Genomic DNA, 116,883 nt, shown 5'->3' with positions numbered 1-116,883 from the left:
TTAAGAATTTATTCAAAGGATTTATCTACCTTCTGTGAGAAGCCTTCCCCTAAGACCACCTTGCAATACAATATTTTTCCTCTGTGATCCCTGCTTGGTTTGTTTATTTAACACCTGAGCGTCTGTTCTGTCCCTGATACTGTGCTGATCTCCTAGAACTGATTTAGCCCACCTTGACTTCTGCCCGGAATGAGAGTAGTTCACATCAGATCCTCAATGCCACCGGGGCTGGGGCACAATCTCAATGATTTTTGTGTCTGTGTCTCTCAACACCGTGTTTTGCACTTTGTTCAAAGTGTCAGACGGAGAGGTGGTTTATAGACTGGGCTCTGCCCACTAATTAGTCATGTGGTCTCCGGCGAATCTTTCAGCCTCTCTGGCCGCCTCCCTTCTTCCTGATGAAATGGTGATGATAATACCCCCAGGGTTGTCCAGGGGACAACGAGGCGGGGTGAAAGGAAGCATCATGAAAGCTGGGAGCCCCAGGCCAACGGAAAAGGTGGGGTGGTTGTACCCCCATTCTCCTTTCACTGGCTATGAAGCAGCGTCTCTTCCCCTTCGCTCTCTTCGAATGTCAAGTGCACCAGCTTCCAATCCCTACTCGGGGCGGGACCTCCGGCGGCTCGAAATCCTAGGCTGCGGAGGATTCCGGTGCAAACTCCAGACTCTCCTCCCGCCCAGCCACCCCTTTCCAAAGATTCGCCGAACACACCTTAAACCCTGTTCCAGAGCTCAGTTCAGAGCGCAGTCCAGAAAGGCGGCTCCGCAGCGCGGGCCCGGGCCGGGGTCGCGCATCTCCAACCGGTGACTCAGGGCCGCTCGGTCCGGGGGTGGGTAGAGGTAGGCGGGACAGACCAGGGCCGCGCGCGGGCCGCCGCCAGGAGCTCGGTCGCCGAGCCGTTGGAGCCGAGACTGGCTCTGGCCCGTCGCCATTCCGCCGCGGGCGTCTGCCTCGCCGGGCCTTCCTCCGTCGCCGCTTTGCACCCGCTACGCTCCTCTGCCGGGGCGCAGCGGCCCCGCAGCCGGCCGGGACTGGAGCGGGGGGGGCGGGCTCTGCGCGCGAATGAATGGGCTCCCGCGGGAGGCGCGCGCCTCGGGCTGAAGGGCATTAGGACCGTGAGGATCGCTCCGTGCTCCTGTCTCTCCCTATCACCCCCCCCACCCCCACCTCTCTCCTTTTTCTGCTCTGCGGGACTGAGCAGCCCGGCGCGAGCGAAAACAAACAGCTGGGTCTGCGAGTGCCCCCGCCCCGGCTCCGAGAGCACGCCGGCCCGGGCCCCTACTCCGGGCGCACAGGCGCCCACCATGAGGAAGATCCGCGCCAATGCCATCGCCATTCTGACCGTAGCCTGGATCCTGGGCACTTTCTACTACTTATGGCAGGACAACCGAGCCCACGCAGCATCCTCCGGCGGCCGGGGCGCGCAGAGGGCCGGCGGGAGGCCGGAACAGCTCCGGGAGGACCGTACCATCCCGCTCATTGTGAGTACGCGTTGCGAGCCGGGCGGCCGGCCGGGGAGCCGCGGCGCGCGTCCTAGCCCCGCGCGGCAGTAGAGGGCGAGGGGCCGGGCCGGGGGCTGCGTGCCTGCCGCGCCCCGCCGGCTTTGTATACGTTGGAGCATTCCTGTCCGTTGTTATGGCAACCTCAGTCGGGCTAGCAGGGCCAGGGCGCATGGATGGAGGGAGGGTGACAGCGGGTGGGGGCTGGGAGAAAGTACTGCAACTTTGGTGGGCCCGGCGTGCAAGCGCGACTGGGAACGTGGCGGCTCTCTGGGCGCTGCGCAGCCTGGGCCGGGGGCTGAGGGCCGAGGGCCGGGGGCCGAGGGCTAGGGGTCGCCCGCGCCTCACCCGCCCCCGAAGGCGGCTGGACCTTGCGCGCGGCGAGCCGGCAGTGGGAACCACTCACTGCTAAGCGCGTAGGTGGTCGTGCGCACCCCTCTTCAGCCTCTCGGGGGCAAAGGACGTGGGGTGGGTGCGCTGGGTGAGGCAGGGTCGCTAGGGGCTTGCTGGACTTTGAGCTCCCTTCTCAGCCCGGGTCAACTTGAACCTGCTTTTTGGGGGGGCACGGAGGACTCCCCACTATCACCCCTGGGGTTCTCCGGGTCGGGGAAAGGTCTCGTCCTGAAGGCGTCCCACGCCCCAACAACACCAGTCCATCACGACGCGCGAACTAGCAGTGTCTGCGCCCAGGCTCGAAGATTGCCTCTCACGAGGTCAGCCCCGCGATCTCAATTCAAGCGGGGAAAACAAGGCGGCGGGGCACGGCTGGGGCCTCGGCAGAGGTGCGGGAGAGCCCCCCAGACGCTCCGGGGACCTGGGCTGGGGCGTGCCTGTCGCCGCCTCCGCCCGGGCCCCGGGAGCCGGCTCTGTGTGGCAGGGGCACCTGTTGAGACGGGAGACTCTGGAACTCGCGAGAGGCGCGCTCAGGCGGGCCGCAGTCTTCCGATGGGGGCGGATGGTGGGCGAGACTCTTGGGCGACCCGACTCGCAGGACAGACTGCTGGGCCGGGAGCAGCCGGGCCGGCGGGGGCTGCAAAGAAGGAGAGCAGAGTGAGGGGCTGAGGGTGGGGGAGTGGAGCAGGGTGGCCATTCTGAAAGGTCTGGGTCTGGGGAGGCAGGGGTGAGGAGCTCCTGGAGAGGCGCAGGGTCAGGAGGGCGAAGGCTTGTGTGGAGTAGACTCTGAGATCTTTGTGCCAAGGCAGCTGAGCCCCAGGAATACGGTGTGTTGTCTGTAGTGGCGGTTGTAGGTGTGGAAGTGCTCTCATAGTCTCATCCTGTCCCAGATTCCCTTTTTTGTTACCTACTGGGAAAGAAGTGAAAATCCCCTGCAAAAGAACCATATTTCCAGGCATTGCCTGAGGAGACCTTGGGGTTTGTGGGTTTTCCCCAGCCCCACTCCCCCATTCCCAGATCCCCATCTGGTTGAGCTCTCTGGGGGTGAGCCTGATTAGGTGGAGTCCCTCTGGGCTGAGGGTCCCTGCCACTAAGACACTGTTTCCAAAGCACTTGTGGATGTTTGGACGGAAAGGCTGATGAGGGAAAACCTCCTGTGTAAAGATCCCAGAATGTTGGGATCTGGGTGGACAGATTCAAGTCGGAACTGGGCAAACCAGGAGTGGCCCCATACCCCCAGGGAGCTTCCACAGCAGGGACTCATCCAAGCTGCCCTGTTCTTACGCTCTGAGAGGGCCAGCTCTGGTCCAGGGTAGGCGGGCCTGGAGTGGCAGGGGAGAGGCAAGCTGCCCAGATGTTCCGTCCTTCTCTGTGGTGACGTGATGGAGGGAGGGTCTGAGCTGGAAGAGGAGGAGGAAGGGAGAGAGGAGGGGGAATGGAAGGGAAGAGCACAGAGATACTAACTGCTGCTCAAAGCCTGAGGCTGGTCTCATCACAGGTGCCTCTGCTTCAGAATCCGGGAAAGCCACTCAGACTGAGAGCCTGGGAATGGTGCTGGGGGCTTGGGTGGGCATTGCTGGAGGTGGGCGGCGCTCGTTTTGAGGGGTGGCAATGGCAGGTCACGGGGGCTGCAGTGAACATCCTCTCGGCCCTCTCCCTGTTCCCACGGGGTTTGACTTGCTGCAGATTAGAAGAGGGCTGTGAACTGGAAGCTGAGTTTAAAGTGTGAAGGAGCATCAGGGAGCCAGGAATGGAGGTGCAGGAAGAGAGGGAAAGTGGAAGTTCTTGGGAGTGAGCCGCAAGCCTTCTCTGGCCACTCCGGGCATAGCCAGCTCCCTCATTGTTCTTAGGCTTTAAGCCCTGAATGTCTGTTCCATAGGTATTGATCCCCAGTTCACACCCTGCCTTTGACACAGCCTTGCATTGTGTTCCCATATTCCGGGTATTTGGCTTTAGTGGGACTTTCAGTCATCGGCCTGTCTCCTCATTGAATGGAAGCTGTGGTGCAGGGACAGTGCAGGAAGCTTCTTGAATCCCCACCTTGATGAGCACAGCAAGGCTTAATAAGTACTGTTACATGAGTGAAGTAGGATTTCTGCCCAGCTCTGGGAGCAATGATCCAAGCTTCATATCCCACTAATACTTTATTCCAGCTCCAGCTGACTATAACTAGAGAGCCAGGGGAATGTGTGTTCAGCTTCTCCAGGAGGTTAACCCTTTGTTCAACTTAAAAGGGACAGGTGCAGCTGAAGTTTTAATTTCCCTTTGAAATCTGTAGTTAACCTCTCACTGGTCTTCTCGCCATTCCAAAACACGTCTCCGTCTCGTTGGGCCAGAACGTGCTGCATGTGGATTTGCAGATTCTTAGGGAATGATGTGGCTAGTCCAGCTGACAGAGGCTGAGAAAATTCAGACAAGCATCATCATCGCTCCCCTGGGGAATGAGCTGGAAAAGGGAGGGTCTGCATAACAGCCTGGGCCAGGAGGCAGCTCCGTCTTGTCTTCACAACGTCTGGGTGATTCCAAGCCAGCCAAGTTGTTTCTGGACCTTGGAGGCAATTGTTTGGCACTGCAGGGTTTCGGCATGGCAACCGTATGGCCCAGATATCTCAGGGAGGTCCTAATTTTTAATATTCTGTCCTGTTGTCAGCCCATGTGTCATAAATTTTGATGTGAAAAATTGGTTATAGAATCTGTAAAACTAAAGGGAGATACTGACTTCATAAATGGCTGCTTACGATGTGGCAAGGTTTGTGATTTTTCCATGCTGTACTTTATGGGCAAGGCAGTGGATTGGGGGATATCCACTTGAATCTACATTGATGATCGCTGGCTCTGGACGGCAGCCAAAGCAGGAGGTGGAGCAGACACAGCTGGCCTTCAGTCTTTAGGACTCGCGGTCGGTCGGGAAGAGCATTTGTGATTGGCTTGGTTTTCCATATGCTAATTCTCTAATAGGCATGGGTGGGATGCTAAGGTGTTACATGGAATTTCATTTTACAGACATATTTTTAAAAGACTATCCATTGTGGGTATTTTCAGGATAGGTGTACTCATTTGCAATGTCTTCTATTTGAAACCATGAACGTTTTAGGCAAGAGTTTTCCTAAACTGGAGTTTGTTATCCTACAGTTGGGATACTGCTGAGTGAGCATGGACAAAAACTTACATCTCTGGACCTTGGATATTTTATATGTTAAATTTGGGTGAGGGAAATTCCCTGGAGGTCCAGTGGTTAGGACTCTGTGCTTTCACTGCCCAGGACACGGGTTCAATCCCTGGTTGGGGAACTAAGAGCCCACAAGCCTCAAAGTGTGGCCAAATAAATAAATAAATTTGGGTGAAATGATTTGTTAGGTGTGTTGATCCTTGGATAAGCTGATGATAGCTTCCTTTCTAGACGCAAGAGAGTTCTTTTGAATGGTGTTGTGAGATTTATGGCTAGTTGAGGGATACCCCTGTCCGGAGTTGGTCCTGTAGTAACTAACCCCTGAGGCTGCACAGGGATCCCCACTTACCTAGTAGAAGGGAACAAAGAAGATGGCTTTTCCAGCACTGTTCTCCGAGAGCAGAGGTTTCAATTAAAATAAATATAAATTAAATTATATTTAATTTGTGTAGGTGCCCAGTTCCCTTTGCCCCACAAACACCCCCAGTTCCCTTTGCCAAAATGTTTGAACTGAAAGGGCTTGATTTCCCATCGCTGAATTACTCTGTAGGGTTCCAGGGAATGGATCTGGGGCTAGCCGGTAAAACTTGCAGGGAGAGAGATTTGTTTTTACCAGAAGCAACACTTTCTCACTGAGCTGGCTGTCACTGGAACAGTCCGAAGGCTGACCAGGGTTTCTCTTTCACACTCCCTGTGGCCAGGTCAGCACTTTCTTCCCGCAACAGTGAGAGGAGGAGAAAAAGGCTCGTGGTCCCGACTGTCTCGGAAGATGTTAGGCAGCTCTGTAACCGAGTTTGAAATAGGGCCCAATTATTATACTGCAAGAGACCTGGCGCCCTGGGAAGCAAGGCTGGCTGAACACACTGAGGCCAGGGAGGAGGGTGATGAAAAAGAAACCCATAACTGCCACAGTGCTCTCCCCTCCCTGTTCCTTTGGAGCTGCCAAACAGGGAAGGAGAGGGGGCCAAGGCTGGTCAGAGGCAAGGCTGCAAAGCCAGAAGTGCTGGTCTTCAGGCTCTTTCCTGCTCCCCAGAACGAGGCCCACAAAGGTTTTCCACCCACCTGAGGCCCCTTGAGTCTGACCTTCCCATATACCACTTCTATTTCCCTCATCCAGCCTGGGGAGAGTTTCCAGGTGGCCTGTCCTGAGTCCCGGGGCCCTGCCCATTGCTTTCCAGGGCGGCGCCGGCTGGCAGTGCCCCTGAGCTGTGTTTATGGAGGAGGCTGAAGCCCCGGCCTGCCTGGCTCCCCAACACCCTGAATTTCAGCCACACCCTTTGCCAGTATCTGGTTAGAGACAGTAAGGCCACCGGAGGACTTCTGTGAACATTTCAGAACCGGTAGGGGTGGCAGACAAGGGGTGTTTGGGGACAGAGGGGGGCCATCATTATACTCTGTAGGCAAGATAAGGCTCAGGCCACACCTGGGGAGACACTGAGGCAAGTCTGCCCCAGGTATGGCCTTTCCACTTTTCTGGACCTATTAGGAAGAGCTGCAAGTTTAGCTTAAGGGCACCAGCGCCACTTCCTTGCCATTCCATGAAATGAGGTGTGGCTCCGTGGAGATGAGGACAACATTGTCTCAGAGCACAGGGGTTGGGGGGGATGGGAGGAGGGGAGGTGACGACATCTCTTAACGTGCTCCGAATTGTGAGCCCTGACTTTGTGCGATTCCCCCAGGCCCTGGCTAGGCCAGGTCCAGGCAGAAGGAAACGGCTCAGGATGGAAACAGATGTTGGCTGACAGGGATGAGGAGGTGAGGGGATAGAAAGACGATGCAGAATGAAGGCCAAGGTATCCCCCTTTCTAGGCTCAGCCCTGCTCCCAAGGGGCTGTGTTTCCATAAGTGAGTCACTTCCACTCTCGGGGTCTTAGTTTCCTCATCTGTCAGATGAGAGTTGAACTAGAGGATCTCCAAGGTCCCTCCCAGCTCAAACCATCGTTGACCTTTTTGACCCATTCCTGCAAAAGTGAGGTGGCCCCAAGCCAGGACTCGTGGTCTGATGGTGCTTGGATTAAGAAGAATAAGGCCGGGTTTGAGGTGTACAAAGACCAGACCACTTGTGTTCTGAAGAGCATGAAACCAGTTCTCAGAAGGAATAAACTGTACCAAACCCACCCCGTTCTCTTCTCTTGAAACACTGTCTGATGGAGTGACGCAGCCCACCTTCTGCTGAATGAGAAGCGCATTGTGGGCTTCCCTGGTGGCACAGTGGTTGTGAATCCGACTGCCGATGCAGGAGACACGGGTTCGTGCCCTGGTCCGGGAAGATCCCACATGCCACGGAGCAACTAAGCCCGTGAGCCATGGCCGCTAGGCCTGCGCGTCCGGAGCCTGTGCTCTGCAATGGGAGAGGCCACAACAGTGAGAGGCCCGCATACCGCAAAAAAAAAAAAAAAAAAAAAAAAAGCGCATTGTACTCGTGCGTGTCTGGGAGGCATGCAGACACATAGGCAGGAGTGACTCTGGGTGGACTTCAGACTCTCAACAATCCGGGAAGACCAGAAGGAGGCTGCAAAGACCCCTGAGTAGAGAATTCACAGTCTCAAGCTCTTGGACTTTATTCAGAAGACAGGCACGGAATTAGGCCACAGCCTAGAAATCCACTTTTTTTTTTTTTTTTTTTTTTTTTTTTTTGCCTCATCACGAGGCATGTGGGATCTTAGTTTCTCTACCAGACATCGAAGCCGTGCCCTCTGCAGTAGAAGCTCACAGTCTTAACCCTGGACTGCCAGGGAAGTCCCCGAAATCCACACTTTTTGTAAAAATCAGTTTAAGGAGTTCAGAAGGTTGTCCATCTCCTGGTAACCTTCAGGTTTGCATACGTTACATATACAGCAGATTAAAAGAAGCAAGATGAGGGCATAGCTAGGAGCTCCTGATACACTGAGAAGTGACAGGTGACAGCAAAGGACCAACCAGCCATGGGAGGTTGGAGCAGCCCCCCTCCCACGGGTACACACACTGGTCAGAAGTGCTGAAGGCATCGTTTATTCCTTCACTTGACAATTATTTACTGAGTACGCACTGTGTGCCAGGACTGTTATAGGCTCTGGGGATAACAAAACAGGCAAAATCGCTGCTCTCAGAGAGCTCACATCCTAGTGGGAGAGACAGACCATAAATAGATATACAATGTGTTAGGTGATAGCAAACACTATGAAAATAAAATAAAGCGGCAAAGGGGACAGAAAGATGAGAGAAGGATGACCAGAAAAGGCCTGTTGAATAAGATGGTGTTTGAGCTGCAGCATGAATGGAAAGAGTGAGCCATGCAGACATCTAGGGAGAGAGTGTTCCAGACAGCCAAAGCCCAGGGCACTATCTCTACAGGGTAAGCAAGGGTAAAAGTGTCCCAAGGTGAAAGTCCAGATCATTAGGCCTTGTAGATCATGGCAAAAATGGGCTCAGAAACGTGTTCCTGAGTCATCAGGAAGTGATCAATTACATTCAGTGTACTGGCTTGGGATGTCAGGGAGCTTATGTCATTCAGCTCAGAAAGATTTCCAGCAGTGTGGTCAGATATATTAGTAAGTGTTGGTCCTTAAAGAGGTAACTAGGTTCTTTGGAAAATGTTCTATGGCTGGAACACTTCATTTCCCCACAATGTGAGATCAGTGAGGTACTTGTGTGTCGTGTGTGTGTGTGTGTGTGTGTGTGTGTGTGTGTGTGTGTGTGTGTGAGAGAGAGAGAGAGAGAGAGAGAGAGGAGGCTGGTGAGGGGGAACAGAGGGTGCTAGTGCCTCAAGAGATTTAAAAGACAAAAGATAATGAAGCCCTTTTTGAAATATTGGAGTAGGGCAGGATGGGAGACTGCTCTGGGGGAGAGTTTTGTGCAGGAAGGAGAATTCCTCTGTGCGCTGGTACCTGATCCAGCACCCCTTTGCTTCTTCGTCTGGTTGGTTGCGTTCTCTTCAGGTGCATTCGGGACTCTGGAAAGGATGTTTTCTGGCAATGCAGGAACTTGGAACTCTTGCCCTTTCCTGCCCTCTTCTGTACAAACAGACCCTGGAGGCTGAAGCATCCAGGGTCTTCCTGCAGACAGGGAGGTGGGCACCTATGCCTGGGTGGACACCTGAGGCCTGGCAGAATAGACGACCCCACACAGCTTTTTGTTCAGGCAGGAGGTGGGTGAGAGGGGCTGCTTTCTGGAAGTGGGCTCTGCCTGGGCCTGTCTGAGGCCATGTGCACTGATGTTTAGTTGATTTCCCAGTGCCCAGGAGACTGGTATGATGGGGCTTCATGTGCCCGGCAAGCTGCAGGCACTCTATTTTTGTGGTTCAGGTCACACACCCTCAGTCTCAGAGCCCTGTCAGTCATGCCCTTTTAGACACCGCTTTTCAGACTTCAGATTTCCATCCCTTTATCTTCTTATAGCAGCTCTGGCTTTTAGCTTCTTTAAACTAACTGTTGGGGAGGGTTTCTGAAATTTCGAGGTCTTTCATTTCAAGGGGGTCTGGCCTTGATGCCACAGCCAGAGGGAACCCACGTTGCCTTCCAAAGTGGCCAAGTCAGTTCCAGGGGGCTTAGCTTCTGCTGCCTCATAAGTCTGCGACCAGATTCTTTGCTTGAAGCCATCTTTTCCCCTTCCTGTGAAATCCCTTGCTGGGTGCTGGGGGACAGCTGGCGGGGGGTATGGGAGGCTGGAGGCATCATCCCAGAGTTTGGGGTAGAGACCAGCCTGAGGCTCAAGAAGAAAGAAACTGTGATTGATTAGTGATGTCTGCTGTGGTGCTGGTGGCTTGAAGGAGTAAAGTGGTAGGACTGAGCCACAGCCCCCAGATAGTTCACCAACCCAAGAGGCCAGAGGAAGAAAGGGAACCAAGGGACAGAGCACACCCTACAGGGACCGGGGAAGGCGATGGAGGATCTTTTGGAGCCACAGGCCAAGAGGAATTCCAGATAGGAGCAGAGGTGCCCATAGTAATGTTTTAGTACCATCTTGGTGCCACCTTGTATGGGCATGAAAATGGCAAGGGCCTTCTCCCAAAACACCAAAAGGAAATGACTTGCCCCTGGATGCACCCCCAAATTGCCCACCCCTGGTTTTTTGCAAAGCAGAAACGCAGCATCACCTAGACAACCCTTCCAGCCAAGCAGGGCCCCTGAACCACACCTGGGCAGGGACACAGAGCCAGGTTGGGGTGGACTAGCCCAAGAACTGCAGAGCGTGGAGCCTGGGAGATCTGCACACCTGTACTGGGACAAAGCTGAGGGCAAGCCAAGCTGAGAGAGTAAGAAAGGGCCTGGTCAGAGAATGAAACCAGTTGTGAGGCCCACACCTGAGCAAGAGTGTTCAGAAGAGCCAGGCCATGGGTTCCCTGAGCATAGTCACAGGGGCTCTGATGAGAGATGGCAGCTGCCCACAGGTAGGGAGAGCCCTGCAGGGTCCAGACCTGCACTGACCAAGGTCAGCAGCCACCAGCCACATGTGGCTATTGGGTGCTTGAAACGTGGCTAGTGCAACAGAAGAAACTGAATGTTTAATTTTATTTAATTTTAACTGATTTAAATTTAAAAGCAGATACCCATTTTAGTTATTGGAAAACTTCTAGGAGTCTTTAGAAGAACTTCAGTATATGGAATCTACATTTTCAGCTGTAAATTATATGAAATCTCAATATAGATAAAATATTTCTGGTGAAAATTTAGTATCTTTTTTTAAAATTTGATTTTTAAATATATTTATTTATTTGTTTAATTTATTTGGTTGCACTGGGTCTTAGTCGCAATAGGTGAGCTCCTTAGTTGCAGCTTCGTGGGCTCCTTAGTTGAGGCTTCATGGGCTCCTTAGTTGTGGCATGCAAACTCTTACTTGCGGCATGCATGTGGGATCTAGTTCCCTGACCAGGGATCGAACCCGGCCTCCTGTTTTGGGAGCGCAGAGTCTTACCCACTGTGTCACCAGGGAAGTCCCGAAAATTTAGTATCTTAATTGAAATGTGCAGACTTCCCTGGTGGTGCACTGGTTGGGAGTCCACCTGCCAATGCAGGGGACACGGGTTCAATCCGTGGTTCTGGGGGAATCCCACATGCTGCGGAGCAACTAAGCCCATGCTCCACAACTACTGAGCCTGCGCTCTAGGGCCCGCAAGACACAACTGCTGAGCCCAAGCGCTGCAACTACTGAAGCCCACGCGCCTAGAGCCTGTACTCCGCAACAAGAGAAGCCACCACAATGAGAAGCCTATGCACCGCAGCGAAGAGTAGCCCCCTCTTGCCTCAACCAGAGAAAGTCTGCACGTGGCAATGAAGACCCAAAGCAGCCAAAAAATAATTTAAAAAAGAAAGAAAGAAAGAAAGAAATGTGCTATGAGTGCAGATTACACACTGGATTTCAGAGACTTAGTACAAAAAAAGAATTAAAATACTTTACTAATATTTCTTATATTCTGTGTTGAAATAATATTTGGATATATTGGGCTAAATAAAATATATTATTAAAATTAATTTTACCTGTTATTTTTCCTTTTTTTAATGTGGCCACTAGAAATTTTAAAATTATATATGTGGCTTGTATCCTGTTTCTTCAGCCATCGCTAGTCCTTACATGTGTTCATGACCCCTTTCTAAAGTGCTAGGAGGTTGTCAGCAGAAGGTTATATATAAAGTAAAGAATGTGGCTACGTTCCTAGTTTACCTTGACTTCAGGATGAGTACTTTCTGGTCCAGCTGCTGCTGAGTCTTTAGTTCCTAATTCACCATCATCTATGGGCACAGACAACTCCCAGTCTGGGCCCTCATCCCTATACCATCATTAAAACCAAGGTCACGGCTTCCCTGGTGGCGCAGTGGTTGAGAATTCGCCTGCCGATGCCGGGGACACGGGTTCGTACCCCGGTCCGGGAAGATCCCACATGCTGCGGAGCGGCTGGGCCCGTGAGCCGTGGCCGCTGAGCCTGTGTGTCCAGAGCCTGTGCTCCACAACAGGAGAGGCCGCGGTGGTGAGAGGCCCACGTACCACAAAAACAAAAAAACAAAAAAAAACAACCAAGGTCAATGTTTTCTTTCAGTGTCTTCTCTTTTTAAACTCCCTTCTAGGGCTTCCCGGGTGGCGCAGTGGTTAAGAATCCACCTGCCAATGCAGGGGACACGGGTTTGAGCCCTGGTCTGGGAAGATCCCACATGCTGTGGAGCAACTAAGCCCACCAGCCACAACTCTGAGCCCCCACACCTAGAGCCCATGCTCCACAACAAGGGAAGCCACTGCAGTGAGAAGCCTGCACACTGCAATGAAGAGTAGCCCCTGCTCGCCACAACTAGAGAAAGCTGTGCACAGCAACGAAGAACCAAAAGCAGACAAAAATAAATAAATAAACCCAAACAAACAAACAAATAAAGTCCTTTCTAGACATACAGATGGCCAAGAAGCACATGAAAAGCTGCTCAACATCACTAATTATTAGAGACATGGAAATCAAAACTACAATGAGGTATCACCTCAGAATGGGCATCATCAGAAAATCTACAAACAACAAATGCTGGAGAGGGTGTGGAGAAAAGGGAACCCTCTTGCACTGTTGGTGGGAATGTAAATTGATACATCCACCACGGAGAACAGTATGGAGGTTCCTTAAAAAACTGAAAATAGAATTACCATATGACCCAGCAATCCCACTGCTGGGCATATACCCAGAGAAAACCATAATTCAAAAAGACACATGCACCCCAGTGTTCACTGCAGCACTATTTACAATAGCCAGGTCATGGAAGCTACCTAAATGCCCATCGACAGATGAATGGATAAAGAAGATGTGGTACATACATGCAATGGAATATGACTCAGCCATTAAAAGGGATGAAATTTGGTCATTTGTAGAGACGTGGATGGATCTAGAGACTGTCGTACAGAGTGAAATAAATCAGAAAGAGAAAAACAAATATCGTATATTAACATATATATGTGGATCTAGAAAAATGGTACAGATGAACCAGTTTGCAAGGCAGAAATAGAGATACAGATGTAGAGAACAAACGTATGGACACCAAGGGGGGAAAGTGGTGGGGCGGGGTGGTGGTGGTGGGATGAACTGGGAGATTGGGATTGATATATATACACTAATATGTATAAAATAGATGATTAATAAAAACCTGCTGTATAAAATATAAATAAAATAAATTCAAAAAAAATATGATTGAGGTATAATTGAAAAAAAATGTCCCTTCCAAACTCTTGCTGTGATGAAAATCGGTTTTGGAGGAGAGGTAAGAGCAGTGGATGCAGGGAGCCTTTTTACTCACTTGGAAACTAGAGGGATTAGTTCCAGTCTGTTGCTTTTGGTGTTTTGTCTTTGTCCTGTTAGAGCCAGAATGACAAATAGGTCTCAGCTCTACTGCCAACTCAGAACCTGTGGAAGTGGTGTCCTGGAGCACTGTGGTGAGAAGGATTTTGAATCTGCATCCAGACTGAGTGGGAAACAGGCAGTTGATTAGCCATGTCTGTAAAGGGCAAGTAAGGGGACTGTAGAACATGTACATTGTATTTACTGATCCTGCATTGATGAAGCTGTCTTATCTGACTGATTTTTCTCCACTTAAAACACATGCTTTGGGACTTCCTTGTGGTCCAATGGGTAAGACTCTGCACTCCCAATGCAGGGGGACTGGGTTCAATTCCTGGTCCGGGAAGTAGATCCCACATGCATGCTGCAACTAAGAAGTCTGCATGCTGCAACTAAAAGATCCCGCATGCCACAACTAAGACCCGGCGCAGCCTAAATAAGTAAATAAAAAGAAAGATATGCTTTAAGACATTGACCACTTTGAAGAAGCAGGGATGAGGCTTGTATTGAGTCAGATGTGCAGAGGAATGTTCTTTTTTCTCCCTTTGGACATGGTACATGTTTAATATAAAAGAGATGGGAAATCAAAAAGGACCTGAAAATCACCCTAAAACCCACTGTTCAGGCTTCCCACTATTAACATTTTGGTGAATAATCAATTCAGATCTTTTCTGGTGGATTTTTCTTAGTGAAATCATACACTTTATCCTGCTTTGTACCTGGTTCTTTTCATATTAACACTTTATCTTTCTATGTCACCTTTCTATGTCATTGTCTTCTTCCAAATATTTTTTAATGGCTGCCTAGAATTTCAGTGGGTGAATGTTCCATAGATTATATAATCACAGTTCATAAATGATGGATATTTACATTAGACTGAACAATATGAAACTGTTCTTTTTAGGTTAAAAATAGTCAAATGTTGGCAGTTTCATATGGTTCAACCAAATGTTCTCCTGTTTTTTATTTTCGTGAACAACACAACAATGAATATCCTTGCAGGTAAATCTTTACACATAGCCTTGATTAATTCCTTAGATAAATACCTGGAAATGGAGTTGTTGAATAAAAACCTGGAAATGGAGTTGTTGAATAAAATATCAAAAAATAAAGACATAATCTGATAGGGCTGGGATTAGGGTGAAGTGAGTGAGGGGGGTGCTGTAAGTGCAGGGCTGGATCCTGTCTTTAAAATTGTAATATTTGATTTAAGAAAATATTTCAGTAAAATATAATCTATGTTGAGTCCTGAGTTTTTTTGGTGCCCCTTTACATTTTGCATCTGAGTTCCTCACTTCCCTCACACTAATCCCAGCCCTGGATAACAGTAGTATTTACCTTTTTGAATTGTTATGATGAGTGACTGCGCGTAAACCTCTCAAAACAGCGTCCACGGTGAGCACAATAAATGTTGTGTACATTTCCACTCAGAAAGCATTTGTTTTCTAGTGCGTGACAAGCACTGAACTAGAAGTTGGGGTGCAAGGGTGGATGAGCCCTGGCTCCTGCTCTCTACTTGCTTGGGCTTGGAAGGGAGCTGATGAGGGGAGGGAAGTCTGTGGGTGCTATCACAGGGCATGTGCTGAGTAGAGCCAAGTCTTTGCCACCCTCACTGAGAGGGTGATGATGTGGCTGAGACTTTATTTATTTCACAAGACAACTTCAATTTAAAATTTTTATTACATGTATATACATTCTTTTCTATATTCTTTTCCATTATGGTATATCAGGATATTGAATAAAGTTCCCTGTGCTATACAGTAGGACCTTGTTGTTTATCCATTCTATATATAATAATTTGCATCTGCTAATCCCAAATTTCCAATCCATCCCTCCCCCCACCCCACCCCTTGACAACCGCAAGTCCACATCTGTGAGTGTGTTTCTGTTTCATAGATAGGTTCATTTGTGTCATATTTTAGATTTCACATATAAGTGATATCATATGATATTTGCCTTTTTCTTTCTGACTTACTTCGCTTAGTATGATCATCTTTAGGTCTATCCATGTTGCTGCAAATGGCATTATTTCAATCTTTTTATGGCTGAGTAGTGTTCCATTGTATATATACACCACATCTTCTTTATCCATTCATCTGTCGATGGACACTTAGGTTGTTTCCATGTCTTGGCTGTCGTGAATAGTGCTGCCATGAACATAGGGGTGCATGTATCTATTTGAATTATAGTTTGGTCCGGATATATGCCCAGGAGTGGGATTGCTGGATCATATGGCAACTCTATTTTTAGTTTTCTGAGACACCTCCATACTGTTTTCCATAGTGGCTGCACCAACTTACATTCCCACCAACAGTGTTGGAGGGTTCCCTTTTCTCCACACCCTCTCCAGCCTTTGTTATTTGTAGACTTTTTAATGATGGCCATTCTCATTGTAGTTTTGATTTGCATGTCTCTAATAATTAGCAGTGTTGAGCATCTTTTCAGTGCCTGTGGGCCATCTGTATGTCTTCTTTGGGGAAATGTCTATTTAGGGCCGAGACTTTAAAGATGAGCATATGCTGGCTGAACGTGGAGAGAAAAGAATATCAAGCAGGACGTGTGGCCTGAGCAAAGGCATGGTATGCTATGCCCAATTCCAGGTCATTTTGTAAGGTTGTAGCCTGGAATGGGGGGGTGGGGAGTAGGTCAAGAATGAGACTGGGTGGGGGGGGGAAGACCCTGGGATTCCACCCTGAGCCGAGCATTCGTTCTATTCCCAAGTCACACTGACTACAGGAGAGCTCAGCCTAGAATGGTCCACTCCTACTCCCAGGGGTGCCGCTTTCCCTGGTAACAGAAATGGCAATATTGATACCTAATATTGATTTCTTCTTATTATTTTCCTATGTTTAATTGCAGTAAAATACACATAACATAAACGTTACCATATAAACCATTTAAAAATGTACACAGTGGCATTAAGTACATTCACACTGTTGTGCAAGTGTCACCACCATCCATCTCCAGAACACTTTCATCATCGCAAACTCAAACTCTGCACCCATTAAACATGAACTCTCCATTCCTGCCAGCCCTTGGAAAGCACCATTCTACTTTCTGTCTCAATGAACGTGCCTCCTCTAGGTACCTCCTATAAGTGGAATCATACAATATTTGTCTTTTTGTGACTGGCTTATTTCACTTAGCATAGTGTCCTCAAGGTTCCTCCATTTTAGAGCATATGTCAGAATTTCCTTCCCTTTTTTTTGTTTTGTTTTTGTTTAAATTTAATTTTATTTATTTGTTTATACAGCAATTTCTTATTAGTTATCCTTTTTTAAATTTTTTTATTTTATTTTATTTTTTAACATCTTTATTGGAGTATAACTGTTTTACAGTGGTGTGTTAGTTTCTGCTTTACAATAATGTGAATCAGTTATACATATACATATGTTCGCATATCTCTTCCCTCTTGCGTCACCCTCCCTCCCACCCTCCCTATCCCACCCCTCTAGGTGGTCACAAAGCACAGAGGTGATCTCCCTGTGCTATGCGGCTGCTTCCCACTAGCTATCTAATTTACATTTGGTAGTGTATATACGTCCATGCCACTCTCTCACTTCATCACAGCTTACCCTTCCCCCTCCCCATATCCTCAAGTCCATGCTCTAGTAGGTCTATGTTTTATTCCCGTCCTACCACTAATCTCTTCATGACATTTTTTTTTCTTAGATTCCATATATATGTGTTAGCATATGGTATTTGTTTTTCTCCTTCTGACTTACTTCACTCTAGTTATCCATTTTATACCTATTAGTGTATATATGTCAATCCCAATCTCCCAGTTCATCACACCACCACCCCCACCCCTGCCTCTTTCCCCCCTTGGTGTCCATACGTTTGTTCTCTACATCTGTGTCGCAATTTCTGCCCTGAAAACCAGTTCATCTGTACCATTTTTCTAGGTTCCACATATATGTGTTAATATACGATATTCATTTTTCTCTTTCTGACTTATTTCACTCTGTACGACAGTCTCTAGATCCATCCACGTCTCTACAAATGACCAAATTTCGTCCCTTTTAATGGCTGAGTAATATTCCATTGTATATATCTACCACATCTTCTTTATACATTCGTCTGTCAATGGGCATTTAGGTTGCTACCATGACCTGGCTATTGTAAATAGTGCTGCAGTGAACACTGGGGTGCATGTGTCTTTTTGAATTATGGTTTTCTCTGGGTATATGCCCAGCTGTGGGATTGCTGGGTCATATGGTAATTCTATTTTCAGTTTTTTAAGGAACCTCCATACTGTTCTCCGTGGTGGATGTATCAATTTACATTCCCACCAACAGTGTAAGAGTGTTCCCTTTTCTCCACACCCTCTCCAGCATTTGTTGTTTGTAGAATTTCTGATGATGCCCATTCTAACTGGTGTAAGGTGATACCTCATTGTAGTTTTGATTTGCATGTTTCTAATAATTAGTGATGTTGAGCAGCTTTTCATGTGCTTCTTGGCCATCTGTATGTCTTCTTTGGAGAAATGTCTATTTAGGTCTTCTGCCCATTTTTGGATTCGGTTGTCTGTTTTTAAAATATTGAGCTGCATGAGCTGTTTATATATTTTCGAGATTAATCCTTTGTCCGTTGATTCGTTGCAAATATTTTCTCCCAGTCTGAGGGTTGTCTTTTTGTCTTGTTTGTAGTTTCCTTTGCTTTGCAAAAGCTTTTAAGTTTCATTAGGTCCCATTTGTTTATTTTTGATTTTATTTCCATTACTCTAGGAGGTGGATCAAAAAAGATCTTGCTGTGATTTATGTCAAAGAGTGTTCTTCCCATGTTTTCCTCTAAGAGTTTTATAGTGTCTGGTCTTACATTTAGGTCTCTAATCCATTTTGAGTTTATTTTTGTGTATGGTGTTAGGGAGTGTTCTAATTTCATTCTTTTACATGTAGCTGTCCAGTTTTCCCAGCACCACTTATTGAAGAGACTGTCTTTTCTCCATTGTATATCCTTGCCTCCTTTGTCATAGGTTAGTTGACCATAGGTGTGTAGGTTTATCTCTGGGCTTTCTAATCCTGTTCCATTGATCTATATTTCTGTTTTTGTGCCAGTGCGATATTGTCTTGATTACTGTAGCTTTGTAGTATAGTCTGAAGTCAGGGAGTATGATTCCTCCAGCTCCGTTTTTTTTCCTTCAAGACTGCTTTCGCTACTCAGGGTTTTCTGTGTCTCCATACAAATTTTAAGATTTTTCTGTTCTAGTTCTGTAAAAAATGCCATTGGTAATTTGATAGGGATTGCATTGAATCTGTAGATTGCTTTGGGTAGTATAGTCATTTTCACAATGTTGAATCTTCCAATCCAAAAACATAGTATATCTCTCCATCTGTTTGTATCATCTTTTATTTCTTTCAACAGTGTCTTAGAGTTTTCTGCATACAGGTCTTTTGTCTCCCTAAGTAGATTTATTCCTAGGTATTTTATTCCTTTTGTTGCAATGGTAAATGGGAGTGTTTCCTTAATTTCTCTTTCAGATTTTTCATCATTAGTGTATAGGGATGCAAGAGATTTCTGTGCATTAATTTTGTATCCTGCAACTTTACCAGATTCATTGATTAGCTCTAGTACTTTTCTGGTGACATCTTTAGGATTCTATGTGTATAGTATCATGTCATCTGTGAACAATGACAGGTTTACTTCTTCTTTTCCAATTTGTATTCCTTTTATTTCTTTTTCTTCTCTGATTGCTGTGACTAGGACTTCCAAAGCTATGTTGAATAATAGTGGTGAGAGTGGACATCCTTGTCTTGGTCCTGATCTTACAGGAAATGCTTTCAGTTTTTCACCATTGAGAATGATGTTTGCTGTGGGTTTGTCATATATGGCCTTTATTATGTTGAGGTAGGTTCCCTGTATGCCCACTTTCTGGAGAGTTTTTATCATAACTGGGTGTTGAATTTTGTCAAAAGCTTTTTCTGCATCTATTGAGATGATCATATGGTTTTTCTTCTTCAACTTGTTAATATGGTGTATCACATTGATTGATTTGCATATATTGAAGAATCCTTGCATCCCTGGGATAAATCCCACTTGATCATGGTGTATGATCTTTTTAATGTGTTGTTGGATTCTGTTTCCTAGTATTTTGTTGAGGATTTTTGCAGCTATATTCATGAGTGATATTGGTCTGTGATTGTCTTTTTCTGTACAATCTTTGTCTGGTTTTGGTATCAGGGTGATGTGGCCTCATAGAATGATTTTGGGAGTGTTCCTTCCTCTGCAATTTTTTGGAAGAGTTTGAGAAGGATGGGTGTTAGCTCTTCTCTAAGTGTTTGATAGAATTCACCTGTGAAGCCATCTGGTCCTGGACTTTTGTTTGTTGGAAGATTTTTAATCACAGTTTCAATTTCATTACTTGTGATTGGTCCGTTCACATTTTCTATTTCTTCCTGGTTCAGTCTTGGAAGGTTATACCTTTCTAAGAATTTGTCCATTTCTTCCAGGTTGCCCATTTTATTGGCATAGAGTTGCTTGTAGTAGTCTCTTAGGATGCTTTGTATTTCTGTGGTGTCTGTTGTAACTTCTCCCTTTTCATTTCTAAATTTATTGATTTGAGTTCTCTCCCTCTTTTTCTTGATGAGTCTGGCTACTGGTTTATCAATTTGTTTATCTTCTCAAGGAAGCAGCTTTTAGTTTTATTGATCTTTGCCATTGTTTTCTTGATTTCTATTTCATTTATTTCTGCTCTGATCTTTTGATTTCTTTCCTTCTGCTACCTTTGGGTTTTGTTTGTTCTCTCTCTAGTTCCTTTAGGTGTAAGGTTAAATTGTTTATTTGAGATTTTTCTTGTTTCTTGAGGTAGGTTTGTAGTGCTATAAACTTCCCTCTTAGAACTGCTTTGGCTGCATCCCATAGGTTTTGGATCATCTTGTTTTCATTGTCATTTGTCTCTAGGCATTTTTTGATTTCCTCTTTGATTTCTTCAGTGACCTCTTGGTTATTTAGTAACGTATTGTTTAGCCTCCATGTGTTTGTGTTTTTTACGTTTTTTTCCCCTGTAATTGATTTCTAATCTGATAGTGTTGTGGTGAGAAAAGATGCTTGATATGATTTCATTTTGTTAAATTTACTGAGGCTTGATTTGTGACCCAAGATGTGATCTATCCTGGAGAATGTTCTGTGCGCACTTGAAAAGAAAGTGTAATCTGCTGTTTTTGGATGGAATGTGCTATAAATATCAATGAAATCTATCTGGCCTATTGTATCATTTAAAGCTTGTGTTCCCTTATTAATTTTCCGTTTGGATGATCTGTCCATTGGTGTAAGTGAGGTGTTAAAGTCCCCCACTATTATTGTGTTACTGTCGATTTCCTCTTTTATAGCTGTTAGCAGTTGCATTATGTATTGAGGTGCTCCTATGTTGGGTGCATATAGATGTATAATTGTTATATCTTCTTCTTGGATTGATCCCTTGATCATTATGTAATGTCCTTCCTTTTCTCTTGTAACATTTTTTATTTTAAAGTCTATTTTATCTGATATGAGTATTGGTACCCCAGCTTTCCTTTAATTTCCATTTGCATGGAATATCTTTTTCCATCTCGTCACTTTCAGTCTGTATGTGTTCCTAGGTCTGAAGTGGGTCTCTTGTGGACAGCATATATAAGGGTCTTGTTTTTGTATCCGTTCAGCCAGCCTGTGTCTTTTGGTGGGAGTATTTAATCCATTCACATTTAAGGTAATTATTGATATGTATGTTCCTATTAGCATTTTCTTAATTGTTAAGGGTTTCTTTTTGTAGGTCCTTTTCTTCTCTTGTGTTTCCCACTTAGAGAAGTTCCTTTAGCATTTGTTGTAGAGCTGGTTTGGTGGTGCTGAATTCTCTTAGTTTTTGCTTATCTGTAAAGCTTTTGATTTCTCCATCGAATCTGAATGAGATCCTTGCTGGCTAGAGCAATCTTGGTTGTAGGTTCTTCCCTTTCATCACTTTAAATATGTCATGCCACTCCCTTCTGGCTTGTAGAGTTTCTGCTGAGCAATCAGCTGTTAACCTTATGGGAGTTTCCTTGTATGTTATTTGTTGTTTTTCTCTTGCTGCTTTCAATAATTTTTCTTTGTCTTTAATTTTTGCCAATTTGATTACTATGTGTCTCGGCATGTTTCTCCTTGGGTTTATCCTGTCTGGGACTCTCTGCAGTTCCTGGACTTGTGTGGCTATTTCCTTTCCCATGTTAGGGAAGTTTTTGACTATAATCTCTTCAAATATTTTCTCTGGTCCTTTCTCTCTCACTTCTCCTTCTGGGACACGTATAATGAGAATGTTGTTCCTTTTTTTTTTTTTTTTTTGGTGGTACGCGGGCCTCTCATTGTTGTGGCTTCTCCCCTTGCGGAGCACAGGCTCTGGACGCACAGACTCAGCGGCCATGGCTCACGGGCCCAACCGCTCTGCGGCATGTGGGATCTTCCCGGACCAGGGCACGAACCCATGTCTCCTGCATCGGCAGGCGGACTCTCAACCACTGGGCCACCAGAGAAGCCCTGTTGTTGCGTTTAATGTTGTCCCAGAGGTCTCTTAGACTGTCTTCATTTCTTTTCATTCTTTTTTCTTTATTCTGTTTTGCAGCAGTGAATTCCACCATTCTTCCAGGTCACTTATCTGTTCTTCTGCCTCAGTTATTCTGCTATTGATTCCCTCTAGCGTATTTTTCATTTCAGTTATTGTATTGTCCATCTCTGTTTGTTTGTTCTTTAATTCTTCTAGGTCTTTGTTAAACCTGTCTTGCATCTTCTCAATCTTTGCCTCCATTTTTTCTTGGAGGTCCTGGATCATCTTCACTGTCATTATTCTGAATTGTTTTTCTGGAAGGTTGCCTATCTCCACTTCATTTAGTTGTTTTCCTGGTGTTTTATCTTGTTCCTTCATCTGGTACATAGCCCACTGCCTTTTCATCTTCTCTATCTTTCTGTGAATGTGATTTTTTTTCCACAGGCTGCAGGATTGTAGTTCTTCTTGCTTCTGCTGTCTGCCTTCTGGTGAATGAAGCTATCTAAGAGGCTTGTGCAAGCTTCCTGATGGGAGGGACTGGTGGTGGGTAGAGCTGGCTGTTGCTCTGGTGGGCAGAGCTCAGTAAAACTTTAATCCACTTGTCTGCTGATGGGTGAGGCTGGGTTCTCTCCCTGTTGGTTGTTTGGCCTGAGGCAACCCAACATTGGAGCCTACCTGGGCTCTTTGCTGGGGCCAATGGCGGACTCTGGGAGCGCCCTTGCCTAGGAGCATTGCCCAGACCTTCTGCTGCCAGTGTCCTTGTCCTCATGGTGAGACACAGTCACCCCCCACCTCTGCAGGAGAACCCCCAACACTAGCAGGTAGGTCTGGTTCAGTCTCCTATGGAGTCACTGCTCCTTCCCCTGGGTCCCGATGCACACACTACTTTGTGTGTGCCCTCCAAGAGTGGAGTCTCTGTTTCCCCCAGTCCTGTCAAAGTCCTGCAATCAAATCCTGCTGGCCTTCAAAGTCTGATTCTCTAAGAATTCCTCCTCCTGTTGCCAGATCCCCAGGTTGGGAAGCCTGACATGGGGCTGAGAACCTTCACTCCAGTGGGTGGACTTCTGTGGTATAAGTGTTCTCCAGTTTGTGAGTCACCCACCCAGCAGTTATGGGATTTGATTTCATTGTGATTGTGCCCCTCCTACCATCTCATTGTGGCTTCTCCTTTGTCTTTGGATGTGGGGTATCTTTTTTGGTGAGTTCCAGCGTCTTCCTGTCGATTATTTTTCAGCAGTTGGTTGTGATTCCGGTGCTCTCGCAAGAGGGAGTGCAGAATTTCCTTCCTTTTTGAGGCTGAACATTTTCTATCATATGCATATACCACATTTTGCTTATCCATTCATTTGTTGATGGACACTTGGGTTGTTTCCAACTTTGGCTACAGTGAATGATGCAGCTATGAACGTGGGTGTACAGATATTTCTTCGAGACCCTGATTTCAGTTCTTCCAGGTACACACCCAGAAATGGAATTGATGGATCATATGGTAATTCTATGTTTAATATTTTGAGGAGCTGCCATACTGTTTTCCTATTCTTATTATTTTTACCAGATAAGAGCACTGAGGCACCCAGTACATTGCCTGCCCCTAGTGAAGCTGGTTGACTGAATGAGGCTCCCGGAGGTCGAGTAATTTGCCTAAGGCCCCACAGCTAGAGGTGGGGGAGTGAGGTCAGAACAAATTCAAACCCAGGGGCCAACCCAGGGGCCAAAGGCTCTTTATCTCCAGGCTATTCCCATTTCCTGAGAGGGCCTGGCTCTCATCAGTCCTGGGAGGAGTTTCACCCTCCTTTCTCCCTTCCCTCCTTTTGAGGCAGAAGCTGAGGATACAGCCCTTACGGAGCCCCCCAACCCTTTGCAGCAATTAGTTGCAAAGTTACCAGTGATAACTGTGACTCTTAGGAAAAGAAAGGGGCAGGCAGGTCCAGCTCCAGTCACCCACGTTCAGGAGAAAAAGAGCAGCTTGGGGCGCTCATGACTAAGGAAAACTTGGAGCCTTCGCCCCATGCCCACGCCACTCCCCGAGGGCCCAGGCACCTGCTACTGTGTCATCAACCTAGTCAGGCTAGAGATTGCTCCTCCTTAGCTGGTCCTGCACACCCAGTGGACAGGGTTAGCATTTGTACCTGACCTCCACAGCGCCTGGTATTTGGTGAGCATTCTGATTCTGGGATGATTGAACCCACAGGGCCTCCTGTGTGATGGGCCCAGGGCAAAGAACTTTACCCATGTTCTCTGAACTTGACTCTGTGAGCTAGAGACCGTTAGTGTCTCCATTTGACAGATGAAGAAACTATGGCTCAGAGAGTGAGCGACCTGTTTGCTGTTCCAGGCAATCCTTTGCAGTGCTGGGATATGCAGCAGGGAGCTCCTCACCACAGAATCATACGGGAGAGGGGAAATCCATGTCAGCTCCAGACTCGTTAGGTTTGGGAGGTCTCACTTGAAGCCCCCACTTGAATCCCTAGAGTAGGCGGGAGGAAAAGAGAGGTGATTCCAAACCTGGTGGACCCCTGTGTCCTGCTTGTCTGCCTTCCCCTCTTTGCAGAGTTCTGTGAGCTCCGGACGTGGAAAGAGCTCTCCTTTGTTGCGAACAGGGCTGTGTGGTCATGACACCAGCCCAGCCCTCCATCCTCCTGGGCTCCACATGCTCCCGTGACCCGGGGAGCCCTGACTGCTCAAGACACTGACATCACTCTCTTCTCTCAGGACGCAGGCCTGTGGCATTTCTGAGGCCCGATATGTCACAGGCCTGCGGAGCCCCACTAATTCCCCCGTCACTCCAGACATAGTCCTCTGCCCCAGCATGGGGGTGTTGGTAGCAACTGAGCCTGTCCCCAGAGCCCGTCTAAACCCCAAGCCAGGGCTTCCCTGGTGGCGCAGTGGTTGAGAGTCCGCCTGCCGATGCAGGGGACACGGGTTTGTGTCCCGGTCCGGGAAGATCCCACATGCCGCGGAGCGGCTGGGCCCGTGAGCCATGGCCGCTGAGCCTGCTCCAGAGCCTGTGCTCCGCAACGGGAGAGGCCACAGCAGTGAGAGGCCCGTGTACTGCAATAAATAAATAAATAAATAAATAAATAAATAAATAAATAAATAAACCCCAAGCCACCAAGATGGTCATTAGAGAAATGATATTCCTTCTAAAATTACTTCCTGCTGGTGAGTACTTGCATACACAGAGCATGTCAAAGACCAGGTGTTAGGACTATTGATTTTCCATAAGTTACGTGGTGGTGGTTTGCCCCAAAGGACCTCTGAGAGACATCAGAATTGATAAAGATTATGTTTGCACTTGGTAGTTTTTTTTTCTTTACATGCAGACAATTCAAGCTGCACGGTGAGGTCATTACCCTTAACAGGGGCTTGGAACCTGGGACCACCCTTGTCCTCTAGAGGTGATTCCTTGCATCGTTCCTTTGCACATTACCAGCTTGAACACGTTGTATGTTGGAGCACACAGGCCTGAAGTCAGCCAGGCCCAAGGTCAAATGCCCTACTTTATTGATCTCTTAATATTCCCTCTGTTCACTGCGCCCCAGCCACACTGCCCTCCTGTCTTAACATCAGGAAGTCAAGTTGTTCTGCCCCAGGTCCTTTGCACAGGTGGTAACCTCTGCCGAGAGCCTCCACCCCCACCCCAGAGCTGACCATAACTGGCTCATCTCTCCTGCCTTTTACCTTGCTTTATTGCCTTCCCCACACTTATCACTCCTGCAGATGATCTTGTTTATGCGTTCTTTACTGCTCTCCAACTCACCCCCTTTACCTGAGAGCTCCCTTCTGTACCACCAGAGCAAGACCTGCCATGCAACTAACTACCTGTAAATATGTGTAGTTACCATGGGGCAAGTGACCTGACCTCTCTAAGCTCTCCAAGCCTCTGTTTCTTCATCTGTTCAGTGGGCATAATTAGTCATGAGGGCTACATTAAAAGAGAAATACCATACACATGGGGGGTGGCATAGAGCAGGCACATCACAAATGGTGAATCGCTAATGTCATTCACTTGAGTTCCTTGAGAGCAACGAGCACGTCTGTCCCGTTGTGCCGGAGAGTGCCTGTAACCTAGCAGTAAACATTGACCGAATCAGCGGGAAGCTGGCCGTCATTGGTAAGGCTGCTGTTTCTTTTCTCACAACTTGGCCCTTTGTGGCCGTATCACCCGTGTCTTGGTTGCCAGGACATCGGAGTGTCTGCCAGATTCACACTCAGCCTCTTACAGGTTTTGATTCCTGGGCTCAGGCAAGTAAGGAGCTTGGTGTGATACTCCAGGAAGCTTTTCCAGGGTAGGAAAGATGGGGTGATGGTCATCACAGGAGTTAAGACCATGGACCCTGAAGTCTAACTGCCTTGAGTTTAAATCTAGCTTCACTCGTTATTAGCTATGTGATCGTGGGCAAGTTACTTAACCCATCTGTGTCTCAGTACCTACATCACAGGGTAGTTATGAGGATTTGACTGTTTACTATAAGTAGTGCTCTTAGAATGGTGCCTGGCACTTAGTAAGTGCTATGTTAAGTTTGTTACTATTATTATCCCTCTGTTTTCTCTGCTTCCCTGTGTTGTGTCTTCACTCACGTAAGATACAATCATTAAACACCTACAATGCATCCAGAACTGTGCAGGGTACCAGGGAATCCAAGGTGAACCAGCATCCTGGCCCCTGTCCTCAAGGTGCTTACAGTCAGGCGGGAGAATACATGATGACAGAGGTGTGGATAGATACCAGGGGAGGAGAGACCTAAGAAGAATGATCAGGGCTTCCCTGGTGGCGCAGTGGTTTAGAATCCACCTGCCAACGCAAGGGACACAGGTTCGAGCCCTGGTCTGGAAAGATCCCACGTGCCATGGAGCAACGAAACCTGAGAGCCACAACTACTGAGCCCACGCACCACAACTACTGAAGCCTGCGCGCCTAGAGCCCATGCTCTGCAACAAGAGAAGCCCGCACACTGCAACGAAGAGTAGCCCACGCTCGCCACAACTAGAGAAAGCCCGCGCGCAGCAACAAAGACCCAGAGCAGCCAAAAATTAAACAAACAAACAAACAAAAGAATGATTCCGCTCAGCCATGCCCCCTCCTGGTTTGGAAAAATAGATTCCCGCCTCAGGGCGCTCACACCTGCCTTGTTGAACATCTCTCTGACCCTCTCCTGGGACTAGACTCATCCTGACTTCTCAGAGCTGTCATGGAGACCTGCATCTCCTCCTTCTCTCCCACCCGACCCCCGCTTCAGTTCCTCCAGGAAAGGCTGTCGGCTCTTCGGCCACAGGGAACGGGAAGCAAAGCCTCCCCCTTGACGCTGGCAGTGGGGCTATCCTGCCACCTTCCAGCCTCAAGGACCCTGGACCATCACTGTCAGCAAGGATAGAGGAACGCAAATGTCGGGGAGGGGGGTTGGCGGGATGGTGGCACACAGATAGGTATAACTGAGGAACCCTCAGCCCCGGGTCAGCTCCTGGGGCTGCCACTTCAGGTAATTTCGCCCCGCCTGGTGTGTTCCGAGGAAGTTCTGGTTGGGAGCCCGAGCAAGGAGGTTCTTTTCATGTGAGCTGCTCACTTGTGACAAATGCTCCAGGGCAGAAAACTTACCACCTGGCCTCCACTGAGCAGGCACGTGAGCAAACGTCGGGGGGACTCCCGGCTCTGTACCGCAACTCTGGTTCCTCAGCTTACCGTGAACTTGGGCAGATTACATCTCTGTCCCGCGCCTGTTTCCTCAACTGCCAAATGGGGACAACGCGGAGGATCAGGTGAGATTATGTGTGAAAACGAGTGGTACTGGGCTTGGCCTTACGATCACTTGTTATGCTGGTGTCATCATTTATTATTGTCATCATTTTCCAGGGACATGTAGGTCACGCCTACTGCCCAGCCCATGTGGAAGCAGGATCTCATGTAAGAAAGATCCTTTCATTTTCCTAACAAACTATCCTACATACCACTGTCTGCATTTACATTCTAGGGAGGCTGTTGTAGTTTGTAGGGAGGAGAGGCCCTCAGGTTTCTGCAGACACCAGACGCCTGGAGTTGCAGCTGCAATGGAAGGGAACTGAGGCCTTCTCTCCCGTCCACCCTCAGGCACCGTGTTGTTCTCACACAGAGGCTTGTGTCTCCTGGGTACACGCTCGTGTTCCTCACTAGCCCTGGCTTCTCTGTCCTTCTGCTGGCATGTGGCCCGTGATTGTGGTGACCCAGCCCCAGATCTGCCTTGTGGCCCTTCACCTCGGTGTCTTTGCCCAGCCAGTGCAGTCTCTCAGTGTTCTGCTGATCTCGGAGGGACAGCAGTGAACTGTGGCTTGAAGCGAGATCTTAGTTCCCTGCCCAGGAATTGGACCTGGGTGGCCTGGATGAAAACCAGGAATCCTAGCCACTAGTCCACCAGGGCCTACAGGCTAGAAGCAAAGTTCCCCTGGCTCTCCCCCCACCCTTTGAAAGCAAAAATATTTCCAGGAGGCAAAAACTGTAAAAACAGGTACGAAGTTTATCATTAGAGACACAGGACAACAAGGGGGAGAGCACACAGAGAAAGAGTTTATTTATCTAAGACTGAAGCAAGGAAGAAATACATACCCGGAGAGAAAGGGTATGGGCGTCCTCTCTAATGATGAGGAGCGCAGTAAAGAGGTGATTTAAATCACTTATACAGGACAGTCCTTCCGAGTCTTTGTTTACCTTTGGCCAATGATCTGTTTTCTTTTTTCACACCTGACCTGCCCTAGGGCCCTCCCCAACGTGGGCGTGCGCGTGCAACCTTTTGCTAAGATGGATCCCACCGCAGAGGCCCCTGGGGGTATGTCCACAGATTATTAGGGGGTGGCGCCCCTCCCTTTTTGACCCCCAAGGAGCCTTCCTGCGCATGTGCAGACAGGGAAGTTTTCCTTGACCTCAGGAGTGGTCATCTTATCTCTTTACTTCAGCAGAGCTCAGCTTCTGCCACTAGCTTTGTCCTTGGAGTGTCTGGGGGAGAACAAAGATTCACTTTTACTCCACTTGACAAACACCAGCTGAGCAGCCCAGGGGCCCGTCTACCTCCTACCTTACTACCTCCTGAGAGAGCCTCTGATCGGCCCAGCTCCTCCCGCTGAGCCCGGCCACAGAGGTTAAATGTCACTAGCCAAGTCCTAGATGGGCCACCTTTGGGTCAGTGTCCACCCTGGCCAAATGGCTATGGCAAAGCATCCAGAGTCATGGGGCGCAGATCACAGCAACGGGCTATGGGGATGAGGTGGGCGGTGGGTCCCTTAAGAAGGAGGCAGACAAGGGAACTCTCTGGAGGGATAGTAATGTTGTATTTCTCGGCAAGGATTTGGATGGCACAGGTGTATGCATTATCAAAATTCATCTAAAGGTACGCTTAAGATTTGTGCATTTTACATCCACACACAAAACCTTAAACATGTTTTGAACTCTAGTTAATGATATGCATGCTGAAGTGTTGAGGGGTGATGTATTTCAAAGCTTTCTTTGAAATACATCAAAAAATTAAGGTGGATTGATTGACAGATGAAAGGATGGATGGAGGGATAGATACACGATAAAGCAAACACAGCAAAATGCAATAGAATCGAGGTGGTGGGTACATGACTGTTCACTGTATAATTCCTTCAACTTTTCAGTACATTTGAAATTTTTACAATAAAATGTAAAAGTTTTAATAAAAAAGTAAGGGAGTGTGAGTGGGCAGGTGCTGCCTGGCACTATTTGTTCTTCCTCCAGTTAGAAACACAGGACACTAGTGCCCCAGGCCTGCTAAAGAAGGCTGAGCATCTCTTGTCCAGCCCCTAACTCCTGTCAAAAGCTGAAATGAGTTGATGAATAATGGAGAGAGTCTCCAGGATATGTGGGTCGCTCACCATTCCTGGTTTTCCAGATCAGGTCCCCACATCAAGCTCGGTCCCCAGGAAGTGGCATAGCTGGTGCTGATTTGCAATTTTGCTTGCTGTTGACAAGTCTTTTTAGAATTACAACTCTGCGTCACACCCTCACTTTTATAGACCCCCTCTCAGCATCTTCTGTACCATCAGCATTGGCATCATTGTTGTATTTCAACTGTGTGAGAATCCCCAAGATAAAATCCCCTCAGGTCTGGTTGCTGTTGTAGACCCAGCTCTGTAGGCCTCTCCTAGATGCTCAGTAAATGTTTACTGGCTAAATGGAAGACTGAGTGAATCGCAGAATTCAGTGGAGGAAAGAAGCATCTCTCTCTTGACCAATGCATAGGCTTTCTTTAAGCAACGAGTGAGAACTAAGCAGCATGCAGTGCTTCCCTTTTGGTGTGGCTAGAAATTCAATATAGCAATTATAACTGCTCCTGTAGCCTGGGGTCCCTCACTAGGAGTGGGAAAAAGCTACCCACTCCCTCCCTTTTACGACTCTGGATTTTTTTGTCTTCCTGTATCTAATTCTACAGGGAGTATATAACAAATAAATGAACAAAGTCAAGTCCAATTCTTTCATTTTGTTGTTGAGGAAAACAACTCAGAGAGGTTAAGCAACTTGCCTGAAGGTGAACAGCAGCCTCCTGGACAGCAGAGCCCACACAGATCCAGCCTTTCCTGCTTCCACAGTTCTTTCTCCTGGATCACACTGCCTCTTGTATTCAGATCGGAGGCGAAACTACAGCTTGGAAATGATGCCACTACCTCTAAAATGAGATACACTAGCCGAAAATCCCAACTGTGTAGGGTCCAAACCAGCAGAAAACTCTCCACTTGATCCTCTTCTGGGTATTGAGTGACCAATTCTCAGGACGCCCAGAAAGCTCTCCATAGTACCAGGAGCTCTGGATTGTCCCTGAAGTCTCCTGAGTCCTGGAAGACTGTGGTGCTAAGAAGCCAAAACGTTTCTTGGAATCAGTGACCCTGCACGTCCAGAGCAAACTAGCAAAGGTGTCTGGCCCTGCCTCCGTCGGGTCCTCACACCCTGCTTCCCAGCTGCGCCGGGAGGGAGGGCCAGTCAGATCTGAAGACAGGACCTGGCAGGCCACCTGGTAGCCTGATTTACTGGAATTGAAGGACAGAGAGAGACCATCCCTTGTTTAAAGCCACACAGTTTGTTTGTGCAGACGAGGGCTTGGATGCAGGCCTCCAGGCACCCAAGCCACAACTCTTCCCACCCTATCACACTGCCTCTTCACAAAGCCACAGAACAGTTGTTCTGCATTAGGGTGAACCAGAAGGCAGTTGGAACGGGTTGACAACCGACTTCAAAGAAGCCTCTGATGCAGTTGTTGGTGGATGAATTTAGTGGAGATGCTACCAACTCGGACCGGCACCGACATGTCAGGCCCAGGAGACCACAGCACTCCTACCAGTAACCCCAGCACCGGTGCAACCCCAAGACCCAGCATGGCTGGTGGCATTGACTTTATATTCCTGCATTGAGTGAGCACCTAGCCTGGCCTAGTGAACTGTGGTCCCAGGCCTCACTAGTCTCCCACCTGGAATCACTTGGAGATAATGAGATTCATGAGCTTTTCACGGGGCACATCCTCAAGGACCAGAAGGTTCCAGCAGGTTTCCATCAACCCAGAACTCTATGGGTTGGAAAATAGTCAGTCTCCACAGCCTCAGAAACTCAAAAACTCAACCCAGGGTCTGGAAAAGTCAGCACCTAGAGAGAGAGGGAGTGTGTACGTGACCCAGGCTCATGTTTGGGTCTGACGACGACGTGGCTTTTTTCTTGGCCAGTGGATAGAGGTCATTAATTATTTTCCTTCTGGGGCCTCTGAGGGATGCTGAGGTGCTGGAGGCCTTGGAGAGGCTTGGTGGCTAAGCCCACGTGGAAGTCATCACTTTGATGGCATTGCCATTTTGGGGTCTTTGGTCTTAAGTTAGCATGACAGACTTCAGTCGTAGGCCAATGTACTGCTGGGATACCTGGGAGGCTGGGAACCAGCTGCTTCAGGTGATCAAAACCTCCGAAGGCTTTACTTTGCTAGAAGGCTCACCCTCTGCACTTCTCTGTTGCTGGTCTCAAGCCTAAGGCCCAGGAGGCCCTTGTTGGCCCACTTAAGTCCCGTGGTTGCCCTTTGGTGGGAAGAAGTTGGATGTCTCCAAAGGGGCCTGAAAGGACCACTCTGGCTTCTGTGGTAATGTTGGGGGTTGGGGTGGGAGGTGACCCTTGGATTTACCTTCCCACTGAGGTTGCCCTCAGAGACAAGCGGCGTTTCTCTAAAAGGAAACCAGGGTGCTCCTCAGAAGGGGAAATGGATGCTAGGCTTCCCAAAACAAAGGCTGTCTCCCATGCCCAATGTAGAAATTGTTCTGAACTATTTTTGTTAATTAACTTAATATGAACATACGGTTTGTCGGTCATTGTCAGTGATCTAACCTGTAAGATTCTTAAAAGCGAGAGACAATGCCACAATGCTTTTTTTTTTTTTTTTTTTTAAATAAATTTATTTATTTTATTTTTTATTTTTGGCTGTGTTGGGTCTTCGTTTTTGGGCGCGGGCTTTCTCTAGTTGCGGTGAGCGGGGCATACTCTCTGTTGCAGTGCACGGGCTTCTCATTGTGGTGGCTTCTCTTGTTGTGGAGCACAGGCTCTAGGCACGCGGGCTTCAGTAGTTGTGGCATGTGGGCTCAGTAGTTGTGGCACGCGGGCTCTAGAGCACAGGCTCAGTAGTTGTGGCGCACGGGCTTAGTTGCTCCGCAGCATGTGGGATCTTCCCGGACCAGGGCTTGAACCCGTGTCCCCTGCATTGGCAGGTGGATTCTTAACCACTGCGCCACCAAGGAAGCCCTGCCACAATGCTTTATTGCTACGTACACATATGTGCATCTTTGGCAACAGAACTCATATTTGTAGACACCCTTGTTTGCACTTTGACCCACACCATCTCGCCTGATCTTTGCAAGATCCCTGGGAAGCAGTTTTACCGGATTCAGTGCTCCCAGGAGAATGACCCTCTGCTTCAGGAAACCAACATCTTGGATGGCTTTGCAGGCAAACAGGAAGGTGGGGGAAGAGAAAATCGTCTCAAGACATGAGAAATGAACCCAGGCCGCCTGCACTGGGAACAGCTCTGCAGGGGCGGACTCCCAGAATCATCTGTCCTCGGTGCCTCCCCAGAGGAGCTGAGACATCGGCCTGGGCTTTACCCTTTGGTTTCACTGTTGATGATTTTAAAATGACAGAAGCAAATGAAAAAGTTATAAAAATAGTAAGGCTCTCATTGACGCCCCAGATGCTCTGGTGGAGAGTGATTGAAAGATTCACGTTAAGAATGTGGCTCCTGAGAGCACCTTCCTTCGCTCAGACCTGCGGAGGAAATTTCCCTGCACACTTCACCTCTGGTCTGGGAACAGAATCTCAGCCCCAGTGGTAATGGTCCCAGAAAATTACCAGCCCTTGGAAATGAGGACGGAGAATGAAAATGCTATTTCAGCCCTATCTGGAAAGAATTAAATACACAAACCCTCCATCCCAGTTCCATTACTGATGACAGTTAAACTGTGTAAGAGATGCATACATCTGCTGGGAAGGCACCCCACACACAGCTCTCGGGGCCCATGGAGCTCCTGGGACACCCTGTGATTCTCGGAGGAGGGCCCTGTGCCCACAGGGAGGGAGAGAGGGGCTTCCAGACCCAAATTCTCAACCTCAGTGGCCTTTACCTTAGGGTTAAATCATAAGGGAGATTCTTTCTGGAAGGGCTGGTCTTTGCTTTTCTTTCACAAGACTTGATATTTTAAAAATTTACATAGATCAATACCTTGTAATAACCTATAATGGAAAAGAACCTGAGAAAGAATATATATATGTATATAAAAAACTGAATCACTTGGCTGTACACCAGAAACTAACACAATATTGTAAATCAAATATACTTCAATACAAAAATGATAGTCACTATAAATATTTTAAAATGCAGAATGAATTCAAGAAAATAAAAACCACCTAAAATTCTGTCAACAATTCTTTTTTATATATAGAAATGTTTGAAGTTGGTCCCCAAAATCTCTGGGAAGGACCCGACTCGACTTTCCATGTCTCTACAGGGGGTGATCCCAGGTAGACCAGCTGGGTTGGTGAGGATACAACCCAGTGAGACCAGGGCCTGTCCCCAACTCTCCTGCTCTTGGTCAGGACGGTGCGAGGGGGTTTTCCTCCCACGGACATACGCCAGGCCCTGACCTTAACTCTGGCCTGCCAGGCCTGTGGTCACAGACCACAGGGCACAGAAGCTCAGGCAGGAAAGTGAGTACATGCCAGAGCAGGACAAACCCTCACCTCTGCCACGATGAGCAAGAATGATATGGAACAGAAAGCCCAATGCCCCGGGCTTCAGTCTCCCTTCACTAGCTGTGCAGTCCCCCCTTGAATCTCTCCATTTCTCAATCTGTAGAACCGCAATTATAACACACAAGGGCTATGAGGTAGTGCATGTGAAACTGCTTTACAAACTGTCCAGCGCCATAAAAGCATAAGGAACCACAGTCGTCACTGTAGTGGGTATGGTAAGTGGGACCCCACAGGAACTGCTAACTTGAGAGGGGTTTGGATGCCCCTCCTGGGCACAGACCAGATGGCATCCTGCTGTGTCCCTCTTTAAGACAGGAACCTGGGGTAGGAAAGGGCACCTGTGGGTGGCTTTGTCTCAGCCTCAACGCTAACTTAATAATAGTGCTATTTGTGGAGCAGTAACTCTGTGCCCAGCACCGGCCTAAGCATTTTACACACATGATCTTGTTTTCTTCTCCCAGCATCCCTGTGGGATAGTTACTGGGGCACAGAGAGGTTAAGTAACTTGCCCAAGGCTACACAGCTAGCCAGGGGCAGAACTGGGACCCCCCACATAACTAGTCTCATTCTTTTTTTTTTTTTTTTTTTGCGGTATGCGGGCCTCTCACTGTTGTGGCCTCTCCCGTTGCGGAGCACAGGCTCTGGACACACAGGCCTAGCGGCCATGGCTCACGGGCTTAGTTGCTCCGCGGCATGTGGGATCTTCCCGGACCAGGGCACGAACCCGTGTCCCCTGCATCGGCAGGCGGATTCTCAACCACTGCGCCACCAGGGAAGCCCTAGTCTCATTCTTAAGTTAGTGCTCTTAGCCCGTTGGCCAGACCACCTCTTTGTTTCCCATTATGACCTTTGCCCTGGGATGGAGGGAAAGGTGGGTCAGCTGCTTGATGGTATTGCTCGTGCTGGGCTCTGCTCCTCCTGGGAGAGGAGACCGAAGCCGAGGCAGGCAGGGCAGGGAGTGGGAGCACCATTCCAGAGCCCAGGGGAGAGTAACTGACTGCCCCTCAGCTGTCCCCTGTCCCCTCTCTCTTCCACACCCTTCATTGGTCTTATGGCCACAGAAGTCCTTCTTTGTGCCTAACTTGGCCAGCCTCCTGGCCCAGCCTAGACCCAGCTGCTCTCCTTCTGCTCTCTGGGGAGATGGAGAATGATTCCATCCTACCCACAATAATCTTCTACCAAACTCACAGATTTAAGTAAAGCCCCTCCTTCCTTTGGTCTTTAGTCTGGTGAGGTTGGCTTCCCATCACCCATCTGGTTTGCAGGCCCTGTGGAGAGGCTGGTAGATGCCTCCTGGGGACAGTGACTGTAGTTCCCAGCTCCCCTCCAGGGTGAGGACAGGGTTGGCCCACTGGGCAGCCTTGTCTCAATGTCGATTCACAGTGTTGGGACCACAAGACATTTGGTTAAATCTTCCTCTACAAGTGCAGTGCTTCCTTAATGATCTACAATGAGAAATATACCCGTAGGTGATAAGAAAATTAGATGGAAGACAAGCGCCTCCATTTATTAAGCCCTAAGTATGTGTCGTGAACTTGTGCTGATCACTTTATACATATTATGCAATCCTTTCAACCCCCAAGCTGGTCCTCTTTTTTTTTTTTCAACCCATTTTACAGATGAGGAAGCTGAGACTCAATAGAAGTTAAGGGGCTTCCCTGGTGGCGCAGTGGTTGAGAATCCGCCTGCCGATGCAGGGGACACGGGTTCGTGCCCCGGTCCGGGAAGATCCCACATGCCGCGGAGCGGCTGGGCCCGTGAGCCATGGCCGCTGAGCCTGCGCGTCCGGAGCCTGTGCTCCGCAACGGGAGAGGCCACTACAGTGAGAGGCCCGCGTAGCACAAAAAAAAAAAAAAAAAAAAAAAAAACAATAGAAGTTAAGTATCTTGTCACTGATTGGATGGCCAAATTTGTGGAGGAGCTGGGATTAATTTGCCCTAAAGACTGGGCTCCAGACTCCTCAGCACACTGTCCCACCGCCTTGCAAAGAAACCCAGGCACTTAAGTACCTATTAGGAATAGCATTGGCTTCTCCCTACTCTCTCCATTCCTTAATATCTAAACCAGATAGAAAAGAGATTTCTTTATGGCTGCTCTGTAGGGTTTAGCACTTTCCTTTCAGACTATTTCTTAAACAGGCTTGGCTCGTTATTCTCTTAACATTTCAAAGTACAATTGGAAAAATAAAAATTAAAAAAAATTTAAAAAATACAATTGGACAAACACAAGCCATTTGAGTCAATTAGATGGTGCTTTCTTCCCTGGCTAGCGTTTACTGAGTACTTAATGTAGGTCAAGCACTTTGTATTAATTGTTTTTATTTAGTTCTCATAATAACCTGAGTTAGGTGGTGCCATTGTGAGGTATTGCAGTCAGGTGGTTAAGCACTCGGCCCTTAAAATCAGGCTACCTACTCTTCTGCTTGCTAGCTGTGCAACCTGGTGTGACCATGGGCAAGTCACTTAACCTCTCTGTGCCCAGTTTCCTCATTTGTAAAATGATTAAAATGATCACCGTAGAAGAGTGTAAGGCTTATTAAATGGGTAAACATATGTAAAGAATTTGGAATAATGCCTGGCATTATAGTAAGCATTAGTTATTACAGACCCACTTTACGGTGTGGACATTGGAAGGAAGTAGCTTGCTCAGCTGAACTGGGAGAGCTGACATTTTAACCCAACGAGTCTAATGCCAAGACCCTTGCACTTAACCACTACCACTCCTTAGTAGCCCCAATTCTTTCACTTTTTTTAAAAATTAATTTTTACTGGAGTAGAGTTGATTTACAACGTTGTGTTAGTTTCAGATGTACAGCAAAGTGAATCACTTATACATATACATATGCATCCACTCTTTTTTATATTCTTTTCCCACATAGGTCATTACAGAGTACTGAGTAGAGTTCCCTGTGCTATACAGTAGGTCCTTATTAGTTATCTATTTTATATATATTAGTGTGTATATGTCAATCCCAATCTCCCAATTTATCCCCCCCCTTACCCCCTTGGTAACCATAAATTTGTTGTCTACATCTGTGACTCTATTTCTCCTTCACTTTTTAAAGCGACTTTAATGAGGTATAATTTACACACCATAAATTACATTCTTTTTTTTTTTTTTTCGGCCGCACTGCATAGCTTGTGGGATCTTAGTTCCCCGACCGGGGATTGAACCCACACCCCTAACAGTGAAAGCACTGAGTCCTAACCACTGAACTGCCAGGGAACTCCCCAGATTCATTCATTTTAAGTGCACAATTCAATGACTTTTACTAAATTTATAGGGTTGCACAGCCATCACCATAAGCAAGTATAGAGCATTCCTGTTACCCCAGAAAGAGCCCTCCTGCCCATTTACAGTCACTTCCCCTTCCCAGTCCCAGCCCTAGGCAACCACTCATCTACTCTCTTTCTCTATGGAGTTGCCTTATTTGGACATTTCCTAGAAATGGAATCATACAATATACGGTCATGTGTCTGGCTTCTTTCACTTAGCGTGATATTTTTGAGGTTCATCCAGGTTGCAGTCTGCTTATCGGTAGTTTGTTGCATTTTATTGATGATTAGTGTTCCATCGTATGGATAGACCACATTTTGTTTATCCATTTACCAGCTGATAAACATTTAGATTATTTCCAACATTTGACTGTTATGAATACCTTTTTATTTATTTTATTTTTTAATTTACTTATTTTATTTATTTATTTTTGGCTGTGTTGGGTCTTCGTTGCTGTGCGTGGGCTTTCTCTAGTTGCAGCGAGCAGGGGCTACTCTTCTTGGCGGTGTGTGGGCTTCTCATTGCGGTGCCTTCTCTTGTTGCAGAGCACAGGCTCTAGGCGCGCGGGCATCAGTAGTTGTGGCTCACGGGCTCTAGAGCTCAGGCTCAATAGTTGTGGCGCATGGGCTTAGTTGCTCCGCAGCATGTGGGATCTTCCCGGACCAGGGCTTGAACCCATGTCCCCTGCATTGCCAGGCGGATTCCCAACCACTGCGCCACCAGGGAAGTCCCATGAATACCTTTTACATTTTTGATAATTTATTGTGAAAAATTCTCAAACATACAGTGCACTCCCACAGACCCATCTGCGAGCTTCAACGTTTAACGTTAACATCCACCATCATTGCTTCATCTAGATCCCTCCCGGACAACATATCATTGCACTTCTTCCTTTAAGCATATAAATTTTTATTTAACTTTAATAAGTTATATATTCATAAAATTCTAAGACCAAAGAGTATAAAAAGGTATACAGTGAAACGTTTCATTCCGGAAAGTTCTATTCTCCATCTGCTCAGTTTTCACTCAGTGCCCTCCAACTTCTGTTATTTTCATGTATTCTTCCAGAGTGCATATGTAAGAAAATAGGAATGTACAGTCTTTGCCCGCATTTTACATAAATGGTAGCATGTTTACTATAATACTGTTTTGGACTTTGATGCTTTTAACTTAATAATATAGCTTAGGGCTTCCCTGGTGGCGCAGTGGATGAGAATCCGCCTGCCGATGCAGAGGACACGGGTTCGTGCCCGGGTCCGGGAAGATCCCACATGCCGCCGGGCGGCTGGGCCCGTGAGCCATGGTCACTGAGCCTGCGCGTCCAGAGCCTGTGCCCCGCAACGGGAGAGGCCACAACAGTGAGAGGTCCGCGTACCACAAAAAAAAAATAATATAGCTTAAAAATCTTTCCATATCGGAACATAGATAGTTTCCTTATTCTTTTATCTTTATTTTTATAGCTTATACTATTCCATTGTATGGATGTACCATAGCTTAGTCAAACAGCCACCTACTGGTGGATATTTGGGCTGTTCCCAGTTTTTTACTATTATAGGCAATGCTGTGGTCCATAAACTTGTATATACATCAATTCTCACTTACACAGAATATCTATAGGATACATTTCCTAAAATTGAATTGCTGGCCAGACAGTATATGCATTTGTAGCATTTGTGGTTTTCATTGGTTTGTCCTGTTGAGCAGTTGTACCATTTTATACCCACCAGCAATCTATGCAAGTATTTGATTCCCCATTGCCTCGCCAACAGTGTGAGCTATCCAGTTTTTTAACCTTACATAATAGTCCTGTTTGTCAGCTCTTGCCTCATTTTCTTTCTTTCTTGCCCTTTTATTTTGCTTTAGTTTATACATTTTTATGTTAAGAATTTTTGAATGAGTTATTGACTGACCACCTTGAGTCATTTTTAAGGCTTTTTTTGGCAACAGTTCTTTGAGATATAATTCACACACCATACAATTCATCCATTTAAAGTATACCCTTTGATGGTTTTCATTCTATAGCTCATTTTAAATATTCATCTCTGACCTTTTATAAAAGGTTTTTTTTTCTAATTACAGAAGTAATACCTGTTCCGTTCAGAAAACTTGGAAAGACAAAAATCAAAGAAAAAAAGAAAACATAGTGCCGTCACCTAAAGATATGCATTGTTAACAGTTTTCTAAATTTTATTGAAGTACAGTTGATTTACAATGTTGTGTTTAATTTCTGCTGTACAGCAAAGTGACTCAGCTATACATATATATTCTTTTTCTTATTCTTTTCCATAATGGTTTATCACAGGATATTGAATATAGTTCCCTGTGCTATACAATAGGACCTTGTTGTTTACCAATCCTGTATATAATAGTTTGCATCTGCTAATTCCAAACTCCCACTCCTCCTGTCCTTCAGCACCCCCGCCCCCCGCCGGCAACCACAAGTCTGTTCTCTATGTCTGTAAGTCTGTTTTTGTTTCATAGATATGTTCATTTGTGTCATATTTTAGATCCCACATATAAGTGATATCATATGGTATTTGTCTTTCTCTTTCTGGCTTACTTCATTTAGTATGATAATCTCTAGATCCATCCATGTTGCTGCAAATGGCATTATTTCATTATTTTTAATGGCTGAGTAATATTCCATTTTACATACATATATATAAAAATGGGCAATGTATATATACATATATGTAAATGTCAATGGACATTTAGGTTGTTTTCTTGTCTTGGCTATTGTAATAGTGCTGCTATGAACATAGGGATGCATGTCTCTTTTTGAATTATACTTTTGCCTGGGTATATGCCCAGGAGTGGGATTGCTGAATCATACAGCAACTCTATTTTTAGTTTTTTGAGGAACTGCCATGCTGTTTTCCATTGTTAACATTTTTTTTAAACAAAAATGATACTTAATGTATATACTGTGCTGGGGTTTGCTTTTATTCTTCTCAGTTATTTTGTCTCTCAATTATGTCTTCAACATTCTAGGTCTGCTAATCGACATAATTATCATTGATGATGATAACAATAGCAATAATAACCACATTACTCCCCACTTACTGTGAGATTGCTGTGTGCCAGGCACTTGTGTTTTGCACTTTATGGGCTTAATCTCATTTAATCCTGGAAATAATTTCATGACATTGGTACTATGCTCATCACATTTTACAGCTGAAAAAAACCGAGGCTCAGGGCTTCCCTGGTGGCGCAGTGGTTGAGAGTCCGCCTGCCGATGCAGGGGACACGGGTTTGAGGCCCGGTCCGGGAAGATCCCACATGCCGCGGAGGGGCTGGGTCCGTGAGCCATGGCCGCTGAGCCTGCGTGTCCGGAGCCTGTGCTCCGCAGCGGGAGAGGCCACAACAGTGAGAGGCCCGCGTACCGCGAAAAAAAACACACAAAAATCCGAGGCTCAGAGGTTCATATTAAACAGTAAGAGAAGGAGCCGAGGCTTGAACTCTTACCTGTGTGACTTCAAAACCCCTGGTCACTAAACTATACTTCAGATTAAAGACGTTCAGGACTGGTGCAAACAAACAGCTTCTCTCGAGACCAATCAGGAGGACCCAGGGGTTACAGAGCTCTTGTCGAGAGCAACCGCGGGGCCTGCCAACACACTCTGTTCGAAGCGGGGTTGTCTCAGGCCCAGTGCCCTTTTTGCTCCTGACTGTGTGTGGTCCCCTCTCTGCCCCTTGAAGTCCCCCTCCCTCCTTCACCTTTCAGAAAGGGAGTGGAGGGGGTAGGTGGGTATTGCTGGAGAAATGGCCTACATCACAAGAAGACTGGGAACCCCTCTGGCACAAGTTCTTTACAGCTCTCCCAACCCCAACCTGTTGGTGGAGAGATTATGGAACAACTGCAAGAGCACTGAGCGCTGCTCCTCACAAACACCCGCCCGTCCCCCCCCACTTCTCACGTCCCCCCACCACGTTCCAGCCTCTCAGACACTTTAGGGGTATCTTCCCCTGGGTTCACCAAGCCAAATAGCCAGCGGGAGGCTTGTGGCTGTTAGCTGGAACAGCAGGCTGGCTGCTTGGTTACCATGACAACAGCTGTTGTGAGTAAGTGGTCGCTGTGGCAGAAGATTTAATTTAATAAACTAAATTTGGGGGCCCAGTGGGAAGACCTGGTACAGGCTTTACTGGCTACCTTCTGTGGCGCTGGGGCTGCAGCAGGGCATGTGTCGGAGGAGGGCTGGAAGCTTTTGTCCTGCAGGGGTAGGCCCATTGATGAGAACTACGTCCTGTATCCTCAGAGATCCTGAGACTCAGCTCTAGACGTCACCCATGAGCGGCTGGCTGAGGCCTTGCACTGCTGCTTCCAGCTAAGAGGTAGCAGAGCGGCCCTACCGCTGGGAACAACTGGAAACTCTGGCCAGAGTGTGCAGACCTTCTGCGTGAGGTCGAGACTGAGGTGGACAGGGCAGGTGTCCACCCCTAGGGAATCCATCTCGGTGTGTGCAGCGGCCCTGGGGAAGCAGAATGCTGTTTCTGGGTCTCCGTGCTATGATTAAAATCACAAGCTGGAAAGTCTATGCTTCCATTCTTTCTTGATCTACTTCAATCAGGTTTTTGTCCCTACTATTCCTTTGAAACGCTCTTGTCAAGGTCACCAATGACCTCCATGTGACTAGATCTCATCATTAAATCTGGGTCCGCATCCTTCTTTTCTATCAGCTGCTTTTGACACTGTCGGTCACTCTTTCTTTTCCTTGTCACTCTCGGCTTCTGAGAGACCACACTCGGCCGGCCATTCCCTCCCCTCTCTGTGCTGGGGCTTCCTCCTCCCTGACCCTTAAACTTTGGAGGGCCAGGACTCAGGGCTTGGTCCTCTTGCTTGTTCTGTCTTCTCTGGCTCCCTAAGGAATCTCACCTAGATTCTTAGGTTCCCAGGAAACAGGCTCTGAGACAGAGATTTACATGGAGCCGGTTCACTGGGAGTGCCTGGGGGTGAACACCTGTGAGGAACTGAGGTATGCTGGCGGCGCAGAGGGAGAGGTTGCACAGTAATACTGTTGCAACAAAGGCTTCAGCCAACAGGGCTGGGTTCCGGGAGTGCCAGGCACTGTGCTTTGAGGAATTATCTCAGTGAATTCTCATAAAGCCCTCGTGGAGCAGATTTTGTCAGTGTCTCCATTCTGCAGGTGCAGAGGTTGAGGCTAGGTAAAGTTATCCAACGTGCCCCCTCCGAGGAGCTGGGACTAAGACCCAGTCTGGCTGCCTCTCAGAACCCTACACAGAGCCTCTGAAAAGCACACTGAACCTACTGTACAGCACAGGGAACTCTACTCAGTACTCTATAATGACCTATATGGGAAAAGAATCTTAAAAAGGGGGGATATATGTATATGTAGAACTGATCCACTTTGCTGTACAGCAGAAACTTACACAACATTGTAAAGCAACTATACTCCAATAAAAATATTTTTAAAAATTAAAGGGCTTCCCTGGTGGCGCAGTGGTTGAGAGTCCGCCTGCCGATGCAGGGGACACGGGTTCGTGCCCCGGTCCGGGAAGATCCCACATGCCGCGGAGCGGCTGGGCCCGTGAGCCATGGCCGCTGAGCCTGCGCGTCCGGAGCCTGTGCTCCGCAACGGGAGAGGCCACAGCAGTGAGAGGCCCGCGTACCGCAAAAAAAAAAAAAAAAAAAACCACTACAAAAAAATAAGCATACTGAGTAAAACTCTTGGGCCAGGTCCCTTGGGGGTCCTGCCAGAGTCTGCAGCCCTGCCACTTACTCCCTCACCACTGGCATCCTAGGATGCACCCCTGCAGGGCTCCCAGGGCCTGTTCCCAAAGCCTGTCACCTTCCTGAGGAGAGGGGACACATCTCTCCAGGGCTCTGGGGCAGGACCTGAGGCCCACAGAGCTGTGGGAGTCTCCTGTTTCATTTAAAGATGTACGAGAAGTTTGTACCTACTTCTCGTGTAATAGAAAAATAGCTCCCAGATCTTTGAACAAAAGGAGGATGCTTTGTGATTATCTCATGTCTTTGTGTATCCTTGGCTGGATTACCTCATATTCTTGAGGTTCATGGACCTTCCTTTGATAAGCACCAACGTCCCCCTGTACTTAATAGACGTGGGCTCTGAGAATGAGGGCAGGTGGGCAGATTCTCCCTTCCCCCCACCCGGTCCTGGAGCAACTACACTCCTCCCCCAATCCTTCTTTTCTTTCCTTCCTGATCAGTTACGGTGACTCACACTGCCCTGGGCTGGCTGCCGAGAACCTCCAGCTTCTCTCTGTGTGGCTGTCAGGGTGAGGGTGGTAGAGGTGGTACGCCAGAGGGGCCTCCCCTGGGTTCCGTCCCTAAGACACCAAGGTGGCCATGTTTCAGGGTCTGACGGAGCTGTTCGCGGTTGATGAAAGAATTCTATCGGCCCCAGAAGCAAAATGAAGGGATGAAGACCTGCCCAGGTGGTGGCTTTCAGCACATACGTGTGCAAACTTCAGGGAGGGACGTTTCTTAGGGTGCTGCCATATGTCGCAAATGGTTCAGAAATTTGCACACAAAAAAAGTCCATGCCAAAATAAGCAAATCTCTAACCTTTGGGGTGAACCCCTCTGCCTTCTTTTTTTTTTTTTTTTTTGTGGTACGCGGGCCTCTCACTGTTGTGGCCTCTCCCGTTGCGGAGCACAGGCTCCGGACGCGCAGGCTCAGCGGCCATGGCTCACGGGCCCAGCCGCTCTGCGGCATGTGGGATCTTCCCGGACCTGGGCACGAACCCGTGTCCCCTGCATCGGCAGGCGGACTCTCAACCACTGCGCCACCAGGGAAGCCCCCCTCTGCCTTCTTAAAGAGCTTTTATATTTAAACATTTAAAGTAGACGTGCATGTGCCACATCTGCACATGCACACACACACGTATGTCCTTATGCACACAGCATGCCCACGTCCTCACAAAAGCTTGTGCCCATGTATATACGTAAGCGTACCTGTGCCACCCACCAGCATACCCGTGCAGACAGACATATGCGCCCAGGTACTCATACAAACATGCAGACTCAGAATGGAAACCCCGGCCAGAGTCTGACTAGAGCTAAGCCATTCTCTCCTTTGCTGTCCCTGGGGTCACCAGGGATCGAGGTGACATTCTCTGATCTCTTGGAAAACCATTCTTGCCTTTGCCCACTCAGAGCCCAGGGTGATGTTTGAAGCCTGCAGGAGAAACTTTGCCTGTAGATTTGGGGGATGGCCACTGAGGCATCGGCAGAATGTTCACAGCATCCATTGTGGGGCTGGAGGGAAAGAGGGGTAGGCTGGCTTTAGATGCGACCCCTTGGATTTCACTGACTTTCAAAGTCCTGGGTGTCAGTTTGGCTGAGGACTAGGCTCTTGCTGGGTGGTGGCAGGTGGAGGTGGAGGAGGGCCTGGTCCGGTGTGGAGTCCCTGGGACAGGGCAGGGAAGGAGCGACTGCCCAGTGGCAGAGGCCAAGAGCATTGGTTGGCCCATCCCTGAGAAGGCCAATTAGCAGTGCTTGGTTTTAAGGCTGTGGGCTGTGCCCCTAATTGGTCCAACTGGAGGACGCCGGAAGGACTGGAGCTTGGCAGACTCCTCCAATGGAATAAGAGCTGCTCAGGATGGGGTGTTGGGGGGATCCCCCCTGAGAACCAGGGGACTCTGACAGTCCCGTTTGCACTCCCTCATCTCATTCATAGCCTCAGATGAAGTGCCTCTATTTTCTGGGCCTTGTTTTCTCTGGGGACAACTCTTTGCTCACGTGACTTCATTTAATCCTCCTGGGAGCCTGAGGTAGAGGCAGGAATTGTGCCCATTTTATAGCAAGAACGTCAGGTCAGACAGTTCATGAGGGGTGGAACCAAAAATTAAAGCCCATGTTCTTTCTTCTTTAAAAAGGATTATTAGATTTTTAAAAGTCACAAAAGCAACATATGCCTGTTTTAACACGTGCAGTGATACAGAGCTACCTAAAGAAAAAGTTAAAACTCTCTCTTCCTGCCCCTTCTCCCCACCCCACTTCAATCCCATCTCTCTGAGCTAAGTATTAACAGCCTACTATGGAATTTCCTATTCTTTTCTCTATGGTCATAGAAATGCCTATACACACATACATAGCTAGCTTTCTCTCCCTTGCTCTCTCTTTACACAGAAAATGGAATCTTATAAATGATTCCTCAACTTGCTTTTCCTCTTAAAATATTGGGGACATCTCTTCAGAACAGTGTGCTTAGATGTACCTCTTCCTTGGAATGGCCTTAACACAGTTGTTTACCCATTCCCCAGTAATTGGCATTCAGGGTGTTTCAAATCTTTGCCAATATACACAATGCTATAATAAACACTCTTATACATAGGACTTTGCACTCATGCCTTTATTTCTGTTGCATAAAGTTGCCAAACTAGGATTACTGGTCAAACTTTTGTATATTTTACATTTAAACATACCTTGCCAAATTATTTTCCCCCAGGTGGTGGAAATGAATACCTCCGCTAGCTGTGTTTCCTGCAGCCTTATCGGCACTGGATGTTATTATTCTTTTTTCATTTTTGCACATCTGATAGATGAAAATGGCATCTTATTTTATTTTGATTTTTTACCTATCAGTTGTTTCATATGTTCATTGGCAATTTGTATTTCCCCTTTAATGAATTGTCCATATCCTTTGCCCAGTTATTTGGGTTGTCTTTTTCATATTTCAGAGATTAATTTTTATCTGTCAAATGTGGAATAAATAATAGTTATTAAATCATAGGATTTTTTTTTTTTTTTTTTTTTGTGGTACGCGGGCCTCTCACTGCTGTGGCCTCTCCCGTTGCGGAGCACAGGCTCCAGACGCGCAGGCTCAGCAGCCATGGCTCACAGGCCTAGCTGCTCCGCAGCATGTGGGATTTTCCCGGACTGGGGCACGAACCCGTGTCCCCTGCATCGGCAGGCGGACTCTCAACCACTGCGCCACCAGGGAAGCCCGAAATCATAGGATATTATTTGTCTTCTGAATTTAATAGTATTTCTGCCATAGGAAAAATTCTTAATTTTTGTAAAGTCCAATCTATTTACTTTTTCCTTAATGGCTTATGGGCTTCCTGCCTTTCTCAAGGAACTTCCTCAATGTTCAGTTATTCTAAATTTTATTATAATATTTTTACTGTTTTTAAAATATTTATATTTAAAATTCAACTGGAATTTATTTTAGTACCTGTTATGAAGTGAGGTCCTAATTTTGTTTTCTTCCATATGAGTAGCCAGTTATGTCAACACTATTTATGCCAAAGCTATCTTCCTTATTGAATTAGAATGCTCAGATCTAATATATATTATTTCTAGATCATATTTTGTTCCACTGATCTGTTTTGTCTTTTCCTCAGCCATTACCATATTGTTCTGATTATAGTGGCTTTAGAGTTAGTGGTTTTAAAAAATTTTTATTTATTTATTTTTGGCTGTGTTGGTTCTTCGTTGCTGTGGGTGGGCTTTCTCTAGTTGCGGCTAGTGGGGATTACACTTCCCGGCTAGCTGTTGCAGTGCACGGGCTTCTCGTTGCGGTGGCTTCTCTTGTTGCGCAGCACGGGCTCCAGGGGTGCAGGCTTCAGTAGTTGTGGCTCATGGGCTGTAGAGCGCAAGCGCAGTAGCTGTGGTGCACAGGCTTAGTTGCTCCGCGGCATGTGGGATCTTCCTGGACCAGGGCTCGAACCCGTGTCCCCTGCATTGACAGGCGGATGCTTAACCACTGCACAACCAGGGAAGTCCTAGAGTTAGTTTTAATAACTGGCAAGGCAAATCTCTTCCATTGTTATTTGACTTCTTTTGGGGGTGTGGGGCAGGGAAGAGGTCTATTCTAGAGAGCCCAGGGCTCTTTTCAGATGTTCTTCCAGATGAACTTTAAGATATTTTTTGTCAAGATGAAAGCAAAGAGAAAAAGCAACTGGTGTTCCCACTAGAAGGACATCCATTTTAGTCTTAACATGAACTTCCAAGCCCAGGCTCCTGCCGCTGTACAGGGCTGTGGTAGGCGCTTGCTGGTCTTGTGATCCTCTGAGTACATAGGAATGAGGTGAAAAAGATAAAGGCACCTTTAGCCCAAGCTTGGAACTTGCCCTTTGCAGAATATTGTTGTGTTTTTCCCTAGGAAAAGAAACGTAAATTTGTGTTGTGTTCATAGCGTTTGGTGATTATGTTTTGGTTTAAAATGTATAATGGATCGGAGATAACTTTATGTCGGTTACCACGCTCCAAAAAAATACCCTGTTCATTCCTCCTTGGGAATGTAGGTTAAGTTTGTTTGTTTGTTTGTTTGTTTTTTAAGAGATGCCAAGATGTAGAGCTGCTAGATAGGAGGGTGTGCACGTTTAACATTCCAATAGCTACTACCAAATTACCCCGCCCTCCGTGGGGCTGTCCTCCCAGGCTCCCAGCGCTCTCCCACACCTTGTCAACCCTCGTCAAGGGTTTTCAGGGCCATAAAAGAGGTTGGTTCATGTTACTTAAGTCACTGCTTAAGAGCTATTAAATGGAGTGGGCGGCCAACTTGGAGTTGACACAGTACTCTGTATTCCACTCCCACACCCTCTCCCTGCCCCACTCAGCCATCCCAGGCACAGATCATACAAAGCAAGAGGTACCAGCTTTGGATCTCCCTCTGGTTCTTCTTCCCGTCCAAGGAATTCTCTCAACTCTAATGTTTTTCAACAGCACTCAGGGTGCAAAAAGCTCTTCCTCTGCATCTCTCTCTCTCTCTCTCTCATACACACACACACACACACACACACGCACATGCACACGTGCACACACACACACACACACACAGCTTTAGAAGTGCTTGCTGTGTGATGGTGCCCTGGGAATGCTGAGCTAGATTCTATCCCTGGCTCTGTTCCTTTTTTCTAAGTCTATATTTAACCAGTTTGGCCCTAAAGGGAATTAACCAAGTCAGGGCTCCAGTGAATGCCAGAGGCTTGGGATTACACCAGAGGTTCTGACCTGGAGTCTGAGAATGGACCTCAGGGAGTTTGTGAGCCTCAGAAACCGCCTGCAGAGGCATTTGGGTTCATGTGTGCTTTTTTTTCTTGGGCGAGTCCATAGCTTTAAATAGGATCTCAGAGCAGGTGTGAGACCACTGCCCCCCCTACAAAAAAAGGTTAAGAACAACTGCCACATGGACAGAGTAAGTAGCTTTGTGAGCAAGCAGAATAAAAGAATGGCATTCTAGAATCTAAGGAGGGGTTCCTAACAAGAAGGAATGAGAGGGGGGACTGTATGCAGAATTTCCTGTGAAAATACCTTCTGAGTCTAGGACAGAGAGACTTCATTAGATCCCCAAAGAGTTCATAACTCCCAAATTGAAGAATCTCAGACATAGAGGCTTAATGATGTTAAAGTACTAATGTCATCTGAGAGGCTAGATATTTCTAATAGTAATTTTTTCAAAATAAATGCATTTAGTTCATCATAGAAAATCTGAAAAAGTCTTCTAGAAATCTTCTAAAAATCACCTATAATCCCAACATCCAGAGATAATAACTTAAAAAAAAAAAAAAAGTCTTGGGAATTCTCCAGCAGTCCAGTGGTTAGGACTCTGGGCTCCCATTTCAGGGGTCATGGGTTCGATCCCTGGTCAGGGAACTAAGATCCCGTGTGCCTCGCAGCCAAAAAAAAAGGATTCTTCCAGAGTGTCTATATCTTTCTCTCACACTCTCCCATTCTCTCGCTCCACATATGTGCGTGTGTATATGCAAACCTACAATCATACTGATTTTGAACATGAATTTTTCTACTTATTATTTTATAGCACTGTCTCCTGTTGTTAGTTTTCTAAAACAGTGTTTTTCAACCTTCTTTTAGCAATGGAACCCTTATTTTCAAACCAAATCTTATGCTGAAGGCTAAAATATAAAATAAATAAAGGATGAGATGTTCTAGCTAAAGCATAGAGAGAGAAGAAACACAATTTGAAAACCCCTGCTCTCAAAATACGCATTTTAATGGCTACATAGTGTTCTATTATATGAATGTGTAGGGTGCCCAGATTTAGCAAATAAAAATACCGGATGTCCAGGTAAATTGGAATTTCAGATAAACAATGAATAATTTTTTAGTATAACTATGTTCCAATTTAAATTTCAGATAAACAACAAATATACTTTTTTAGAATAAGTATATCCCATGCAATATTTGGGATATACTAAAAAAATTTAGAAATTCTTATTTAACTGGGCAACCTGTATTTTACATGGCAACCTTATCATGTGCCGTAGTTTACCTAACCAAGATCCCATTGTCAGACATTTAGATTACTTCCAATGTTTTACTAGTATAAAAAATATTGAGCGGTATATCTTGTACTCATATCTTTATATATTCATTATTTTATAACACCTTAGGATCAGAATTACTATACCAAAGGCTGTAAACATTTTAAAGTCAGTACATTTGCCAAGTTGTTTCCCCCAAAGGAATGTACTCTCGAGGGCTGTGTATGCAAGCACCTGTTTTAGGAGGGGTTAAACATGCGTCGATCCATTATTAGTGGTGTATGTTAGGTGGTCATTCTGCCCCTGCAAGACCCTTAGACATTAAGGTTCAAAGCTGGCAAATTTGATCCATGGGCTCTGGGATAGCCAAAAGGGGCTAGTTAGCTCAATAGCATCTGGGTGCTTGGGGTCAGGGGTCCAAGTTGATAAGCAATAGGGTAGAGATGTACAGGCCTATAAAAGGAGAAGGTGTCACCATGATAGACTTCACCCAACAGAAGTAAAGTAAGCTGCAAAGAGCTAGGCCCATTGTAAGACATTATTTTTAGTAAGCAGCCTTGCATTCCCTAAAGACAACCATTCCAAGCAGGGGAAAGGCTATAGAGGAAAAAGTCTCAAAGGAGTTTTTTCTACTTGAAAAATAAAAATTACATAGACATAGTAATAACCGAAAGGATGGAAAATCACTCATAATCTCCCCATCCTAACAAATAGCTGTTTTTATTTTTCGATATGCCTTTCTTGTCAAGCTCCATAATTTTTACATAACTGCAATCACAGAGTATATACAATTTTTATCCTGCTCTTAACTCCCATTATTTTTTAAAAATTTATTTATTTTATTTATTTTTATTTTTGGCTGCGTTGGGTCTTCGTTGCTGCACACAGACTTTCTCTAGTTTCAGTGAGTGGGGGCTACTCTTCATTGCGGTGCACGGGCTTCTAATTGTGGTGGCTTCTCGTTGTGGAGCACGGGCTCTAGGCGCGCGGGCTTCAGTAGTTGCAGCACGCAGGCTCAGTAGTTGTGGTTCGCGGGCTCTAGAGTGCAGGCTCAGTAGTTGTGGCACACGGGCTTAGTTGCTCCGTGTCATGCGGGATCTTCCTGGACCAGGGCTCGAACCCGTGTTGCCTGCATTGGCAGGCAGATTCTTAACCACTGCGCCACCAGGGAAGCCCCTTTCCTCCCATTATTGTGCAAGTGATTTTCTGTGCTTCTACACAGCTTTCATAGCTAATATTGCTAATGTTATTTTTTCTTGATTTCACAAGTAATAATTATTCATTAAGAAAAATTAGAACATCTATATAAACAAAAATGGAAGCACAATGCACATATTAATTTGTAGCCTGTTGTTGTTTTTTCACTTAACTGTGTATGGCGAACATCTTCCCATGTTAAAAAAAATACATTTCTACATCTTTTAAGATAATTGCAATGTATACTGTTGGTGGGGGCTGTACCAAAACTTATTGAACCAATTCCCTGTTACTGGAAGTCTATGGGATTTTCCTCCACCATCTTTTGCTATTGTAAATGGAATCCATTTTTAATCATTTCCTTAGGACAGATTTCTAAAATTAAATCATATGTGCACATCTTCTTCAGACTCTTGATACATACTGGTAAGTTTACCTCTAGAAGATTTGTACCAGTTTATACTACCTCTACTAACATGAAAGAGTATATTTATTTCCTCCTAGCCTATGACAGTTATAGTAAATGGTTGCCAAATATTCTTTTTAGTTGATGGAACAGAATTTACTTAATCTTTTCTCTGCTGTTGACATTGGATTGTTTCCAAATTTTCATTCTTATAAATAAGACTGTCATGAACATCTTTATGCCAGTATTTGTCTATAATTAATTATGTGATTAAAATAAGAATCCTAGATGAGAAGGCATATTTACAAGTCACTCCCTTCTTCCAAAGGTTAAATTTAAATCTTCTGGGTATGTAGGAGATTTGGGATCCATTTGGTACCCTGCCATGACTAGGGGAAGATAATGGACGAATAAAATAGAAAAGGCCATGTGCCAAAAGATATAGCACTAAAAATGTACTGCCAGACTGTTTTCCAAAAGGGTACTAATTTAATAACCATTCTGTTGACTTTAAAATTAATATAATCCTCAAAGATATTAGTCAAGGGAGAAAAGCACTGTCTGCCATTAACCCACCGTAATAGCATTTCCTGCAAATGACTCAAACCACAATAAAACACACATTTCTGTCCCTCCTGGACCCAAAGCTAGCATGCCCATCTGCCTAGCTCATGCACTTGGCAGAAGCCACAGTGAGGGTCTCAGGTTCACCTGCTTCCTGCAGCTCCCCCATTCTAGAGGTCCTTTTTATTCTTATTTCCTGTCCAAACCCGAGGCCCCAGAAAGAGCAAATACCATTTTGGTGACACTTAATCAGAGCTGCTGACCATTCCTCCAGCTCCCTCGGAAACTGGGTCTCTGGGGAACAATGTACCCACCTTCCTAATGTGACAAACACCCCCCCTGAGTACGTACTATGTAGCAAGGTCACATAGGAAGACGCTCTTGGCTCTTTAGAGGGCCTCTGTGATCTGCAATAAATATGTCTTGAACAACGATGAGGTGAATGGATGTAGTTATAGTTCATTTAATGTTCGAGATGGAAGAGGCCTCAGAGACCATCTTGTTCAACCCCCCTCCTTTTATACAATCATTTAGTGAGGGCCTCCCATGACCCAGATGTGATGTATCTTGTTGAATATGCTTGACACCTCTGGGTGGTAAGTGTCATCACCTCCTTTCTGCAGGTGAGGAAACTGCTATGCTCAGAGGTTAACCCAGGTGCTGCAGAATGGCTGTGGGCTAGCTAGCCTGAGGGACTCCACCGACAGCCCTTCGCAGACCTCCTTGGCCCGCCCGCCCCTTTCAACCAAGTTACTAAGTTAAGCACTCAACAGCAGGCACTTTTGAAAGGTTCCAAAAGCTTAAAATGGACAAAATGAAAAGGAAATGACACCAGTCGCCCGTGAGCCTCCCCACCAACCTCTTCAGAGTGTACTTCTCTGGTCGGTACCTGAGGTGAGGTTAATGGCCCCTGGCCAGGATTTGCCCTGCACCCCATTTTCAGTTGTTAGACTCACGCTTTGGGGAGAAATCAGGAGAAACCCAGCTGGGTCTCAAGCGTTACCTGAATGATGGATTCACCTGCAACAACACTCCTATCCCCGCTCTCCCCCGACCTTTCATGTTCTCTCTTCATCTGGCTCTTGATTTGTATCCTTCAGTATCCTTTGTAATAAACTGGTAACCTAGTGAGTTCTGTGAGCTGCTCTAGCAAATCAATTGAACCCAGTGAGGGGGTTGTGGGAACCTCTGGTTTTTAGCCAGTAGGTCAGAAGCACAGGTAACAATGTGGGCTTGCAATTGGCATCTGAAGTGGAAGGCAGCCTTGTGGAACTGAGCCCTCAACCTGTGGAATCTGATACTACCTCTAGGTAGATAGTGTCAGGATTGAGTTGAATTATCGGACACCCAGCTGGTGTCCAAGAATTGCTTGTTGGTGGTTTGGGGGAAACCCCAGCGTACCTTGGATTTGGGTCCCAGAACCCTTTATCTGTCTTTATTACAGGAGTCTCAGCTAAGAATTCAGAAGGGCAAAAGGAAAAGTATTTTTCCTCCCTTAAACTTCCCTTCCCGTCCTTTCCATCTGGTACTTCTGCCCCCAAATGTTACAGCTGAGGAAAGGGCTTACTTTTCATCAATTTATTTATATCTGAGATTCACTTTGAAGATGTTAATGTTGATGATGACAGTGATTAGCTCAACTCTTTTAGGTAGAGAAGAAGTAAGCTTCATCTGGGTTTTTTTGTTTGGTTGGTTTCGGGGTTTTTTTGCGGTACGCGGGCCTCTCACCGCTGTGGCCTCTCCCGTTGCGGAGCGCAGGCTCCGGACGCGCAGGCTCAGCGGCCATGGCTCACGGGCCCAGCCGCTCCGCGGCACGTGGGATCTTCCCGGACCGGGGCACGAACCCGTGTCCCCTGCATCGGCAGGCGGACTCGCAACCGCTGCGCCACCAGGGAAGCCCGACAACTACTTCTGAGGCAATGTGTAAAGGAAGATGGGGACGTATCTGGGGCAGGCCCTTGGTAACCTAGGCGACTTTCGCCTGTGCCCAAGCTGAGGTTGCCAGCCCAGTGCCACCCCTGGCATCTTGTCTGGTTGAGCAGGAACACTGGCTGTCCAAGCGGGGTTGGCTGCTTCCCCAGAGCCCAGCAGCTTGTGGGGAGACCCAGGGGACCCGCCTTTTCATTTGGGGGAGGTGGAACCCAAGCCTGTGCTCTCGGAGATGGTGACTCATGCACCGTTTCCCAGCTCTCCTAATGAATGGCAGTCTTTCAACTTGCGACACAGCATCGGATGAAATTTTTGTCCTAGGGGAGTCGGGAGTGGTTGGGAATCACATTTTGTTCACCAGGTGTTTGGCGTTTAAAGCAGACTCAGAAAAAAAAGTCAGGAGTCATCCATAAAATAGGACCAGAGCCCTTTTATTTGCAGTTTCAGTGACTGTAGCGAAAGGCAAACCCAGCAGGTACCTGTTTTACTGGCAATAAAAGGAAATTGGGCAGCAGTTATTTAAAAGGAGTTCGAGTTGTTTAAACCTGACATTTAGGGGTACATGTGCGTATATGTTAAAAGAAAGTTTACAAGGCTTGGAGATTTGGGTTGAACTGTTTTTGATGAAAATGACTTGGAAAATATTTTCCTTTCTTATTTTCAACCTTCCCCTTGGCTGTTTGTTTCCTAAATTTAGCAGTCAAGAAGAAATAAGCAAATCTAGCTGGAAAAAAAAAAAAAAACTGGTACAAGTCAGGCAGGTTTCAAAGTTTAATCGAAGCGATTGACTGAAGATAAAAGTCTCTAAGATGAGAAATAATTCTTCCCATTTTATAAAGCAGAGTCATCATTTCAGCTTAAAAAATTTCAGATGTGATTGACCTTATTGAACATGGAAGTGCTGGATTTGGCACTTCCTGAAAAGACAGACTGGTGACGTTTAGGAGGCAGCTGCCTACACGTCACCGAGAACTCTCAGCCGGAGGCTGGAGAGCTGTGGGAGCCTCATCAGGCTGTCACTCACCATCTTCCCAACCCTTGCTCCTCACCGTGGCAACCCAAGGACCTCTTCAGTGGTTGTCCAGATGGAACCCCCTCCTGCCCCCCGCCCTTCCCAAAGCCTGACCACAGCCCTGCCTGCTGGACAAGGCTAGGAACGCCTCACCCAGCTCTGGGCTCAAGTCCCTGGGCCAGATGCCAGAGAACAGCCTGAAAATCTTGGAATAGATGGCTTTCACCCACACTGTGTCACTGCCATTGGTGGCTCATTTGTCGGTTTTTGGTTTTGATTTTTTTTTTTTTTTTTTTTTTTTTTTTTGTGCTAGGCGGGCCTCTCCCTGTTGTGGCCTCTCCCGCTGCGGAGCACAGGCTCCGGACGCGCAGGCTCAGCGGCCATGGCTCACGGGCCCAGCCGCTCCGCGGCATGTGGGATCTTCCCGGACCGGGGCACGAACCCGTGTCCCCTGCATCAGCAGGCAGATTCTCAACCACTGCGCCACCAGGGAAGCCCTGGTTTTGATTTTCGCTTCTTACTTCTGGAGAATGGTTTGCTTTTCATTGAAAGGCCCGAAGGACTGACATCTCAGAACTTTTGGTTATGAGAGAAGAACAGCCAACTCAAACTAGTTCAAGAGAAAAAAAAAAATAAAGACAGATAGGTAGGTAAGTAGTTAAATAGACAGATACAGAGAGATAGAAAAACCCCAAAGTGAACTTGGATCAGATATAATTGGCTCCAGGGACCCCATACAATATCATTAGAGCTCTTTCTTTCCATCTCTTGGCTCTGATTCTTTCTTCTTGGTTTCATTCTCCAGACAAGATTTCTCCATGTGAGGGGCAGGAAAACTCTCACCTCCCAAGCTGACCAGTGCTGACAAAGAGAGTTCAGTTTATACAAAAGTCTCAGGGTGGATTCTGATTGGCCCCAGTTGAGTCAGATGACCGTTCCTGAACCAGTCCCCTGCGTCTGGGAGTGCAGTGACAAGATCACCCTAGCCTGGGTCTTGTGCCCACCCCATGGTGGTGATTGAGGTGTTGGTGGGATGGTAAGACAGTGATTAACAGCCCTGCCGGGAGCATGTGAGTGAGGAGGTCCCTAAGACGAGCAAAACTACCCTCACCTTCTTGGTCCACTTCAACTGCAAGTGTGTGTTAGCTGAGTGGTGGGGGGAGGGTGGGGGGGGCAGGAGATGCTTGCGGGCATGACAGCTCATCACTCACATACTCATTAGCCATTGTTTTCCAGTCCCATTGGGCACTGTTCTGGGCTTTGGGATCCAGCATTAAACAAAACAGACAGTCCCTGCCCTGGTGAAGCTTATATTCTTGTAGGAAGAAGGAGTCAAAAAGATAACATTAATAACAAAAGTGCACGTCGAACATCCGATGATGCTACGTGCTGTAAGGAAAACCAAAGCAGGCGAGAGGCTGGGGAAGGCGAGGGGGGGCTCTGAGGCCACAGTTTCACAGATGGTGGTTGGGGAAGGCTCACAGAGCCCTGCAGGGGGTGAAGGAGGGAGCCATGCAGACAGCTGGGAGAAAAGCCTTCCAGAAAGGAAGCAGAGGAACAAAGGGGCTAAGGAGAAGTGCTGGCAGGCTCAAGGAACATCAGGAGGCCAGTGTGGCTGGAGCAGAGCTAGGCAGGGGGCAACAGTAGAAGCTGAGTCCAGCGAGGTGACAGGGCATCCGCTCCTGGGCCACTGTGAGCTCTGGGGCTTGTGCCCTGAGGGAGAGTGAAAGCCACCGGAGGTTATGTGTGGTGTCAGAGGATCCCATTTGTTCGCTGTGGTTTTCTCCCCACTTGATTATAAGTAAGGTGAGAGCAGGGACACTGTCTAGGTATCCATTCGTTCATTCACTCACTCATTCATTCCTTTATTCCGTAAACATCCGCTCAATACCTACTATGTGCCAGGTGCTAGGAGCTCACTATCTAGTGGAAAAGAAAGAGAAGTAAAGCACAGATGTCAGTGCCATGTGGTATAAGAATTCCATAGACAGCCCCAAATGCCCTCCCCCCTCCAGAAAGGACAGCAGTGCGAGTCCTCCTATCCAGTGGCTCCGACTGGCTCCAAGCCCAGGATCTCGGGTCTCTCAGGCTGTTCCAGATATATCTCCTTATGGTCCTGCAGCCTAGAGCCAAAGGATGTATTTACCCCTCACCGATATGCTTAGTAAGCAGTGTGGCTGGGAGAACAGGATAGCACAACACACTTCCCCTGTGCAAGAGGGGAGCAGGGAGGCAGCATTCACTGGCCACCAGTGCCTGGTGCCTATGCCATCACTGGCCTCCTGCCCCAGCTGGGGTGGGGTGGGCGAGGTTCCATGGCCAGTTCTCCAGCTACCCATAATCTGAGTTTGAGAGTGGAGGTTTCTTCATGATCCTCCATGGCCATGCCTGGCATGGGATGGGGGAGAAAAAGGGAGTGACCTAGGTTCCTAGATTTCTCTTCTGGGGGCCATACTTTTTGTTTATTTCCATCCTCCCAGCTTCTTGCACAGTGTCTGCACACACTAGACTTTCAGGAAATAATCTGTTGATTTAACACTAGTGGCACGTGCATAGGACACTGCCTGTGAGACCCAGGGCAGGGGTCTGCATCAGGCCGTGGAGCATGGGGGAGGGCACTAGGGGTGACCCCTGGATTTGTCACCTGGAAGACCAGGAGGGTGGGACTGCCCACCTCTGCAACAGGCAGCACAGAAGAAGCAGCTGCTTTGGGGACGGATGAAGAGTTCATTTTGAGGCACTGAGTTAGAGGTAGCCGCTGGGACACTCAAAGGCCTGAAAGTCTCAGAATCAAAGACCAGGGCCAAAGGGAAAGGAGAGTTCAAGAGCTGGAGGGAAATGAGCTGTGGTGTGGGTGTGTGGTTAGATATCAGGTAGAAGAGCTCAGGGCAGTGACTGGGGTGAGGCCAGAGAGGGACTGGATAGAGGGGTCACATCCTACCCTTCCTCGGTATCACCTCCACTCGGCTGACGCAGGGCCAACGGATGTTTCACCTCTAAACCCCGGGGATGCTAGGTCAACGTGAAAGCAGAGCTGAGACCTCTGGGAGGGAGCAGACCGTTGTGCCCTTCTTCACAAGGTGTGTCACAGGTGAAGGGTCTAACCTCGGAGGAGGGTTGGACCATCAGAGGCTATGGGTCTGAGGGAGGGAGAAGCAGACGCATCTTTGAGGATGTCTAGCTCAGTTTTGAGGTCCTGAGAGGAACTTCTCTAGAGGTGCTCTTCCACAGCCTTCTCTGTGGCCCTGAAGAAGCTTTGAATGAGGCACAGGAAGGCAGCAGGCTGGGGATGGGGACAGTGTCAGAACCATCCCTTCCCCTTCCTGGCACACAGGTGGTGCTCAGCAGAGTTTTGCTGAATGAATGGATGGATGAATGAATGAGCAAGTGGAGTCAAACCTCTGTAAACAAATGAATGAATGGTCAGGTGATCCTTGGAACTTGCAGAAGGGTGTCCCAGAGCCCGGTAGCTGGTGGCTCTCAATCAATGTTTACTGGGAGATGGGTGAGTGTGGGTTGAGAGCTAAGAGTTTTCCTGAGCCCACAGCGTGGCCATAGTGCTAAATAAATAAGCATGGTTATTTCCCTCAGTTGACTGGCAGGGTAATACTCTCCCTTTGGGAGCTTCAGCAATTTTTTTTTCCTATTTTAGCTCCTCCACCATCAGCTGGAGGCCGCTTTCCATTTGCCTGATCCCGGGCTGGGTGGAAGTGGGGGGCAGAGTTAGCACCCACTCTTTTCTCTGGTGGGAAGGGCACAAAGGAACCTCATCCTCACTCCCACAGTTGACAGCTTGGGTCCTTCTAGCAGTCCAGGGTTCAAGTCAGAACTTTCTTCCTCTCTCTCTCCTCCCCTCCCTGCTTCCTTCACTCCTTCTCTCTATTGTTTTTTTTTTTTTTTTTTTTTTTTTCGGTATGCGGGCCTCTCACTGTTGTGGCCTCTCCCGTTGCGGAGCACAGGCTCCGGACGCACAGGCTCAGCGGCCATGGCTCACGGGCTTAGTTGCTCCGCGGCATGTGGGATCTTCCCGGACCAGGGCACGAACCCGTGTCTCCTGAATCGGCAGGCGGATTCTCAACCACTGCGCCACCAGGGAAGCCCTCTATTGTTTTTTTTTTAGATGTCCTTACCTTTTTTTTTTGAATTTTTGAATTTTATTTTATTTTTTAATACAGCAGATTCTTATTAGTTATCCATTTTATACATATTAGTGTATATATGTCAACCCTAATCTCCCAGTTCATCCCACCACCAACACCCCCTGCCACTTTCCCCCTGTCAGTTTCCATACTTTTGTTCTCTGCATCTGTGTCTCAATTTCTGCCTGCAAACCGGTTCATCTGTACCATTTTTCTAGGTTCCACATATATGTGTTAATATACGATATTTGTTTTTCTCTTTCTGACTTACTTCACTCTGTATGACAATCTCTAGATCCATCCACATCTCTACAAATGACCCAGTTTTGTCCCTTTTATGGCTGAGTAATATTCCATTGTATATATGTACCACATCTTCTTTATCCAATCGTCTGTTGATGGGCATTTAGGTTGCTTCCATGACCTGGCTATTGTAAATAGTGCTGCAATGAACATTGGTGTGCATGTGCCTTTTTTTTTTTTTTTTTTTGCAGTACGCGGGCCTCTTACTGTTGTGGCCTCTCCCATTGCAGAGCACAGGCTCCAGACGTGCAAGCTCGGTGGCCATGGCTCACAGGCCTAGCCGCTCCACGGCATGTGGCATCTTCTTAGACCGGGGCATGAACCCGTGTCCCCTGCATCGGCAGGCGGACTATCAACCACTGCGCCACCAGGGAAGCCTGCATGTGTATTTTTGAACTATGGTTTTCTCTGGGTATATGCCCAGTAGTGGAATTGCTGGGTCATATGGTAATTCTATTTTCAGTTTTTTCAGGAACCTACATACTGTTCTCCACAGTGGCTGTATCAATTTACATTCCCACCAACAGTGCAAGAGTGTTCCCTTTTCTCCACACCCTCTCCAGCATTTGTTGTTTGTAGATTGTCTGATGATGCCCATTCTAACTGGTGTGAGGTGATACCTCACTGTAGTTTTGATTTGCCTTTCTCTAATAATTAGTGATGTTGAGCAGCTTTTCATGTGCTTCTTGGCCATCTGTATGTCTTCTTTGGAGAAATGTCTACTTAGGTCTTCTGCCCATTTTTGGATTCAGTTGTCTGTTTTGTTAATATGAGCTGCATGAGCTGTTTATGTATTTTGGAGATTAATCCTTTGTCCATTGATTCGTTTGCAAATAATTTCTCCCATTCTGAGGGTTGTCTTTTTGTCTTGTTTATAGTTTCCTTTGCTTTGCAAAAGCTTTTAAGTGTCATTAGGTCCCATTTGTTTATTTTTGTTTTTATTTCCATTACTCTAGGAGCTGGGTCAAAAAAGATCTTGCTGGGATTTATGTCAAAGAGTGTTCTTCCTATGTTTTCCTCTAAGAATTTTATAGTGTCCGGTCTTACATTTAGGTCTCGAATCCATTTTGAGTTTATTTTTGTGTATGGTGTTAGGGAATGCTCTAATTTCATTCTTTTACATGTAGCTGTGCAGTTTTCCCAGTACTATTTATAGAAGAGACTGTCTTTTCCCCATTGTATATCCTTGCCTCCTTTGGCATAGATTCATTGACCATAGGTGTGTGGGTTTATCTCTGGGCTTTCTATCCTGTTCCACTGATCTGTATTTCTGTTTTTCTCCCAGTACTATATTGTCTTGATTACTATAGCTTTGTAGTATAGTCTGAAATGAGGGAGTATGATTCCTCCAGCTCCGTTTTTTTTCCCTCAAGATTGCTTTGGCTATTTGGGGTCTTTTGGGTCTCCATACAAATTTTAAGATTTTTTGTTCTAGTTCTGTAAAAAATACCATTGGTCATTTGATAGGGATTGCATTGAATCTGTAGATTGCTTTGGGTAGTATAGTCGTTTTCATAATGTTGATTCTTCCAATCCAAGAACATGGTATATCTCTCCATCTGTTTGTATCATCTTTAATTTCTTTCATCAGTGTCTTATAGTTTTCTGCATACAGGTCTTTTGTCTCCCTAAGTAGGTTTACTCCTAGGTATTTTATTCTTTTTGTTGCAGTGGTAAATGGGAGTGTTTCCTTAATTTCTCTTTCATATTTTTCATCATTAGTGTATAGGGATGCAAGAGATTTCTGTGCATTAATTTTGTATCCCGCAACTTTACCAAATTCATTGATTAGCTCTAGTAGTTTCCTGGTGGCATCTTTAGGATTCTCTATGCATAGTATCATGTCATCTGCCAACAGTGGCAGTTTAACTTCTTTTCCAATTTGTATTCGTTTTATTTCTTTTTCTTCTCTAATTGCCATGGCTAGGACTTGCAAAACTATGCTGAATAATAGTGCTGAGAGTGGACATTCTTATCTTCTTCCTGATATTAGAGGAAATGCTTTCAGTTTTTCACCATTGAGACTGATGTTTGCTGTGGGTTTGTCTTATACGGCCTTTATTATGTTGAGGTAGGTTCCCTGTATGCCCACTTTCTGGAGAGTTTTTATCATAACTGGGTGTTGAATTTTGTCAAAGCTTTTTCTGCATCTATTGAGATGATCATATGGTTTTTCTTCTTCAATTTCTTAATATGGTGTATCACTTTGATTGATTTGCATATATTGAAGAATCCTTGCATCCCTGGGATAAATCCCACTTGATCATGGTGTATGATCCTTTTACTGTGTTGTTGGATTCTGTTTCCTAGTATTTTGTTGAGGATTTTTGCAGTTATATTCATGAGTGATATTGGTCTGTAATTGTCTTTTTCTCTAGTATCTTTGTCTGGTTTTGGTATCAGGGTGATGGTGGCTTCGTAGAATGATTTTGGGAGTGTTCCTTCCTCTGCAATTTTTTGGAAGAGTTTGAGAAGGATGGGTGTTAGCTCTTCTCTAAGTGTTTGATAGAATTCATCTGTGAAGCCATCTGGTCCTGGACTTTTGTTTGTTGGAAGATTTTTAATCACGGTTTCAATTTCATTACTTGTGATTGGTCTGTTCACATTTTCTATTTCTTCCTGGTTCAGTCTTGGAAGGTTATACCTTTCTAAGAATTTGTCCATTTCTTCCAGGTTGCCCATTTTATTGGCATAGAGTTGCTTGTAGTAGTCTCTTAGGATGCTTTGTATTTCTGTGGTGTCTGTTGTAACTTCTCCCTTTTCATTTAAAATTTTATTGATTTGAGTTCTCTCCCTCTTTTTCTTGATGAGTCTGGCTACTGGTTTATCAATTTTGTTTATCTTCTCAAAGAACCAGCTTTTAGTTTTATTGATATTTGCCATTGTTTTCTTTGTTTCTATTTCATTTATTTGTGCTCTGATATTTATGATTTCTTTCCTTCTGCTAACTTTGGGTTTTGCTTGTTCTCTCTCTAGTTCCTTTAGGTGTAAGGTTAGATTGTTTATTTGAGATTTTTCTTGTTTCTTGAGGTAGGCTTGTATTGCTATAAACTTCCCTCTTAGAACTGCTTTGGCTGCATCCCATAGGTTTTGGATCATCATGTTTTCATTGTCATTGGTCTCTAGGTATATTTTATTTCCTCTTTGATTTCTTCAGTGATCTCTTGGTTATTTAATAATGTATTGTTTAGCCTCCATGTGTTTGTGTTTACTATATTTTTTTTCCTGTAATTAATTTCTAATCTCGTAGCATTGTGGTCAGAAAAGATGCTTGATATGATTTCAATTTTGTTAAATTTACTGAGGCTTGATTTGTGACCCAAGATGTGAACTATCCTGGAGAATGTTCCATGTGCAGTTGAGAAGAAAGTGTAATCTGCTGTTTTTGGATGGAATGTACTATAAATATCAATTAAATCTATCTGGTCTATTGTGTCTTTTTTGTGTGTGTGTGGTATACAGGTCTCTCACCACCATGGCCTCTCCTGTTGTGGAGCACAGGCTCCGGACGCACAGGCTCAGCAGCCATGGCCCACGGGGCCGCTCTGCAGCATGTGGGATCCTCCCGGACAGGGACACGAACCCGCGTCCCTTGCACCGACAGGCAGACTCTCAACCACTGCGCCACCAGGGAAGCCCTATTGTGTCATTTAAAGCTTGTGTTCCCTTATTAATTTTCTGTTCGGATGATCTGTCCATTTGTGTAAGTGAGGTGTTAAAGTCGCCCACCGTTATTGTGTTACTGTCGATTTCCTCTTTTATAGGTGTTCTCAGTTGCCTATGTATTGAGGTGCTCCTATGTTGGGTGCGTACACATTTATAATTGTTATATCTTCTTCTTGGATTGATCCCTTGATCATTATGTAGTGTCCTTCCTTGTCTCTTGTAACATTCTTTATTTTAAAGTCTATTTTATCTGATATGAGCATTGCTATTCCAGCTTTCTTTTGATTTCCATCTGCATGGGATATCTTTTTCCATCCCCTCACTTTCAGTCTGTATGTGTCCCTAGGTCTGAAGTGGGTCTCTTGTAGACAGCATATATATGGGTGTTGTTTTTGTATCCATTCAGCGAGCCTGAGTCTTTTGGTTGGAGCACTTAATCCATTCACTTTTAAGGTAATTATCGATATGTATGTTCCTATTACCATTTTCTTAATTGTTATAGGTTTGGTTTTGTAGGTCCTTTTCTTCTCTTGTGTTTCCCACTTAGAGAAGTTCCTTTAGAATTTGTTGTAGAGCTGGTTTGGTGGTGCTGTATTCTCTTAGCTTTTGCTTGTCTGTAAAGCTTTTGATTCCTCTGTGGAATCTGAATGAGATCCTTGCTGAGTAGAGCAATCTTGGTTGTAGGTTCTTCCCTTTCATCACTTTAAATATGTCATGCCACTCCCTTCTGGCTTGTAGAGTTTCTGCTGAGAAATCAGCTGTTAACCTTAAGGGAGTTCCTTTGTATGTTATTTGTCGTTTTTCCCTTGTTGCTTTCAATAATTTTTATTTGTCTTTAACCTTTGCTAATTTGATTATTATGTGGCTCGGCATGTTCCTCCTTGGGTTTATCCTGCCCAGGACTCTCTGTGTTTCCTGGACTTGGATGGCTATTTCCTTTCCCATGTTAGGGAAGTTTTCGACTATAATCTCTTCAAATATTTTCTCAGGTCCTTTCTCTCTCTCTTCTCCTTCTGGGACCACTATAATGCAAATTTGTTGTGTTTAATCTTGTCCCAGAGATCTCTTCGGCTGTTTTCATTTCTTTTCATTTTTTTTTCTTTATTCTGTTCCGTGGCCGTGAAATCCACCATTCTGTCTTCCAGATCACTTATCCGTTCTTCTGCCTCTGTTATTCTGCTATTGATTCCTTCTAGTGTATTTTTCATTTCAGTTATTTTATTATTCATCTGTTTGTTTGTTCTTTAATTCTTCTAGGTCTTTGTTAAACATGTCTTACATCTTCTCGATATTTGCCTCCATTCTTCTTCTGAGGTCCAGGATCATCTTCACTGTCATTATTCTGAATTCTTTCTCTGGAAGATTGCCTATCTCCACTTCATTTAGTTGTTTTCCTGGGGTTTTATCTTGTTCCTTCATCTGGTATATAGCCCTCTGCCTTTCATCTTGTCTGTCTTTCTGTGAATGTGGTTTTTGTTCCACAGGCTACAGGATTGTAGTTCTTCTTGCTTCTGCTGTCTGCCCTCTGGTGGATGAGGCTATCTAAGAGGCTTGTGCAAGCTTCCTGATGGGAGGGACTGGTGGTGGGTAGAGCTGGCTGTTGCTCTGGTGGGCAGAGCTCAGTAAAACTTTAGTCCGCTTGTTTGCTGATGGGTGGGGCTGGGTTCCCTCCCTGTTGGTTGTTTGGCCTGAGGCAACCCAACACTGGAGCCTACCCGGCTCTTTGGTGGGGCTAATGGCTGACTCTGGGAGGGCTCACGCCAAGAAGTACTTCCCAGAACTTCTGCTGCCAGTGTCCTTGTCCTCACAGTGAGCCACAGCCACCCCCGCCTCTGCAGGAGACCCTCCAACACTAGCAGGTAGGTCTGTTTCAGTCTCCTATGGGGTCACTACTCCTTCCCCTGGGTCCCGATACTCACGCTGCTTTGTGTGTGCCCTCCAAGAGTGGACTCTCTGTTTCCCCCAGTCCTGTCGAAGTCCTGCAATCAAATCCCACTAGCCCTCAAACTCTGATTCTCTAGGAATTCCTTCTCCCGTTGCTGGACCCCCAGGTTGGGAAGCCTGACATGGGGCTGAGAACCTTCACTCCAGTGGGTGGACTTCTGTGGTATAAGTGTTCTCCAGTTTGTGAGTCACCCACACAGCAGTTATGGTTTTTGATTTTATTGTGATTGCACCCCTCCTACCGTCTCATTGTGGCTTCTCCTTTGTCTTTGGATGTGAGGTATCTTTTTTGGTGAGTTCCAGTGTCTTCCTGTCGATGATTTTTCAGCAGTTAGTTGTGATTCCGGTGCTCTCGCAAGAGGAAGTGAATGCACGTCTTTCTACTCCACCATCTTGAATCAATCCTCCCCTTCCACTCGTTCTTTCTTTCCTGCAATGGATTGCGAGTCTTTGGGGACTCTGACCCATCTGTCCAGTCCCTGGCATGGCACCAAATAAGAATATCACAGCGTGGCAGTGCGGCTCTTGTCACCATCCTGAGTATGTGTGCGGCACAGGGCTGGCCAGTACACATGAGGAAACCTCCCTCACTGGCTCTGACCTCAGGGAGCTCAGGAACTGGCTCCTAGGGGCAGAACAGTACAGGGAGGCAGCCCTGGGAGACAGGCACTCCCCAGAACCTTTGCATTCCTGTCCCATGAAGCTGGGAGCTAGGCTCTCAGGGAATGTGGAGGCCTGGGCTGCTGGTGGATCACCCAACACATCCATCTCCCCTCCACAGGTCGAGCTGTCTTCTTGGGACTGTCCCTCTAGAGACTAGGCCTGTGATGGAGTTCTCACGCAGGGGTTCTGTGCCTGGACAACTCTCACATACCTTCCTGCTGCCCCTGTGCGCCCACAGCTCCTGCCCAGGCTGCTGGTCAGGTGGAAGGGGCGGAGTCGAGATGCACTCACCGTTGATGATATTTCCAGGCAACATCCGGCAGGCAGTGTGTTTCAGATAATGAGATGTCAGGATCCATCCACTCATCCATGCATCTCAGATGTATCTTTCCCCAGTGTCTTTCATGGGGGTACTTTGGGAGCACAAAGCAGGGTGTAGCTAAGAGGAGGGAGGCTGGGCCATGGCATCTGTCATCCATCACTCCCCAGCACTTAGCACCGGGGTGCCCGGGAGGCCTGACATGAGCTATTTCAGCAGCAAACACAAGTCCCAGAGAAGATGCATCACTGCCTGTGCATTTGCGTCCTAGCAGCTCTGGCATTAGCCTGTGAGGGCCCGCCTGACCTCACAGGTGGTTCTCTGGGCAGCAGCTTGTCCCAGTGCTGGAGGTTTTACTGATCAGGCACCTCCTGCATGCCTAGCCCAGCATCAGGCCCAAGTTTATCCCTAGGAGACTGTCAATCTGCAGGTTGCTTGGTGACCTCTCAGGACACCTCATCTTGGGGGTCAGGTGCCCTCCAGGTGTCACCATCTCCATATCCAGCGAAGAACAGTGGTCAAGAGTATGGGCTTCAGAGTCAGAACAACCATTTTGACTCCAGAAACCTGTGACTTACTAGCTCTGACCCTGAGCTTTTTTATTAATAGGCTTTATTTTTTAAGAGCAGTTTTAGGTGCACAAAATTGAGCGGAAAGTACGGAGAGTTCCCGTGTACTCCCTGCCCCCACACATGGGGGTACTGTCACGAGCCTCAGTTTCCTCATCTGTACAATGGGGGAAATAACGATCTCCTGCTCACAGGTACAAATGAGGTAATGCAGTTGGGTCCTACCGTGTCGTAAGTGCTTACCACACAGTGGCTACTTTTTCCTCTTGCCTGTGGCCCCTCTGATGCTGACCTTTGTCTCAGGTGACAGGAACACCCTCGAAAGGCTTTGATGAGAAGGCGTACCTGGCAGCCAAGCAGCTGAAGCCTGGAGAGGACCCCTACAGACAGCATGCCTTCAACCAGCTGGAGAGCGACAAGCTGAGCCCCGACCGGCCCATCCGGGACACCCGCCATTACAGGTGTGGCCTCCATTGTGCCGGTGGAGAAAGAAAGGTGGAGGGAAGGGCCAGCACCAGTTGGCTTTTCTTTCAGTCATGTGGATTTAAGAAACGAGGAAGATTTCCTCAGGATCGGTCCAGCTATTGAGACATTCAAACCCTTACCGTCTGTCGTCTTCCTGACTCATCTTTATTTCATTGACCTCCTGAGAGCCTGGGAGGTCCAAGGAGACTTCCCAGCGAGGCCAGAGAGGCCCCTAAGTGCCTCAGGCTGGAATCCCAGCAAGAGTGACCTGCCAGGGGACCACGGGGAGGTCTGAAGGGGGTGGGCTAGCCTGGCGTTCTTAGTGCCCATCTGGTGATGTCTGAGGTGAAGAGGGGCCGCCAGCCCTGCCTGCACTGTGCAAACAGTAGAGTGCTGTGCACCGCCCCACTGGTATCCCTTTCCTTCCTCTCTTCCTGCCCCACTGCCTCTACCTCCTCAGCAACTCCCAGAAATGCTTGACAGTCTTGCTCTTTGCTCTCCCGGAGTGGTAGGTGGGAGAGGCCCTAGACCTCAAGGACGCCTTCCATGCCCATCCCAGCTTGGACTCTGCTCAGTGTGAGTGGGCAAGTTATCAGTCCCCTCCCTGGTTCAGGCCCTTGTAGTGTCCCGTCTGGATGATACGAGTCTCCACCTTCAATCTCTCCTCTTCCTGCCCTCACCCATGGGTACAGTCTAAGCTCCTTTCCCTGAAGTACAAGCCACCTGGTCCCCTCCGAGCCTCTGCTCCTTTGCATCTAGTCCTTGGTGCCCCCTCAGTCCTGGACTCCTGTGGCCTCCCTCCTTGTTTCCACACACAGGCCGTTTCCTCTGCCTGCACACCTCCCCGCCACACCCTTATGACTCTCCTCAGTGTCCTCTCCTCCGGGGAAGGTTCTTTACCAACCCAGGCTGGTTTTGGGGGCCTCCTCTGTGCTCTGTGCAGACATCGATCAAGGCAGCGAGGGGCGCGGGGGTGGTTGGAGATGACCCACTCGTGCGCCTGCAGCTTTGAATGGCCAGCATGGGCTGCGTTGGAGCCAACTGTGTGCCCAGCGCCGGGCAGGTCCTGGTTTGAGGGTAGGCGAGGGTGACTTGGGTCAAGATTGCTTTTCCTTCTGAAGCAGCTACTCTGCAGCACAACGGATGTATGTGAGATAAAGGTGCAGAAGGGGGCCTGCTTCTAGCACCTTCCTTGTCACTCACGGAGACCAGAAGTCCAGTGGGCTTGGCATCCTTCCTGGGCACTAGATCCTTGGGGTTCAAAGACAGAGACCTGGGGCCATAGAGGTCAGTGCAGGGGGGCTGGGTGCCCAGGAAGTGACTGCTTCTCCCAGGGCTCCCCATCTCAACAGACCAAGCCCCCTCCTACCCCCAAACCCACAAGCCTCGGGGAGGAGAGGCACTTGGGATGCCTGGCTTCCCAGGGCAGAGGTGAATTTCTCTACCCCTCCCACTCCCCGACATCCTCTCTCAAGGAGGATTATTTTAAGGCCTCGCAGGATTTCTCCGGTGGGGGTCTCAGGCTAGTGGAACTTGCCTGTCTGACCTGGGCTGCTCTGCAGGGCAGGCAATGGGCCTGGGAATTCGGCTGTAAGCCGCTGTCAGTGGAATGAATGCCATAATGAAAAAACAGTCACCACTGGAATAGTCAGAGAGCAATTGTAATAAAGAAGATTGCCATGAAAACTAGCACTGCGGCTGCCTTCCCGCCGCGGCCCCAGGAGCACCAATAAATGCATTCACAGAAGCATTTGCAGACCCGACAAGGATGAAGCCTGGCAGGGATGGATCGTTTTAATTCCCTTTTCTGAGCATGGGGAAGCTAATGGGCCCAAAATGTGGTGTCTGGAGAAGGCGGAGCACAGAGCTGCTGGGGGAGGGAGTGAGGTAGGGGAACTGCCTTTGGTGTCTCCTCAGAGACTTGGTTTCCCCTAGGTGTCCCAGGCCCCCTGGGAAGAGTGAGGCTCCTCCCCTGCCTGGTGTCACCAGGTGGCTCTTAATGGTGGCAGCGAGAGGGAGGAATTCACGGGAGGGCAGGATGGGAACGATTCCTCTCCAGATCCCACCAGATGCCGGAGCCGCTACATCCGAAGGAAGAAGCTACAGGGTGTCAGAGACAAAGAGAGGCCATTTTTCCCCCTCTCCCCTCCGCCATTTTGTCTCTCTTGGCTGCCCCATAGGGCAGAGAGTTCTGTCTGTTGGTCCGGGGCTTGATCCTGGGGCCTGGGTGGTGCCTATACACGTCGATCCCTCCTCAATACTTCAGTGACTGTGGGGCTCCGAGGGCTCTAGGTCTTTTGTAAAGAGCACCCAGGCCTGTGAAGGTGCCCCAACCTGTGCTTCCCTTCAAGGACTCCAGGCTGGGCGGCCTGAGTGGGGTGGGCATGGGTGTGGAGGCCCAGGGCCCACGCCCGGCTTCAGACAAACAGAAGCTTAAGCCTGCCCTGAGAACACTCTCACAGCTGCCCTCTGACCTCTCTGCTCTCTTCTCAGTTGCCCATCCGTGTCCTATTCCTCAGACCTGCCGGCCACCAGCGTCATCATCACCTTCCACAACGAAGCCCGCTCTACCCTCCTACGCACAGTGAAGAGGTAAGTCCCGAAGCCCCTCTACCCTCCTGCACACGGTGAAAACGTAAGCCCCCCCCGCCTTGGACCTTTCATCTCAGTGGTGCTGCTCCCCCAGGCCTCGGGGATCTGCTGGGCCCTGGCAGGGGAGGACACTGAGACTGGGTGTTGTGGCCAGACGGCGTGAAGACCAGCGGGTACTGGCATTTGCGTCTAGTACCCGGGGTATTGGACGGGGTTCTGCCCTTCTGAGAGGCTGAGGCTGGTGCATCAGGGTCAGGGAGACCTAAGAAGTCCAACTGTTAGAGAGATGCACAAACACAAGGTCAGTTCCCCAGGACTCAGGCAGAAATGCAGGGGTCAGGAGCCCAGGGCGGTGGGGACAGACGTGAGGCCTCAGGTGGTTGGCTGCCAGCCCAGTAGGCACCTGACAGCGATTCAGACAGAGGTGGCCCTCCTGTTCTCCTAAGCTTGGCCCCGTGGTCAAGTTTGACTTCTACTCACCTCATTTCTTAATGAACTTAGATAAGAATAGGATTCAGAATGGAGTACCCAGTGATATTCCAGGGATTAAAGAAGTTTAGATTTCCTTCCCCAGGGAGTGAAGGAGGAGGAGGGATGGTGGGAGGGAAAGAGCTGGCGGGGGAGCTTTCTGAGAACACCCCTCCTGACCCATCAGGCCAGAAGGAGCCTCGCTAGCTTTCCGAGCAGACAGCTTCGGGGCCGGCGGGGGTTGTCCTCAGGTGGGCTTGTTAAGCCCAGGTAGCCAGAGCAGCTAAGGTCCTCCCTCAACAGCTAAAGTAGGGCAGCCCCTACCCCCCATCTGGGGTGGGTCCCAAGTACCTGAGGGTCCAGGCAGCAGGGTCAGGAGGGTCTTGGAGGAACCTGAGGAACACGCTGCCCCTCAGCCATTGACCAAGGCCCGGAAGGTTTGCTAGCAGCTAGCTGTCCATGGCCGGTGTGCTGGCTTCCGAGGTGGGTGGTGGGGGAACCCATGGCAGGAAGAAGGAAGTAGAAGGTGGCCCCTAAATCTGGGCTCCTCTGTCCCCGTCACTCCTCCAGCGTCCTGAACAGAACTCCTGCCAGCCTGATCCAGGAGATCATTCTAGTGGATGACTTCAGTTCAGATCGTAAGTATGCACCTTCTTTTTTTGCACCCCTTCACACCCCATTTCCCCAGAATGCCAAGGGAAGCACTCTTGAGGTTGTTCTGGCCATCACAGGCTGACCTCTGCTCCCCAAAGGGATCTTCAGTCTTTTCTAGGTGCCCTCCCTGGCTCTGCTCCCTGGTGCAAAAGGAGTGGTGTTGCTTTGCTGGGGCACCAGTGAGATGACATTAAAAAAACAATTAGGGCTTCCCTGGTGGCGCAGTGGTTGAGAGTCCGCCTGTCGATGCAGGGGACACGGGTTCGTGCCCCGGTCCGGGAGGATCCCGCGTGCCGCGGAGCGGCTGGGCCCGTGAGCCGTGGCCGCTGAGCCTGCGCGTCCGGAGCCTGTGCTCCGCGGCGGGAGAGGCCACAGCAGTGAGAGGCCCGCGTACCGCAAAAAAAAAAAAAAAAAAAAAAAAACAATTAAACTGCATCAGCAGCATCCTTCATTATCCCAACTGCCGTGTGCAGAATATTGTCCCCACAATCTAGCTCCGAGGCTGTTGGACTGGTGACAGTGCTGGTGCTCTCTGGTGCCCCCTGGGGGGTAATGCCACAAGTACAGGCAGTCCTCAGTCTGGCCGGGGAGTGGAGGACAGGGCAGTCCTTTGGCCAGTGGAGATGACCCCTCTCCTCCATGCCTCGCCTTCCCCTGGGCCTGGTCTGGAGAAGCTCCTGGGAAGTTCCAGTAGTGGTCGAACCACATGTGGTCTGATGTCAATATCTGAATGAGCTTGTTTCCTTCTCTCCACCCTCAGCTGAAGACTGTCTTCTCCTGACCAGGATCCCCAAGGTCAAATGCCTGCGCAATGACCGGCGGGAAGGTAAGTTCTTAGACCCTAGGTGCCACCGCAGACCTCTTTTGATCTAGACTTCTGCACCTCCCCGCTCCCTTTTGGTGCCATGTCATACCAAGCCAGCGTGGTCCTGCTGCATTCCTGGTGGCCAGGACCAAGGTCTGGGGAAAGACACTCTTGGTATCTTGGGTCAGCCCCTATCACAGTATGACTGTAGGTAAGTAGCTCTACTTCCGGCTGCCTTCTTTGTCTCTCATGAGAAATGGGAATAATGATAGTACCCTTTCTGTCCTGCACAGTTATTGTAAGGATTAAATGCTTTGAGAAAAACCACAGGGCAGTATAAAGCAGATGTGACCTCACTTCCAATCAAGAGGTGTTTGGGGGCTTCCCTGGTGGCGCAGTGGTTGAGAATCCGCCTACCGATGCAGGGGACACGGGTTCGTGCCCCGGTCCGGGAAGATCCCACATGCCGCGGAGCGGCTGGGCCCGTGAGCCATGGCCGCTGAGCCTGCGCGTCCGGAGCCTGTGCTCCGCAATGGGAGGGGCCCCAGTGGTGAGAGGCCCGCGTACCGAAAAAAAAAAAGAGGTGTTTTGGAGCACCGACTACAGCATAGGATTGTACACGACACTCTAGGGGACACAAAAGAAGTATAAATACGGTCCCTGCCCTCGGAGAGCTTATTATGGAGCTGAGGCCGGTTATAATTATATGGGGGTAGAAAGGAGATGGAGGAGAGGGAGCCGAAGGAGAGGGGAATGATCAGAGAGGGGGCCTGGATTGGGTGAAGGGGTTGTGAGACAGATGAATAGGGCACAAGGGAGGGCGTTTCAGGCCCGAGGACTCCACGAGCAAAGGCATCAGTGCGGCCTAGGTGCAGGAAGTACTAACAGCGTCTTCCTACATTTCCTGCATTCTCACCCTGTAGCATTCACTCTGCCCACATTCTCATGTTCAGTCCTCCTAAGAGCCCATCATTCTGTTTTGCAAATAAAGAAACTGGGGTTTAAGAAGGTTCAGTAATTTGCCTGGAGTGATGAATAAAGGAACCAGGATTCCACCCCGAAGCAGGGGGCCCACCCAGAGCCCAGCCTCTTAACCTCCCTCTATTTAGTCTCCCTTCCTGGGAGAATTGGGCCTGGTCAGCACGAGGAATGAGTGGGGTGAGGATAGATGACGGGGTGGGGGGGGACATTTAGACTTAATAAAGCAGAGAATAGGGAGCCACTGAAGATGAGAGAGGGAGAGGGAGAAAAAGAGGGAGAGAGAGAGGAAGGAAGGAAGGAAGGAAGGAAGGAAGGAAGGAAGGAAGGAAGGAAGGAAGGAAGGAAGGAAGGAAGGAGGGAGGGAGGGAGGGAGGGAGGGAGGGAGGGAGGGAGGGAGGGAGGGAGGGAGGGAGGGAGGGAGGGAGGGAGGGAGGGAGGGAAGAAAGGAAGGAAGGAAGGAAGGAAAGAGATGTGATGGGTGTATTTAAGAAAGTCCAGTCAGGTCGAAGGGACCTTTAAACTGGAATGGAAGAGGCCAGAGGAGAGATCTCTCCCAAGCACTGGGTTGCAGGTGCCTTTAGGTCTGGGAGTATGCTGTTCCCTGGGGTTTTACCCAACATAGATGTAAATTTATGATTAGGTGCTTTACAGCTCCCTGTGGAGTAGAAGGATGGGACAGTAGAGTGCCGGGCAGAGGTGTGGCCAGGGAAATCTCCCCACACCAGTGGCTGCTCTGTCAGGCACAAGACCATCTGGGTCTCCTCTCTCCTGATCAGGCAAGTCCCCAGCTCCGACCAGGGTGCTGCCAAAAGCGAAGCCATTTTTTGACAGTCGACGAGGCTTCGGCGAGACTGGGGAATGAGGTGGAAGCAGAGTAGGATCTCTGCACATGTCGGCTTCCTGGGCACCACGCACTGTCCCCAAGAGGCAGGGATTATTCTCTCTGAATCTGCTGGATAAGAAAACTAAGGCTCAGAGAGGTTAAATAATGTGCTACAGTTAGTGAAGGGGCTGGCATACTAACTCCAGCTTGTCTTAGTCTGGAAGACTCTCTGCATGTCATAGAGGATAGTGCAGCTGGAGGGGACCACCCTGAGGTTCCTAAGTGGTGGTTTCTGGCTCTCCTTTGGTACAAAACCACACTTTATTGCAACTTCTGTTCACTAAACTCTGACTGTTCATCAGTGTGTCCCCAGAGTCCAGTGCCTGGCATGCAGAGGGCACTCAGAGAATAACCTTGGAGTCATGATGGTTGACGGATGGGTGAGAGAAAGAAAAAGAGGGAGGGAAGAAATCAAGAAATACGAAGTAAAGTTAAATCACAATAACGCAGAGGAAACCTCAGCCCTAAGGGGCGGAGAGCCCTGAGACTTTGGGGGGACGGCTGAGCAAATTGGCTCGGTCCCAGCACCATCCTTTATCCCTTCCCATTGCAGGGCTGATCCGGTCCCGAGTTCGCGGGGCAGATGTGGCCGCAGCTGCTGTCCTCACCTTTCTGGACAGCCACTGCGAAGTGAACACCGAGTGGCTGCAGCCCATGCTGCAGCGGGTGAAGGAGGTAAGTCTGTCTGTCCCTGGGGGAGCTCTGGACGTGCCCACAATGTTCTTGGCATGAGGGGGGATGATGAACGGTCTCTGGAGTTGGGCAGGCAGAGTAGGAAGCCTAAATGGTCTGCTCCCTCCTGAGTAACTTCACCTCATTGAGCTTTCTCATCTGCAAACAGGGATAATTGTAATATTTGTCCCACGGGGTTGTGGTGAGAATTAAATTGGCTGAAAGCCTGAGTGAGCCACAAAGCTCCTACTACGAATGGGTGGTGTTGTTTTCCTCCTGAGGGAGTGATGAGGGCTGAGGGTGAGTCAAGCTGGGAAGCCTGAGAAGGAGGGAGGAGAGGATGGTGTTCTCAAGCAGGGGGGCCCTCCCATGTGCCTGCTGTTCTCTAGAATGGGGAGGATTTGGACATATGGAGCATAGGATGAGGTGATTTCAACTCAACCATAAAAGGCAAATAACCCAATTTAAAAATGAGAAAAGGGGCTTTCCTGGTGGCACAGTGGTTAAGAATCCACCTGCCAATGCAGAGGACATGGGTTCGAGCCCTGGTCCAGGAAGATCCCACAGGCCACGGAACAACTAAGCCCATGTGCCACAACTACTGGAGCGCGGGCGCCTAGAACCCACGCTCCACAACAAGAGAAGCCACCGCATTGAGAAGCCCAGGCACCGCAATGGAAAATAGACAAATGGTCAACAAGCACATGAAAAGATGCTCAACGTTAAGTCATTAGGGAAATGCAAGTCAAAAACACAATGAGGTACCACTTGATACCTACCAGATGGTTATAATCAAAAGGATGGACAGTACAAGTGCTGGTGAGGATGTAGATAAATAGGAGTCTTTATACATTGCTGGGGAGCATGTCAAATGGTGCTGTTTTCCACTTTGGAAAACAGTCTGGCACTTCCTCAAAAGTTTAAACATAGACTTACCATATGACCCAGCAATTCCTCTGCTAGGTAGATACTCAAGAGAAATGAAAACATACTCCACACAAAAACTTGTGCCTGAGTGTTCAGAGCAGTGTTATTCAGAATAGCTGAAACATGGAAACAGCAAAATGTCTATCAACCGTGAATGGGTAAACAGAATGATATCCATACAGTGGAATACTGTTCAGCCATAAAAAGAATGAAGTAATGTTACAATATGGATGAACTTTGAAAACCTTACGCTAAGTGAAAGAAGCCAGTAACAAAAACTGCATATTATATGATTCCATTTATATGAAATGTCCAGAATAAATAAATCCGTACAAATACAAAGTGGATTAGCGGTTGTCAGGGGCTGGAGGGAGGGGGGGTATGGGGAGTGACTGCTAATGGTACAGGGTTTCTTATTGGGGTGATGAAAATGTTTTGGAATTAGAGAGTGGTGACGGTGCCACAACCTTGTGAGTATACTACAAACCACTGAATTGTACACTTTAAAATGGCGAATTTTATGGTATATCAATTATATCTAATAAAATTGTTATAAAAATGTGAATTATATCTCAGTACAAAAAGTCTATAAAAAGGATAAGGTGAGGCCCCCATAGAACACTGTGGGAGACCGTGGATGGTCTCCCCTGATCTGCCACGTCCCACATTTTTGTCATCCTGAGACGGAGTGTGAACTGAGGGGCAGAGAGGGATTCCAAGTTGCAGACAAGAGGATTTTGAGGGTCAGCACAGAATGCAGAGAGAGGAGGGAGAAAACGTCTGTTCCATGTCCCGCCATGGAGGGAGAAAAGAAGAGAACAGACATCCTGCTGATGGAGGGCAATTAAGTTTTGCACGTGGTATGTGATAAAATCCACCACCACCACTATCCCCCCACCCCTCACCCCCAGAAAAAAACCTTTAGTAAAGTTGGCATATTACCACCAATGTTTTGGAGGTGGATTTGTGTCTGGGAGATGATGAAGGGAGTGTGAGTCTGACTTTGAAGTGGATGTGGCGTGAGAGGAGTGCCACCCAGGTTACACAGAGACTGCAGGGTCCCTGCCCTTAAGCTGCTGGTTGTACAGTTGGGAAGACTCAACCTCAGCATGTGCAAAGATGGACGACAATTAGTAAAACAACAGTTCAAACCAGCGACAGAAGATCCACATCAGGCAGCATCTGATTCACTGTCCCAGGAATTGGCTGGTCTATAACTGTGAGAGCAGTTTAAAAGAGGAAGAAGGCCTCAGCCTGCAGCAATCAGGGAGGGCTTTACTGAGGAGGTGAGATCCTGGCAGGGCTCAACAGGATGTGAGAGGAAGAGGCTGGGAGAGCATCGTGCCCATGAGACCCAAGAGGGACCTTCCGGGAGCCTAGATGTGGTGATGCAGGACAGCTCCTGGGAGCCTGACGTGTCCTGCAGGAGGTGCTGTGTGCCCAATGCCTCAGAGAGAACTTCACAGAGCAGGCAGTTGGGCCTTTATTCACAGAGTCCCTGGCCTCACGCCATCTCATGTGTCCTCTCCTAGGATCACACCCGTGTGGTGAGCCCCATCATTGATGTCATCAGTCTGGATAATTTCGCCTACCTTGCTGCATCTGCTGACCTTCGGGGAGGTGGGTCCGGCTCCCAGGGGAGGGGCTCTAGACCTGAAAGGAGGCAGGTGAGGGCAGGCAAAAGCCCTGGCTTGGTGCTCTTCTTCCCAACTGTGCCAGAGCGTCTCACACCCCCACCCCCTTTACCTCTAGAAAAATGAAAGGGGATTGGGTAGAGCCATGGGGTTGGGGACAAAGGGCCAGAGCTGGCAGTTGCAGGCTCCTGGCACAATCAGGGACAGAGCCAAGCTAGTCTCTGATCTTTCCCTCCCCCCAAACTTTCACACATCCTTCTCAAATACTGCCAGCCCGGGGACCATGGCCACAAGTCCTGGCAGAATAACATGATATGACTGCTGTCTTGGGGGTGAGGAAGGGGGAGCCCTCAACTTTGCACGGTTTCCTAACCTGTATACCTGGAAATGGTCTAGACCTGGCCAAATATGCTAGTTATTAGCCACATTTGGCTATTGAGCTCTTGAAATGTGACCGGTCTGAACTGAGATGTGCTGTAAGAAAAAATACACACCAGGTTTTGAAGACTTAGTATGAAAGAATATAAAATACCTCATTAATAATTTGTTGTATTGATTATGAATATGATCATCAATGATAATGATTGAAATGATAGTAGTTTGGATATATTGAATTAAAAATACATTATTCAAATTAATCTCGTATGTTCTTCTCACTTTTTGATATGGCTACTGGAAAAATTTAAATTGCATGTGTGGCTTGCATCTCCAGCTTGCATTGTATTTCTTTTGGGCAGCTCTGGTCTAGACTTTAGAACTGTGCTGTCCAATACAGTAGGTAATAGCCACTTTGGGCTATGTAAATTTAAATTAAGTAAAATTAAGTAAAATTCAAAACTCAGTACCTAAGTTGCCCTAGCAACATTTCAAGTGCTCAATAACCACATGTGACTAGTGTCTACCATGTTGGACAGTGCAGATATAGGACATTTCCATCATTGCAGCAAGTTCTATTGGGCAGGCTGCTCCAGAGAATCTGTTGCCAGGAGCTAATGCACAGAATGGATTTCCTATTTGGGGCTCGGATTTCCAATATATAGACACAGTCATTAGTTAGATGTTGAGGCTGAGTGGGATTCTGAAGGGAGCCAGGCATTTCTCCTTAGGGAAATCACCTCAGGGCCTTTGCACTTGCTGTTCCTCCACCTGGAATTCCCTTTCCCTACGTGTCTGCATGGATCAGTTCTTCATTCAGGTCTCTACTCAAATGTTACCTCCTCAGAGAGCCTTTCCTGGCTACCCTTACTAGAATAGCATGGGTACCCCCCCTTTCTTTTCTTTCTTTTTTTTTTTTTTTAGCACTTTTCAACCCCAACTGACATATTATCCATTTACTGATTTATCTTTGTAAGTCTTTGTCTTACCCAGTAGATTGAAACTCCATAAGGACAGGGACCTGTCTCGTTCTGAATGAAGAAATGACTACATGAATTGCCCAGTGCCTTCTACAAGCTGGGTTCTGATCAAGGGAGACTCTCAGGGGTGGTGGAGTGAGGGGACAAGAGCCCCCGAGCCCCATCCTCACCCTAGTCTGTCCCTTAGGATTTGACTGGAGCCTGCATTTCAAGTGGGAGCAGATCCCTCTGGAGCAGAAGATTGCCCGGACAGACCCCACCAAGCCCATAAGGTCAGGACTGCTGTGGGCTCTGGAGAGAACCCTTCCTTCCCTGAGTCAGGGGCTTTGGAGGCTCCTAGGAGGGCCATTTCAGTTGCCAGGGCTCCTAGGGGTGCACGATCCAAGGGCTAACTCTGTTCTGGGCCCTGGGGAGAGAGAGGCCAGAGGCCAAAAGGTGGGCCAGATATCCGACCCCAGTGACTCTGCAAATAGGGGATGCTAGGGCAAATGGCCTGGGCCCTGGGGCCGTCTAGAGGGGCTCAGATTTTCCAGCTCATGTGTTGCCTCTTTCCTCTCCTTGCTCCCAGGACGCCTGTCATAGCTGGAGGAATCTTCGTGATTGACAAGTCTTGGTTTAACCACTTGGGAAAGTATGATGCCCAGATGGACATCTGGGGGGGAGAGAATTTTGGTAAGTTGGGAAATAACCACAATAATAATAATGGGTAACCTGGATTGAGTGTTTTCTATATGTAAGGACCTAAGGATGTTACACATATTGACTCCTTAAATCCTCACAATGAATCTCTGAAGTTAGTACTATTATATCTCCATTCTACTGGTAAAGAGACCGAGGCACAGAGAGGTTAAGTAATTTGTCCAGAGCCACACAGCTAGTCAACAAAGAGATTAGGTGGTCAGGGAGAACCTGTGGCCACATGGCTAGACACGTGTATGAAGGAAGCACATGGCTGCTTCCCTACAAGAAAGGCTGGGGGTGGCGTGTGCAGTAGGGGGTGGGGGTTAAACATAAGCAATGGGGTCAGATGGCCTGGGTGCAAATCCTGGCCCTACCACCTATAAGTTGTTTGGCCCTGGGCAAGTGAAAGCCTCCCTGAGCCTCAGTTTCCCCAAGAGGCTGTTATAAGTACTAAGTGAGATGAGGGGGGTGAAGATGCTGGCAGCCATTATTATTATTATGAGGCCATAGGAACCCTTTAGCCCCACAAGGAAAGGGAAGAGCCAGTGAACCCCAGGGTCGCTGGTGAGGTTCAGGTGAGATAAAGGCTGGGTACAGATGGAACATCTGATGTGGGTAATTTAAGGGGGGGTTATAAAAGGGCCTATTTACATGGCACAGGCAAATTACTGGGAACCACAAGGGCCAGGGTAGGGCTGGGCTGGTGACTGCTGGGAGGTATAGCCACCCCCAGGTCTGAAAGACAGGGAGGGAGTGCTCCCCGACAGTAGCTGTGGTCCGGGGGCGCCTGCAGCCAGTCCACTGTGCCAGGTGGAAGGTGTCAGGGGATAAACACCTGCCCTCACTCTCCCCCGACCTCCTGGCTGAACTTCCTGAACACAGGAAGGAAGCCCAGGGGTGCAGCCCACACAGGCAGCCTCCCAGATGAGGAGCGTGGTGGAGGAGGGTGGCGATCGATCCCAGGGATCCAGAAGTGGGGCAGGGTTTGTGGGGGCAGATACCTTGAGGCTTGTGAAACACAAAGGCCTGTCCTTGCTCTGGCAGTGGACCCAGTGAACCCAGTCAGTCCTTTGCAGAGCCCTTTCCCACTGCTTCCTTTTTCATCCTGACCAGGTTTTTTGCAAAGTAAATAGGGCTGGTGGTATCTCACCCATCTGACAGATGGGGCAAACTGAGGTAGACGCCCCCTTCCAGATCTCAGCGGGGAAACTCCGCGTCTGACAGGTGTAGGTAGTGCCTTTACAGGAGCCACTTAAGCATTGTGAGCTGTGATCCAAGTCAGAGTCTGTGTTCCTGGGAGGCAAGGACCAGGTCTTTCTTCCCTCTCTGACTGGGGCAGTGGGACAAATGGGCGGTGGAGCTCCAACTCAGGACCAGCCAGAGTGGAAACAGGCATGGGATTTTCTCCCCTTTGTAACTTAGACTTGGAAACCGTTTCCAGGCAAGCATTCAGAGGAGTAAATTCTGGGAACTGGGGTGCAGTGACCCTTCCATTCTGACCTCCTTTTATGTACTTTGGGCCTAAGTGACCTCTATTGTGTTCTCCATCTCAGCCTGAAGGGAGCTTTGGCAAATTCAGTTTCCTGTAAAGATTCAGAGGGCTGGGAAACTAATGGTCTCTGAGGCATCCAGAGACCTTTTTCTTTTTACCTTCCTTCTTTTTTTTAAGGCTGGGGCCTGATGGAGAAACAAGTGAATGGTCAAATAGCTAACTTCAAACTCTGCCTGAGGCCAGGGCTCAGTGATTGGGGAATTGAAAGGTGAACCACACAGTGGTTCTAGGGAGGGTTTTGTTTCTTCGAAAAAAATTCAAAGAAATTCCTAGGCTAGCTGTGGTGCTCAGACGTTCAGCTGCTGGGACCAGTTTTGAGCCAGGAGACTCTCGTCACTGATGGGTTTGGGCTTTTCAGAACTTCATTTGTGGAAGGAAGGGAGATGCCCAAACCGAGACTCGTTCCTGTTTCCCCTGAGAGAGCCAAACGCCAGAATCCAGAAGCCTCCTTGAGTGAGGGTGGCAAACGTGAAAACCTTGGGATTCTCATTAGGGATCCTTTTAAAAGGTAGTCAGATCACGTAACTCAGCTGCTCAAGACCCTGCAAGGACTCCCGCATCACTCACAGCAAAACCCGAAGTCCGTACACTATCCGCCCTTCCCCCGCAAGCACACACCGCCAGCTCCACCCTCAGCTCCTGCCCTCCCCGCACCTCACTCCACTCCTGCCTACGGTGCTCTCACCTCCAGCCCTGTGCCCTTGCTTGCCTCTCTGCCCGGAACGCTCATCGCTAAGAGTCACGTGCCTCTCCCTCACCTCCTTCAGGCCTCGCCTCAAGTGTCCCCCCACCCCGTTCCTCGAGAACATCCCTAATCAGCCTCATTAAAACTGCAGCCTCACCCCCAACTCTACTCACCTGCTTCAGTCTCCTACCTGCTCCGCAGATGAAGTATTCTACTCATTTTCTTGTCTACTTGTATTTTGGTTTCTTCTTTTACTGAGTTCCTGTCTCCCCCGACTAGAGTGTAAGGGATTCTACAGCGGCGTCTGACAGATCATGATCTGGTTCAAACAGTGGGACTTGCTGGACAAAGTGTGAACTTTACACTGCAGTTCTGCACCCGAGCGTGGAGGTGACCTTGGAGAGGTTATTTAACATCTTTGAGCTTCACAGTCCTTATTAAAAACATGGGGATCAGGGCTTCCCTGGTGGCGCAGTGGTTGAGAGTCCGCCTGCCGATGCAGGGGACGCGGGTTCGCGCCCCGGTCCGGGAAGATCCCACATGCCCCGGAGCGGCAAAAAAAAAAAAAAAAAAAACACATGGGGATCATAACACCAATGTCACATGGTAGCTGTGAGAATTAGGCATCAGCCATAAAGAGCACGGAGTGAGTGCTCAGTAAATGGATGATGGTTACCGCTTTTGTTGTTGCCATTGCTGGTTTTTTTTTTTTTTTTTTTGGCTGCGCCAGGCAGCTTGTGGGATCTTAGTTCCCTGACCAGGGATCGAACCTACCCGCACCCTTGGCAGTGAAAGCACAGCATCCTAGCCAGCGGACCACCAGGGAATTCCCTGTCGTTGCCATTGTTGGTAAAAATGACAATAAGTAATAGTAATGTGGACAACATGGACTGTGTGGGATGAAATGACCCAACTAGCATAACAAAGTTAATCTGGAAGAAATGGTACCAGAATGCAGATCTTCCGTCCCCAGTTCTAAATCTCAGTTGCCGAACCAGCTGCAGGGCTCTGACCAGGAGAAGGGACAGGGGCCTGGCAGTTTGCAGGCAGACCCAGGGAAGCCCATCAACGTAGCCAGCCCTGGGGGCAGGTCCAGATAAGCCTAACGTCCAGTCGTGGACCACATTGGGAAGTCACCTGGTGCAGATAGTCCGGCCACCTCCTCTCCCCACTCTGCTACTTCCTGGGAGGTCCCTGAGCAGTCGCTCCAGGTGAGCGCCCCCAGACCTGGCCAGGGACCACCAGTGTCCTTACAGCCAGCTGGGGACTAGCAAGAGGAACCAAGGCTGGAACTCATGAAAAAAAAATGGCCTTTCCGTGTGTTTGTTTGTTTGTTTTTAATTAAAAACAAAAAAAACAAGGGCTTATGGATTTTCTGGGACAGGAGGGAGGTGTTTTAATGTCAAAGGGTGTCCAACTTCCGGGTTAACATGAAAGAAAATAGAAAATCAGAAGAGGTTCGGCCAGCTGCCGAGGTGGGTCCTTGCCGGAAGTGAGGATCGTTGAGTGGAAAACAGAGTAGGGCGGCTTGAGGCAGGATGGCCACGGCTCGCCTCTCCCAGCACTACTAGGGACCACAGTCATCTGTGAAAGCTCGCTCAGCGTCACACCACCACCAGAAGGAAGTATGTCTCAGTAGGGCCACTGGTGGCTGTAAATGGAGACCACCGGGGCCATGAGGGAGGTCTGGGCCAGCCAGAAAGATGCCAGCGGGTATGTGTGTGTGGAGGGTATGTGTGTGGGGGATGGGTGCATGCACACGCATGGAGGGAGCAGTCAGGAACACGTGCAAGGAGTGGGTGCACCCCGTGTAAACAGGCCCAGGAGCTCTGACACCAGCATGTGCCTCCAAGGAGACACCGAAGGCAAGGGAAGCCAGCTCCTTCCCGCCTTCACTCCGTGGGGACTTGCCAAGTGGCTCCTCCCCCTCCTGATGGCTGCCGTCTCTGCAGAGCTCTCCTTCCGGGTGTGGATGTGCGGTGGGAGCTTGGAGATCGTGCCCTGCAGCCGGGTGGGCCACGTCTTCAGGAAACGGCACCCCTACAACTTTCCTGAGGGCAACGCCCTCACCTACATCAGGTAGGTGACGGTGCAAAGAGCACCGCGCTGAGAGCCAGGACACCTAGACCCCAGCCCTGTCAGTTACCCGAGGGACTGTGGGTAGCTACCCCACCTTTCTGGGCCTCGGTTTCCCCATTTGCCCCCCATTCTGGGATCCCGGTACTTTCGGGCTGGAAGGATGAAGCCGGGAGTGTCTCCACCAGGCCTCTCTTGTTTTGACTGTCTTTGTCCATGAGGGTCTTGGAAAACCAGCCAAATGACCAACCGGAAGCTGGCCTCCACTCACTGGGTCCCAAGTACTGGTCATAGACGCCATGTCCTGACCCTGACTTGGTCAGCGTCTGCCCTCCGTGTCCCCAGTCACAGCGTGCACTTCATCTTCAGGGGCGGTGGGCAGGGTCCTAGAAGACCACCCCCATCACCCGCCCCCCTGATGCTGGTGGCCAGGGGAGGGCGGGAGGAGCGTCATGAACACTCCCCTCCCAAGGATGAGTCTCCATCTTCCCAGGCTCCCTTGTCGCCAGTGGTGGCTCCCCAGGTCTAGCTCATCAAGTGGCCTGTCTTTTTGGTTTGCTTACCCTTATCCCATTTTAATTGCTTTTGTACTTGTAAAAGTGATACAGGTTTATTGTAAAAATTCAAACTATATCATATATATTATATATCTGTACATATAGTATATTATATATTATAATTTTTACTCTTCATATCACATAGACAGAAAAAAGGGAAAGTCCCTTTCACCCAGTCTTACTCCTATCCACTTGTCTCCCCAAAAGTAACTACTGCTAATAGATTTCTAGCCTATCATTTCAGGTCTTTTAATTTATTTTCTTTTTTTTTTTTAAATTTATTTTCATAAATATATATATATATATATATATATATATATATAGTTTCTGTATAGACATGCATGCGTTTGTGGGGTTTTTTTTTTTACATTTTTTTAACTTTTTATTTTATATTGGAGTGTAGTTGATTAACAACGTTGTGTTAGTTTCAGGTGTACAGCAAAGTGATTCAGTTACGCATATACATGTATCTATTCTTTTTGTGTTTTTTATATAAATGGGGTCACACTGCGTGATTTTTCTGCAGCGTGCTTTTCTGCCACTCCACACTAAATTGTAGACATCACTTCAGCGTCAGTAGGTACTAACCTTGGTGTTCTCTTTTGAGGCTGCCTAGTACTCCATCATGTGGATGTAGTTCATTATTCTCCTATTGATGGGCATTTAGGCTGTCACAAATGTTTCATGACACAAATATTCTTGTGCATGTCCCCTTTGCCCACGTGCTGGTATTTTGGTAGAACAGATTCCTCAAAGTGGAGTATCGAAGACTAGCCATACCCACAGAGTTGATGGGTGCTGACAGATTGTCCTCCAAAAAGACTGTTCTCACTGATACCACCCCAATCAGTATTCTTTCGCGTGCACTCCTGAGAGCCTCCGCACCCTGTACTGCACAGAGCTGATCTTGATCCCACCCTAACTCTGTCACCGCCCTGCTGACCTTATTTTGCTCCTTCCTACCCTTTTAGGAATACCAAGCGCACTGCAGAGGTGTGGATGGATGAATACAAGCAGTATTACTACGAGGCCCGGCCCTCGGCCATAGGGAAGGCCTTCGGCAGGTGGGCCCCTCTCCCAGCCCCCCTTGGCCTCCCTCCACAACCTTAGCAAAATACAAAATTGCGTGTACACCAGGGAAGCGCTCAGGGTCTCCTTAGCAACTGAGCTGCCCCAGGCTGCTGGGCTCTTCCGGGCCTGTAGGGTATACGACGCAGAGACAAGGTTCTGGTCCTTGAGGACGATGCAGCCTCATAGGGAGAAATAACCAGGGAGGGCTCGCTTATGAGAGCACTGCTGGTCCACAAGCTGCCTGCAGGACAGACATCTGTGGAAGTGCTTAAGGACGGCTCTCTGTAGAAAACACTTGGGGTTTGGGCTCCACCCCTTGCTGTTCAAAATCTGACGGTGATCTGTTAGCTTATTTTTCTGCCCTGGACTGTTATGACTACAGTCTAGTTAAGCATTTTCAAAATGTGGATTAGTTGTGAAATCAATTTAGAGAGTCGTGACCAGTAATTTTTTTTAAATGATAGAGAACTGGAATATTACAGATTAGTACAGAACAGAAAATAACAGTTGATTGCAGTTATGGATGGATATTGTTTTGTGAAAACTCTTATTTTGGTTGTATGTTTGTAGCCATATATGCCCATGGGTATACTTGGTCACAATGTATTTATTTCTTACTTAATGTTGTGGTCAGATACGTTTGAAAACATTATTAGCGATCATCAATGTATCTCCCTCTATTTGTTTGTATCTATCCCTTAAAAAGAAAAGTTTAAAAAAAAAGAAGTTGTGTCACTATTTCTATAAGTGGGGAAGTAGCATCTGCTGAGGACCTACCCTGTGCTAGGCACTTATGTCCCCTTTATTCATTTGATTCTCACAAAAACCATTGGAGGTAGATGGTTGTGTCCCCACTTTGCGGAGAACAAACAGGCTCAGAGAGGCGGTGAGGGTCATCTGTCAGTGGCCATTATGGTCAGTGGAGCTGAGGAAGGTGTCCATGGACACATCAGCTGGTTTTTATTTGCCAACTTTTTGGAAAGATGTTTAAAGCGTGGTTTTCTTGTTGGTAGACACTTTCTGCTCAACTGGAATGCAGGAAAGGAAAACTTCTAGTTCCTTAAGGCTCTGCTCTCTCTGTGAAAATAAGGACCAGATAGTGGTATCCTCACCTGAGGTCTCAAGGAGTAAGAAGTCGAGATTAAAGCCTGGCCCCCGTGGGCTGGGCAGATCCTGAAAGGTGAGCAGGAATTTGAGAGAAATAAGGCGTGGCCAGGAACCCTGGGACGAGCTTGCAGGTCAGAGAATGACTTAAGGCAGGGACCAAGGCTGGAAGGCAGCCTTGGACAGCTCCTGGCCCTAGCTCCCTGGGGTAGGCGGAGAGAGGGGGCCGGCCTCCCGGGCCTTCTCACGCCCGCTGAGCATTGCCTTCTCCTCCAGCGTGGCCACACGGATCGAGCAGAGGAGGAAGATGCACTGCAAGTCCTTCCGCTGGTACCTGGACAACGTCTACCCAGAGCTCACGTGAGTGCAGCCCCCAGCTCGTGCATCTGGCCTGGATGGGGGCCCGCAGCTTGGGGACCCTTCACCCTGATCTCTCCCCAGCCCAGGCAATCTGGCTCTTTCTAGCTGTCGGTGTTTGTTGTCATGTGAAGGGTCTGGAGGAACCAGGAGGAGGTTACCAGGAGTTAAAAGTGAGGTGTGGTAGGAATCAAAGCTTAACAGACTGGGCCTTAGAGCTAGAAATGGGCATTGTCCCCTTAGGACAACAGTGCGTTATGTAGCAAAGGTTGCAGAAACACTCATTTCCTTTGACTCTCTTCTCTTCCTTCTGGGAGTTTATCCTAAGGAAATAAAGCAACCAAAGCAAAAAACCTGTTGACAAATAAATGTCCACTGTAGGCTTCTCTGCTGTGAAAAAATCGAGAAGAAACTAATGATAGGGGCTGGGTTTAATGAATCCTGATGCGTCGATCTAAACAAATATGTGTCAACTAATGTTATAATCATAAACTGTGAAAAAACATGGGGAAATGTTTGCTCCAGCAAATGAGGAAGCAGCATGCAAATGGTGTATATGTGTGGGCTACAGGACAGTGGGCAGTAGCTGTAATGACAGGGGTGGGGAGGGCAGAGCTGATTCTGTTTTTCCTCATTTAAAAATCCTTCTCAGCATCCTGGCTACAAAATTCCTCACTTCCTCCAGGTCTTGACTCAGCTGTCCCCGCTGCGTGAGGCTCCCCCGAACTTTGCGTTGGCCGACTGCACCTTCCCCAGCATTCCCTGCTTATTTTCCTCTGTCACCCTTATTGTCATTCAGCATATATGTGGCCAGTTAACTTTATTGTCATCTCCCCACACTTGACAGGAAGCTTCGTGAGGGTAGAGGTGTTTATCTGTTTTGTTCACTGCCTTATCTCCAGCCCCTAGAACAGTGCCTGTCACGAAATGGGCACTCGATAAATATTTTTAACTGAGTAAATTGCAGAGTCAATAAGCGTCAGTAATAACTTTGGAATTAGCATTCTCTCTTCTAGAAATGTCACCTCGGGGAACGGGTTATTCCACTGCTGTCTCCCAAGGATGCTATCATGGCTTTCCAGAACACTCCATCTCTCAGAGCCTGCAGATCCTCCAAGGAAGCAAATCTTTGTCCTTCAAGGGCAGATTTGATTTTTGGAAAACAGCCGTAGTTAAGTTGTAGCCAAGCCCAGTGAGTAAGCTGGTTGATTAACCCAGATAATACAGTCCTGGGTCCCAAATACAGGGTGACAAGACTGAAACAAGTAACAAGGATAAACTGACTCTGCAAGCAATGTTCAAGGAACTCCAAAACAGTCTGAGTAGAGGCAGCATCCTTGGAAAAAGTAGGCAGCCTGGATAACCCCAGCCCCCCAGATGACGGCTGTGCATGGAAAAACATTAATTTACAAACTTGTAATGAATGAACAGCTTCCTCAAGTGGCCACTTTTAAGGGGACGGTTTCATTCAGACATGTCATTTCTGAGGGAGAAAAGCATAGTCTTTCTTTATGTTCTGTCAGAGTTCATGCTATCCGGTTGGAGTCATGGACTCCAGGCCTCGGACAGGAGCTGGGGGGCTGGGGCAAGCGTTGGGAGGATCGGGGATATGCCTCTCCTCCCCACACCCCAGTCCCCACGCAGTGTCCCGTGCCATCCCCTGAGGACCAAGAGAAAGAGGTAGTTTATAACTACCGTAAGTCTGGGTCTATCACAAAGGCAGGAGAGTGGATGAAACCAGCCGTGTGATATGAGGAGCATGTCATCTTCCGTTTGTTTTGTCACTGTGTGGACGTTTAAAAATGGTTTTTTGTTGTTAAGGTAGAAATTGCAGCTCATTCCCATCCAGTTTACTCATCCTCCGTCTGTTCCTTCCTGTTCTGCCTCAGTTTTCAGGGCGAGGGGCCCGGAGTGGATCAGGTTGTTAATTAGAAAGGAGATCTATAGGCCCAAATGATACCATGTTCCCCCAAACAGGATCCTAATAGTTGGGCCACACTTGCAGATGGTCAGTGGAGAAACTTAGGAGGCTGAACGGAGAGGCCTTTGCTTTCCTAGGCCTGCCTGCAGTACTGCCACCGTGCTGCCACTTTTCCAGATCAGAGTTCTGTGGCTAGCCTCAGCAATTGCTAATGTATTACTTTTATAAGGATGTTCAGGAACAGTTGTGCAGGCTGTGCATTGCACAAGCACACCATATTTGAAGGGTGCTGGTCACGCAGTATTGTACATTTATTACTACAATTCCTGGCAAATGACAGTAAAAGTCTTCTAACAAAAGACTTTTTTGTCTTTTTTTCATAATGTAGAAAATCATCTATGTTATGATGATTTTCTAACAGATGGAAGTAAAGTGTCTCAAGAAAGGGATGCCTATTGCTGTTTCTACAAAGGCATCATAAGGGCTAATGGCAGCCCAGCTTCGAGGTGGTCCACAGAGAGGAAAGCAGATGCAGACTTAAGAGGGCTGCCAACAAATAGGACAGCTTAGCCTGGCTCTGCCAGAGAGAAGAGGAAGGGTGGTGATGGCCATCCCAGCTGCTGCAGGGCTGCTACCACTCAGACACCTCAGGAGCTGCATCTGGTCTTGAGATTGCTGCCCAAGCCCCGGGTTTCCTCCATAAGCATCAGTGGGCAGGCCTTTGTTGTCAGTGACATTGCCACACTTGGACGGTACACACCTCACCTCTGAAAACTGATCCTCTTGCACATCTTCCTAAGCAACAGTGGGTAGGGAGGGGAAGAGAAGAGAAGGGTCTCGAACCACCTTGGCTTCTCAAAGAGGCTCCCGCAGGACCTTGTCTCTGTATGTGGGGGAAGTATAACACGTTGCCCCTGGATGAAGCAGAGGGGATGGAGCTTTTGCATCCCAACAGCCTTGCACCTAGCAGGTGGCAAACTTAAATCCTACAGTGATCAGACAGGTAATGTCAATAAGTCAAGTGGGTGGGGATGACAGTAAGGAGTGGAGGGGACTGTGGCAAACTGAAATGCACAAGCTCCACCCATAAGGGGGCAGCTGCTGCTCATGACAGTGTGTTAGTGCCGTGCTGGAATGCAAGTTCGGTGTGGCAGCCTGAGCTTCCTGTGTTTTCCAAAGAAGCTGGATTTTTGGTGTGATGAATTGGGAGATTGGGATTGACATATATACACTAATATGTATAAAATGGATAACTAATAAGACCCTGCTGTATAAAAAAATAAATAAAATTCTAAAATTAAAAAAAATTCTTAAGTTCAAAAAAAAAAAACAAAAAAAAGAAGCTGGATTTTTCTGTGTAAACTTGAAATCTTAAAATACTGGCAACTAATTAAAAGCACCAATAATCACACTGTGCGGGTCAGAAAAAACCTGTCCAGGGCCAGATTCAGCTTAGGGGCCAACAGTTTGCAGCCTCTGTTCTAGAACTGCACAACCTCTTACAAGGGGGTGTGGGGTTCTGAAGGGGCACTGCTACCAGTAGTGTGGAGGGAAAGTGAAGAGGTCTCCTTGAGGCTCTGTGAGAGCGGGTAGGTTCTGGGAATCCGGGGGCTTCCAAGCAGCCCTGAGGAAGGAAGACCTGGTTTGGTCGAGGTCCTGCAGGATGTCCACATGAGACAAGAGAGTTCCGGAAATGTTCTGATCCATGCCCCCCCGCCCAAGTTCTCTTCCTGACAGAGGTAACAGAGGCAGATAGGATTAGCATGTGGTCAAACTCTAAGCCCTCCTGGTTCCCCATCACGCCCTGTGGGTCCGTAAGCCAAGTGCGTGTATAACCTTCTAAACCCAGGAATACCAGCCCACGTCAGCTGGGGCCAGCATCCCCCTTCGGTTTATTACCCACAGAGTAAGACAATGTGTTATATATCTGTGTGTGTGTTTAAGCATATTTTTTCTGTGCATGTAAAATGTTTTAATAATACACTATTTTGAAACATGCCTGTTTTACTTAACTGTATGTTTTGAACACTTTCCCACATTACCAGAGTTATTTTTAATGGCTAAAGGTTTTTTCCATCCTACGGATGAATCAGAATTTACTTAGCCCATCCCCTATCGTTGGATATCTAGGAATTTCCAATGTTTTCAGTATAAGCAGTCACTCTGAATGAATATCTTTTTTTTTTTTTTTTTTTTTTTTCTTTTTAAGGGGCGCGAGGGCCGCTAGCGACCGCGGACCTCCCGGACCAACCCCCGCGCCGAGGGTGGCGGAGGACCCGGACGCCGACGCCCCTCCGGCCCCGCACGGTCTCTCCCCCGCCCCCCGGGAGAGGGGCCGGCGACGGGGCCGTCCCTGCGACGCACCCCACCCCGTCCTCTCGCGGCGCGCCGAGGACGGAGTGAATGAATATCTTTTAAACTAAATCTCTGCACACATCTTTAATTATTGTCCTAGGATACTAAGTTACTGGAAATGGGACAAAGGTGTGCACATTTTTAAGGCCTTTGATACGTAATACCACACTGCCCTCCAGAAAAGATAGGCCAGTATATGTTCTCACCCAAGCTATTGCCAACACTAGGTCGTGATATTTTAAAAATATATATGTATACGTGTGTATATATACATAGATAAACACACATACACTTAAATATATAAATGTATTATTTTATGTATGTAAATAAATTATATAAACACACACACACATATATATACACATATGGTAAACAAACACTGGTACCTCTCTAATATGTATTTCTTTAATCGTTGGTGAGATTGAATACATTTTCATATTTGTGTATTTTACATTTGCCTCTTCAAAATGACCCCTTCCCTGTCATTTCGAGATTGTTTATTGAGCCCACATCTGGGCCTCAGCCTCTCCCCAGCCTGTCCACTTTCTGGACTGGGGAGCCCTGGTTTCTGGCGTGAACCCTCTCAGGCCTGGCCTCCGGGGCAGTCCCTGGGGCTCCTGGAGCTGCCCAGAACCCAGCAGGGCAAGGCCCAGTCTCCCCGGAGGCACCCCTGCTCCCTCCCCATCCCCTGCTCACCTCCCCCTGCTGCCAGGCCTGCTCCCCGGCTCCCCTCCCCACGGACACCTGGGTGCCCCGCGAGCTGGCAGGGTGCTGCCCTCTGGGTAAGTGTGGGTAAGCCCAGGGAGGGCAGAGGACAAGCCTGACCGCTGCCTTTTCTCTCAGCGTCCCCGTGAAGGAAGTGCTCCCCGGCATCATTAAGCAGGGGGCTCATTGCTTAGAATCCCAGGGCCAGGACACGGCTGGTAACTTCCTGCTCAGCATGGGGACCTGCAGAGGGTCTGCCAAGAGCCCGCCGGCAGCCCAGGTAGGTGGCTTAGGGCCCCCAGCTCAGGACCGGGCACGGGTGGGGGCCCCCCTGGCCGCTCTCATCTTCCCCCCGCCTACACCTTCCACAGACCCACTCTCCCGAGGACCCTGCCAGCTGTACCCCCCCCACTCTGCTCCGTGGTTCTGCTCCCACCATACTCGGTCGCCTTTGTAGCCTGTCGCACAGTCGCCCTATGGGCACCACCTGCTTTCTCCTTGCAGAGGGACAAATGCTGCCCAAACAGAGCCCAGCTCTCTCCTGGGATGCAGCTGTGGTCCGTCTGTACATACAGGGCATCCAGGACTCCTGTGTACACACGTGCACAACGTGAGTGTTGATGCACCATATCGAACTAGAGCAGGTCGTGGAGACCCCCGGTGTGGACTGGCTCCCTGGCTGCCCTGCTCCCATGTCCTGTCTTTCTCCCCATCCCCTGAGCATCCCTTCATACATCCTCTGGCCACAGCTCCAGCTAAGCTCCCCCGCCCCAATATTTTATTATGAAAAATTCCAAACAGAGCAAAGTTGAAAGAATTGTACAGTGATTACCCATACGCCCATCCCTAGTATTTGTGGAAATTTTACCAAAGTACACAGTGTATTTGCTCTATCTACCCATCTATCCATCCATCCATTGCTGTACTTTTGGACTTGGCCTTTCTGCTCCCTGTCTTGCAGGCGTGGCTATTCAGTGACCATCTCATCCAGCAGCAGGGGAGGTGCCTGGCTGCCACTTCCACCTCCATCTCCCCCGGGTCCCTGGTCGTATTGCAGGCGTGCAACCCGAGAGAAGGCAGGCAGGTAAGCCTTCTCGCCCCTGGGCACGGGATGGCGGCAGCCCCGGGGAACACAGTGCGGGTTTGACATACAGACTCAAATAAGCCTTCCAGAGTTAGGCCTGAGAGGGTTCAAACCAGACACCGGGGCTCCCCAGTCCAAAAAGAGGACAGAGTGAGGATTTGGGGGACCTAAGCCAGTATCCAGGTCAAGTCTATTGTTTTCCTCATGAGGAAGTACGGTAAATAGTTGTTCAATGTCCATCCTGCATCTTGTGGCTCCATGCGGGCAGGGACTATTTATCTTGTCCACACTGTATCCCTAGCCCCTGACAACCAGCACAGCCAAAATAAATGTGAGCTTTTACTGAGAACCTGTGCTAGGGGTTTTACACAGGTCATCTCATTCTAATTCTCCCAGCAACCCAGCAAAGTGGGCCCTAGTACTAACCCCATTTTAGAGGTGAGAAAACTGAGGTTCACTGAATTTAAGAAACGTATCAGATCACACAGTTGGGAAGGGGTGGAACTGAGGTTCACACCCAGGTCAGCATGACTCCTAAGCCCACAGTCTTGCCCCAGCACATAGTAGGTGCTCAGTAAGTATTTCCTGACTGCTGGCTGATTGGGGAAACTGAGATCCAGCCACAGTGTTTTCCAGGCTGGCACGCCGGCCTCACGTGAGCACTGCCTTTTCCATTTGCCAAATGCTCTCACCTGCCCTATTTTCATTAATCCTGGGAGACAGGTCAGGCCTGCCTGTTGAGGAAGAAACGGATGCTCAGGGCACACAGCAGCCAGTGACAGTCAGCCCCACTCCATTCCTGGCTGGGAGGGCTGCCCCTCTGCCCGGGAATGGACACAAAGGCCAGAGTTCTGGTCCAGTCCTTCCTCTGCCCACACCTTCTTGGTAGCTCCCACTGGGCCTGACCCTGGCCAGCCTGCAGGGCAGTGCAAGGGGCAGAAGAGTGCCTGGCGTTCCGATTCAGCCACCGGGTTTTCCTCCCACCCCTTTTCTGTTGCCGGGGTCGGCTCTTTCTTTAGGGATGACTGGCAGTTTGCTGTTTTATTCTGGAAAAGCAGCCGGATCCTTCCTGTCTCTTCAGCCTCCGTGTGTGTGTGTGGGGGGGGGGTGGGCCTGTGGGACACATCTGAAGCACTTCCGGGTTGGGACGCTGCAGCTTGTCCTGCCTGCCCCTCTGCCTGCCCTCTGCCCCTGCCCTGCAGTTAGGTGGGTCCCCAGGCTCCCCTTCACCTGGAGTACCGGCCTCTCTGAGGGTCAGGCCTTGAGCCCACTCCCAACCCCATCCTTGCTGAGGCCAAAGTCAGGGAAGTGGCTCCCAGGGCAGCCACCACTCAAATACTTCCCTGGAGCTGAAGCATCCATTTTCCCCTTCACACTGACCCCAGGGCTCCTAGGAATCTCCTTTGGCCCCATTCCTTCTGCCTCTGCAAATCCTGCAGGGGCCCCACCGCTGAGCCCTCTCTTCCAGGAAGACAGGCTGAGCAGCTCTCCCACTGACAGTGCCTTCTCAAATCTAGGCCTCCCTTCCTGGTCCCCCTTTGGCCCCGTTTCTGAGGCCACCTGGGTCTCAGTTGTGGGAGAGATACCTGTGCATAGAGCTGCTGGGATGGTGTCAGCAGGTCCTAGCTCCGTCACCCCCCCTCACCTCTCTGAGCCTCAGTCTCCTCACTTATAAAATGAGGGGCTCCCTCCCTGTCTGCCTTATAAGGAATCTCCAAGAACTGAGACTGTGGGGATGGAAGAGCGCTGTGAGGGGATATTGTTTCCCTGGCCAGGCCAGAAAATAATGGCCAGGAGAGTCGGGGAGACCCCGAGACCGTGCCTGATGGCACCGGTAGGAAGTGAGAATCCCATGATTTGCAGAGCACTTCCTCACGACTGGGTGATTCGTTCATTCACCCATGCATTCATTCTTCATAAAACAAAACTGCACCTTGTGTCAAGGAAGGTGCAGATCACATTGGCCATAAGGATGAAAGAAGGGTGTGGCCCAGCAATGCCCAGCTTGGGGAGTGTGTGGCCAACCCATCCCAGGAGGTCAGAGACTGGAAGAGCATAAGCCAGTAGGATGCTGCGAGTTCCAGAGGGACCAAAGGCCCTATCCTGCCCACTGCCCGGGACCTTTAAGCCAGGAAGCCCTCTCTGCTGGGACCACATGGGCCAGAGGGACCGGTTCTCAGCCCCGCATTCCTAAGGGGAATCTGGGCTCTGCAGCACGCCCCCTCGCTGCCTTCCGCCCTGTTCGCACCTCCCAGTTGGTTCCCTTCTCTGGCCACCCCACGTTCCCCTGCTGCCCCAGCCCTGGCCCTGCAGCTGGTGCTGTTCATCTCCCTTCTCCCAGTTGCTCCAGTGAGAACAGGGCCCCTCCCCCTCAGAGCCCTGCGGCTCCAGCATTCCCCACTTCTTCGGAGGACAGAGGACGAGGTAGATAGAGGAAGAGGGGCTCTGGATGCAAGGGAGGGAAATAGGAGATAAACCAAAAATAGACCTGTCTCTCTGTACTCTTCCCTGAGCCTCGAAACCTGGGTCTCAGCCTCTCGTCCCTTCTCCAAACCACACTCCATCCTCCATCCAGCCACTTCCAAAATGGGCTACGGGAACAACTCTTGTCCCCCTTGTCAAGCTTGGGGCAGGGGAGGCACCAGGAGGTGAAGGCACTGCCTCAGGAGCCCCTTCATGACTCTGATAGGAGGACTCAAGTGCCCTCGCTATCCGATCACTCTTCATCTCCGCAGGGCTGGTGACTAGTTCCCATTAAAGGGTGTAGGTAACCGGCTGCACAGCTACAGGCAGAAGCTTAGAGCTGCAGGAAGAAGAGATCTTGTTTGAAGGAGTAAAAGATTCACCTAGTCCAGGACTCAAACTCAAGGGCCTCCAGAGTGCAAGTGGAGAAGCCCTAGAGGAGAAAAGTCGGGCCCAGGTGGGACTCTGGTGAACAGGATAGGCTGACTAGCAGAGAGCAGGTCTTCAGCCACAACCAACTGATGCCACCAAAGAAACCAGGCCCATGTCTAAAGGGAAGTTGGAAATGCAGGTTTTTCTGCGAAGACTTAGCCAAATTTTAAATAAGCACGTGCAGGCCAGACAACATACATCTCTGGGCTAGACTCAGCCCATGGGCCTCTGACCTAGACAGTGACTTCTTCATATGCCAGCCTACAGAAGCCAGAGCGTTCGGGAGGAACGGGCTTCAGGCTTGCATGTGGGGTGTGGGCACCTCTTCTGTAAGGGACACACAGACCATTTAAATGGGGGTGTGTCCTAGGGCCACTTACATACCCGTGGTAATGAAGGGATGAACATTATGATTATTATTAATCATTGTTTTCTCTTTTCCCTCCTTTCCCACCTCTCCCACAGAGATGGAGGAGAAAAGCCTCTTTCATCCAGCATTCAGTCAGCGGCCTCTGCCTGGAGGCCAAGACCACCCAGCTGGTGACCAGCAAGTGCCAGGCCGACGTCCCAGCCCAGCAGTGGCAGCTGTTGCCGCACACATGACCGTAGCCTGGGGCCTCCTGTACCTTTTGCATGAGACTTTGGGACGGGAAGGGGGTTAGGGTGGGGGAGTGTAAAGCGGGCCGTTTCCATCTCCTCACATTTCTGCCGGAATCATCAGCAAACACCACTGCCACGACACACGATTCTCCAAAGCTTGTACGGGGAGGACGTAGGGGTGATGCCCTGCTGCCCTGGCCGCCATCCCAGCCTTGCCTGGGGAGAGGAGCAGGTCAGGATGCTGGACTGCTACTGGGCAGAGACTGGGCAGGAGCCCTGGCCCTTTGTTACCTCCCTTCACCCTCCCGACGTCTGGACAGTGGTTGGGGGCCTCCCCTTGTTGGGTGGGGAGAACAAGGACAGCCCACACGGGTCCCGCTGGGCCAGGGGTCTGCCTGTGGGATCGGGCACGAGAGGAGAATGTGGGCAGTGTGGATGCAGGGCAGGCTGAAGGCGGAGGAAGGGGCAGCCTGCGGGCAGGTGGAGAACAGCAGGAGGTGAGCAGCTCAGTGGCCTGTCCCAGGCAGGTGCTGGGTTGGGGGCGGGAGGGATAGGATCCAGGGCAAAGGATGGGTGATCTGCAGAAAGACCAGGACAGAAGAACAGCAAAGCACTGAAAAGAGCGGGTCTCTCCCCCGGGACCTAATTTCCTCCCACACGTACCAGCCCCAGGGCCGGTGCCTCCAGTCCTGTGCTCTGGTTCCCACGCCTCAGCAAGGGGCTGATGGGGGATCTCCAGGGGCAGCCTCAGGACACAGTTTCTTAAACAGATCCCACTTCTTTGTGGACACGTGTCAGGACAAGACCTCTCCCTTGGGCCTTAAAGACCAGCGGGGGCCCTGGCCTCCTGCCCGGTCGCACCATGTGGACCCTGTAAGGACAGACACCACTGAACAGCCCCATCCTCCCTCCTAGTTTTTGACTCCTGCCTTCTCAAAAGCCCTTGCCTCTGTAAATACAGCGTTACAGGGTCGGGGGCAGGGCGGTAAGAACGGGACCTCCATCCTGGAGCATCCCTAGGTCATGGGGGCTAAGCCATCCAGGCTGGTACTAGTCCTCACCCCTCCCCACTGCAGGAGGGAGGCCCTTGGGGCTCGGCTGCTGCAGTGGCCTGGAGGCTGGCTGGAGGCCCCAGTTCCTTCTCACAACCACTGGGAGTCTCTCCCCTCCCCCAGGACCTGGTCTTGGAACCACTTCTGCTGTTTCCTACGTTCCTCTTCCCCCCCCCCCCCCCCCCCGCCCCACTGGCTCAGGCAGTGTGACCTTAGGGAAAAGACTGGTGGTACCAGCAACCCTGGTGGGTCTCCCACCCAAAACAAATCAGCCTGGAACCCCTAGGGAGTTCATGGATTCCAGAAGGCCTAGGAATGGTCCCCCAGATATTGCATTGTGTGCATATATGCATTTTCCTGGGGGCAGGGTCCATGGATTTCCGCAGCTCTTAACAGAGGTCCCTGATCACCAACTGGTCTGAATTTCTGCTCTGGATTGGAGCTGCCATGCCCCTCCCCCTTCCTGCTGTGCCTCAACTGCTGTGGTCCTAATCCCTCCATGCAGCCCCTGGGGCTGTGGTCCCCACACCCACCCTGGAGGGCTCTCAGTGGTTTCCTCTCACCTCCTGGCTCTCGCTGGCGTGCTCTCAGCAGTGCTCTGTGCCCTAGCCTGAACCTCTGCGCTCCCCAGCAGGGAGCCCTTGGCCCCCAGGGCAACACTTCTCCCATCCTCTGTGTGATGTTTCATCCACCGCCATCTCCCTTGTGTGTTTCCACCCCAGTGGGTAGCGTGGACCTCTGGGGACAGGGAACGTGGGCATCTCTCAATGAATGTAAGAGGACTGCTGCTCAGAGAGCCTTTGAGAGGGCCCCCTCCTTTCCTGTGATCAAACCAGGCTCAGCACTTGTCAGCTGTCCTTTGGGACTCAGCCCTATTCTGTTTTGCTTTTCCTCTTCCTGACCAAAGCATGTGCCACTCGCTGTCCCTGAGGACCTCGTCTTTATGAAAAACTGGAATAAAGCCACTTCTCACATGCACACGTGCACCAGCGCCTTCCTTTCTGACTCCAGAGCCCAGGCCTTCAGTGCCACCCTCCCTCTAGTCTGGAAAAGTGAAACTGAGCACGATCAGCTCTCACCCCTCCTGCACCTGGGAGCCTGCTCCTCGGCCCACGTGCCCCCCATACGACCCCAGGCACTCCTGGATGACAGGCTGGCTGCTCTGGGGGGGGGGGGGAGCCATCAGGTGGGGCAGGCTGGGACCAGAGCCCAGGCTCCCAGGCACCAGCCTGGTCCCTCTGAACTGTCCTTCCTTTCCTCTGACACACAAGACGGCAGTGGTAAAAATGCAGGTGGGACGATTTTCCTAGGTAGAAATAGCAAAGTAATTCCAGAAAGAGTCCTACCAGCCTAGCCTTGTTTGATGGGGAAGCAGATGCTCTGTCTAATGTTTCCATGGAAACCAATGGAAAGCCCCCACCATTTCTGTGATCAGAAGCTGAACCTACCCAGGTGAAAATAAGCACTGCCTCGGTGCGCACATGAACTGTAGTGGGCAGGCCAGCGCGCCGCTAAGCCTCCCTGAACACAGCCGTTCCCAGCCCCGCACCCGCCTGGTCTCAGGGCTGCTCATACGGGATTCTCCAGAAGTGACCACCAGGCCTGAGGGGCCCGGAGCAAAGCCCTGGCTGGTGACAGTTCCGAGCACACAACGTGGCTGCAGAGTCTGTCTGTCCATCCGTCCTCTCAAGGAGCACAGCGCGCTGCCTTGCCACCTTCTTGGGCCTCTTTCCCGGCCAGGCTGAGCCAGCTTTCCACTTGGCATCTATTTTCACTCCCAGCCTGAAGGGCTCTGGTGCTGGCTTCTCCTGAGTCGTGCTCTCTCCTGCCCTCCTGCAAGCCTACCTCTCCAGAGGCCCATTCTCTCTCTCTCACCCCCAGTTTTTTCCTGGGAACTAAGACTCTTTGCCCTTAGCCAGCCCCTGGAGAAATCAGCAAAATCCCTGGGGCTGGTAATTAACCATGGCCTTGGGCCTTACGTAACCCTAATGCGGCAGAAGAGAGTCTTCCAGAGCACACGGGAAGGGGAGGGCGGGAGGGGTGTCTGCATGGGGCCAACCTCCCATGTGTCCAGCAGGGAGGGGGGGTCCCCCATCCCTGGGCATCTGTGACTTGCCTTCACAAAGGCTCCTCCCAGCCCCTCGGTATGGGTCTCCCCATTCACAGTTGGGAGAATATAAAACCCAGGCAACATCTCTGTCCTCCCGGGGGGTCTGGCACCCCCCAGGCCTGGGAAGGATGTCTTCCAGCGTTGAAGGGGTGTGGTCCTCTCCCACCATGGGACAGGGAAGGAAAAACCTGGAGAGGAAGGGCTGGAGTTCACAATGTCCACAACTTCATTCCCGACAATGTTCTCAATGTCTGTGGTATTTCTGTGTGTCCCCCTTTATCGTCTGAGTCAGTTTCCTCCAGAACGAGGGAGGGGGACCAGGGCAGCTTGTTTCATCTTAAAAGTCTTCGCTGCCAGGCCCTTAGCAAATACCTTGAGGTGGAGCGGGGTGGGCCGCTCTCTCCTGACCTGGCAGCCAGGCTGTGGGCAGCCAAGCTGGGCTGAGGCTCCAGAGCCGTCTGAGGACAGCCCTCTGCTGTGGAACTCAGCCCCACGGAGCGTGGGGAAGGGTGTGGCAGGAGTGGGGATCCAGAGACCCCATCAGCCAGGTCCGTCCCGCTCTGCTACTTACCAGCTGGAGAGTCATTTCATCTCTCAGCCTTGGTTTCCTCACCTGTGAAATGCGGGTACTCACAGCGCTCGAGGGTTTTTGTGAGGACTGGCTTATTTAACTACTGCGAAGCACCCAGCCCTTTCTAATTGCTTAGTTAGTGTGTGTTATTGCTGCTATTAACAAGCACTTTCTGCGTGCCTGCTGCATGCCAGGCACTTTCCTACGGGTGAGGACACAAATGTAAACAAGACAAATGTTCTAGAACTAATGTTCTAGCAGGGGAGATGGAAAGATAAATAAGAGACCGCAATACCAGAAGAGAAAAGCTACAGGGAAGGAGGGATCTATGGGAGCAACACGGAGGGGCCTCCCACTGTGGCCTGGGGCCCAGGGAGTCATGATGCTTCCAGGGCAGCTGGAAATGACATTCTGGGCAATGCCTGTCTCGGACCGGGTAAAGGGCGGGTTGGATCAGGCCTGGTGAGGCCAGCTGGCCATACTAGCCCAGCTGGAGGCTCAGCGGGCAACTGCCGAGTGGCCTTGACTTTCTACCCCAGTGCATTGCAGCAGGGTGGTGATGTGGACCAGGCTGTAATCGTAGAATAATTATAGATAGAAAATATAGGGGCCATTTAAACCCAGACAGATGGGCTTCCTGCTCCTTGAGCCTGTGACCACTCCTCCAGGGCTCAGTTTTCTTAGTGTGGGGAGGGCAAAAGAAAGGGTGGAATGAGATGGCCTGGAAAGTTCAGTGATTCTTATCTGGAGAGAATGAATACAAATGACCAGCAGGTGTTCAGAAAGACTCGATTTCTTCTTGCTCCCTGGCTTGGGTTATCTCTGACCACTCAAGCCGTCTGAAAAGCAGGCCTGTCTTTCAACAATTCTTCTTTCAAATAAGTTGTCTCTCAAGGTGCGTCCAGGTAACCCGCTGGAATCACTTGAGGTGCTTGTAAGCGCGTTTGTGCCCGGGCTCCCACCCAGACCTGCTGATTCCCAGTTCATCTGCGTGATGACAGGTGGCCCGGCTGATACGACGCATGTTGAGTCCACGGTGCTCTGAGGCAGGAGGGAGAGAAAGCCGCGCAGGGTAGAGTCAGGGCACAGTTGCACGCAGGCCGGCTCCGGATTGTGTACACTGAGTACGCTGGCCCTCGACCCCACTGCGAGAAGGAGAAGCCAAGGGGGAGCTGGATAAATGTGGAGACCAGATCTGGGAGCCAGACATCAGAGCCAGACCGGCACGCCCATAAGGAGAAATGCCCCCAGCTGGGAAACCCTCTTTGGGAGGGGAAACCAGGGCTGGCAGGAGAGTCTGGGGTTCTGGGTCCAGAAGCAGGAGGGAAGAGTCTCCAGGGCCTCGTCGGGACCTCTGCCACTGTCCGGGTGAGAGGCGGCTGCCAGCGCAGCAGGAGGCCGGCTGCAGCACGGGTGGCCCTTGGCCCCAGCCCTCTAGGGTAGCTGCCTAGCTCCAGGCGCCTCTGCTTACGGGCAAGGGCAGACCTTGCCTGGATGACTCTGCTCTCCAGAGCCTCTTCTCCACAGGGGTGGGAGAGTGGGGGGTTGTTACGTTTAAGTCAGGTCACAGTAAGCAGTGGGGGACAGCAGGTGGAGTAGCAGAGTGGTGCTGGGGGCCCTCTCCTGGGTGTGCACGTGACCTCAGCCCTGGGCTCATGTCCTGCAGCTGTCAGGGGGAGGGCAGGGAACTGAAGGATGCTGGGAAGGTGAGCCGGCTCTGGGCAGCGGTTTGGGCTCCTGTGGATACCCTTCCTGGGTCGTGCAGACTCCCACCCCTGTGGTATCCTCACCGTGAATGTCACCAAGCCCATAATGTGCTGAGCGCCGACCCCTCAGAGGGCATGGAACAGTCTCGGAGGAGCCGTGTCAACCACCGACGGTCAAGGTCATCCATCCCTGGACACCAGGCAGCCAGGCCAACCTCAGCCCCCACCCTCTGTTCCTCACCCTGCAATCCAGCCAAACTGCTCTGCGTCCTGTTTCTGGAAGTTGCGGTCTGCCTTCTCTTGTCTGTACTTTTGTGCTTCCTCCACCCTCTACTTGTCACCTCCAAGGGTTGAATGCTATCCATTTTCCAGGCAAATGCTGCTTCCATAAGGAAACCTGCCCTATCTCCCCACCTGCCTGAAAGCATCTCTCTGGCCTGTTTCTTCCTCATCTTGACTGTTCCTCTCCAGCTGCAGTGAGCACCTTCCTCCTTATGCTGGGAGGTGGACTTTTCTCTTTTCTGTTGGACTACAGCTCCTTGATTACAGGACCTATGTCTGCTCCAGCTTCATACAGCACTTCCCAGCACAGTACAATACAGCTGCAGCACAGAGCCCAGTTCTCAGACTCACCGTAAATGCTGGCTTGTCGAATGAATGAAATGAAAGATTCTAGCTGCATTTCATCGGTTTGTTTTTGTTTTGAGTGATAAGGTATTTTTGCATTTAGGAATCAGTACACTGCATTCAGAAAGCACCCAATCTCTATTTGTTCATTTTCCCTCTCACTTGTCTTTAAAAGCTTAGGATCTTCAAAACTCCACCCTTCCTACTTATTAGTTGTCTCTGAGCCTTCAACGACAATGCACTGGTGATGTTGAGGGCTTAATGGATTGAGCACTTCCTGGGGTCCCAGAACTGAAGAGGGCTACCATGTGCCTCAACTCATTTGGTGTCCACACCCCCATGAGGCAGGTTCTGGTGTGCCCACCTTAGGGTTGAGGGAGTGGGGACTCAGTCAGGAGAAGAAACTCGCCCAAGGACAAACAGCAAGGTGTAAACTCAGTCCCTCAGAGGTGCAGGTGAGTGGTTCTCAAAGTGTGGTCCCACAGACCGGCAGCCTCAGCATCATGCGGGCACTTACTAGAAATGCAAACTCTTGAACTCCAGCCAGACCTATTGAATCAGAAACACTGGGGGTGGCGTTCAGCCACCTGAGTTTAACAGGCCCCCAGGGGATTCTGATGCACACTCAAGTTTGAGAGTCACTCACTGGCTTGGTGACTGAGATGGGTCCTGGTCTCCTACTGGAGGGCGTGGGTCACCACCTGGCACAGAGGGCTTAGAGAGCTGACGCTGCGTGTGGCAGACCTGGCCTCTGCTAAGTAGGCTGCCAGATATCTCCGGGGCAGAGGGTGGGTGGGCAGGGGGCTTGGCCAAGGTTTGCTGCTGAGCCAGATGCCACATGCCAACTTTGCTTTGTGTGATGTATGAGTTTCTTCCCCAATACCAGCCACAGATGGCTGACTTGGTTATAGAAGAGTTTCCACCCCACAAGATTCATGAATCAAGGAATCAGTGCTGCACCTCCCAAGCCCACAGGATGGGCATACATTTTGCCACGAGTTATATGACTAAGTCCTTTTTATGGGTCATCCAACTGATGACATTCATAGCGAGTACTATCACTTATCCACCAGTCACTGACAGTCACACATTTCAACTTCTTTAATCCTAACAACAACTCTATCAGGTAGGTGTTTTATCATCACCCCATTTACAAACTAGGAAATTGAAGCCCAGAGAGGTTAACACACCTGCCCAAGATTACCCAGCTAAGCTGGAGGTAGAGCCAGAATTTGAACTCATGAGGTCTGACCCAGGGTCCAAGCTCCTTACTGCCCTTCATTGCCTTTCATATATTAGTTCATATCCTCTTACTAACTCTGACACTTCTGTATTGTTATTTCCCCATCTTGCACTTAAGGAAACTGAGGTCCTGTGCAAAGCTCTCCGTCTTACTCCAGCACCCAAGGTTTGTCCCTCTACACCCCAGTTCCTTCCATGGCTGATTCTTAGTAGCCTGAGCGGTAGGGTGGGCCAGGATTGGCTCTTCTATCATCTTCTACAGATGTAGAAACAGGCTGAGAGGCCGAGACGCCCAAAGTCACAGAGCAGGAAATAGGGAGCCCCAGGAGACCCGAGAAAGTAACCTTCCATGACACAGTAACAGAGGCAATTGCTGATGTCTCTGCCTGGTGCCAGGTGTAGCGAAGGTGAGACACCACCACCACCACCACCACCACCACCACCACCACCCAGCCCAGTGATCCGGCCCCACAGGCCAGGGTTCTCTGCTACATTGTCTGCTTTCTCCCTGCAGCCTGGCCAGGGCTATTCTTTTCCACACACCTTCCTGGCAGTAAGTTTCTTTGTTCTGCATTATTTCTCCTCAGGTCCTAGTTTTGTACTTGTTCAGGTGGAATCTCCTTTTGCACACTAGCCCCTGTGGCTTTGTCCAGCTCGGGTGGGGACTTGAGGGTTCTTTGTGGAGCCTGGGAGATTCACCCAGTTTTCACCAGGCACCTAGGTGGTCTTTGTATGCTCATCAAGCACCTGGGTTGATTTTAAATTTATAACCAAGTGCGTCCATCCCAGTTACTTCTTGGATGCTTATCATGTGACAACAGGGGTGGCGAGGAGAGTTCTGACCTGGCAGTTAAGAGAACAATTGCTCCAGCTCTAGCCCAGCCTTTTATGAGCCAGGTAATCTCCAGCAAGCCACTTAGGCTTCCTGAGCCTCAGGGTCCTCAACTGAAAAACGGGGGTGATATGGGCGAAGGTCAAATGAGAAAATGTTTGTGGTCAGAAACTGGAAAGCATGTGCAGCCTTCCGGAAACTATTAGGGAGGGTTTCTCTGACCCTGGGGCAGGCCAGAGCTGCCAGACCCTGAGGCCGTGAGTTTCCCAGCTGCTAAGGACATTCTCCAGCCATCAGGACAAGGCCTCTCAGCTCAGACCGTGGGGGCCCGAGGGAGAGAGAAACCGACCAGGAAAGAAGAGTTGGGGAGTCCTGGCGTCCACTTTGTTCCTGAGCTAGAGACTGCTGATCTGGCTCATGAAACTTTGTTGGTGGCACTTGCTTTTACCTTTGAGAAGCAGAGAAAGTTGATTCAGCAGGAGACTTGATGTTCCAACAAGGCTTTGAAAAGCTTCAGCCTGGTGGGGAGGGCCTGGATGGGAGCCAGGAGGGAGGGTTCGGAGGCAGAAGCGTGGTTCCATCTGGGGTCCTCTCTCATTTGCATCCCTGGCCTGACATGGATCAGGGCTCCCTGGGCCCACCCCCTGGAGCAGAGGGGCTGTGATGACTGTCCTAGGCCAGCGGCCTCTGTCTTTGGAGGCTACACAGCCATGACTTTGTCACTCTCAGCAGGCCTGAGGGGGGGTGACAAAGCCACACTTTGAGAAGGTCCCACAGATATTAATCAATGACACAGAGAAAGCCCCCGTGTCATTGTTGGGAGGCCCCCTTCCCAGCCCAGGGTTCACTCGGCCTGGTGGGGCAGAAAAAGCAGAGGCTGGGGAGCCACACTGAAAGCTGTGGCCCGGCTGTTTCTCTGACTAGCTGGACAACCTACAGCAAGTCACCTCACCTTTCTGAACCTCAGTCCCCTCCCTGGTAAAACAGGGAAAACACTACCTGCTTCTTAGCGATGTAGTAAGAGCTGAACGAGGTGACATGGACAGGAATAAACAAAGAAAAGGGGGCATGGTGCCTAGAGGTGTGCCCAAACTCTGTGAGGGGGCAAGTATTTGTCTTGTTTGCAGCTGGACCCCCAGAGCTTGACGCAGAGGATGTGCTCAATAAGTGTGGATGAATGAACGAATGAATGAGTGTAGCTCGGTGGGAAGCAAACGAGTCTCCTTGGGAAGGCCTTGACTCCAACCTTAGCCCCAGCCCCGGTCCAGGGTCCCCAGGACTCCAAAAGGGGGCATGTATTCAAGATGGGTTCATGTCAGGCTTGTTGACTTTGCAGACAGAAGAGTCCTGGCAGGCCCGGATCTGAGAGATGGACAAATGGATGTAATTCATGGGCAAGAATGCTGGGAGCTTCCTTGAGATTCTCCACCTCCATCCCTAGCCACTGGGGGAGGGGTCTTCCTAAAGCTTCCCTGAGCGTCCATATTTCCCCCTTTCACCATGAATCAGGGTCGTCGTATTCTACATTCCCACTAGAATGCAAACTGCAGGAAGATAAAGACATATCCACAGCACGTGGTAAACACCTAGCACATGGTAGGTGTTCAATGTTTGTTGAATGACTGAATGAGTGCAATAAAGCTTCTGTTCTCTCAGTTCTGAGAATCTTTAGCCTTAGAAAGCAGGGTTTGGGGTGCTTGTCAATTTTTTCTCAGCTTTTTCTTCTAAACTGGCTGTTGATTTGGGTTTTCAAGGAATCAGTGAGGTTTGACCAGTGAAAATACTTTTTCATCAGGCACGGGAGACCCAGCATTTGCAAGTTAATGCCAAATCAGTGCCTGATTAAACAGACAATGAATGTGAGAACAAGGATAATACAGCAGAGATGATGCAGCAAATACAGATGGGGATGCACCTACCTTGTTAGAAAACTGCCTTACATACTAATGAATACATTAAAGGCTAAGGCAGTGAAAACGGCAGCTTTGGGATTATATAAGGTTTTAGTTTAAACTGGCAGCAGAGAGAAACTGATGAAGGCTTCTCTGTGGTCCAAGCCGTGGTCTTCTTGAAGTTTCTGCCCAGGGCCATGTCCCGGCTCAGGGTGTTGGAGTCTTTAGTATTTGCATACAAATTGCAAACATCTACAATGTCTTTGCTCAAGCAATTTTTAAGTAAAATATTATGCCTTCCCTGAAGGCTGTAATTCCTTGGTTTTTCTCCTCAGTATTCTTCTCACTTAGCAGTCACTCACACTGACCCGGATTTTCCACCTGGGACCATACAGGAGAGTAGGAGGAGCCAAAGGGAGGGGGAGCAAAGAAGGGAGTGGGCAGCTGGACCACTGGACCTGCTTTTCAGGACATGCAGAACTGGACCTAAGGGTTTTAAGTGTTACTTCATTTAATTCTCAAGCCAGCTCTGTGGGGGTAGACATTATCATTATCTCCATCTGTAACGAGGAAATCAAGGTTAGCAGATGTTATGAGTCGCTCAAAGTCACACAGCTAGGAAATGGCAGGACCACGACTCCAAGGATGTCTAGCTCCCAGAATTATTATTATTATTATTATTATTATTATTATTATTTTTTGCGGTATGCGGGCCTCTCACCGCTGTGGCCTCTCCCGTTGCGGAGCACAGGCTCCGGACGCTCAGGCTCAGCAGCCACGGCTCACGGGCCCAGCCACTCCACGGCACACGGGATCCTCCCGGACCGGGGCACGAACCCGCGTCCCCCTTATCGGCAGGCGGACTCCCAACCACTGCGCCACCAGGGAAGCCCCAGAATTATATTCTTGAACCAGACTATCTCTGTAAATCACTTACCCTTTACAGAGCTTTAAATATACAAGGCAGTCTTGTCAAAATTAACAGTGATGTGCAGAATCTACTGATGTGTCCCTAAACTGTTTTCAAATCTGAATGTGCTGAGGAGATTTCTGGAATTATCTTTAGGGTACGGCTGGCTACATAATTTGCAGAATTTGGTGCAAAATGAAAATATGGATCACCTAATGCATAAACTATTAAGAATTTCAAAGCAATCACAGCAGCATGGGGGCCCTTCTCAGCACAACATCCTGAACAAACTGCACACATTGCACACCTGAGAAGCCGGCCCTGAGTCAGGGTTCTTGGTGGAAACATGTCTGTTTTGTCTCGGAACAAGGCATTAGGTCTGGCACATGACAGACTTTAAGAAACTGTTGGCTAGGGCTTCCCTGGTGGCGCAGTGGTTGAGAATCTGCCTGCCAATGCAGGGGACACGGGTTCGAGCCCTGGTCTGGGAAGATCCCATATGCCGCGGAGCAACTAGGCCCGTGAGCCACAGCTACTGAGCCTGCGTGTCTGGAGCCTGTGGTCCGCAACAAGAGAGGCCGTGACAGTGAGAGGCCCGCACACTGCGATGAAGAGTGGACCCCGCTCGCTGCAACTAGAGAAAGCCCTCGCATAGAAAGGAAGACCCAACACAGCCAAAAATAAATAAATAAAATTATTATTATTTTTTTAAAAAGCTGTTGGCTAACTGAATGAACAATAAATACTCACCTACTACTACATACCAAGCAGTGCTCTAGGCACAGGGGATATAGCAGTGAGCAATACCTACAAGGTCCTGACATGGAGCATATATTCTAGAGGGAGAGAAAAAAAAGTAACCCACAAGATGTACCAGATTATTCTGAGATACTAATAGGTGTTATGCAGAAAGTAAACGGTGCCTGTGTGACTGAGTTACTAGGAAGGTCAGGGCTAACTTCAGATCGGGCAGGAATGGGCACTGATGCAAGACCTGAGTGCTAGGAGAGGACAGTTTGGGGAAGAGCATTCCAGCAGAGGGACTAGTGAGTGCAAGGCCTCGCGAGAGACGGAGACGCCCTTGGCCAGAATGAAAGAACCGCATAGCTGGGCGGGTGCCTCCACCCTGAGGTTTCTCGTGTGGCGAGCGGGAGTCCTGAGCTCTGCTCCCTGCCTACCTGTCCATCCTCATTTTGTTCTGCTTCCCCTTGCCGTCACTGTGCCAGGCTTCTTTGAATTCCTCAAATGTACCAACCTCTTCCCCACTTAGGGCCTTTGCACAGCAGATCCTCTGCCTGCAACATGCTTCTCCCCCACTCTGGCTGGCTGGCTCCGTCTCATTTTTCAAATCTCAGCTTAATGTCAAGGCTTATTGGGGCCTCTGCCTCTGCAAGCTCAAATAACTCAAAATATTATTCTCTCTCAAAAAAACCCTAATGGTTTCCTTCATAATAGTAACCACATTAGCGTGTGTGTGTGTGTGTGTGTGTGTGTGTGTGTGTGTGTGTGTATTTTGCTTTTTTTTTTTTGCCGTGCCAAGCAGCACGCAGGATGTTAGTTCCCTGACCAGGGATCGAGCCTGTGCCCTGAAGGGGAATAGTGGAATCTTAACCACTGGACCTCCAGGGAAATCGTCGTAACCACACTAGTTTTTACTTTTGACTGTAAGCATCACAAAGGTATCATGGATTGGGATTATGTCTATTTCATTCATTTATGAACCCTAGTTGAGGTAATAAAATGAAGTTGACCCCCGAGGCCCACACTCTTTTATAATGGAACGAGATTAATAGGCAAGTGCAGGTGAGAGTAACTCCTTGATACCGTAACTCAATTAATTAGCTGATTAATTAATCAACAAACATCTTGAGAACCTATTGATATTATTTAGAAGGAACTAGGGATTCCAATACGGAAGATTTGGTTCCTCCTTCAAAGAGCAGAGAATATCGAGGGAGGTGGACAATCGCACCAACAATTCCACACAGTGGGATTAAGAACCATGACAGAGGATGCTACTAGAGCTCAGAAGATAGAGGACTGGAGGGATAAGGTGATCAGGGAAGGCTTCCTGGAGGTGGTGATACTGAGTCAAGCCTTAACCTGTGATTAGGGGTTAGAGTGTGTGGACATGACCATAAGAGGAAGGGCTTGTGCAAAGGCAAGCCAGAGGTCACGTGGTGTACTTAAGGGACCATAAGAAGTGTGGTGGGAGCAGGAGGAGGGTGGTGGGAGCTAAGTTTGACAGGTGGCAAGGTGTGCATCATAAAAAGCCTTGGGCATCAGGCTAAACACTTGGATTTTATTTTAAGAATCATAGATAGCTTTAAGAATTTTAAGCAGGAAAGCAACTTTCATTATAGAAAAATCTCTCTTCCACAGCAAGAAAGAGGATAGACTAGGAGAGAGTAGTGGTAGAAGCTGTTCTTTTATCAGCAGAACAGCCCCCTCCTTTTCCTGGGAAATGCGCCTTCTCTTGTGGCTTGAATAGAGGCTTCCATTTTGTTAGAGACTGCATTAGTTATCTATTGCTGTGTAACAAATGACCTCACAATTTAGCGACTGAAAACAACTCATATTTATTATCTCACAGTTTCTGTAGATCTGGGATCCAGGAATGGATTAGCTGACGGTTCTGGCTCAGGGACATCATGAGGTTGCAGTCAGGGCGTCAGCCAGGGCTGCAAGCATCTCAAAGCTCAACCAGGCCTAGAAAATTCACTTCCAAGCTCACTCACATGGCTGCTGGCAGGCCTCTGATGATCTGCTTCCAAGCCCACTCATGAGGGCTTCTCCACAGGGCTGTCTCACAACATGGCAGCTGGCTGCCCCCCAAGTGAACAGCCCGAGAGAGAGAGCGAGAGAGTGTGCCTAAGATGGCAGCCACAGCCTTTTCATAACTTAATGTAAGTGAGAGTCTGTCGCTTCAGCTGTATCCTTTTTATTAGAAGAGCGTCATTAATAAGCCCAGCCCTCACTTAAGAGCAGGGTTTACTCAAGGGCACGACTTCCAGGAGGTGGGGATCATGGGGAGCCATCTTAGGGGCTGTCTACCACACAGAGCCCGCCTCTTCCTTAGGCTAGGTGACCCAAACTGGGGCAACCCGAACATTTCCTTGGGATGTGTGCACTCAACCAGAAAGAGGAAATCTTTCCAAAGCGGTGAAGTTTGAAGACTGTGGACGGCCACGGTCCCCACCAAGCAGAAGCTGGTCTGTGGGAAGAAAGAAGTTGACACTGAAAGGGAAGCAGAGGCTGGAAATAGTAGGCTTTCCTGATTGTCCGTGTTTCTGGTTGAATCTGACCCTGAGATTCACTTGTGCTCCGGCCATTCCCATAGTTAGGTTATACAAGGCAAAAAAAACGACACCTCCTCTAATTTTGCCTAAGGTAATTCAGGTGGGTTTTTGTCATTTGTAACAAGAAAGAAGACAACTGACGCAGAGTCACACTGAGGCAGGCAAGTTAGGAAACTTGGAGTGAGTCAGCTGAGAGCTGACTCAGGGCAGACCTAGAGCACTGGGAGTGGTGATTAGGGCCCAAACAGGCAAACATGTAAGAAACTGAAAGCAGGGATCACATAGGACTATCTTATTCATCATTGTATCCCCAGACGTTAACACTGTGTCTGGCACATAGTAGTGGAAATGAATGAATGAAGGCAGGGAGACAAAGGAAAAGCAAGACTTGCTGACTCATAGGATATAGAAAATGAGAAAGAGGGAGAAATAAATCGGTCTCAGGCTTGAATGGCTGGCTGAATGGCTGGCTGGCAGTCCTATTCAAGACAGGAAATGCTGCTTTGGATGGGGTCAAGGGGAAGGGTGATGAGTTTGGTTTTGAATTACTGGCATGTGTTTTCAAGAAGAGTGGCTAGTCTTAGGAAGCAGAGATGTTAACCTGTCTACATGAGTTCATCTCTGTCGTTGGCCTCCTTAGCTCTGACCATGTCACTGAGGGACGCAGCTATACACGTACTCAAAGTCTGTTTACTCGGCTAGAGAAGGACCTAATTTGGCAAACAGGCAATGACTACAACTGCCTTGGGACCTGGTGGTCCTTGATTAGGAATGGTCTAAAATTAGCATGACAAAAATCAGCTGTCAAGTGTCAGCCTAATGAGTCCTTCTGACTCCCAGTATGATTCTCCAGCGTCCCCTGTATGACAGCTTACTCCCAGCCAGACTGGGGAAGATTATGGAGGCAGTCGAGAAGCTTGAAATTGGGTATTCAGAAAACACATTTGCTTTCCTCTAACGGCAACAAGGTGTCAAATGCAAATACCCACACTCAGGCTGGGTGCAGTTGGCAGCATTTTAAAAACTGGTGTTGGAAAGCTGTCAGAGGTGGGGAATGCCCCCTTTTAGATTGACACTCTGTGTCCACCCAGAAGCAGTCTAGGGAGATGGTTAAGCAAAGGTTGTTAAATTCCACCAGAATTTAGTTTGAAGGGCTGATTCTGTTTTACATCCCTGAGCAAAGCTCATTAACACGTGTCAGAAATGCAGCTTCGGTGGCTCCAAACATCTCAAGCTGCTCCTGGGTTTGCGGGAACGCCAGCCTGACACAGCATAGCTAGCTAGGCTTCCTTGTAAGCTCCTCCTGCCACAGTGGCCAAAATGTACACAGCAAAGCCTTCTTTTGTGACCCAAACATGTCCTGCTTTAAGAATTCAGCATGCCCTCTTCTGAGCTCAGGTTTCGATGACGGAGCTGGGCAGGTGCAATGGAGTAGTGAACATGAGGTGCTGTAAATGGCCAAGCACTACACAGGGGTAAGGGATGAGGGCTCATTGCCAGCCTCACAAACGATCAGCATTACAGCTACCTATAGCCCGCTAGCACAGTAGTGGCAAGATTGTAACTGTGTTACCAATTTTCTTTTAAGCTTTTCATTATGGGAAATGTCAGGCATATAAAAAAGCAAAGAGATTAATGCCCATCTCCCAGTTTCAACAATTATTAAATTATGACTAACCTTATTTCTTCTACATCATTCCACTGGATTATTTTGAAAAAAATCATGGATATTATGTCATTTTATCTGTAAATATTTCAGTACATGCTCCAAAAGATAACAATTTAAAAAAAAAAGCACAATACCATCATCAAACCTAAGGAACTTCACAATTCCTTAACACTGATGGAATCGTGTTAAGTGTACCTGCACTCCCATCTCCTTTACCCTTCATCCCTCAAGGAATAATGTGTCAAATGCAAAGGAACAAAAAAGGAAAAAGATCAAAGCAAAGCAAGATTGTGCCCACACTAGGATCATCACCAATATCGTAGCAACTCTAGTATGTTTAAAACATTTCTTGAAATAGGCTAAAAGAGAAGTTAAACAGCAGCCCTCACATTTTTATCAGACCTTTTGGCATTTCCCAATGCTGCAAGGACAGCCCATTAGAGAACCAAGAAGTGTTGGGAGGTGAAGCAGATTCTTTGTCTGATCGGCTGCCAAAGGATCCCAGGCCTCTACTAAGGTGCAGAGATAACTTCATGGTAAGGTGAATTTTTTAGACTTCTTTCTGGAAGTATTGGTTTGTTTTTGTTTTTTTTAAGAAGATGTTGGGGGTAGGAGTTTATTAATTAATTTATTTTTGCTGTGTTGGGTCTTCATTTCTGTGCGAGGACTTTCTCTCTAGTTGTGGCAAGCGGGGGCCACTCTTCATCGCGGTGTGCGGGCCTCTCTCCATCGCGGCCTCTCTTGTTGCAGAGCACAGGCTCTAGACGCGCAGACTCAGTAGTTGTGGCTCACGGGCCCAGTTGCTCCGCGGCATGTGGGATCTTCCCGGACCAGGGCTCGAACCCGTGTCCCCTGCATTGGCAGGCAGATTCTCAACCACTGTGCCACCAGGGAAACCTTGGAAGTATTGTTTTAATAACAGTATTAAATATTTCTGAGGAATACATTTTATTAAACTATAACATATATATAGAGAGAAAAGTGCACAAAACTCTAGGAGTTTGTTTTGTAGTTAACAGTTCTTACTTACTGAGCTCTACATTTATCTTGAGGATTAAGTTAAATACTAAAAATGGCACTAAAAATGGGACATAAACAGCATGACAGCTATCAGGGTAACTGGTCATATTAAGTGTTTTACCATGCGAAATCATCTTTGTGGAAGAGCAGAGAGGGGCCTCTCCATGAGTGGCCTAGGTGGGAATCAGAGCTAAGTGGGGAGATGTCTGTGCAGAGGGTAGCCAGGTGGCCGCTGTCAGAGCCCAGTGGGGTGAAGAATCTCTCCACGTGGGGAGCCTGAGTGACCATTCTAGCCATGGGCTCTCAGGACAGCATGGCTCCATGCCGATTCCAACCCCGGCTCAATGTTGGGTGGTCCCTTGAAGCACTGCTACAGAATCTTTCACACAAACTGCAGAATCCCCCTATCTAGGATGGTCAGTTGCAGGAATCACTGGGTAATATCACAGAGGCGGTCACTGTTCATGTACAGGTCACATAGGCCTCAAATGCTCTGCTGTTTAAGTAGTGATCATCAGCCTTTTACATGAAGGAAAGATGTAATTTCTCAATGCAAGTACTTGAATAGACCCAGAGGGCCTGGCTCAGAGAAGCCACCAAATACTGGGGTAGCAAAGGCTTTCCGTCTTAAATCCCTTAGCGTTGTATCAGGACCTCATGCTAAAGAGCATTTGCCCTCATTAGTACCTGTACCTGTTACTTTTGTTAACACTCCTCTGAAGGGAGAATGAGGCTAACTCCCCTTCTGTCAGTACAACTGCCACTTCCCATTGGGATTTTAAAAATTTTTATTAATTTATTTAATTTAGGCTGCGCCAGGTCTTAGCTGTGGCACACGGGATCTTTTGTTGCAGCATGCAAATTCTTAGTTGCGGCATGCATGTGGGATCTAGTTTCCCAACCTGGGATTGAACCTGGGCCCCCTGCATCGGGAGTGTAGTCTTACCCACTGGATCACCAGGGAAGTCCCTCCCACTGGGATGGACTTAATCATTAATCATTGGGAAGATCATTAGGGTAATCCTTTCTGGAATTGCTTTGTAGGTGAAAGGAAGCGGGTGACCATGCTTCTAACAGGCTTCTGTGTTCACAGACAGTGTCAAGGACAAAGCAATCTCTGCAATCAACGGCCAGGACTTTGGAAAGAAGGGGCCCAGCATTGTCTGGTGTTCTTCAAACTGTTCATCCTGAAGCAGTATTAAAAGACTCAAACATACTCTTTCCCTCAAAGACAAGGGGGCAATATAGTTGACTAAGCCTGGGTGGGTCTTGGAACAGAGTAGATACTCCACCATAAATGCTAGTAAGTGAAGGTAGGAGTTAGCATCACCATGGCAACCCCTCCAACCTCAGGCTTCCGAGGAAGAAACCACGATCTACCCCATATCTCTTAAATTACAATCCAGAGACCTTAAATTCAAACATCTGTTGACAAGGACACAGGGCCCATCTCAGTTACGTGATGTAATCAGTTCTCATTAGCCTTCTCCCTACCCTCTTGAAAAGCATAAATTTACCTCTGGCACAGAAGAGGCTTTTAAACCAAGCTCTTCACAATATGCTTTAAATTGAACATCCTGTTGAAGCACTGAATTACAAAACAGAAAGCAGTGTGCTAGGTAAATTGACACAGGACCTCTAAATGTAGCTGAAGGGATTACTATTTTCTCCAAAGGCAAAATATCTTTCTTAGCTCAGGCTTACAAATCAAACTGTGTAGTGGAGGAGACAGAAAAGTGAATCACTAAGAAATTATCATCCTCTATGTTTTCTTTCACTGAAATTCCCCTCAGATTCTCAACTAGCTTCTTCCAACCTCTCCATCTCCCAATTGTCCTCTTGATTTCAGTCTCTCAGCCCCTCCTTATCTCTTAGCCCATCTTTCACTTGCCTTTGTGTTTAGTCCAGAGCTCAGTTAGCCTTCTCATAGTATGCTTGTTACCTGTGATCCCTTGTCACCTTAACTCTCCCCTCCCCCACCCTAGAATTCCCTCCCATAACAATTTTATATTGTTTCTTGTACTAAAGTTATGCTCTTATCTACCCTGTACTAGATGGTGAGATTTATACTGCCTAAGACCATTCTTTGTTCATTTTTGTAGTCAATTATGTACTTCACAATGTTTAGTCAGATTCACTATTTACTGTACATCTAATACACACCAGGCACTTTCCTATGTTATCTCCTGGAAAGCAGTGTGGTGTAGGATATCTTGCCTCTCAACGTGTGGGCACCTGGAAGTTTGTTAAGAATGCAGAATGTCAGAGTCCACTGACCTAAATCTGCATTTTAGGTGCAGATTTAGGTGCAAGAGGTATGCAACATTCGGAATGAGGTAGTGCTAGCACATCAGAATCTCCCGAAAAGTTTTTCACTTCATATATTTTGAGTTCCATTATTGGTGGTATATTTAAGATTATGTCTCTTGGTAAATTTACCCTTTTATGATTATACAGCATCCCTCTTTATCCTTGGTAACATTCCTCATTATGAAGTCTGCTTTTGTCTGATACTGACTCTATCTGTCAGTTTCTTAAGCTTAGTGTTTGCATGGCATATTTTTCCCCCATCTTTTTACGTTTAACCTGCTTTTATACTTTTAAAGTGGGTTTAGCATATAGTTGTGTCTTGCTTTATTGATCTAGTCTGACATTCCCAATCTTTAAATTTAAGGGTTAAGACCATTTACATTTAATGTAATTACCAGTATGATGGGGTCTAAATCTACCATTTTGCTATTTGTTATCTATTTGACCACCTGTTGTTTCTTCTGGGGGGTCCTGGAACAGAGTAGATACTCCACAAAAAATGCATATGGGTGAGAGGGAGTTAGCTTAACCATGGCAACCCCTCCAACCCCAGGCTTCCACATTATCCTGCCTTCTTTTGAATTGAGGGATGTTTTTTTTTTAAGTGACTGCACTCAGGTTTACAGTATCTTTCACTTTTCACAGTACATCTTCAAATATTATACCACTTCACGTCGGTGTTAAAAATCTCTCAAGCAGGGGCTTCCCTGGTGGTGCAGTGGTTGAGAGTCCGCCTGCCGATGCAGGGGACACGGGTTCGTGCCCCGGTCTGGGAAGATCCCACATGCCGCGGAGCGGCTGGGCCCGTGAGCCGTGGCCGCTAGGCCTGCGCGTCTGGAGCCTGTGCTCCGCAACGGGAGAGGCCACAACAGTGAGAGGCCCGCGTACCGCAAAAAAAAAAAAAAAAAAAAAAAAAAAAAAATCTCAAGCATGTATTTCCATTTCACCCTTCTGTCCTTTACACAATTATTTAATTCTAGATGTTACAAACACACAGTACATCTTTACTTTAAACAGTAAATTATCTACTAGAAAATTTAAAAATGAGAAAGAAGTCTATTTTATCTGCCCACATATTTACCATTTATGCTGCTTCTCATGTTGTTGTGTAGATCGAAGTTTGTTTTTATTTTCCTTCTGCCTGAGGAACTTCCTTTAACATTCCTTGCAGTACAAGTATGCTTGTACAAATCTAATTGTACAAATTAGATTCTGTTTGTCTGAAGAATCTTTTATTTCGCCTTTTTTTTTGAATTATATGTCCAATGAATATAGAATTTTAGGTAGACAGTTTTTTCTCTTAGCATCAAAAAATGTCATTCCATTCTTTTGGCTTGTATAGTTTCGAATGAGAATTCTGTCATTCTTACGTTTGTTCCTCTGTATGTAATCTGCGTTTTTCCTCTGGCTGCTAAGATTTTGTTTTTGTCTTTTTTTTAAACATCTTTATTGGAGTATAATTGCTTTACACTGCTGTTAGTTTCTGTTGTATAACAAAGTGAATCAACTATATGTATACATATATCCCCATATCCCCTCCCTCTTGCGTCTCCCTCCTACCCTCCCTATCCCTCCCCTCTAGGTGCTCACAAAGCACAAAGCTGATCTCCCTGTGCTATGCAGCTGCTTTCCACTAGCTACTTTACATTTGGCAGTGTATATGTGTCCATGCCACTCTCTCACTTCGTCCCAGCTTACTCTTCCCCCTCCCTGTGTCCTCAAGTCCATTCTCTATGTCTGTATCTTTATTCCTATCCTGCCCCTAGGCTCATCGGAACATTTATTTTTAAGATTCCATATATATGTTAGCATATGGTATTTGTTTTTCTCTTTCTTACTTCACTCTGTATGACAGACTCTAGGTCCATCCACCTCACTACAAATAACTCAGTTTTGTTTCTTTTTATGGCTGAGTAATAGTCCATTGTATATATGTGCCACATCTTCTTTACCCATTCATCTGTTGATGGACACTTAGGTTGCTTCCATGTCCTGGCCATTGTAAACAGAGCTGCAATGAACATTTTGGTACATGACTCTTTTTGAATTCTGGTTTTCTCAGGGTATATGCCCAGTAGTGGGATCGCTGGGTCATATGGTAGCTCTGTTTTTACTTTTTAAGGAACCTCCATACTGTTCTCCATAGTGGCTGTATCAATTTACATTCCCACCAACAGTGCAAGAGGGTTCCCTTTTCTCCACACCCTCTCCAGCATTTATTTAGATTTTCTTTCTTTATCACTAGTTTTTAGCTATTTAATTATGATATGTGTTTTAT

At 48.4% G+C, this 116,883-nt stretch overlaps 1 protein-coding gene across 2 annotated transcripts; it reads left to right on the top strand.

Annotated features, from left to right (window-relative positions):
- The first annotated feature begins 361 nt into the window (after positions 1 to 361).
- On the top strand, positions 362 to 97,395 carry GALNT16 (polypeptide N-acetylgalactosaminyltransferase 16). Of its 2 annotated transcripts, XM_059056766.2 has the most exons (15): positions 362 to 1,482; positions 66,590 to 66,747; positions 69,245 to 69,343; positions 70,382 to 70,449; positions 71,226 to 71,291; positions 73,688 to 73,809; positions 76,266 to 76,353; positions 77,910 to 77,994; positions 78,291 to 78,394; positions 82,593 to 82,719; positions 84,245 to 84,337; positions 85,725 to 85,808; positions 90,925 to 91,066; positions 91,748 to 91,870; positions 95,231 to 97,395. In XM_059056766.2, exons 1-15 carry the CDS (start codon positions 1,306 to 1,308, stop codon positions 95,366 to 95,368), a joined length of 1,674 nt encoding a protein of 557 aa, XP_058912749.1. In that variant the 5' UTR covers positions 362 to 1,305; the 3' UTR covers positions 95,369 to 97,395. The 2 variants fall into 2 exon arrangements, with proteins under 2 accessions (XP_058912749.1, XP_066884369.1); XM_067028268.1 differs by lacking the exon at positions 90,925 to 91,066.
- The last annotated feature ends 19,488 nt before the right edge of the window (positions 97,396 to 116,883 follow it).

The sequence above is a fragment of the Kogia breviceps genome, chromosome 3 (assembly GCF_026419965.1).
Source record: "Kogia breviceps isolate mKogBre1 chromosome 3, mKogBre1 haplotype 1, whole genome shotgun sequence".
NCBI lineage: Eukaryota > Metazoa > Chordata > Mammalia > Artiodactyla > Physeteridae > Kogia > Kogia breviceps.
The sequence above is the reverse complement of the archived record's forward strand: the minus strand, read 5'-3'. Positions and strand labels throughout refer to the sequence as shown.

What these genes read in the sequence shown, in the direction of transcription:
- GALNT16 (XM_059056766.2), top strand. Translation starts at nt 1,306, where the DNA reads ATGAGGAAGATCCGCGCCAATGCCATCGCCATTCTGACCGTAGCCTGG. An exon ending in ACCGTACCATCCCGCTCATT is followed by an intron (nt 1,483 to 66,589) that starts GTGAGTACGCGT and finishes CCTTTGTCTCAG; the next exon opens with GTGACAGGAACACCCTCGAA. An exon ending in CTCCTACGCACAGTGAAGAG is followed by an intron (nt 69,344 to 70,381) that starts GTAAGTCCCGAA and finishes TCACTCCTCCAG; the next exon opens with CGTCCTGAACAGAACTCCTG.